The 131,322-nt window shown below is 45.9% G+C and overlaps 5 protein-coding genes across 12 annotated transcripts in view; 3 read left to right on the top strand and 2 right to left on the bottom strand.

Annotated features, from left to right (window-relative positions):
* The first annotated feature begins 10,180 nt into the window (after window positions 1-10,180).
* LOC139047997 (uncharacterized) lies at window positions 10,181-24,820 on the top strand. 5 transcript variants are annotated; one of them, XR_011507421.1, is made up of 4 exons: window positions 10,181-10,737; window positions 10,821-10,898; window positions 10,984-11,052; window positions 18,574-24,820. XR_011507421.1 is itself a non-coding variant. In XM_070522256.1 (4 exons), the coding sequence occupies exons 1-4, from the start codon at window positions 10,227-10,229 to the stop codon at window positions 19,624-19,626; spliced, it is 1,311 nt and encodes a 436-aa protein (XP_070378357.1). In that variant the 5' UTR covers window positions 10,181-10,226; the 3' UTR covers window positions 19,627-24,820. The 5 variants fall into 5 exon arrangements, 4 of the variants coding, with proteins under 4 accessions (XP_070378357.1, XP_070378358.1, XP_070378359.1 ...); XM_070522256.1 differs by lacking the exon at window positions 10,984-11,052 and having other exon boundaries at window positions 10,181-10,319; window positions 10,651-10,737; XM_070522257.1 differs by lacking the exon at window positions 10,984-11,052 and having other exon boundaries at window positions 10,181-10,319; window positions 10,638-10,737.
* A 4,617-nt stretch (window positions 24,821-29,437) lies between these two features.
* Window positions 29,438-83,638, top strand: LOC135912617 (uncharacterized). Its single transcript, XM_070521975.1, has 13 exons — window positions 29,438-29,597; window positions 31,872-32,013; window positions 33,564-33,709; window positions 36,781-36,910; window positions 39,211-39,449; window positions 46,388-46,632; window positions 61,214-61,299; window positions 70,249-70,387; window positions 73,375-73,564; window positions 76,987-77,119; window positions 80,336-80,481; window positions 82,965-83,094; window positions 83,398-83,638. The coding sequence occupies exons 1-13, from the start codon at window positions 29,558-29,560 to the stop codon at window positions 83,636-83,638; spliced, it is 2,007 nt and encodes a 668-aa protein (XP_070378076.1). The 5' UTR covers window positions 29,438-29,557.
* Window positions 83,639-85,431: 1,793 nt separating this feature from the next.
* LOC135912655 (uncharacterized) lies at window positions 85,432-101,404 on the bottom strand. The gene is made up of 8 exons (XM_065445144.2): window positions 101,180-101,404; window positions 99,336-99,385; window positions 96,009-96,090; window positions 94,576-94,604; window positions 92,513-92,567; window positions 91,991-92,034; window positions 91,450-91,543; window positions 85,432-85,687 (listed from the first exon to the last, which is right to left on the bottom strand). The coding sequence occupies exons 1-8, from the start codon at window positions 101,229-101,231 to the stop codon at window positions 85,566-85,568; spliced, it is 528 nt and encodes a 175-aa protein (XP_065301216.2). The 5' UTR covers window positions 101,232-101,404; the 3' UTR covers window positions 85,432-85,565.
* The window catches only part of LOC135912653 (neprilysin-1-like), a 52,844-nt gene continuing 10,817 nt past the window's right edge, over window positions 89,296-131,322 (top strand). For 2 of the 4 annotated variants that reach the window (XM_070522255.1, XM_070522253.1), the window contains exons 1-4: window positions 89,296-89,590; window positions 112,899-113,049; window positions 114,196-114,324; window positions 126,163-126,242. The gene's annotated coding sequence lies outside the window, so the exon portion shown is untranslated. The remainder of the gene's footprint in view (window positions 89,591-112,898; window positions 113,050-114,195; window positions 114,325-126,162; window positions 126,243-131,322) is intronic. The other 2 variants (XM_065445139.2, XM_070522254.1) reach the window with 1 other exon arrangement.
* On the bottom strand, window positions 116,954-130,084 carry LOC135912656 (uncharacterized). Its single transcript, XM_070522260.1, has 8 exons — window positions 129,832-130,084; window positions 128,299-128,348; window positions 127,967-128,048; window positions 125,153-125,181; window positions 122,257-122,311; window positions 120,303-120,346; window positions 117,845-117,938; window positions 116,954-117,217 (listed from the first exon to the last, which is right to left on the bottom strand). The coding sequence occupies exons 1-8, from the start codon at window positions 129,860-129,862 to the stop codon at window positions 117,078-117,080; spliced, it is 525 nt and encodes a 174-aa protein (XP_070378361.1). The 5' UTR covers window positions 129,863-130,084; the 3' UTR covers window positions 116,954-117,077.

Raw genomic sequence — 131,322 nt, 5'->3', positions numbered from 1 at the left:
TACCTGCTTGGTTCTCCTTGAACTCGCTTCCATTTCGTTCTGGTTCGGCTTAGACGAATAACGAATATAACGGTTCGGGAATTGGTAGAGTGTTGAAAACCCGTTCGAATCGAAAAAGAAAAAGAATCCTGGCTACGTGCCGTTCTTCCGTGCATGACTCAAATGAACTGTGGTGCTTTTCTTTGTCATCACCAAGTCCTTTTAGACATCACCAATTTTACACACAGACTCCGAAGCTTTAAAGATGCAGACAACACGACGTCAGCGTCAGCTCATGTTTACATTTTCCTGTTTACATTTGTAAACGTTACATGTTTACAAGGTTATGGCTGGCTTGATGTCCCGTTTGCTCTGGGGTGGACCAAATGCCATAAAAATTAGACATAACTATGTCGTTCGGTTATTGAAACGACCACGGACCCCCTAACTAGTTCGCTTACAGCAGACGCCAGAGGCTCAATTCACAAAGCCTTTTGTTTTGCAGTGCTTTTTTTCCCATTGGTTGTCTAACAACTCATCCAGCAACAGGATTGGGTGGCATTTGCTAAGGTTGAGACCGTGGGACGAGTTTGTGTTGCAACATGACGAAAGTGCACCAAAGACGAACACAAAGACAAGCGAGAACAAGACAGTGTGCTGACTCTCAAGTAAAACTAAAGAGAAAGCTTTTATATACGTGTTTTTTTTCTTTCCAATAAATTATAGTTGATAGCGCCGTGTTTGAGAGACAGCTCACTGTCCTGTTTCTTCTTTTTGTGTTAGTCTTTGGCGCACTTTAATCATCTGACATTTGCTCTTACGAACAATTCTCGAGTAAGTTTGTATATGGGCCCTGAATTGGTTCCACGCCAGAAACGATGCCAAACGTATCAGCTTTCCGCTGCTTCCAGGCAGTCTTTACTGACTTAGAGCACAAAGCTGCCTAGTGTTTGTGATGTGACGAGAATCTTGGCGAGAATGATTTGACAAGAGCTATTTTAAAAAAATAAATTGACACAAGAGCGATCTGTACGTGTACAGGAATTTCCACACTCGCGTAGTTATTCGAAGGTGCTCGCGTAATTATTCGTAGTCCTTCGCTAACAAACTCGAAACATCTGTTACGGTGTTCAGAATCGTTGACTGCTGGGCGAGTTGGTGCATCATGGTTCATCTTCAGCGAGCTCTCCAGGTTCAAAATGTCACCGTTTCGTCTCGAACCTAGTAGGTAGGATTAAAATGTAGGTTTATAATTAGGGTGTGGTTATATTCTGTCTAACTGGAGAAACAGCACGTCTCCTTCTACTCTATTTCTCTTCAGTGCAAAAGAAATATTCCGCTTCGACGTAAATAAATAAGAATGTCAGTAAATAGGACACTAAAGAACGCGCCGACACCATATACAAGAGCGGAAAAACGAGACATCAACAGAGTAAAAGCATTAAATTATCCTTAGTATTTCGAGGGCATGCATCTATCTATCTATCTATCTATCTATCTATCTATCTATCTATCTATCTATCTATCTATCTATCTATCTATCTATCTATCTATCTATCTATCTATCTATCTATCTATCTATCTATCTATCTATCTATCTATCTATCTATCTATCTATCTATCTATCTATCTATCTATCTATCTATCTATCTATCTATCTATCTATCTATCTATCTATCTATCTATCTATCTATCTATCTATCTATCTATCTATCTATCTATCTATCTATCTATCTATCTATCTATCTATCTATCTATCTATCTATCTATCTATCTATCTATCTATCTATCTATCTATCTATCTATCTATCTATCTATCTATCTATCTATCTATCTATCTATCTATCTATCTATCTATCTATCTATCTATCTATCTATCTATCTATCTATCTATCTATAGTCAAAGGTGCACTCTTACCAATATTGCATCTTTATTGTTTTTAACGTTTCGGCTGTGGCACGGCCTTCGTCAGAATAAACAATGGCACGGCCGAAACGTGAAAAACAATAAACATGCAATTTTCGTACGTGTGCACCTTCCTTTCTTCAAGTACCTATGCACTGCACCTACAGTACTTTTCATTGAATTATATATATATATATATATATATATATATATATATATATATATATATATATATATATATCAGCATTTCGCTGCACTGAGAGCTGTTATTTCAAGCTTTCAAAACCACAGATTGGCCGCAGTCTAAGCATGGTCCAAAGGGGCAATGGATGATCGTCCAGAGCCCTAAGCTTGAAGCACAGGTTGCTGCGTTTTCTGGTCGCGTATGCGCGGCAGTCAAGCAGCACCTGGGCTAAGTCCTCATTCAGCACTCCGCACGAACACGTCGCAGAGTTCGCACAATGTATTTTATTTTAAAACAATGCTTTGTGTAGTCCACAGCAAGGCGAAAGCGCTGAAACAAAGTTTCTGCACTTTGCGGTATCCTCCCATGTACGCTGAATTTCAACCCAGAGTCAACTGTACGCAAAATTGACCTACTGAACGCTTTATGGAACCATCATGCAGACGATCTTCTCACTGGGAGTTCCCGTGATGTTTTTTTTACCCAACTTGTTGAACATCAGAACAGTTTATTCTCCACGTTCGTGTGGCGGCTTTGCCAATTCATTATGTGGTTAACTTCCAATTACGCCCGTATGACTGGAAAGCCACTGAAATGCAATTTCCTGACGACGAGTTCTGGAAACATGTGTCAGGTCAGCAACTTCCACAAATAGCCTATTCAGAATGCCTGAACGTTGCCAAGCTGCTCCGGTGCAACCAGTGAATCGGCGCAAACTACACATTTGTCTGGAAGCTGACTCGCCGCAGTGTACCTTGTCACTTTCGAAATCGCGTACATTCCTACAATCATTGGTTTACCACATATCGGACCTCATAAACAACCGATCAATGACATCAGACAGTTAAATCACCACGGGATGATCTGAGGGCGCAAAACCCTATCCGTATAGATGCCGAGTCGTTGCAACATCACTGGTAACGACCGCGTGGACGAGGCTGCCCGATCTTTCGCAGATGATGTCCACTGTACACCAATAATCATTACAATCATCATCATCATCATCATCATCATCATGCAATCTATCTTTACTATATGACGAAAACTAATCTGCAGAAAACTGCAGAAAATCTGCAGAAAACTAAAGTAATCTTTAACAGTCTCGGACGAGAACAGCAGTTTACGACAGGCAGCGAGGCACTGGAAGTGGTAATAGAATACATCTAGTTAGTGCAGGTAGTGACCGCGGATCCGGATCATGAGACTGAAATAATCAGAAGACTAAGAATGGGCTGGGGTGCGTTTGGCAGGCATTCTCAGATCATGAACAGCAGGTTGCCACTACCCTTCAAGAGAAAAGTGTATAACCACCTGTGTCTTACCAGTACTCACGTACGGGGCAGAAACCTGGAGGCTTACGAAAAGAGTTCTGCTTAAATTGAGGTTTAGGCAACGAGCTACGGAAAGAAGAATGATGGGTGTAACGTTAAGGGATAAGAAAAGAGCAGATTGGGTGAGGGAACAAACGCGAGTTAATATGACATCTTAGTTAAAATCAAGAAAGAGAAATGGGCATGGGCAGGACATGTAATGAGGAGGGAAGATGACCGATGGTCATTAAGGGTTACGGACTGCATCCGAAGGAAAGGGAAGCGTAGCAGGGGGCCTCAGAAAGTTAGGTGGGCGGATGAGATTAAGAAGTTTGCAGGGACAACATGGCCGCAATTAGTAGATGACCGGGGTAGTTGGAGAAGTATGGGAGAGGCCTTTGCCCTGCAGTGGGCATAACTAGGCTGCTGCTGCTGCTGATGATGGTATGGCGGAAACATCGCCCATCGATTTCGAATTACCCTGGCGCAGCACCAGCTGACATCATCTCATCCATGCAAATTTCGCAGTTTCATCCAGACTGCCTACATCATGCCACACGCCTACCGGTACTCGACTGCGCTTCCTTAACCTTGGCATCCATTCTGCAACGTTAATACGCGCACGCTGCAAGGCCCCCTAAACTCCATTTGTTAGGCCTCGTTGCGTCAACTGGAATAACGACTGCCTTCGTTTGCTCGGTCATCCACACCGCTGTCTCCGTTTTCGCTAACGTTGCGCCTGTCATTCTTCTTTCCATCGCACGCTGTCCGGTCCTTACGTTCTCGTCAAGCTTCAGGTTGTTGCCCCACATTCTAAAAACAGTTGCACCCTTTAGGTTGTATATTTGCCACACAACGATAATCATCATCTGTCTTGCTAGCGTTCCCTTTCTTGAAAACGCTGCGCTCGTTACTTTCCTGTCGATAATGCTCTCTCATGCTGATAACGCGCATGCCGTTCGTGACTTGGAAGTACCGGGCTCGTAGCGTTAAAGAAAGGAAATGCGGACAAGACAGATGAAGATTATCATTGTGTGGCAAATATGCACCCCAACTGGTGCAATTGTATTTAAAGAGCATACATTGGTGTGCTGGCCGATGCGGCAGTCGGACTTCGCTCGACGGCGCTGGAGAAATTGCGGGCTCGTGTCGTTCACTTCAAACAGGACCACTTTGCAATAATGTTGAACGGGATCCTTGATTGCCTAGTAAAAGGTTATAACGGGGCTTTGCTTACTTCGCCTCTGGCTTGCAGCTACTTTCAGGAAAGAGTGTCCATGGGCAAATTTAAGCGTCTTCTTTGTAGACGCCTTGTCTCAAGCAATTTAAAGACGATTATTTTGACGTTGTCTAGCTAGTTCGATGTTCCGAATATTGGGGAACATTACTAAAATATCCCGAATATCCGCGGAAGCATCGCCAGTAAAAAAAAAAAAGTGTATACGTATATAACTTCGTACGATTCCGAACAGAAAGCTCAGTCTGAAAAAGAAAGCACAAAAGAAGAAAAGAAAGAACGCGAGAACAAAGAAAAGAGAAATGGATGCCGTCTTATCAATGCATATTCATACAAGTTCTGCAACGACGGCCCTTTCTCGGTATGCAGTTCCGAGCTGAAGTTGTCTCTTATTTGGCAGTGAAAGCCTTCTCATGACTGAAACAAGGAATGAAAGAGCAAGGAGTGCGGGGATGGAGTTTTACGTGAGATAGAAAATAGACGTGAGCGCAGCAAGTACCGAGTACAGTAATTCATGGTTTCGCCATTGTCGAGTAGATCTATCGACCATTAGACGCCACTACTGCTGCAAGGACGCCAAAACGCGACATATACCCACCCTCACCCCGTCGCCATACTTGCTCATGTGTTTAGTACCGCCCGGCGCAGTGGCTGTGGTGTCGCCCTGCTGAGGAAAAGGTCGCGGGTACGATCCCGGCCACGGCGACCTCTTTCCGAAGCGGGCAGCATAAAAAAGAATGCTTGTGTGTGAAAATTAATGCGGAGCAATCGAATACGGCGAGCAGCATAAACACATCGGCATTGTTGGCACGTAAGACCTCAAATAATAAGTGTCTTTAATTTCTTTGTAGTGGTGTGTACGCTCAGCCATGAGAAACCATCTAAAGCCTGTTGTAAAAGGAGTAAGCCAAACTCGTGCCAGGCAGTGTAAGAACCGCTCTTTTCCTTTGAACTTTTATTTATTTTCCCTATTCTGTACCACGCTCATATGTTGATGCGTCATAGGTATACAGTATCTTAGTACGTTGTACACCGGGTGTCCCAGTTAACTTGGACCAAGATTTAGAAAAACAACAACCTCAACAGCTCTACAGAAATCGTGCCGACTGCACAGTAGCCGTAGTCGTGTGTACTTACTCCCAGTATCTTTTTCACCTCGAAGTATTATTTAATTAATTGATTTAATTGCAAACATTGTGTATTGTTTTAATCCCAAACATATCCATCGCAAAATTGTGGGGCACCTCAAATAACCTCCAAATCAAGTATTTGTTTCGTGCTCAGCATTGCCTCGTTGGCTTTTCCGAGAAAAAAAAAAGAAAAGCGCGCGATACATCCAAAATACGAAATTGCCGCTCACGCGCCGCTATTCGAGCGGTCGAAAGCCAATAGCCACGCATACACGGCTTTACTAGCGGCGGCAGCTCGATGCAGGGCTTCGCGCTCTGTGGTGGTCGCGGCATCATGAGAACACGCCGCTGACGCATTGATAAGTGTAGGGTCGCCGTATGGGCGGAGCGAGGATTTCGAAACCGGGAAACCGTGATAGTGCACTTCGGACTGTAATATTGCTTACTCATCTTTTTCTGTAGATAAGCGCGCCCGGAACTTATGTTCCTTACGTTCCCTTTAGCAATAGAAATAAACCTTGCGCAGGCTATGTCCATCTAAGGTGTTTTGGCGGATCTGTACGGGCAGCATATGCTGTTGCCGATTACGTAAATCATTTTTGCTTGACGTGCCAGTACGTAGATAATAGCGGGAGACCTCAACGGTACCCCGCCAGTGACCTGCTCTTCAAGAAGACAGCCATGCCCTTCACGAATGATCAGAAGGCTAAAATGGTCCTGGCTCTGGGAGCGGCGAACGGCGACAAGGGAAGGTAGCCAAGCTACTCCGGATGTTTATTTTATCTCCGAAGATGTCTCCGCCTTGCACCAACGTCGACTAAGCTTCTCGCGTATACTACTTTCGTTAGACCGGTTTTGGAGTACGCTAACACAGTTTGGTTTCCCCACTCAGTAACTAACATAACGAAACTGGAAAAAGTACAGCGAAAAGCGCTGCGGTTTATTCACAACAAGTATAAGCATACAGATTCACCCACTAACCTTGCGGCTATATCGGGTTTAGGGACGCTCTCATCAAGGGCGAAGCAAGCACGGCTAAAATTTTTATTCAACTTGATTCACAATTATTATAAGATTGACCTAACAAAATACATATGTTTTTCGCAGTCACGATCATCGAGATATAAACATGCACAAGCTTTAACAGAATATTCATGCCATAATGACACATTCATGTACTCTTATTTCCCCCTCGTGATAAGGGAATGGAATCGCCTCGATCCATCAGTCATTTCTGCAGACTCATTATCTCAGTTCGCATCACGGTTAGAATCCACATCTAGTAATCAGTAACGCAGTCTCATTCACATAATATGCTTTGTAATTCTTGTAAGTCATGCTGATTATCGTGAGGGTGTTTACTGTTATTTTTGTTCCCGTTTGCTGTTTGTTTTCATGATGTATTATCTGTATTGCTGCGCATGTCTCCTAGAAATGTGTTATCTATATTTGTTTCTTTTATGTATTCTTACCTTGTTCCTTTACGTTCCTTGTTTGGCTTATTGACACGCAATTTGTATGTGCACGTGTATTACCATGTCTTTCATTTCTGTATGTCCACCTGCTATGGTCCCTGATGGGACTGGCAGTATTGAAAAAAAAAATACAAGGTGGATTTGGAGTGGTGGCGGAGGCTGGGCCCAAAAGCCGTTCAGCGCGACTGCCGAATAGCCACAGGCTGGGGGGCAAAACACTTATACAAAGAAATATAAAACTACAAATTGGAATACTATGCACGAACAGAAAAGCAATGAATATTTTAGAATCTTGTTTTATAAAAAATAAATAATTTGATCAAAACATTATGCCAAATTAGTTTTTTTCAACCCTCACGTTGCGCCCCTTCTTTATGATAGTGTGGTGCGTTGGCAGCGCCACCTAGAAGGCCTTGTTTCCGGCCACAGCGGCGGTAGCTTACGAAGCGATTTCTTGGGCGCTATTCTGGACATTCCGCCATTTTCTTCGATGCGTGACGTAGGCGCGACGCAAACAAAATGGCGCTGGTGGCCCGGTTTTGCTTACGTAACGTGACGCCAACTTGACGTTTTGCCTAAGAAACTGAAATGAAGGCACTGAATGTAGCGTTATCGGTAAAGTAGAACAGTTTTCCTCCACAGTAAAAATAAAGCAGCTATCTCAAAGTGTATGATTATTCCGTCGAAAGCGCTTCTCGCTTCCGTCGTCTGCTGCGTACAAGCCGTCGTCTGCTTTAATAGCTAGGATGCGTGTCCCTGGAAAATGGAATGAGTCATCGCATGTTGGTGCCAACGCGCTTGTTTTCTTTCTTGAGACAACATACGCGACCTACCAGTGGTGATGCGCGCACGTTCTAGGCCACGTTATCGCTATTTCGTGAAACGCAAGTGACTCAGCCCGACTCAGCTGGCTGAGGAACGGCCGAATATCACCGATAGCGTTGCGCGCGCCAGAGATATCCACTAGAGCGACGCAAGTGCCGGCGCTGCCATCTCTTGTTCATTTCGCTGGTTTCTCGCACCGCGGGAGCAAAATTCAAGGCGCCGCCTTGCGTACATTTCTTTTTATAAATTAGAAAGAGGCCGTTGTCGTAACGTCAGATTGTGCGAAAAGGCATTAATCTCGATTACAATACAGATGCAGCAGTGAAAAGTGGACAACATTGCTGAAAGTTTGCTATGTCCAACCAATATTATTTCGTTTAAATATGTTCTTTTAAAGAATGATGCCCCAGAAAACAAATGCCAACATCACCCGAGAGCGATGCAAATACTATGAGCACGCGTTATGAACAAAAGATTTTCGTGGCGCCAAACGACGGGGAAAATGTGGCGATACGCATTCCTCTCGGCTGCCATTGCATATGGCTGCCCATTAGCATAATTCCCGCGGCTTGTCGCAGTAAAAATTATGGCGGAAAATCTCAGCAATGGCGGCCCAGCGCAACGTCACGCATCGTCAAAATGACGATTACGAAACAGCCCTTCCTGTGACGCTCCTCACGAGATATTCCTTCAGCCAATCAGCAAGCTGGCATGGCGCATATCTTGGATCGCCGCCACATATTCGCGCAATTTCAGATGCATTGCACTGGCTTCTGCACGCTACCGCTCACATTCTTTTTGAAGCGCTAACATCACAATATATCTGCCAAGGACCACAAAAATGTATTAGTCCATAAAATTTGCAGCTCCACGTCACGTTTCGTCATCTTGATGAAAACGCAAAATTGCATTTTGCAATACTTCCCCTTCCCGGCACAAATTTCAAAACGCGTGACCTCTCGACAGCCAATCAGAGAGTAAACATGGCGGATAATGGCGGCCGTGCAGCCGCCATGCGTGTCCAGAATAGAGCCCCTTATCACCAGCCGTCTGCTACGGCGCGGCTGGAAACGTGTATAAACGGAGCTCGCCGGTATCGAAGTGCCTCTTTCGCGAAGTTTTTGTCGCCTTTGCTCGTCGCCTTTTTGTCATCATTCGGTAAGATTTGCACACCGCTGCAGCGATTTTCTTGTTCCTGAGGTTTCCTTCGGCGTGCGGGTGGTACGAAGTCTTCGTCCATCGTCGTATCACGCTTCACGCTGTTCGTTTGAAGCGCTGAGCGCTTCGTTTCAAGATGAGCTTGCGGCATGTGAAGAAACGAAGTTCCGTAGCACGTTGCGACCGCATGGACTATATGCTCGGTGTCTCACTGCACCGCTTCCCCCTGAACAGGGTGAGGTCTTGTCAGTGTCGTCTGCTCTATAGGTATGCGCAATAGCCTCCGATATGTTTTTGTCGGGCTGCTCGCACCAGTTTCATAGCTGTAGCCATTTCGTGCGTACTTGGCTTCATGTTTTCGGGGATACTTATGGAAACTGCAGGACACACACTTCCAGTCCTAAAGTGTGCGCAAGAGGCCTACCACTTGTCTTATTTATAGTGAGTTTCGGGCAGCCGACTGTCACCAACGTGAACTTGGTACCGGGCTCTCAAGAGCAACCACGGGCCTGCTACTGACCACAAGGCCAATTTAGAGCCAACGGCTCTGCCTGACAGCTCTAAGCACGACATTATTTGATTTTCGAACACCATGAAGCCAATTTGTGGATCCCCTCGCAACCGGAGTATTGAAACTCAGTCACGTGTATGTGCGCGGCCTTGAGGGTGCCTCGACTGAATACGCTCAGCAGAAGTATTGCGTACCTTCTACATATACACGACCATCAAGGTAATTTTAATGCCCTTCGCTGCTTCGCGCTAGTGACTCTTTTATCACAGAAAAGCAGCTAGCCGGGTGGCATGAGGACGAGCGTAACCGCACTGTGAGGAGCAGAGGCTTGGCGCTAGCATTTATTGCCATAGTTCAGATATAATGTACTGCAGTTAGAAGTGAAAGGAATCGTGGTGTCTGGAGTACTTGGTATTCATTTCGGCGCAGTTATATACCGTGAATGTTGCGTCATGTCCAGGTGCAAAACGTGGGTGCAGTTCTGCCGCAACGTCAACCTGGAGGAGGCGCTATGGCAGCTGTGAGACCTGAGGGTTTGTTCCAAACACTTCGAACCGTCTGCGGTCAGGATGGCTGCGCCACGATGCTTTGCCTACTCGAGGGAGTACTGACGTTATATATATTTTTAAATCATACCTTTAAATATACGCCGCTCTTGAAATGTCGACTTGTGTCAAGAAATGACATTTTAAAATTTTTTTCGTACCTGTAAACACTCGAGCGCCTTTTGTAAAAAGAATTATGTACAAAATATTTCAAAGTATGCACCTAACCAATCCCGGTGGTAAACAAAATTTTATTTCATTACGTAAGCATTTTTTCAATTCTAATGTCATATCTTGACCGCACGCTCTGGAAGGTGTGGTCGTTTTGAAATTATTAGCCATGAAGATACTGAGTTCTCCTTTCCCTTCACAATAAGGTTGCCATTTCAGACACCCCAGGCAAACGCAGAAGCCACATGGACTGTACACCATCTTCGAGCGAAACTTCGGCATCAGTGCGCCCTGCTGGAGAACCAGGTGAGCAAGGTTGCATGCACACTGGCATACGTCTTTCACAAACGGTGATAACTGAAGGTCAATTGGAATGCTTCCTATGGTAGCTACTGTCTCCGGTGAATCTGTTGCCAAGGGGTACATTCACAGCCAGTCGTCCCAGTCGCTGTAACTCTTTCAAGAAGGTGAGTGTTATTTCGAATATGTTGGAACAGCCCGATAGGTATGGCTCAGAAATATGCTACAATTCCTTGACTCTGCGCTGTGCAGATTGAGATGGTGCCAGTTCTATGGCGAACCAAGCTCGTTCCCATGCCAGTGGCTTGATGATGGTTCAGTGTAAGTGTTGATTCGGCTCGTAGGGCTTAGTTTTTTGTTGGGTTTCTGGCTTCACTTTCAGAACTGTAGTGCCGCTGTATTTTGTTCTCTCTATCCTGTGGTCGCAGCTGACCACATGTATGCACAACCAAGCTCTGAAGCAAGCACTTCATCGCTGGAACCTGGCACTTCAGGTGCTGTCAGCGAGTGCTGATCTGTCACCAGGAACTCCACTCAGTTCTTCGCCTCTTTCTAATGAAGCTTAGTGATTTTAAAACACTTTCACAATATTGCGCACTTTTTGGTGCTGCAAGATTACATGGAGCTATGGATAAACCAGACGAAGCAACTTATTGCTCTTCTGTCGATTCTCTACCCTTCAGGATCTTTGGGTTGTAGTTTAGTCGCATGATACGCGAAGGTTAAAGCTATCCCGTGTGCCTCATGATCGAGCACAACATTCTTGCGCCCGCATATGCCGACGCTTATCGCACCACGCTAGTTAAGTCGCGAAACCTCTCGAGCCATACTACATGACGAAGCCTTATACGATGGGGCGATAGACGAATGCAGCCGTATATCTTTCAAAGGTTGTTTGACGGCACTTGAGTAGCGGCGCCGTGCATCTATTTCGACTTTCGCGGGCTTTGTTTATTCCTTGGAAAAAACAACCAGGCATACTTCAGCAAGAAATAAATGCTTGATTCGGTGGTTATTTAAGGTGCACTACAACTTTGTAATTGACTAGTTTGTGATTCAAGCAATAATTAGGAACTTCACTAATTACTATAGAATGATTAATGAATACTTTGTGGCGAAAAAAATACTGGCTGTAAGTACACATTACTGCCGCTACTATGCGGTCGGTACGATTTCTCTAGAGCTCATGGGTTTAAAAAAATATTGGTCCAAGTTAACTTGGACACCCGGTATAACTGGCTCTATTAGATATTTCGCCCAAGGCGACTCGGAACCATTTAGCGCTTGCTTTTGTCCCTCTTCATTTCTTGCACGGGTAGGCGACCAGAGAGTTTACGGTTTCGTGTGGTCAGAAACACGCCTACGCTCTGCCGTATTCAATTGCTCGTACTTGTAAAGTCAGCGTTTCCCTGCACGCGGAAACGCTTGGTTGGGTTCGTTTGCTTTTTCTCGAGCTGTCCCACACTCAGTTGCGAGTGAAATCGGTCGTTGGACGCTATTTCGTGCGATCGCGGAGTAAATTATTATCAAAAGGCCGGACGCCCATCCACAAAATTGTGTTGCTAATAAGTATTGGCCGTTTCGGACTCCGCACGAGAGCCTTGATCAGACCCATCAGGAGTCTACAAACATTGTGAATCGCACACACTGTGAGTCTAGACTGGCACGGAAAGTATTGATAGTGTGGCACGTGTAAACGAGCAAATAGGCATCGACACCATGCTGCACGCAAAACGTGGTGAGAAGACAGCTATTGAGACACAAATCCGAGAACGCGTTTGCATACGAACACTTCTAGAACTCGATGCTCTAGACGGTGTGAAGGAATATTGCAGCTCGAGACGGTGGACTCGTAGTACAACCAAAAATCAAGTGGAAAACATGATCTCAAGAACCGGGAAATAGACAACTAATCGCATTGTCACCTTCCCTTCTTTTTTTTTCGCATATACGTCTTTCGCCTCACTACACTTAGATAAACTTCGAGGAGTTCGCCCGTAATGCCGTCAAGAATCTAGTTGGGTTTGCTTATCTTCATGCTCTTTGGACACGAAGTCCTTACAAGAGAGAGGAGTGGTGTTGCAAAATATCACTAACAGCATTTTTTAAAGGCGGCGGCGTCAATAACGACAGCAATGGAAGATGGAAAGTGACTACATTCAGGGCTTCTCCGAGGGGATGAAAGACTCTAGGCGTGCGTCTGTGTGACACGTAGTAACACCCACTTCGAAGTGATTATCACCGGGATAGTAAATGTAGTTCGATTCAAGGAGGAGTTTATTCTTCGAATTTGAATTAGTATGACAGGCTTGTCGAACAGATGTACACGCGAGAATATTTAGAGCGCGACACAGGACAGGCAACTCAAAGTTTGCTTAGACTGAAAAAAAAAAAAACACTTGTAATGTACGACAAAAATGAGAAAATATAAACGGGAGCTGCTCTGTTTTTACTGCTGTAAGGGTCACAATTAATGGGATTTTGATGGGGATCCAATCGCGGCACACGGACCACTTGTTGATAATTTTGTCGATGTATGCTTTGTGAAAGAAATACACCACATCCTAAAGAACGCGAAAAAAGGGGGTTAACCGAGGGGCCCGATTTTTATTAATGATGCCATAAGAAGCCAACAAACAAAGACACCAAGGACAACGCAGGGGAAAGCTTGTATTTGCTAATTGAAAATAAATTATGAATTAATGTAATGGAAAGTAGACGAAAAAGCAAGTTACCGCAGGTGGGGAACGATCCCACGTCTTCGCATTACGCGTGCGATGATCTGCAAATTCAGCTACCACCGGCGCCATCTTCCCATCCACTTTCTGGGGTATTTATGTGTTACTACTAGAACTAACCCTGGCGGTGTTAGCCAGCACCACCACTCACAAACCTTGGCGGTGGATGCGGAACATCCAATCCTAAAGTTTTTTTAGTGTACTCCCTTCGCATCCCGTAGTCGACGCACAGAGAGATACATGGTCGCGACATTCCAGAAAAGTGAAAAAAAGTTACTTGAAGGTCTACCCAGTAGGTTCTTTCGCAATGTATTCACAAGCTTTATCACACCAACGAAGTGTCTTCGTGCCTTAACCCGCTTCACGAAGTCAAACGGGATTGCCAGTCCCTTTCTTTGCAGTTTGTGCGATGAATAGTGTAGACCTCAAATAATAAAGGGGAAATCAGGCGTCCACCCATTCATAGCAATTGCTACAAAGGAAACTCATACGGGTTCCTCGAAAGAACAGCCTCGCTGTTGAAGAAAAATTCGTCCTGCTCCAGAACTCGAACCCGGGACCACCGCCTATCCGGGGCAGCCGCTCTGCCACCTGAGCTAACCAGGCGGCTTGCAGATTGCAGGGCGAAGTGGAATTTGTCGTCAACTCGAAGCAAAGGCAAGCGTTTGACGTAATAGTGAAGCTCTTGGTATGGTCATTGTAGAGCGGCTGCCCCGGAAAGGCGGGGTTCCCGGGTTCAAGTCCCGGACCAGGACAAATTTTTCTTCAACTGCGAGGCTTTTCTTTCGAGGAACCCTTATGGTTTTCCTTTGTAGCAATTGCTACGAACGGGTGAATATCTGATTTTCTCTTTATATATCCTTCTCTCCACCTTGTGGGTTTCCGGAGAACTATTACGCCAAAGTGCAGCCTGCTATAACACCCCCTATAGGCAGCTCCGTACCGGATTCCACGGATCTGCTGCCAACCATATACTGTATTGCTATTGGTGCTTGTTAACAATTCCACTTGATGAGTGACCTTGGCCGGTAGCATCCCTTTACGAAAGAAAACGAAGCTCCGAGGAGTAGCGTGAGGCAGACTACTTGTTTTTTATACGTCTTACATTTAAGTGCACCCTAGCACCGTATCGTGTGCCACCCGATTCTCGGCCAGCCCTGCAGCGACTGCATGCGATTCCTCTACGATGCGAGCTCCTACGTCTGCAACGTGATCAGCGCTAAATAGCCCCCCTCCCCCTTTGGAGCGCCTGGCACTAACCAGTGCTGTTTCCTTCAAACGCACAGTGCAAGGTAATTGGGCAACATGGAGGCGGCGGCGTTCCTCGCGAACGGTCGAACGTTGCAGAAGGCTTTAAATAAGTCTGGGTACCAGACGTACGTGACCGTTGCTTTCGGCATGCTTTAGGGGGACACGCGCGTCCTTCAATTTTTCTATAAATTTTGTTGATGGAAGCCCCGTTGGTTGCAGCGAATAAAGAATAACGCTACGGAAAGCAGACGGCACGCACGCACTTCGGTTACAGTTCGAATTTAAGGGACGGAGTAATAGGAATTGGTGGGGTGGGTTTCATCGTCGTTTTGCGTTTCATCCATCAAAGCCCGCATCACTGCCGTTCATTATACTTTTCCGTGGTAGCAGAAGCCCCTCGTCGCCGTATATTAGTGTCCGCACGTGCGAATCGTGTGCGGAGTTTTCAAGGCTGTCTCGCCTCAGCAACCCGGTGAGTCGGACCTTGAAGTTCCGCTGTGCTGGAAGACACGCTCTCGCGTAAGACGAGCTTGCGTTCACGTGACCACGACTATACTGCCAATTCTTCGAGTCATCCGGCTCAGGAATGCGGCTATCAGCACAGTGGGGTGCTTGACAAAACATCGCAGGGACGAAAGCTTTGTCGGACCAATATCGTACGGCATGCTGTGATACTTTTCCTTTTGTTGCGGAAGCTGTGATATGTCATTTATTTCTCTATTGTGACACTTTGTCTTCGTGACATCTGATCGGCGCATGTCCTGACTGATTTGAGTTCTTTTTTCTTGCCTAGCTGATGTTCAACGCCTTCACTGATGTTTACAACATTTGTTGGCGTACCGCCTCGTGCTAATCATTTGTGGTCGTGTGAGCCGTAATAAAAGTGCTCATAACTTAGTACACGGGTTAATGTCACCATTAACCGTCTCATTCACATTGGCCATATCTGATTGCTCTCTTTCACATCTTCAGTCTGCTTAACCCTTATACCCTGATTTACTACCGCAGTTTTGCTTTCATGTATCCTAGGATGATAATGCATTCTGTCACTGCGTGGCAACGGTATTTAATATTGTCGCCGGTAGATGACTCATGAGTGTGATATGGAACCGGTACGCCACACAGTCTTCAAATGTTCCTGTTGGCTTCCCATTTTCACTACACAAAACGGTACTTTATGCACCGACTACGATGCTCGTAGTGCCTTTCTTGCGAGAACAAAGCAGCCCACTTCGAGTTAAAGCAACACTGTGTTTTACTTCTTATCGAAGTTTTTTTTGGAATTCTTGCATCGTACTTTGCTTGTCTCCAAAAAAACTTGTTTATGAGCAAGTTGGAGTTTAACGCTTACTAAACATCTCGTTTCTGGCACAAAGTATAAGTACATGAAGCAGGGGAACAGCAGAAACAGAAAACAAGAGAGACAGAGAGAGAAAAGCACCTCTTTGTCTCTTTTCATCTGTATTCGCCCACCCTCAGTTTGGACGTTTAATTAACCATTTTCGCACCGCAGGAAACGATGAAAAGTCTACCAAATTTCCAGGAGATTTCCAGAAAGACTGCTGCATGCAGGGCTGCGCAAATAGTGATTTTGTGAGACCGAATCCAACCCGAATCGAATAGTGACATAAGCAAATGAAATTGAATCGAATATGGAATAGATTTCGGATAGTTTTCGAATAATAAACGGCCTTTATCACAATTAATATAACACGATATTCGCATCCTAGCATTCTTGAGCGATCACGTTTCTGTCATTACATGGTAGGTTACGAAGCAGTGTTTATTAAAAGCACACGCGGAGCATTAGGAGCAAACAAGCAGTTTCGTCGCATGCACAGGACTCTGCCGAGAGTGCGGATCATCGCTGTATGTGATTTTGGGAGCGTGCGATTATTCTAAACTTTCGATTAACGAATTCTGCACTATTCGTTTCGGCCTTCGAATCTAGTAGTCATGACTCGTAAGTGCGAACATTTTTCGAATACTTTCGAAATATTTAGGAACGTCAAATTCGCACACATAAACATCACATTGGATCAAAACTAATGTAAATTTTCTCTCTCGCGGGTGTAGCATATATGTTAAAGATCAGAACTTGCGTAGTGGTGCAAGCTAAGTCGCTTAGGTAGCCACACTTCACAGGCCATGCAGCGATCATTTGCGCTCTCTGAAGAGTGCTGTGGCCGCGAAGAAATGACTTGTTTGCTTCTAAACCTCTATTTGCGCTTTTAATGAACAACACTTCATAACGGGCTATGTAATGACAGTAGCTTTCTAGCTTTGTGAATACTAGGATGGGCACATCATTTTATATTAATTATGATAACGGCTGTTCATTCCTCGAAAACTATTTGATATTAGATTCGATTCGCCTTCGTCACTATTCGATTCGTGTTCGGTTAGGCTGCAAAATTCACTGCTCACATAATCCTAATAGCCTGTAGAGCAGCTTAAGCGACGTAAGATGTTCCGATAACAGGTTCTCATGTTTTTATGTCTACACTATGTACGCGCGTGTGAAAATTTACCGTACTTTTTGCGTCACTGTTCTTTAATTCGGCGCAGCTGATGTATTCTAATATTCGATTCGGTACGAAGACCCAATTGAACTACTGGATTCTCTATTCGAAAGTTTCGAATATTCGCACACCCTTGTTGCATGACGACTGTACTTGTTATCGGCTGTATTCATACGTACGCCAGTGACGAATTTGTTTTGTCGTGGTAGCGAACGGGTTAACAACTAACTACATGTCAGTGGGTAGGTGTGCTTGCTTACCAGAAGCTACGAACCGAGCCCCACACATTGGAGACATTGTTGTGAAAAGACAGCGCTGCTTCGAGGCAGCATTTCTATCGACCGAAAGAACGGGTCTACGTCATCATTTCAATTTTACGCCTGGTTGAGAATCATTGAGCTAAAGCGGTAGCTTCTTGGTAATACGTCCGGTAAACCTTAATCAGATTCTGCTTTGTTAAACCTTACTCAGATTCTGCTTTGTTAGGTCCACTCCTGCAGTCGATGGCTACAAAATGTAAAAAGTACGTCGTCAAAGGACAGTGCACTCGCCTTCTCAAATATGTTGCTGCTCCGGATAGCTAAAAAAAAAAACGTGTTTTTAAAGCAAAAAATTAAATTATGGGGTTTTATGTGCCAAAACCACTTTCTGATTATGAGGCACACCGTAGTGGAGGACTCCGGAAATTTCGACCGCCTGGGGTTCTTTAACGTGCACCTAAATCTAAGTACACGGGTTTTTTCGCATTTCGCCCCCATCGAAATGCGTCCGCCGTGGCCGGGATTCGATCCCGCGACCTCGTGCTCAGCAGCCTGTGTTTTTTTTTTAAAGCATGGGGACTGACTGAATATCTATGGTCAGATGCATTCACTGCTTTTACGCAGACAGATCTTCTTCACATAGTTTCAATATTTTTCCTCGATCTTTAACAGTGCGGTTTTTAGGAATGCAACCTTCTCTGCACTTTCGACATGTCCCAGTGCAGAGAAGCCAGTAGCACAGTTAATATGTCTAACCTCACTACCCTTCTCTTGTTTCTATCTTAGTCTTTTCTCATTGTTAAAAAAATTAAGTTGTGGAACTTTTCGTGTTAAAACCACAATTTAATTGCGAGGCACGCCATAAAGGGGTGGAAAGGGGGGGGAGTGGACACCGGAATAATGCTGACGACCTGGGTTTCTCTAATGTGCACCTATCTGCGTATACACTAACGTTCTTTTTTTCATTTCGGTTGGGACCGAACTCGTGACCTGAAGCTCAGCAACCCAAAGCTCTAGTCAGGGCACGACACCGCTGCTAGGATGGCCAGCTCACGACCACTGTTTTTGCAGATTACGCTTACATGGTTCATCTGCTCCGAGGTGTGGGATTGCTGCCTGCTGAACGCCGAGGTTCGGCCACCCGTTTGGCCGATATTCCCGAACCCGATGCCAACTCTGGACACGATCGGCACATGCGCCTGGCAACACGGACCGTCAGTCACTTCACCTACCACTGAGCCCGCCACCAGCGGGGCCGGATTTAAACACCGACCGTCGACGATCCTAGTCGAGCACGACACCGCTGCTAGGATGGCCAGCTCACGCCCACTGTTTTTGCAGGCTAGTTATTTGAAGGGAGCTGCGTCTTTCAAGACCAGCAACTACTGCTTATTTGAGGTGTCGTGCCCGACGGATCTCGTTGATGTACCTAAACGAATGCTAGCGTTTTCGGGTGATGTGTTTTCCGCTCTACCTGTACTTTTGCTTGCACTTTCTGGGGATGTGGAGCCAAACCCGAGCCCAATGTCCAAGGCGAAGGCGGATTCCTTTCCTATTATATTGGAAACAATACGCAGACTAGAGGCAGCTGATGTCGCTACTACGGAAAAAATACTTAAACTGGAGGAAGGGCAAGCTGCTTTAGTTGCTGAACTAAACTACGTGAAAAATGACCATGCAGCTGCTTCAGAAACGGTGAATCGACTTCAAGAAGCAAATGAGACTTTGCGGGCCGATCTAAAGGCAGCCCACGACAGGCAGTCTGCCGCAGATGGCAAGGTCAAGCTGCTGAGTGCGAAGCTTTCTGCAGTGGAGTCGAGGACTTCACTTGAATGCCCAGGTGGCCCAGACCCTGGCTCTCATTCATTGTGTAAATTTTCTGAGCAGATTGAAAAAATTTCTTCGAGGTGTGATGAAAACGAAAATAGAATGAGACGCTCAAACTTGCTGTTCTTTGGCATAGAAGATAATGCTCGAGAAGACTGGGCTGCATCGGAGCAGAAGATAATTTCTTTCTGCTCAGAGAAACTTGGTATCGCTGTAACGGGCGCCCAGTTTGACAGAGTGCACAGAATGGGTAAGTTCGCTGATGAAAAGCGCAGACCTATAAGCGCTAAGCGCTAAGGTCTGCGCTAAGCGCTAAGCTAACATATTTTAAAGATAATGGACGCATCTTGTCTTCTGCGCACAAACTAAAAGGTTCTGGTTTCTACGTTCGAGAGGACTTTTCATTTTCTACACGACAAGCCAGAAAACAATTGATCGATCACGCGAAAACACTAAATAAACCATTCAAATTTTCAGTTGACCGATTGCGCATTGACAACATATCTTATGCATATGATGCCACGAAGCGTTCAGTTGTGGAAATCAGCAGATAGCTAGACCAAGACACATGTGAAGCGCCGCTAACTCATCGCATTGCTACATCGTTAACAATATCATTCACTAATATTAGAAGCCTGATGTCGAAACGCGAACTCGTCTCATCTTATCTTGAAGTCTGCGACTGCACTATTCTTGCTCTCGCCGAAACCTGGCTCTCCCCCGAGTTAGCTGATCCTGAAATTCTTCCCGTTAAGCTAACCTATAATATTTATCGCTGCGATCGCTCAGATAGAAGAGGTGGTGGCGTCCTCCTCGCTATTAAAAAGACTATCGCATAATACATTATTGAGACATCTTCAGGTCTGGAGATTGTCTGGGCCGCATGCCGTTGCCGTTCTGCTAAAGTTTTGATAGGCGTTTGTTACCACCCTCCAAATTATAGTCATTGCTTCATTGATGAACTGCGCAGCAGCATTGCTAAAGCCACCCAGCTCTGTCCAACTGAGTTCACATACGTTATAGGCGACTGTAATCTTCCTCTCATTGATTGGCCAAGCTTGTCGTCATCCTGCAGTTTTTCGTCAGAATTCATTAGCCTAACATTAGATTATAATCTGTTCCAGATCATTAAAAACCTACCCGCGGCTCTAACCTCTTAGATCTTATACTAACTAACGCCCCCAAAACTATAGAACAAGTGACATGCTCGGATGGTTTCAGTGACCACAGATTGCTGAATGTATCCATCAGTATCCCTATTGAAGGACAAAATCACAGCATATACGCTGATGACATTACGTTGTGGATAGCTAGGGGCAGCGATGCCCAAATAGAGGAAGCCCTCCAAAGGGCTATCCAGGCAGTTGAAGGTTATGTCGGACCTAGGGGACTTAAATGTTCACCACAAAAATCGGAACTGCTTCTATACCAGCCGAAAGGCAGGGCCAGTAAGGAGGAACCGCAAATCTCTCTCACAGCTGGGGGGATCCCCATTCCAAAAGTGAACCAAATCAGAGTTCTGGGACTTTTTATTCAGGCCAACGGTTTTAATGGCGAAACAATAAGGAGACTAGACGGCTGCGCACTGCAGACCATGAGACTGATCCGCAGGATCGCCAACAGGCGGTCCGGGATGAGAGAAGCGAATCTAGTTAGGCTAGTCCAGGCCTTTGTGATAGGTAGAATAGCTTATGTTGCTCCCTTCCTCAGTTTTAGGTCATTCGAGAAGAAGAAGATTGATGGCATCATACGTAAAAGTATAAAACAGGCGCTGGGGCTTCCCATCCGCACTGCAAATGAAAAGCTTTCAGCTCTAGGGCTCCACAACACGCTTGAGGAGATTATTGAAGGAGTGAGGATCTCGCAGTATGAGAGACTTGCGGGATGCCCTACGGGCAGAAAAATCCTAGCTAGGCTAGGCATAAACTATGCGGGGCAGGAAGGCATCAAAGCAGACCTGCCGCGAAGCGTGCGGAACCGACTAATAATCCCACCACTACCTCAAAACATGCACCCAATCCATCACAAGGAACGCAGACAGAAACGGGTCGAGGCTCTTGAGAAGCGTTTCAAAAACTCGAAGGACGTGCTCTACGTTGATGCTGCAGACTATGGCAACGGCCGCATGGCCCTAGCTGTAGCGAGCGCTGAAACTAGGTTGATAGCCAGTGGCACAGTTCCAACGGATTGCTCTCAAATTGGAGAAGAATCTGCCATAGCACTTGCAATTGCAAGTACTTCAGCCAAAATTATAGTCAGCGACTCTAAGGTTGCGGTGATGAACTTTGCCAGAGGCAGAATTTCTCCCGAGGCGAACAGAATCCTGCAGACCTGCAGAGATAGCAGGAAAATTGAAATAATCTGGGCACCTGCGCACGCCTCCCTCGCTGGGAATGAGGCGGCCCACGAATTAGCTCGAGGACTCACATTCCGAGCTGGTGGGCTAGCCGAAGGCTTCACGGGGCGAGACCGCTTAGTGTGCTACAGAGAGATCACACAACACTACAGACTAGGGCGGGTTAAATATCCTCCGGCTGATGCATCCTTAAACAAGAGCCAGGCCTCCACTTGGCGTCGCCTGCAAACCAACTCGTTTCCAAGCCCGGTGTCGTGCAGCCTCTACTACCCGGGTCAGTACTCTAGCCAGTGTAAGCTATGTAAAGCCAGGGCTAATCTTAACCACATTCTTTGGGAATGCCCACAGGCTCCCTCTGAGGGAAGAATAACGTGTTTAGAACAATGGGAGACCTTATTACTCAGCTCCGATCCGGAGATTCAACTGAAGACCGTCCAACTGGCCGAAATCGCCGCTAGGGTCCAAGGACTCCTGGCCGTCGTCTAGGTGGGAAGACTTAAAGCCTTCCCTACATCTGTTGGACAAATAAAGTTTTACAATCCAAATCAGTATCCCATTACCATTTACAGGTATCTTAAGTAAGACAATTCGTGACTACAACAAGAGAAATTAGGAAGTAATCATCATTGAGCTAGAATCATTTCTTGAACATCATTTCCTACCTTCGTTCCACACCAGGTCTGTTGATGTTAACTGGGTCATGTTCAGAGATAAGTTATGCGCATTGGTTGAGCAGAACATTCCTTTAATCAGAATAACTGAAGACAAAAACAAACCGTGGTTCACTAGGTCCCTTCATCTACTCAGAAACAAAAAGAACCGTTCTTACAGAACTGCAAAACGAACCGGCACCCCGTCAGCTTGGGAAAGGTATCTTAAATCTTTATGTTCTTACTGCTCCGCTCTCAGTGTAGCCAAAAATAAATATTTTTTCCCAAGACCTTCCTTCACTACTCAAATCTAATCCCAGAAAGTTCTGACAAATTTTATCTCCTGAACGCAATACTAATGACATCTTGTTAAACAATAACGAAAACAACATTCCTATTCCTATCCCGGCCACGGCGGCCGCATTTCGATGGGGGTGAAATGCGAAAAACACGTGTGTACTTAGATTTAGGTGCACGTTAAAGAATCCCAGGTGGTCGACATTTCCGGAGTCCTCCACTACGGCGTGCCTCATAATCAGAAAGTGGTTTTGGCACGTAAAACCCCATAATTTTTTAACATTCCTATTCCTAACAGTGAGTGCGCTGAAGTTTTTAATAATTTTTTCTCATCCGTATTCACAAAAGAAAGTATTACTAATTTGCCCTTTGTTGCAGACCAAGATTACCGGTACATTGAACCTATTGACATTACTATTGATGGTATTGTTCAGCTTATTAATAACTGGAAGGTTTCGTCTTCAGCAGGTATTCACACTATTAATTATAAATTACTAAAAAATACAGTATCAGTATCTAGCAAGTTTTTATTTCACATTTTTCATCGATCATTAATGACAGGTCAGATACCCCAAGATTGGAAAACAGCCAAAGTCATACCCATATTCAAAGACGCTGACAAAAACTTAGCTGAGAACTACCGAACGATATCACTAACGTGCATATGCTGTAAAATGATGGAACATATTATTGCATCTCATGTTTACCAACATCTAGAATCTAACAACTTCTTTTTTCATAATCAACATGGTTTCAGGTGAGGTTTGTCGTGCGAAACGCAACTGCTTGAATTTACGACAGATTTACATTTTAAAATGCACTCAAACCTTCAAACTGACAGCATCTTTTTGGATTTTTCTAAAGCTTTTGACCACGTAGCTCATTGTCGCCTGTTTTTGAAGTTATCATCATTAAAACTTAATTCACTTAATCTATCTTGGCTTCGAAATTTTCTTTCTAACAGGCAGCAATTTACTTTCGCTAACAGCTTCTCCTCGCCACTTTCAGATGTTTCATCCGGTGTACCACAAGGAAGCGTTGTTGGTCCCATACTCTTTCTGATGTACATTAATGACATACCCAATAACTTATCATCATGCATGCGCATTTTCGTTGACGACTGCAATATCTATCGTTCTATTAACACCTCCGATGACCACCTGATCCTCCAAACTGATCTTAACCAAATTATTAATTGGTGTGACACCTGGCTAATGACTCTGAATTCATCAAAATGTAAAGTGATGTCCTTCACCCGCAAACGCACTAACTTGGACTATTCTTGCTGTATTAAAAATGTCCCATTATCTCAGACCTCATCATTTAAATATCTAGGCGTTAATCTTTCAACAAACCTCTCCTGGACTTCTCACATTACTACCATCTGTGCCAGTGCTTCTCGATCACTGGGTTACCTGCGACGTAACCTTCGGAACTCACCTCCACTTATCCGCAAACTGGCATTTCAAACATTTGTTTGCCCTCGACTTGAGGTCGCCGCTCCAGTGCGGTCTCCCCACCAAAATTACCTAATTACCATGCTGGAATCAATCCAAAATAGAGCCGCACGTTTCATTTCCCGAAATTATGACTACCATTCTAGCGTAACTCAAATAAAGATTCACCTTTCACTTCAGCTGCTAAGTAATCGTCGCGACATAGCCCTTTTGTCACTATTTCATAAATACGCCCACCACACTAACAAACGTTCCTTACACCTAGAAACGTCATCGCACACGTCACACAGATTATACAAACATCATAGCTTCACGCGCATCTATGGTAAAACAGAAGCATTTAACTAGTCTGCAATTCTACGTGCCATTCGGCTCTGGAACAACCTCCCCGACAACACTGCTTCGGAAACTGACCGTGATAAATTCAAGCACTCCCTGAACTCGCTTAACCCATGTTAACCATTAATATCACACTCACTGTTCTGTATTATTTTCTTTTCCACCTTTTTCTTGCAGTGTTATGCGTTTGTTCCAAACTTATATTGTTCCTTTTTATTGTACTCATATGCAGCTTTATGTAGCTAATATGTTTCTCTGACTTTTAGGCTGTGTACTGGGCTGCTGTTTTCATTTGTTATTGTTGTTTATAGATTGTATGTACTTGATTGTATGCCCCCCTTACTCAATCCCCATGTAGGGGCCTTGTAAGGTATTTTACAAATAAATAAATAGTGCCACCAGGGCAGATTCTCTTACTGTGTTTCTAGTAGCAGTGCCAGATAATATAAAGCGTCAGCAGTCTTTCTTTGTCCAGTCCTCCAAGGCAAGCTTAAGAAATCTCGACAGTTTGTCATGGAGTACCTCCGAGTAACATTCTGTAATTTGTTCACAGGCGCTTTTTTCTTAAAATCTGGAAGACTGCTCTCACTGGAAACAGTCTCTGCCACGCGGTGCATAGAAATGTACCTCATAAAATAGTTTTTCTTGCTTGGACTAACAGAACTTTCACGTATATGACCCCCTACTACCCTCTGGCTATGGATCTAGACAGATAATGTGTATTTTTCTGTGATGTAAAAAAGAAAGAATAAATTGAAATTGATAGTGAAGAAAAGTTGGTCAACCTGATGCTGCGAGAGCAACCGACGAAGTCCCTGTCAAACTAGTGAAGCATCATTTACACTGTGAGAATAAAACATTATGCGAAGAAGTGCAGTACAGTTCATTGTAGAAACGCTCCAAGCAAGGGGAACTGTGCCAAAAACAAGATTTCGCTCGCACACCTACTTGCAAATTCTTCTACACTGTTCGCTGTGTTGGTATTCTTGGTGAATCTCAGCGCTGTGTCGCTACTCACTCAAGACAATCGAACATAGCTAAACTCGGTGGAAGGAGGATACGCTGTTGCTTGTGCGGCGGTGCTAGCCAGACGGTAGAATAACAAGTACCAAGCTTAATATACCTAGCTGCTGAAGGTGCCCGTGAATTGTGTAAACAGAATCATAGGGACGCCTAATGCGAGGACACCTTGGGTGCGTCGAAAGCAAGACTGGCAGCGAAGGCCTCGCTTGCTTTTTTAGGAGCAACGCGTGCTGTTAACTATACGCGGGTATGTTATGGCTGCTGTCACGCATATATCGCTGCGTATATTTACGCCTCACGTGTGGCGTTTGTCAGGCCTCATACCCAGCGTCAAGAAGAAGGTTTCCAATCCAGACGCAGCAGTGAGAAACGCACCAGGAAGGCCCCCCGTCTTCTTGCACAGAGCGCGTGCAAGATAGTAGTCGAGGTCAACAGTGTTCTTCATTTCCTTAAGGAAATCGCACGCAAGGCACACCTACAGGCGCGCCCACAAACCCGTGCGAAATAGCTTATTGCCTATTTTTCATGGGGCACGGAGCAACTCTTGAGCTTGACTGCGACACGGCTCTAGCTGTCATGAAACGAACCCGTCCATTTTCGTAGCGAAAGGGACATTGAAAAGACATTAGAGCCACTGCTTGGTCCGCAGTAGCGGTCGCGTACTAACGGGACGTCTTCCTCGGTTGATTGCCACTTTTACTGGTCTACCAAGGAACTGCTGTTGTACAGGGTTTGTGATACAGAGTTTAAATGTGGCAAATCGTCATCCCTCCACGGTTGCGCGTGGCGTAACGCTTCCACCTAGTGCTTGCAAGGACACCCAGAAAAATTATTTTCTAGGTAAAGCATTTTGGATGGACTATCAATTGGAGGAAGGTTCTACGATTCTCTATTCTTGTGTTCACCTAAGTCGCGCTGCCTGGTTTGCGGCATTTCTACGTCGCCGTTCTTTGAACTAAAATCACAGTAGGATGTTTTACGATAAATGAAAAGTCTCATTCGTTACTCGTTACAGTTTCACCACTTGGCAGCCTTAATTTGTTGACGCGCTGGCACAACGACACGGACATTGAAGGCAAACGAGACAACAGACCGTGCACAAAACCTGCCAAGTCGACGTCACGTCATCCATGGTTTAGTTCTTTTTTCATTTAGATAAATATTTAAGAATTCTTTTGTCATGAAAGAGTGGGACATACCCAGTGACCCAAATTGATGTTAACGAGGTTCATTGAAATGCGGCACATACTCAGCCACATAGGTTGACGGGAAAACTGTTGGAGACATACTAGAAATAGAAGTGCAATATCCTAAGAATGCCAGTCGCATAGATACTTAATCACTCTGAAATTACTAGGACTTAATGGAAACTGGAGAAGCCGTCATTCCACCAACTTGACATGCCTTTAAGGAATGTGCCTTGGAATACCATTTTCCAAATTTGACTCATTTATCGACAGTCCATAGTAATTCATGAGTGAAGGAGATGTATATCATCCGTTCTCCACAGACGTCATGTGTTTCTTGATGGCATGTCTTTACGTGTTATTATGCGATGGGATTTCCCGTTTAGGGGATTTTAGCTGGATTTCCTAGCCGATATTATTAGTCCTGCGGTTTCTATTATTATTGCGATTATCATTATTAGGGTACTTCGCGCACTTTCGCCGGCCTGTCTGTCTCTAACCACTTTCCCACCAACTTGAGTGATTGCGTAGTCCATGTCCTAATGGTTAGAGCATTGGGCTACTGTGATGAGAGAACTGGGGTTCGAAAGAAGTCGTCGGGCCACCTTGGGTCACGGATATGGGAAGATTGGTTGTACGCTGTCCACAGTTAAACCGTTTCACACTAACTTGCGCTACTGGTTCGTGTCGCTCTTTTAATGAAGTTACTTCGCCTGACCTTGCATCACCGAGTACGTGTGAAACTAGCCATGTGCCGCACTTCAATTAACCTTTTTTTTTGTGTCAATTTGGGTCACTGCGTATATGCTGCAACTCGGGTCACGTGGTGTCAGCCACTGGGTACGTGGCGATTTTCTATGACAAAAAAAAATCATTTAAATCTCTTCGGTGCTGGTCGTCGAGGTGGGACCTCGGCGACAAATGCTGGGCTACCCAGCAAGCCGGCGAGGCGGCGAAGATAGCAGGATCTCGACGTGCCTACGTGGGAGGCCTACGCCCAGCCAACTAAACTGCTGGTTTCAATACACGTTTGTTCCTCCTGCTCCTCCTCATCTTCGGTGCTGGGCGAAGTCAAGCATACGTCATATAGTGACATGTGTTCGACAAAAGACAATCACGTCCGAATATATGTTCCCACACACCTCACACGGGGACGTGTGTCCGGAGGGAAGCTCCGGAGAGCAGACCGGCTGCACAAGCTCCTGACACGTCACGTGTTTCGGTGGTTGCATAACAGTGCTTCGGTACGTTGCTTCAGTGCTGATCGCAATGACGCCGCCATCGATTGGGAGATGGGTCCTTCGGGATCTTTTTCTTTTATTACTTCCATTATGTTACGCGAAAAGATTTAATGGTGCCTCTCACCCTTAAATAACGTGCGACGTCACGGCATGCACGGTTTAGCTCTTTTTTCATTTTCTCGTGTTAATCAGTATTATTTTAGCAATTTTCAACCTTCACAGTGACTGAGCGCGTACACAAGGGAAATGTATTAGCAGGGACACTAGCTTCTAACCTCTCCGACTAATCTCCTAGCTAAACAAGAAGCATGAGCATGAGTATATTACTGTGTTTACGCTCTCTAAAGCTTAGCCTAGACAAACATTTATTGAACTTCGCTTTACTTATCTTGTGAATGCATGTATAGATATTTATATTCTCTACTCCTGTACTGCTGTACTTATCTTGTGAAAGCCTGTATTGATGTTTATATTATTTACTCCTGTTGAAACACTTACTTTGTGTCCCCCCTTACCCAATGCCCTTAAATGGGCCTGTAAGGTATTTTAAATAAATAAATAAACTTAACTTCGTGTGTAAGATTCTAAGAATCACGCGTTAAAAAAAGCTTTTCATTCTGATGTTATGGGGCGGAATTTACAGACATTTTCGTTGATGAGCTGTTTTTTGCCACTTGCTCGCCTCCTTGGAAAATGTTGAGTTCAACACCAGGACTGACTGTTATTTCATCTTACGAACAATTATAGCGTCAGAATGGTCTGTCAATGCCGATCTGGAATTTCGTTCTGTAGTTCAGAGTCACAATAATATTGAGAAGCACAAAAATGAACAGCCATCGCACCGGGTTTGTCAGCAGGAGCTTACAAACCTCATATGGTATCGCAGGCTGTCTACTTTCTTATTGGCGTTGGAAAGCACACACTTCTCTGGTTTGTTTACGCCTTGCACGGCTTTTAAAGCAAGGCCGAAACGATGGTATTACCGAAACACTTGGAGGTCATCATCCCGGTCTCATGGAGCCTGAAACGCCCGGGCAACCTCGCCCGCAGATTTAGCGAGTGAGTTTAGTTTGTAGATAATGCGCGCGGCATTGTTAACGGTTGTTCCTGCCCAACAGCATAAGACATTGTTATTCTTCGCCCCAGAGAATATTTTTTTCTTCGGTGTTTTTCATGCGGATTAGATAACATTTTGAAGTTCTTGCATGGCAATTGTGACACAGCACCGGGATGTGTTTATCTGAAAGTGGAAGCGAGTGCTTTATTTTCCTGGTGAGGAAAAGGAGGATCCTCTGCGTTTCGCCTCCAAGTTGGCACGTTCGTGAAAGCTATACGTTCACGAACACACGCGTGTGAATAGAAAGAAAGAAAGAAAGAAAGAAAGAAAGAAAGAAAGAAAGAAAGAAAGAAAGAAAGAAAGAAAGAAAGAAAGAAAGAAAGAAAGAAAGAAAGAAAAGTTTCCCGTAGACAGTAGCAAGCGGCGAGCTCCGAGGCTCATTAAGTCCCTTAAATATACAAGAGCTTCCACGTTCAAGCTACGCACGGCCGACACCGTAATCGTCCGCTATGGTGCCCACGTATATAAATAGGCCGGTCTTCTCCCCCTGACGATTCGCGGACGGCGAAGTGTCGTTGAGAGAAGCTCGCGGATTACATCTGCAGGTCGCGCCTATCGAAGATGGCCCAGCGTCTCGCTTTGTTCGGCTTCCTTCTTGTCGGTAAGTGCGCTGCTTTACCGTTCTCGCAGTCGGTGTTCGTCAGACAGGCGACCTCCGAAGGCTGCACTGCACTTGTACTGCGTGGCACTGCACCATGTGGCTCCAGCCTAAAACTGTGAGACATGGTGCGTGGATGTGCAGAAGTCCTTCTGAACGAAGTTTTTCGCGTACACATACTATAGGCGATACCCGCCGTGGTTGCTCAGTGGCTATGGTGTTGGGCTGCTCAGCACGAGGTCGCGGGATCGAATCCCGGCCATGGCGGCCGCATTTCGATGGGGGCGAAATGCGAAAACACCCGTGTACTTAGATTTAGGTGCGCGTTAACGATACCCAGGTGGTCGAAATTTCCGGAGTCCTCCACTACGGCGTGCCTCATAATCAGAAAGTGGTTTTGGCACGTAAAACCCCATAATTTAATTTTTTACTATAGGCTGCACACATGGTAGCGTATTGAGTGTTGAGCGCAACGATGTCAACGTTCGCGAATAAAAGTCCATTGCTCCCACCTATATAGCAATCTTGTTTTCAAATATTTAATTGGTGCATTGAAAAATTAATAACGGGGCTTAAAGTCCTGAAGCTCTTCAGTGTTCCGAAAGACACCGTAGTCGAAGGCTCCGAGTTCCTCATGAGGATCTGGAGTTCTAACCCCTAGTGAGCACATGAGTTGCCACCGAAGCGCGTCCGCCGCAACAGGGATTCGAACTGGCCACCTAGTGTTCAGCGGCAGAACGCCATAGCCGCTGCCGTATTTCGTTCTTTTTTTTTGTTTATATGTATGAATGTGATTCGAAACAGAATTACCGGTACTGAAAGGCATAGGCAGCCGCAAAAAAAAAAGGAGAAAAAGAAAGAAAAGAAGTCAAAAATCTAACTTTGTCAAAGATGTAAATCGGATATCGTTTCCGAAAGGAGTTATAGCATGACAAAAATATTACCAAAGAGGTGCTGTAACGCGAGGAACTGAACAATCACGAAAAAGGAAGACATCGCTGGAATAACCTCTAGCGCCTCGGTAGAATATGCTTGAATTTCGCTTGCTCGGTTTGTTTCGTTTCAACAGGGATGTAAGACAACATGACAATGACAATACGACAACACCCTAACAAGGCCAAAGCCAGCTTGGGCATGATGTGCATTACAACGGAAGATAGTTGTACGACTAAGTGCGGACGTTAAATGTGCATTTTGTTCACCTTGCAGTAAAAATATTTAACCCCCCCCCCCCCCCCCCCCCACGTTTATGCGGACTCCATCTTATAATATTCTGTTTTGATGAACTGAAATAGCAACCCACGTCCATCGAACGCTAGTCCCACCGGTTCAGGACCACACTATAGATGACTTATGGGAGCCAAATTTAATTAAAAAATTTGTCAAGGTGACAACGTCCAGCCTTATTTGAACTCTATTTGAATTCTTCTACACTGGTTTCACTGGTCTGTTTGCGCTCGCAGTGGTAGACAAGAGTGACCTCTTGCGTGGCACTAGGTACAGCTTACAGTGGTCGTGACTTTTTATATATTTTTTTCGTTTATAGAGACATTTAACCACGATAACAAACAACTTGTGGAGGGCTACTAGCGTTCAGTATTTCCACAATGGTTTCCTAGTCTTGACTTTATAGTTCAAAGTACATGTCATGGGTTATGATAAAAATACAGTTTGTGTAGACTGTGCAGCGTTTGCCGCTTGGCCGAGTGGTTACAAAAAAAAATGTAAAAAGAAATGAGTGCACATTTAGATTACGATCGTCATTCTAATTCTGATCGTGATCATATTGCTCTGAGGAGACAGATTGGGTTGAACGCGACAACGTCGCTGAAAACATTGTGCCGGGGAAACTGGTTGCAGGCAAGTTGGGTGAAGGCAGCATTACTAGGCTGTCCTCGAATGTAAAACCATCACCATTCTACCGGGACTTATGATCCACCCAATCGACAACACATGCAAAGGGCAACTTCTTAGCTGCCTTTATCGAGCACAGGCGCAGATAAGTTGGCTTGACTAGCAGAACGATATGTATAGAAAGACGAGAGAAAAGCGGTGCAAGAACACATATTTTGGGTCGTCCCTGTCGAAACTCAGCTGGAGAAGTCTGTTCATAAGCGACAGTCGGCTTCGATTGACCCTGCTAAAGGCAGGCGCCCTTTACAAATCGTTCATAAAAGAAACAACACTTCATTAGCATCAAATGTTGTTTTGTCATTCTGTTGCCAAGAACCTTTCAGTAGGCAATGCTGAATGTAACTCTCATCTTCATGCACACAGCCCTCGTCGCACAGGGCTCGGCTGCTCCCACGGACGATGAGTGCGACATCCAGTCCTTGGACAAGTGCGCCGCTGACCTGTTCGTGTTCGCCACCAGGAATACAGTTCCGGAAACCGAAGCGGATCTGGCAGCATTCTGCAAGTACGTGGTTGGTTTCTTGTCGAACGAGCGTTCCGTTGATATGTCGCGTGATCCAACCATCAGTACGTCACACTGGGTGTTGGTGTGCAGGTTCCTTGGTACGGCGTTGCCCTTCCGGTCAAAAGCGTTCAAATATTGGCGAAAAGGTGGCATACGTCACGGTGCACGCTGTTTAATGTCACGTCTGCACTCGTACCTTCTCGTATGTTTCGTACGTGTTAAATCGAGGGACACGTTGTCTTCAACGATTTCCAATAGAAATGGCCTAGATTTTTTTCGGGAGCGGAACGATCGCGCGGTTCCGTAGTCGCAGCGGCAAAACAAGACACGTGTCGTGTTTTAATCGCGCAGACGCCACAACGTTCTGCTTTATGGGAGCCTGTAATCTATCGGATTCTTCTTAGCGCAATGAGCCAGAATTTACGTTTTCGATTGGCGCAGAAGTCAACCCTCAGTCACTGCCGCTGCTTTCCTAAAGCGATTTCCCAATTTCTGTTTTAGGCTTGTAGCGCAGCTCGGAAGAGCAAAAAAGGAAGGAGGTAGGGGTAAGCAACGGGAACGGAAAACAGAGTGAGCGCTCTGTTTAGCGCTCACTCTGTTTTCCGTTCCCTTTGATTACCCCTACCTCCTTTCTTTTTTGCTCTTCCGAGTTGCGCTACAAGCCTAAAACAGTCATGACATACCAACTCGCCCAAACTGCCACGCTTTTGACCTTCATTCCCAATTTCTGGAGCGGTCGACAAAGAAATTCTTTGGTTATGCTGATAAATAAAGGGCAGATAGGCAATTCGTCTGCACTTCGGGAGGGGCAGAGGGGCAGCGGGGGTAGTGGGAAAGGAGAAGGACCATGATGCGCGATGCTCAGAGCCAATATAGACGGCCGTCTGGTCGTATGAACAGCCAAGAGCAGCGGCCAGAATCTGTCGAATGAAAGCTTAATCCGGTTCTCAGGTTCACGCGCGCAAACCACGATCTCATTACCAGGCATACCTCCGAAATAATTTTGACCACCTGGCCTTCTTTTTTTTTAAACAGCCCGCTAGTGCCAGGCACCCGATCGTATTTAAATTTCGCTTGCCTCACAATGCCACCGCCGCGACCGGAATCGAACCAGTGACCTCGAGCTCCGCAGCGCGAAGCCATAGCCACAAAGCTACCGCAACGGGTGGGAAAGCTGTCGGTCGTCTCCGTATACCAAGATCCAACAAATTGTATAAGGCGGATGAAATGAAAACCGAGCACCTGGGGTTGTGGACGCCCAATTGTGGAATATCCTGTATCTCGGACGAAGTTGACTGTCATTATGAAGAGGTGCCGATAGCGTCCTTTCTTCTTTGTTTCGTTGCACTCGACATCTTACAATATACACGATATTATGCGCTTCGATGTCCACAACTCGGGGCGTTCCGTTTTGATTTCGTCAGCCTAGTATATAGGTCTAGGCTGAGGACGCGAGAAATTGCCGCTGGCTGCTCGTAAACAAAAGTGCCCACGACGATCGTCTTTTGACCCCCCTCTCGCTCCCTCTCGGGCGATCCGATGCCACGCAGGACTCAGCTGGATGCGGAGACCTGTAGCCGCGCCTACATGAAAAAGTGCGTGAGCAGCGTCGGACAGGGCGTGGGCAACATCTTCCTGGACGACATCAAAGAGGAGATCCAGGAGCGCTGCGACACTTCGTCCGAGTACCACAAGGGTGAGCTGAGAAAAATCAAATTGCAGGTTTGTCTAGATGCGCAGTGCCGCGATCAGTGGCGCAACGTTCCTGCGAAGTCTCGCACTATCTCGTCTAGTATCGGCAGTCGTAAACTCTCGCAGGTGCGCGCGAAGAATTCGCTTTCGAGAAGACGAAAGCTGTCTTCAGTTTGGACCTCAATACGGATGTCTTTTTTTTTTGGAAAAGAAGGAAAGGTGTCGTAAAAATAAATCAAAGGCAGCCTCTGTGATACTTTAGGTCAGCTGAGGTGCTTAGAACAAATGGATGGTTTCGTCCCTGAAGTGGTATAGCAGCAAGCATTCGCACATGACTTTTCGGTGGGCAGGAGTCCCTCTTGGAATGATGCACTCTTTTAACGTAATGACCCAGCTGTCCTGCTAGTAACAGCGCAAAATGTAGATAAGAGACGAGTCAAGAAGACACCACACTGTGTGTAGCTGTGTGGTGTAGCTTTGTGTGATGTGTATAGCTGTGTAGCCCATCAATGCACATTTTTCGCCGCAAACTGCATTTAAATTATTTTAATTCGGTGCTGTCTTATATACGTGGATTAGCTGCAGAGTGTGGGGTGAGCCATTCAAAGGCTCTTTAGGTGCATCATTTTTTTCTTATATATTGTAACATCAACAGAATGATAATACGACACTAAGTCATAGGCCGTTCACTGCGGAACCGATTAGCCTAAAGATTTATCGTCGTATACCAAGAGGGGCTTCCACCGCACCTTGAAACCCTGAGCCCGATGCAGGTCGAGTCAGAGCTCAACAAGCCGACCTAATCCATTTTTTTTTCGTCGCGTTTACGTGAACGCCCTCACAGAAGACGTACAGTCGCCCAAATCTTTAACTGGTGTGCGGGAGCGGCGACTTTTCCGTGCGTCAGCGCCGTTTGACGGGGCGAGGCTGGAAACAGTCTGAGGCTAAGCGCGTGCGGACAAAGCGCGCTCAGCTGGGCCCATCGTCTACTAGGCTGTTTCCAGCCTCGCCGCGTCATACGGCGCTGACGAACGGAAAAGTCGCCGCTCCCGCACGCCAGTTAAAGATTTGTGCGCCTGTACATGCACGCAACTAGTAAGAATAGGACTGGGAAATTACTTTCGCTGTGAAATTATTAGAACCTCTCCGCTTGCTTAAAATAAGGAACCCCATGGTGGATGCGACGGCGGGCGCGGAGAATGTGGTTGCTACTCATCGGCGCGGCGAGCTTTTGGATATGTGCCAACGATTGGAAAAGGAAAAAATAAAGAAAGAAGGTGAAATGGTGTCTGGCATTTCAAGTTTGCCCGTTTATGAGACGGACAGTGGTATAATGAAGGCCTGCTACGTGAGTCCTGCGTCGAACACCGCCAGTGAGGGAGGTATATAGTGTGGCCCGTTGTTAAACGGACCATGCGAGTCTAGAGCACGTGGGAAAAATTTCCCCTCTGGCTAGTTTACAATTACCAGGCCACGCGGAAGGTGACCTGTGGTTGGTGGCCCCGCAACACCTCTGTAGGAAGTTCATTGACGTAGTTGCAACCGCCACTTGCAGTTGGAACGCCGGAAAAATAAGAGTCGTTCGTTAGTGTGTTTCCGTTAACAGTAGATAGCATTGTGCGTTATTTTGCACTGGGAACTCGACAGTCGGAGAATTAATTTATGCAGGTCCAGATCAATTGTTGGAATCTACATGAAGCCAAAGTTTTGTGAATCGGTGAAGCATACAAGTTTAAGACTTTAAATCTTCTGCACCACGTTATGCAGCATAGCGCTTGTGCACATGCCTGACAAGACCCGGAGAGCACCACGTGACCAGGCAATCCACGTGACCTACGCGAGTGCGGGTTACGCTGTGTCTGGAATCGGCGCAGTTTTTTTTTTTTCGTGCACCTTCTTCGGTGTTTTCTCGGCGCATCAGACACGGACAACAGAACGGACACAGACGTCGCTGAGCTAACGACAGAACTTTATTCCCCCGCCATAACAGCTCGTTGCGCCAGGAAAACAGGAAAGAACAAGAGAAGCAAGACACAGTTGCCTATTACGCGTAAAATTGTTTCTGTAAATGTCGCGTTTGATGTGTTTGACGGCGAGCACTGTTCTTTTTTATAGCGTCACTGGAGTATCACTGCATTAATGTAACGTATTCGCGTTTCGGGCCAAGCTTATTGGTCTTCATTTGTTTACCGCATTTGCCTCAGCATTGCTGGCCGAGCGTAGATATATATTACATTTTGATGGAAAGACAGAAAAAAGTCGCAGAGAACATGTATATGCGAGGTACAGTCTCGGTCAAAAGTTTCCGGGCCAGAGCCTGTTTGACAGGTAAAGGACACGTTCACTTGGTGCCCTGTAGCGAGGTTTGTGTTCCGATTCTCAGAGCTGAAATGTTTCCAAGGGGAAAATGAACACTGTTTTCTACCGTCCACAACTTCCGAGGGTCACTCGTCCGAAAGCCTGCTCCTTCCAGCACGCCGTATCTTAGGAACAGTTACCTTCAGTGGAGGATGTACGTGTGTCTGTATGCTTGTCTAACATGTCAACAACAGGTTCAGATGCCGTTGGCAGCTATGTTGCAGCGTTTAGCTATTATTGCAGTACTCGTTTCTCCTCGCTGAATGAATGCCGATAGAGCGATTTGACTTGCAAAGAGTTTCAACACAGTCATCGCTGATCTTTACTCTGAATAACTGTAACAGGCGCAAGGGCTTGGCTGTATTGGTTATCTTTCGGCAGAAATAACGGTAACATCCACCTCTTCTAAATTCACGGGGGCACATATGTGTCGAAATGCATGGCAGGGTGAGATGTTGCACATGCCGTGACATGACACCTAGCTGCCAACTATTGCGCTCCGGTAAGTTTCCCTCCTATTTAAGCATTTGGTCTGGCAAAAACTGTTCGAAGTAATAAAGCTGGCATGTATATTGAACACTTGAGTTAAAGAAGCACTTCTTACCCTTAATATGTGAAAATGTGCATCCTCGCTGTGCGGACAGAAAGGCGTTGCACGTACTGCATTGTTTTTTAAACGTCACCACGATCGTAAATTTTCATTTTCTTTGTACGCAGAGTACATCAAACACGCGCCCTGCCTGAATAAGGTTGGCTCATCGTTCAGCACCTGCATCAAGAACACCATCGCTGACCTGGACGTTGCCTCGCGGCTGCCGCCTAAACAACGGATCGCAGGCGCCTGCTGGTCAGTGCGTTTTACCGGGACATTTGCATGCGCGCGCATGGACTCACGGTAATGAGAGCGGGCTGTGCGCCATACGTAACCCGTGCCCCAGCTGCCGAGACGGGAAAGCTGGCGCCTATGACGAGGTGTCTTGCGTATGCTTCGCTCGGAGCGATCCAATCAATCAATCAATCAATCAATCAATCAATCAATCAATCAATCAATCAATCAATCAATCAATCAATCAATCAATCAATCAATCAATCAATCAATCAATCAATCAATCAATCAATCAATGATTAATTAAATAATGAATTAATCAAACGTGTTGCGCAACAAAAATCATGTCACACGTCGCTGTAGAAAAGGAGAGGGTTCGACGAAGAACATTATGAAAACATTATAGTAACGTTTCCGCCGAGGGACCCGCCTTCATCAGAGTGAACATGTTCATTTTGACTGTTGGGAAGGTTCACCCTGACGAAGGCCGATCCCTCAGCCAAAACGTTACTAGAAGGTTTTCATAACGTTCGTCGCCTCTGTTTTTGAATCTGCCTCGGGGTCCGGCTCGAAAAGTACCTTTCTTCTTCAACTTCTCTCTCTCTCTCTATATATATATATATATATATATATATATATATATATATATATATATATATATATATATATATGTGTGTGTGTCTGTGTGTGTGTGTGTGTGTGTGTGCGTGCGTGCGTGCGTGCGTGCGGAAATCTAAGCGATGTGAAAGAGTACAAAAGGATGTGTTTCAAGAAATTAGGTTGGTGGAGACAAAGACTCAAATTGGGCAAACCGGATACGGACTAGTCTGAGTTGGAAAGCTAGCTGGGGATGGGAGCTTCAAAGACGCTGCTCCTGGATACCCACCGACGCTACACGTGTATAACGAGCCGATGCCACCACTTCGCGGCAGGGCACTGACCCTGGGGACCGTCCGCAGCCACCTTCTCTGCAGCGGCTCATCTAGGTTGGCCACCGCAGCTATACCTTGACGTGCATCACGGCATCGCACTGTGCCCACGGTCATGCGCCAGCCGCCAGTTTCCGTGTCACGGAACGAACTCTCGACTCGAGTCACGCAAGCTGCACCGGCATTGTGCTGTTTGAAGCATTATAGGCAACACACGCCCTCCACCTACGACGAGATTACTAAACACTACTATCTCAGCCGTAGAACCTACTTTGTGCCGCATCCGCGCCTCAATAGAGCTCAAGCATTAACGCTTCATCTACTACAAACGAATACCTATCCGAATCCGTCGCTCTTTCATAAAATCTATCCGGATACTTACACCAACGCTACCTGCCACGATTGTGAAGATATAGCCACGTTAGACCATATTCTCTGGCGGTGTGCCCGGTCACGCTCTATCATCGCTAACAGCTCGGCTAGATGGGAAGCGGTTCTCCGCAGCCCTCTTCTGGCTGACCAACTCTGGGCTGTCCAGCAGGCCCACGATGTGGCCGAGAGGCTCGGCCTTCCGGTTCTCACGTGGAAGCGGCCCGCTTCGTGAAGACTCACGATCTGCAGGACTTCCTTAATGTTTCACCATACCATACCAACGCGCCGGACAACAGCTGAGAGGGGAGACGGCCGCGGACTGCCGTGTGACGTGCGTGTGTGCGTGTGGCTGCCGCCTCTCCGAGACCAGGAATAGTTCATTTACACCTGCCGTCGCATGTTGGTTTCGTTAACACGTTCTGCCGTTCGTTTTAGGGTTATTAAATTATTGTTCACATTGCGCGCCACCTTTGCCAGCTCGTGGGGGGAGGGGGAAGGGGGCTTTTCCTGGACCCCTTTCGACAAAGCAAGCCGCTTCAACCTCTACCAGAGTCATTTGGTTACCATGAGCAGAAGGACCAGTTATCTGGTAGACGTTCGCTGTTCTTGCGCGATGTGCAGTCGGTAGCTAAAGTCTGAAGACCCCGGCATCATCAAAATTTTTATTTCTTTGAGTGCGGCGGTGTTCGACATGGGACCCTCTCCCCGAGTTACATTCGTTGAGCCGGCGCGTGAATTATGCACGCTCAATTTTAACGTGCGTACTCAGGACTGTGAAGACAACTTTCTGCGGTCTCCAGATTTTTGCTTCCCGCTGTACAATACGAGCAGGCGGGACTAAAGGAATGATAAAGGAATGAAGGGAAAAAGAGGGCGAGAGCGAACACTGTGGGCGCGAAATATTTTACTGGACTACAAACGGGGTCAGTCATTACAAAACAGGAAGGAATAATTTCTACACATAAGAGCTTCTTCTCAATTTATCGACGTTGTGACAGTCTGTGCATTTTGCTTTCGCAGCCAGTACAACAAGCTGGACGAATGCGTGCGCAAGGCGGTCGAGTTTGCCTGCCCGCCGGAGACGCTCCAGTTCTCGGAGAAGGTGCTGACGCGCTACGCCGGCGAGCTCCTTGGCGCCGTGTGCACCGGATACCGGTCGGGCGAGAAGTGCAAGGGCATCCAGTACGACGACAAGCCCGGCGACCCCAGCCTGCGCTCTGTGCTCACGCCCCTCATCCAAGTGGGCGCCGCCCTGCAAGGCTGATCTGCGAGCGTCGCACCTGTCCTTAGATCAATGCGCCAATAAATCGAACTCGTGACGTATCGACGCGAACGCAAATGTCGTGGGGGAGGATTTTTACTTCGACGGCAAACCGTACAGAAGCTCGCGAGACGTGTTCGCGTCGACCGCACCGCCGTTGCCGTCGGCGTCGGCGTCGCCGTGCTGTCATGCCATCGGGGTGAATGCGTGGCCTACGTGTGGATGATCGAAAGGTTTCCGGACGCGATCAGTGTGTTTGACTGCAAAAGCGGCGATGGCAAATGTACGTGTATGCCGTACACGCGGCGTTGGATCCGCGCTGTCGGAGCCGGGGCAGCGTTCTGGCTTCTCTTGCTGTCTGGCATGAGCGTTGTGCGCTGCCAGATTAGCGTTGCTGTCGATGGGTGGCGTGCGTGCCATGCCTAAATCTATGTACACCTTAAGTGGCTCGTTTCAATGGCTCGCACCCCGTCGAGGCAGAGGCTACAAGCGCTGAGCAAAGTGAAGAGAACAGCGCATGCATTCGTTGAAATCACCCATACAACACACAAAACAGCACAAGTTTCAATAAAGAGCAAGCTCAAAGTGACCGTCCGAACCATCAATAGAGCATTGTGTTTTAAGATTAGATGACTGCTTCTGCTGGAACCATCTGTATGAAGCAGACCGATAATGAAGCCAAGGAAAAGACAGAGGCATTCTCTCGTAGTTTTTTAAAACTTTAAAATGTAGAAATGATACATTAAAAGAAAACTTAAGTGTACGAAAAACAACTCGCCGCCGGTGGGACCACTACCTTCACATTGCACGTGTGATGCACTGTCAGTTGTGCTACGGCCGCGGCTGTTCTAACGTCAACATACTTGCGTATTTCTGTGTTTGTCACCCTGGGAGAATTGGCCAGCGCCACTCAGGTCATGACGGCGGATACAACTTTCGCGTAGTGTCAAGGTTGTTGGTTCGGCTCCTACCAGCGGCAAGTTGTTTCGCCAAATTTCATTTCTCTTTAATTTAACGTTCCTACGTATCCAATTTAAAAAGAAACTACTAATAACTTCCCCTGCGCTTTTCTTGGCTTCGTTATCTGTTGGTATCATAAGGTTCTGATTAACAAACATCCAGCCCCTTACTTTCTACTGAAATTGACTTAGTCCCATAATGCACATACATCTTCCATGCCCGACGTATCTGCGTATGCAGGTAGTAATAGCTAATGTAATTACTAATTAGTAGTTAGCGATACAAGCTTACTGCGAGGCTATTTGCGAAGGGAACGCCCAGCCCTGCGCGATGACAACGGCATCCGGGAAAATTCACTACACGCAAGTAGTACCGGCGCATGGCAATTCGTCACTATTTGACGCAAGGACAACAGTCAGAGCCTTTGCCATTGTTCTTGGCAACGCTTCGCGCCATACGCGTTGGCATGACTCAATAATGTTTGCTGCCTGGTTAGTTGGTGATGCATTCATGGTAGCAGCGTTACAGCATATCTACATGTAGGCAGGAAAAAAAGAAAACAAGGAAGTGCAGGACAGAGTGCTGACCACGGCTACAGCCTTTCTATATTCGTTGAGTCGTGCTCATGGTGAGCACTGTGTCCTCTCCCTCCTTCGTTTTCTTTTTCCCCAGCGTGTACATGTGCTGTCATACTGCTACAAAGAAGGCATGACAAAGATGCCACAATAGCAAAGGATAATCAACAGGCTGCAATGAGAAAATTATGCCACGACTGCAGAGCAGATCGTCGTAGAAACACTCAAGCGAGAGGATCCGCACAGAAAACAAGCTGAGGTTTGCCTCGCTCACCTGCTAGCAAAATCGTTGTCAAGAGTGTTTGCTGTGTCTGTCTTCATAGCGAAACTCAGAGCTATCATTACGATCTTAACACAACTCCAACTATCTCAACTCTATTCTCGGCGTGAAGACGATACTTCGTGGCCTGCGGCGACGCTTCTCAAAAGTTTAGACTAACAAGGGCCAAGTTTACTATACTCATCTGTAGAAGGTTTCCGTGGACTGTGTGAACGAGGTCATAGCGACGCGTAATCTAAGTGAACGTTTCCCTGCGCTGAAAACAGGTCTGGCAGCCTCGTTTGTTTTTCAAGCACGACACGTGCTGTTAACCGCACGGGCGCCTTGCGGGTGATGCCAAGCGTATAAAACTGCGTGTTTACGCCACTCGCATGACATATGTCAGGCCTGACGCCGAGCTTCAAATGATGCTTTCCGTGCCCGACACAGAAGTGGGAAGCGCACCAGGAAGGCTTGCACGCAACACGTGCAAGGGGGGCGCTAAGGTCAGCGGCGTGTTTTTTTTTTTTCATTTCCTCTAAGGCAGCACATGCACAACACACGGACGTACACGTGCGATTACTATTTTTAGTTTCATTCTTATTTCAAACTCTCCTTTTTTATGTGTCGAATTTGCGACCTTCGTGAAGCAGACTCCCTGATGGCCTTTCACTGCCAGTTCCTGGTGCAAGCATGGAGCAGGCCGTTCCGGAGGAAGTTTCAATTCGGGCCCGATTTCGATTTCCTCGTTCAGATACATTCGAAAGAAGGATGTGGTTTTATAAAAGAACTGGCGGACGGATTTGAATGAAATTTGATGCATTTCGGGAGAGAAAAGTAAGTCTTAACATTTATAGGCAGCAACATTTTGATTTAGGATCTCGAAGAATTTAAGAGAATTGTCAAAATTTGTTAAGCTTCAAAAACAGAAGCGAGATATTTACGAATCCGCGATGTTTACGCCCCTCCAAATACAAATTTCTCAGTTCTGTAAACTGTATCACTTAGCGCATCTCAAGCATACGATGGCGCGCTTACAGCTTGCGTAAATTAATTAAAAGTTGAGGATAATTTTACAAGAGTGCCCCTTACAAATTAGTGGTATAACTTAGAGCAGTCTATAATACATAAATTTTGTCCACCTTAGATCTATTATTAAGTGCAGTTTACAGAATTGTTATGTACCTTTTTATTTGCACCGTTACATAGGTGTAAACTTGACGCCTGAGCTCTTTTGAATTCCGCAATTCTCACTTCAAGCTTATTTTGTTATAGCGCAAGCTTGACAAGGACAAAAGAAGGCACATCTGACACACACAGCGCTACTTTTAACAACAGGTTTATTTCTCGTTCTCGTCGCTATATATACACCCTCGACCCGTCATACACCACTTGTAACATTTCTGGAAAAATAAACAAAAGATATAAGCTGGGAACCACACGTAGGCAGTTTCTTGATTCACATATTCAAAGACATGTACACGTTCAACGCGAACAAAGATAATTCAGCTCTTTTGATGATAATGAAATGGAAGTTTTACTGACGTATGCATCGCCGAATGTTGCTATGTGTCTGGCTTCTATTATCAAGCGCGTTATTTCATACCTGCTTCTACTCATGATCACTGTTTCTTTAAATCTTGGTTTGCACTTGCATCTCTGGCAATGGATGGCAAGAAAGCCGTCAGCGGCCACGTTGTCAACCTTGTTACTATGTTCTCGTAGCCTGTCATTTATGCATCTACCTGTTTGACCGATGTAGGATTGTCCACAGCTGAGAGGAATACGGTATACCGCGCCGGCGATGCAATCAACGAATTTGTTTTTATGTTCTTTTTCACATGCGCTACGTGGGATTCTTTCCGGCCTTGTGGTTTTACAGAGGCTGACCAATTTATTAGGTGCCGAAAACACAACGTTAATGCCGCTCCTTCCAGCAATCTTCTTTATTCTATGGGAGAATCCGTGCATGTAGGGGATGACGGCCACCTTTCCTTTGTTCATGTCAGTGCTCAACACGTGCACCTGCTCCGAACTGCTTTGCTGCGCCTTCTTAAGCAGTCCTTCTGCGACTGACACAAGCACGTGGCTCGGGTAACCAGCGCAGCTTAAACGCGAGGCTTGCCGTTCGAAGCTATCGTACATTAGGTGTTGGCATGATTTTTTCAGTGCTTCGCTGAAACACATCTTCGCGATTCCCCTCTTCACAGGCTTTGTATGCGCGGAATGAAATGGTAAAAGTGGGTTACTTGCCCTAGGTTCGTAACACCAGCAGGTTTCGTTATCAGTGAGCACAAACTTAATGTCAAGGAATCTAATCCTCCCGTCACATGGCATTTCAAAGGTCACTTCTAGTGGATTTAGACAGTCACGAATAGTGGTAAAAACAGAAGCACATTCATTAGTAAAACAAGCCGATGAACAGTCAATTAAAACCAAAAAGTCGTCAACATATCTAAAAAATTTTACAACCTTAGATTCGTGAAGGCGCTGCGACAGGTCTCTGTCAAGTTTGGCTAAAAAGAGATTACTTAGCACTGGTGCTAGGCAAGAACCTATACACACTCCTTGTTTCTGCAGATACAGGGTACCTTTGTTCTCGATAAACGTAGATGACAAATAAAACCTAAGTAATTCTAAAAAATTGTCAATGCATGTACCTGCTTCCGTGCTAAACCTAACGGCACCATATGTATCTATGTAACTGTCAATACAGGTTAATAATTCTGATTGTGGCAGAGAATAATAAAGGTCTTTAACATCGGCAGAGAAGGCCTTTAACCGTTGATTTTCGTGAGCTCTTACGTACGTACTTTTTTTCTAGCACGTACTTTTTTTCTCTGCGCAGAGTCAATCAAACACGCGCCCTGTCTGGATAAGGTGGGCTCGTCGTTAAACGCCTGTATGAAGAGCACCGTCGCTGACCTGGACGTTGCCTCACGGTTGCCCCAGGAACATCGGGTCGCCGGCGCTTGCTGCTCAGTGCGTTTTATTGGGACATTTGCATGCACGTAAATGGGCTCACCGTAAGATGCTTGAGGCCGTGCGCGATGTGTATCCCATATAGTCACACGGTCAGTGGTCCCCCTGCTGGCCCCAGCCAAAGGTACAGAAACTATGTCGAGTATATATTTATTTTTATTTTATATAGAAATACTGATTTCTTTATGCAATTCATAGCAGGAGTAAGTACTAAGCCCAGATAAAGGATACAATTGTGATTGAGGATGGTACGAAGCGGATGTACAATATTTGAACTCGTAACATGGTTAGGTAATATAGTAAGAAATGTATCAAATGGTAGGTTAGACAAATGCCCATCTATTGCATTCAATATTTCTAGAATTAAAGAAAAGAAATTTGTTACAGTCCAGGTAGGACCTAAAGAGCACAATACTTAGCGACTGCGTAAGCCTGGTTGGCCGGACAGAAGGGATGCAAAAGTAGATGGATGCTGAAATGGTCGACGCTCAGTGCACTATCTTGTCTGTTGTCAGTACACAATCAAGTTTTTACCTAATTACCTTACGGCACACACGCAATTTACGCGTTGTATCCGGTGAAATTACAAAGCACACCCACTTGGAAATAAATCAGTAGATGACACCATTTCCGAGATACGCGCCATTGAACTTGCGATAAAAATGCAGTGTAGTCCCATTTGTGTGCTTTCTGAAACAAAATGCCTTTTTATGAATTGAAGTGCAGAAGTAAATGAACGTCCAATGTATTTCATCGCAATATTCAAGAACGCCTCGAAACTGGTGTCATCGTGAGAATTCGTTCCAAACCGATTCGCCTTGCGATCACGCTGGCTACAATTGATAAATTGCAATATGCGGTGTAAGATAATTACTTTGAAGCATAATTATGAAATTTTCATGATTAGACAATTATGCACTTTGATTTGATGTAATAAGATTTGTCCACCTCTTTGAGTAAGCCAAGCTGACGGACTAGAATTGTGCCATCTGCCACAAGTTATATTTAAAATTTTTAGCAGTCTTCCCGGAAACACCCAGTATTTCTTCCACCACAGCCATTAGACGTGTAATTGTCTCAATGAACAACGTTGCTCAAACAGGCGGACGTAGTCTGTACTGCGTGTATTTAACGCGCATACCTACAGCCGAAAGACTACAGGCCGCGAAGAAAAAAGAAATTCGCAGCATATGTGGTCTCCACACTTTTCCTCCTGACTGGGCAATACAAATCGACGGGGCTAGAAGAAGCCTATTGTCCTACAGTAATGTTGCAGAAGTAATTGATACATGTTTGAATGCTCGTAATTCCACAAGTCCGAGGGGAGAGGAGCCAAAGTTCTGCTTATGTATACCAATATGGAGATCACAACGGTCATGGCAGTATGTAAATTGCTGTATGTAAATATGGAGACCACAACGCGTGCGAGTCAGCCTGTCTCGTAAGCTCGCAGCGAACACTACGTGTCACGAGCATTAACAGGCAACAAAAACGCAAAAAAATAAAATTAAATTTGAATAATGATGGCACGGTCCCTATAAAGATCTCTGAAGGCACTCACTCAGTGAACATCGCCAATTTGCTAGACATGACCATGGCGCATGTATTTTAGCAAGTTCTGTTCCATCTTTTTCTAAACCGACTGTTGTAAAAAGATCGAGGTAGGAAATTTCTCATCCTTTGAATTTCACTCTGTTCCGCAGTAAAAAAAAAAAGAAACTAATTGATAAAACAAGTAAAAAGTGCTAAAAGACGTAATAAGGAAGATAATGAATTAGAGATACGCACAAGTAACTTCCAGTAACAATGCGAACATCTTAAAATGCTTTTCGGTAGACACAAGGTTAGATCAGCGTTTGTAAGAATTCGCATTTTTGTACTCCGGGGAGCTGGGAACTAGTCAAGCTGACTTGTCAGCTTTATTTCCCGCACTCCCTCACTTCAAGAGTGAAATAATGATTATTATGATAAGATGAAAGCGACGCGTTTGTGCTCCGTTCTACCGACCAACTTTGGTTTGGGCTGTGTGGTTGAAATTGCCGGCCACGATAACAGTGCGTACGCGGACGCGCTCGACAGAAATGCTTCAGCTCGACGCGATGCAATTTTTTTTCTCGCATCGCAATTGCCGGGCCGGGTGCCTCGATTTCGCTTTCGCAGCGAGTACGGCAAGCTGGCCAAAGTGCGTGCGCAAGGCGGTGGAGCCCACCTGCCCGGCGGAGGCGCTCGCGTTCGCCGAGGACGTGCTGAAGCGGTACGACGGATTCCTGCTGGGCGACGTGTGCGCCGGATTCCTCCGGTCGGCCGACAAGTGCCGGGACGTCCCGTACGACGACAGACCCGGCGACGCCCGCCTGTGCTCCGTCCTCGCGCCGCTCGTCAGAGTTTTCGCCGCTGCGTACATAGTGGGCTGACAGCGCGCTACGCGCATGTGTGTCACGAATGAATGAATGAATAAAGCCTTTATTTTAAGGAAGGGGACGGCTCTAGGCCGCTGATGGGGATTAGGAGGGAAGGGAGTGTGAGTAGCCAGACTGTTGGCTGAAACACTTCTTCATCTCAGTCTGGGATCTTCCGCTTTATGCAGGCTCAGGTGCATGTCCAGTTCCGCCGCTCTCACATGGGCTGATCGACCCCTTCTATACACTACTCGAAACAGGCCACTTTGTCTGCCATATGTCGCAATGGCTTTCTGTGTTTCAGGGTTAGTTTGTATTGCAATTCCTAGTGTTCTAATGTCTCCGTGTAGTAGATGCTGAATGTTGGATCTCCCTTGTGAAAAAGCTGCACAGCTCCAAATGAGGTGTTGCAAGTCTGCTCTGCATGACTCCTGGCAGTGTGTACATCGGGTGTAAGTCTTCGCAATGGTAGCTTGTCTGGGTTGGTGCCATTTCTCAAGTATGTGTGGTGTGTATGCAGCGCTGGCCATAACCTTATTCAAGAAAACCTCTTCCGTGCGGGTAAGCCCACCTTTGTCGTCAAACACATGCATTGGTGTAGCTTCTAATAATCTCCGAATAAACGTGGAGAACTCGAACTCGTAAAATCGGCATTAGTACAGATGCCATGATTGGAAAATTTCGCTCCGTGCAAAGACTAGTTTCCATATATAGGGTGATCATTTTTCAGTTTTTATAGAATGTAAAAAAAAATGTAACCTGTTGCAGAATAAGAGCACAATTATAGTTTAGTAACGTCTGCTGTCGGATTAGTTGGTACACGGCTTTTACAAATGCTGTAAGCGCAAAAAAAAACACAAGACATGGACGGGCCGTTGTCCGTGTATATATGCGTTCGCGCATATGCATGCTTGAGTCCACATTTTTCTTGTGCTGTCCGTGTCTTAATTTTCTGCACTTAAGATAATTTCTGAAAGTCGCAATTCTAGTCTTTGAGCCGGATTTTTCAGAGAGGTGGACATCACTAGCAGGATAAATTGAAATCCACATTTAAACTGATTAACAAAAGAAACCACTAATTCTATTTGAATTAATTACCACACGGCACGCATTGCGAATTACGAATTGTAGCCGGTGAGTTTGCACGGTGTATCCACTCTGACGACGAGCAGGCGACGAATAAGCTGGCGTCATTCGGGAAATTCATTCCAAGTGGATATACCTTGCAAGTTCACCGGCTACAATTCGTAATTTGCAATGCGCGCCATGAAGCAATTAATTAAGAAGATAATTAGTGCATGTGGCGCACAATCGCCGTCATACGGCCATGCTCATGAGGGGCCTTGGCGAGCGAACGCCGTAGCAAAGTGTTGATGTTGTGGCTACCATCGTCGAGCCTATACGCCTGATGGCGCTTGTACATTCTGTTCTTCCCCCGAGGGGCTGTACGAGTTGCGTCCACAACAAAAGTATATAGGAAGGCACCACAGTATGTTGCACATGGCCGAAGCAACGGAAGTGTCAAAATGACGACTACGTGTGTTAAATGAGCGTGACTTCAGAACTGCGGTGCGTCGTTACCTTGCTTTTCTGCAAAACGCAGTACCCATCGACAGTCAGCGTAAGATAAGGTTTGCCGTTATTATTTTCTCGTTGCAGATTTCTTCACTTGTTGCATCTTGTTATGCTTGTATATGGTCGTGCTTGTCTGTTCGCATGCCTAGAGCTGCCGCTAACGTGTGAATGTGGTATAATTGGCTAGTTACAAAGTTTAGCATACCATAGAACCAAAAAAAAGAAAGAGGAAAGCACGTTGGAATTGGGAATCGAAATTACACCTGCAACGTGGTAGTCGGAGACGGTACCACTGCAGCAGTTTTCTTGTTTTATTCTCTTTCTTGCATGCCTGCCAACTCTCCCCAATTTTTCCTAAACGTTATGAATTTCAGGTCGTTTTATGAGTTTGCTAATGTTGCGTCAAGTTATGCGAGAAATAAATTATGTCCGCGAACAAGTTGCATTCATCGGTCACCGACTCTTCACACCAACATGAAGGCAGCCTCGTATAAAGTTGAAAATCCTAGAAGGTAACGCACTGCAAGAGGGTACTGGCTTCAGTCAAGTTTACACAGACACCTTTCTGAAGGACGTGAAATCGGCAGTACAAATGTGACTGAAAATGTCCGTGCACTCTAAAAACAATGCGTCACATGCCCAAATCATCTTCAATAAAGTGTGCATGTGCCCCTCAAAAGATGCGCGCTTATATCAAGGTAATAATAATAAAAAAAGTGGTGATTGACATTCTCCCCCTTCCCATTCGCCCCCACTGCCGTAAAAATTAGGATGAGAACTGCTCTGAGGCGGACACGACTTATTTAGAACTTTATCATACCAGTCATCCTACAGAGTACATTGATACACTCCGGAGGTTCATACTGTGCCCGGTATATCTCTATTACGTATGCGACACTCTTTATAAAGTTTTTGGGCGCAGGACATACGTCGACATCAGCATGCCTCACTTGCATCCGTGTCTTCCGTATACTGGGTATGCCAATGTAGGAGCATGATAAGGCCATATTGTACGGCTCTCGTGCTTTTTACTGATATAAATCTGATTCGATATGGGTATAAAGGCAACTCCTTGTGGGTGGTACACTGGAGGATGTCCCGGAGAAATAGGGGATATCAACAGTCTATCAAAACGTGTTCCATTGTTTCTGGTTCCATACAAAGTATAAGGATTCACTGTACCAAGCTGCCAATAAACCTTATTCTTCGAGCCAGGTTTTCTCAAGAAGAGTATTACTATACAATTCGAAAAAGAACGCTTTTGTTGTTGATTTAACTAACTTGAAGAGATTACCTAGCATGTGAGCATTTGACTAGCATTTAAATAGTATTTAAGATAGGTAAAACACTCTTCAGTACGTTCTGTCTCTGACCTACACTGTATATTGCGCGGTACATAGATATAGGAAGCATTCTGTCAATGAGGTCTTTGTAACTCATACATGCTATTTGTTAGAGCGGGTTAACATTCTATGGAAGCTACACATGGCAAAAGCTGATATATGTTATAGTAAAAATATGGTTTGTATGAGTAATAGCCGATAAAGAAAATGGTCACAGCTGCCTTTAAAGGGACCGGCAGATACCTAATATATCGACGGTACTAGTCAGGTTGGTCAGACATATCCTTCAAGTGAACAATTATTCCACTAAAATGCACTGATAAAAATACGGCCTCAGCATTACGGTTCATCACTCTTGTTTTCCATGAAATGTGTAGTTCAATTAGTAAAAACGTATAATTGGGCGCACCATCATCGGCAGGCACAATCAAATCTAGAACAGCATGCTGAATGAAATCAAAGTTTTTCTTCACGGACCTTTGCAGCCCATCCCAAGCCAGTATGTCATCTTTAAAGCTCATAAAACAATGCTCTATCGTCCCCAGTACGCCGCAAAGACGGCAATTTACAGAGGACAGAAAGATACCTTTTATTGCGATATCAATTACTTTGACACGCCAGGCGCATTGCCGCCGTCGCCATGAGGTTCCATGTAAAGTACACGGACGATAAAAAATGGCTGTGGCTTAGCTAAGGTTAAGCCCAGGATGCGAAGCATACTAGCCTTTATTTTAGTTGTTATGCGTTGGATATTGCAATCACTCAGTTCAGCCCTTGGGCGCGGTCGGGCAGCCACCATTTAACCACGTGACGTGACGTCAGGACAGCCGGAGGAAAAGCTGGGCTCCAACTCGCGCGGTCGCGCGCGGCCGCAGCCACCACCTGACTCCCACTCCTCCCGATAGAGGCGCTGCGCCGGCGCGTGACGTCACGGTCACGCGCCGGTGAGCGCGTGACCGTGACAGATGGTCACCTTCCGGCGAGCGCACGAGCTGAGACCCGGCTATGTAGCTACGCGGCCGCAAGCGAGCGCACGAGTTGAGCCTCCGCTTTTGCAGCTGTTATGACGTCATATGGTAGCTACGCGGCCGCGCGCGGCGCAGCAAGGAAGAGCGTGGTTGTGCGGCTAGTATGCTTCGCATAACAGTCGCCGCTCGTTATATGCTCTTTATGCGACTGAAAGCGTTCGAGGGTGAGCCGGCGATCGCAACTCAATCTCGCGCACCCAAGGTAGGGAAGCGGGGAGGAAGCGCGCCGTCTTCCGTCGCGCTCAAGGGGATGGTCGGGAGGTTGGTGCGTTCTACTGCGGGCTGCCGTGCGCGCCCGCCCGAAAGTCATCCGCCGAATCCGCCGCGCGCTGTGTTTTCGCGGCTTAGTTTGCGTGGATGCGAGGTGCAGCGCGAAGGTCAATTCGCTCACTGCCGCACTTCCTCAGGTGGTGGTGGTGGTGGTGATGTTGAAGCAGGCGGGGTTAGCCTGGCATACATAGCCGGCAATTGTTCCGCCTGATCCTCCTTCGAGTTGCGATCAGGGGTGTGTCACCAGCTGTCGATGAGCCCCGTGTCTCGCAGGAAGGCCATCAGCAGTCGTTGCGCTCTCTTCCTGAATGCCGCGGGCCCTCCGGGGAAAACAACGTCCTCAAAGGTCCTGTGCGTGAGACCGCTTTTTTGTAGCTTGTTCACCATCGCTTTTCTGTCTGTGTCAAACTGCGGGCATAGCCAAATGAAATGTTCGATGTCGACAATGTCACCACAGAAAGCACAGAGTGGGGAAGCGCGAAGCCCAGTCTTGAATAAACAAGCTGGGGTGTACGCGGAGTCGGTCTTGATGCGGTATAAAAGCGTCGCTTGTTCGCGTGTAAGTCGATGAGTCACACAGGGCTCGTGTGGATTCTTGTGCATCTCTCGAAAGTGAAGGCGGATTGCACCCTTATAGTTTTGAAAAGGTTTTGGAGCTTTCACTTTTGGGACACATGTCAGCGCTAGGCGTGCAAGGGCGTCAGCTTCCTCGTTTCCATCAATTCCTACGTGTGATGGAATCCACTGAAACCTTATGCTAAATCCTTTGCTCGTTTGCACTTCCTCACTCCAGTGTTTTGACAGCGAGTTTCCGCGGTCATCGAGTGAGATGAGTTCATGCTTGCTTGTGCGCGCTTGACACCATGCTTGTCAATTTAGTTGATGTGCCTATGCTTGAAAGTTTATACGGCCGATAAAGATACTCTCTTTCGTCCTATAGCTGTCCACTAATTTGCTATCGCAATCGATGCCTCGGGTTTCGGGTGAAACTGTGACTTTTTTTGATGTAGCCAAGTTTCAACAGATAATGTCTTTGTGTGCAATTTATTGAAAAACGCTTTCATGCATGGGCAAAGAGGCAAATCGCACACTCGCTAAAGTATGTCATCGCCTGGTAGACCGGAGGATACAGAGCGCTAAAGGGGCGGCGTAAAGAGAATGGATATTAAATTAATGTACAGGCGTGTCATCGATACTCATGTACGGATATTCATGGGGAAAGCGAACCAAATGAAAATGCACTGGAAAATAAACATCGTAAAATAACACCCTGCAAAGAGAAGAGGTTCAAAATATCGAGATGACATGTCTGAACTGTGTGAAGCATTGTCTAGATTTACTCACAGGAATAATTGGAATATTGGTTGTTAACTCTCACGGAAAAAAGAACTGGCGTGCTACCTGTTGCAAAAAAAAAGAAAAAAGAAAGCTGCACTAAGCCAAGCCCGCCAGCACATATAGGCCTAAAGAAATTGTCTCGCCTCAAAGGTTGAAGTTTAAAAGACCACACAGAAGGGACAAATGTTCTATGAAAACTTTGAATATAAGTCCAGGCACAAGGCAGAATCTGCAGTACATAGTGTATCATTGTAGTGAGGAACAGATTACACGTCATTGCTGTTTCAAATGGAGAAATGCAATGGGGTACAAAATTATCAGCAAAACGCCGAGGTGCTGGTAATTCTTCTCGCCAGTATTCTGCACTGAGCTTATATGTGTCTTAGTTAACGCCTTTGTATCTCAGTGGCACGTATATCCTTTCAATACCAGCAAAATTACTTTGCCTATAACGCCACAAAATAAACCAATGACCTAGGCTATTAGGTCGATTCATATGGGCCGCATAAGGTCATTCAGAATAGTTCAGTTAATGAGAGCACTTTCTGAATGCTAGGTCTGTCAGCGCAGAAAAAGGCAAGATCATCTGCGTAAGCCAATGCCACAACTTAGTCGCACAAGGCGCTAAAACACCAACTGTTTCTACACAGATACATACTAATACACAACGGCTCCAGATAAAGGGAAAATAGAAGTGGAACATCTGTAAAACAACGATGTCTCTTCTGCACAAAAGTATAATTCAATATGGCGGATTCTTTAAAAAAAGTTTTGAAACTTTGTACGGCACGTTCAACTGCAGCATGCCTTCGCGACGGCTTTTTTTTTTCTCGATCTCAGCTTGTTAGCACATTTTTTCTGCTACAATTTCGGCAAATTGTGCGCAAACCCCGGCTCTCTGACAAATGCTGAACCTGCGGTTCCCGCTAAAAGCACCTTTGTTGTCAAAACTGCGTGTGATTGGTGTGTTGACCAAAAAGGCTGGTGTTCACACTGACGTTCAGCGCTCGCGTCTTGTATACAGCGTGCTGTCGCAGCAGTTTACTACCCTACACAAATCCGCAGTGCAGGACGAGCGTAATGCAGTGTCTGCACCATTAATGGTTCTGCCGTCAAACAGGACATCGCTGCTCCTATTTTCATGGGAGAACCCCTCCGCGTCCCATGTCGTCTGCCAACTCCAGAGCTACAGCAGACGATCCGCATTCACAGGCGGAAGTGGGCCACTAGTTTGAAGGAACGTCTACATTTATTGCATTTGTACACAAGGGTACACAAGTAATTATGCGTGCGTATACTATCAGAAATAATCTTACTGTAGCCACATGTTTCAAGCATTGCCGCTGACATTGCCGCGCGCCCGAGTGACACCACTCGCCCAAACTACGTCTGGGATGGCTAAAAACGAAGCGATGCACAGGTAGCGATGCACATTTTAAAAACCTTATAGCAAATTACACGCTTTACGCGCAGAGCTCAAATGTGTTTCTGAATGATCAGAAGGACCTACCCTACCGACTCACTACGTTTGTGCGCAATCGTCAAAATCGTTTCGGGGTCCCTTTAACTTTGCTCGAGATCTCTACAGTATGCGCTGCAGTAGAGAGGTCGTTTCCGATTTACGATGGGCACGTGACTACTGCAGCGGCCTTCCATTGTCGCAGTGTTAAAAGAGAAAGTTTCGGAAACGATTGCAAAATTATTGAACCACGTAACTTGCGACGCTCGTATAGATGAACTCCCAGAGAAGTGGATAAGCTGCCGCTTGTCGAGGGCTACATAATCCGCTAGAAAATGACTGTTACTTCTTCCATCAGTCGTTAGTACAGGTTTATGCGTCTCGCTATTCATTATCGCTCTATCGATTGGCGCGCCGAATACGTTCGCGAAGCTGCAAAGCACGCACGTGATTGTCACAGATTAACTTAACCCTGCACACATGCAGGAAATGGCTTCGAAACGTGCTCAGTCTCGCTGCCGCAGACAATCGCAATAACGAAAGCGCTAACTTGTGAACGAACTAGTAGTTACAGCTTAAAGCCGATGCACAAGGTGAACTGCGGGCAGGAAACTAAGCAGACGAGACGAATTTCTGAGTGGTATCGCGACGTCCTTAAGCGATCCACCGCCGTGGTTTCGGAAAGAATACATTACGGGAACGCCTGTTTTCAAGTTCATCGTTCATCAGCGGCTAACGTTCGTGTCGATGATTAACTATCTGTATCAGGTACACGTGGACGAAGACAAGAAGGAAACAAGTGCGAAGACCTTGCAGGTGGGCCGTGATATGACCTTTATGGCGAAAGTAAGTCAAAGGCCTCGGCAGATGCGATAAACAGATAGGGCTACGGCTCGTCGGAGGTCACCGGAAGCTGCAAAAGAACATGGTGTAACGGAGTCTAGGCCGTGTCGGCAAGCGTAACCCTCAACGACAACTCTCGATATTTAGAAAGCACTGCAGTATGGAATTAAGCCAGAGAAAGGTTGCGTTGCCTCAGTTTCGTAACATCCATTACACTTTTTCCTGTAGGCACTATAATAGAGAACAGCGTGTTTAGGCAAACTTATCTGTCGTAGTAAAGCCGATGAGTTCACCAGTCTATCATAGTCACGTTACAGTCATTTAAGGAGCCAAGATGAGAGAACCTGACAATAAAGGCCAATGTTAGTGGACAATTTCTTGTACGTGAGCCGTGACGTGAGTTTCAGAAAGACAAAGAGAGAGAGAGAGAAAGAGAGAGAGAGAGAGACAAAGGAGAGACAGGGAAGTTAACAAGATAGATAGATAGAATAAACTTTAATGTCCAACGGAAAAAGGTGATCTGCCCACCCCCGACGCACAGGTCAGGGGGCGAGTGCCGCCGCCTCAGATGCAGGCTGGGAGGTCTTGGGTCCCAGCAGCCTCTTCGGCCAGTTGGACGAGCCGGAGCTGGAGCTCAGGGTCCGAGCTGCGCAGCAGGGTCTCCCAGGTGTCTCTACTATCTATTTTGTGCGTTCCCCCGGGAGAGTACGGACATTCCCATATTATGTGGTCGAGGGTCCCTCTCGCCCCACAAAGATTACACTTATCGCTCCTGGCCTCGGGGAACATGTGGTTCGCCATAACCGGGTGCGGATATGTATAAGTTTGTAGTCGTCTCCACGCGACTGCTTGTCTGTTGTTTAATTTTGGGTCTGGCGGGGATACCAGTCTACGAGCCAATCTATAATGCTGCGTGATCTCCCCATATTTTAGCATGCGCTCTCCGCTCCCTCGGTCATCGAGGGGCCCCGTAGCGGCTCGGCGGTAGAGATCTCGAGCCAGCTCGTGGGCCGCCTCGTTGCCGGGGACGGCTTCATGCGCCGGAGTCCAAATTATTTGAATTTTTCTATCTAGCTTTCTCTGGCCTAGGATTCTGGCCGCTAAGGGTGAGATCCTTCCCTTGCTAAAATTTTGTATGGCAGTTTTGCTGTCACTGATCACAAATTTCGCGTCCGTTCCAGCGCAAGCTAATGCGATCGCAATTTCCTCGGCAACTTCTATGTTGCGCCCGCGCAGAGTGACAGCAGTCACGGGAATACCCCGGCCGCTGACGGCCGTTGCCACCGTAAAACTGCCGCTACCTCCCGCCGCGTCTACATAGGCCACCTCATGCTCCGAGATATTACCGAATCTAATTTTTAATGCTTCGGCTCGTTTATGCCTCCTGTCTTTGTTATGTTCCGGGTGCATGTTTTTTGGCAGAGGGGGGATAATCAGATTTTTTCTAATTTCCCTATCTACTTCCACCTTTTGGGTGGGGCCTCTGTCCGGGTTTATTCCAACTTTGGCCAATATGGCTCTTCCTCTCTTCGTGGTGCTAAGTCTCTCAATTTGAGAGTTTCGCACCGCTTCCGCCAGTTCTGCCCATGTGTTGTGCACTCCTAGAGCCATCAGTCTCTCTGTTGATGTACACATGGGCAGTCCCAGCGTTCGTTTTACGCATTTTCTCATTAGAGAATCAATCTTTTCTCTTTCCACCACTTTCAAATCGAGATATGGCGTTGCATAGCTCACCCGGCTGAATATGTACGCCTGTATTAGCTTAAATAAATTTTTTTCCTTTAGCCCTCGACCTTTGCTGGCCACCCGCCTAATTAGGCTCAGGGTCTGTAATGCGTGATTCTGCAGCCTCTTGAGGGTCTCGCCATTGTAGCCGTGTGACTGGAGAATCAGGCCCAAGATTCTAATTTGCTCTACTATTGGTACCTCTTTACCCGCCACCTTAATTTTGATCTCCGACGGTGCCTTGCACCTTAAGTGTTTCGGATTGTATATAAACAATTCTGATTTCTGCGGCGAGCATGCTAGGCCTCTCTCGGCCGCGTAATCGACTATGATGTCGGTGGCGGCCTGGAGCAGGCTTTCGACGGCTGAATCACTTCCCCGGTTGACCCAGAGGGTGATATTATCCGCATATATACTAAATTTTAATCCCTCGAGCTTTGCCAATTGCTCGGGGAGTTCTCGCATAGCCACGTTGAAGAGTAGGGGAGACAGCACTGATCCTTGGGGCGTACCCTTACTCCCTAGCTCAATTGTGGGGGATTCCAGCGTTTGGAACCTCATGCAAGCAGTTCTTCCCGTCAGGAAGTCCCTCATGTATCGATATGTCCTGGTACCTACATTAATCTTGTTCAGCCCTTCCAGGACCGCCTCATGCTTTACGTTGTCAAAAGCCTTCGTGAGGTCCAGTCCCAGAATTGCTTTTGCATCTTTAGACCTTGAGTCTATTATATCATGTTTGATTTGGAGCATGACGTCCTGCGTACACAATTGAGGTCGGAACCCGACCATCTCATGTGGCCACAGATCGCCCTGCTCCATGAAGCCCATCAGTCTGGTCTGGACGACGTGCTCCATCAATTTCCCCACGCATGAAGTTAAGGAAATTGGCCGTAAGTTTTCCAATTGCGGAGGCTTCCCGGGTTTTGGTATTAAAGTAATGCTTGCCGTCTTCCACTATTGTGGGAGCTCGCCTTTTTCCCAACATTCCTGCATGTACTTCGTTAGATAGCTAATGGAATCATCGTCTAAGTTTCTGAGAATTTTGTTCGTTACCCCGTCAGGGCCTGGAGCCGACTTCGTTCTGAGTCTTACAATCTCTGCTCGCACTTCCGCTTCTGTGATGGGGGCGTCCAACGCCTCGTTAGGCGCTCCACCATAGTCGGGTAGTGGAGTTCGCGATGTTTCCCCCACGAACGTCTCAATTAATTTCTTCATGAAATAATCATCGTTCCCTACGAACGCGTGCCTAGCTTTTGCCAATCTTATACCGGATTGAGTTTTCGAGCTTGCAGGGTCCAACAAATGCCGGAGGATGTTCCACGTCTTGGAGAGGTGCATGCTCCCCTCCATTTCGTCACACTTGTTGGCCCAATTTTGTTCGCATAATGTAAAAGTATAATCTTCGATTTCCTTATTGTGCCTAGCAATCCTTCTTCTGAGGTTGCGGTTCCATTTCTGATTTTTGAGACGACGTTCCATGCTTTGCTTAGCTTCCCACATATGCAGAAGACGGCTGTCCGCTATCTCCGGGGCGTTATCCCCTTCGAGCGTTTTTGTCGTCCTTCTAACGTCCGATTTGAGCGCCGTCGTCCATTCCTCGATGTTTCTGATGGGCCCCAGTTCCTGCGCTCTCCTGATATCTCTAAAGTTATCCCATTCAACGACGGCCGGCGCGCGAGCCCTGCGCGTTTGAAGGCCCACTTTCAGTATGCAAACAATTATGTAGTGGTCGCTGCCAAAATTTTGATCCGAATTATGCCATTCTAGATCTTTAATGTTTTTCGAGAATGTTAGATCTGGAGATGTATCCTTACTAACGCTATTGCCCACCCTCGTTGGACTCTCAGGGTCCGTGTGCAGAGTGAGCCCTATGTCATGCGTATCTTCCCACAGCTGTCTGCCTTTCGGGCTTTGGTGCGGGTACCCCCATTCCTGGTGATGTGCATTAAAGTCCCCCACTATCAACAGTGGCTGGTTGCTTGAAAGTTTGAGGGCCTTGCGAAGCAGAGCCCTGAACCTCACCTTCCTTTGCCTGGGTGAGCTGTATAAATTTAGAAGGAATAAACTAGGGTCCTTCTGTTTTCCGGTTAGAATTTCGACAAACACGTTCTCGATTTCTCTCGACTCTAAATCGTGTTCAATGGCCGCGATATTTCTTTTCACGAGTGTTGTGACCGAGGATTTCTCCCCCCTGCCACTATGAAATGCCTGATAACCTGACAGTTTTGCGGGTCCTCCAGTTTCCTGGAGGGCAATTGCCAAAGGAGTCTCATCTAATAGCGAAGGTACTGTTGCAGAATCGACCGCTTGCGCCGGAAGCCGCGACAGTTCCACTGCCAGATTTAATTTTCATTTGCGCGCCTGGCCATTTTGCAGTTGCGTGACGATCTGTTCCATATTCTGTTGCCACCCGTTCATGGCGACCATCTCATTCCTTAGCCTTTGGCATTCCTCGGCCTGTTTCTGAACTGCCCCGAGGACAGTTTGAATTTGGATGTTGATATGGTTCATAAATTCATTCATCTTGGCCTCTAATCTTACCAAATTTTCGACCCTTTTTTCTATAGCCTGAATAGGGTCGGCGTCTTGAATTTTGCGTTTCGTTGGTGGCGGGAGGGACGCCTCTGTGACCATCTTATCCTCTCCTTGCGGCTGTTGACGTGCCGCTGGGGGGGGTCATCTGTCTAATGGGTTGTTGCGGAGGAGGGGTTGCCTGCCTCTGTGGTTTCTTTAAGTTTTGGATTTCGGACCGTTGCGAATCGACTATCCCCGTTAATTTTTCGACCATTTTCTTTAATTTCTCAATTTCCTCGTCCCGTTTATCCCTCTGATTATTTTCCTGGGAGACCTTGCCCGCGAAATTCACACCCTTACGCTCCTTGCTCCTACCTCGTCTCCATGGGTTGGCAGGGTCCCTTGAGCTCGAGCGCCCCCTGGACTGGCTCCTGGCATGGGAACCGGAGCGTCCTTTGGGCGGCGGCGATGGTCTGCTCTGATTTGCTTCCAGTTTTGGGAAAGAGTCCTCGCGGAACTTGAAGTCTTTTCCCTCTTTGGGTTCGCGTTGTCGACTCTGATGTCCCCCACCAGTCGTCGTTGCTTGTCCCATCTTCTCCCACTGTCGCTTCTTAACTTCGTAGGGAGTGCGGAAGAGTTCTCGGCACTTGGGATCTCCTAGGGCGTGGCCTTTGCCGCACAGCTGGCATTTCAGCTCACACCTGTGGTCACTTGACGGGTTCTCGAGGCCGCAGCCCCGGCACTTGACGTTCGTCGGGTCTGGGCACACATCAGCGCGATGTCCGAGTCGGCCACAGGCGACACACACTTCGTATTTTTTGCGGTACAGCTGGCATCTGTGCGGTGCCCCGTTGAGGTAAATCCACCTTGGCACTTCTTTCTCCTTGAAGAGGATAAAGATCGACTGTGAATCTTTTCCCAGCCTGCGGACGCCTCGAATCTCGGGGTTATCCTTGCGGTCTAGGCGGTACAGAATTTCTTCGATGGAGTATCCGAGTGGAACCCCGTGGATGACTCCCTTTCCGCAGTGCTCGGGGGTGGCCACGTAGGCGAACGTCTCCACTTGTTCTCCGTCGAACATGAGGTGTTTCACGCTCGCGTACTTCAGCTTCCTCTCCGCACTCGTAGTGATGACGAGAACGGAGTGCTGCTTCATATTTGGAGTTATTATATCTTCCTTCCCTTCGCGTGGGTTAATCCCCGCCGACATTTTGATGACGTCAGTCAGATATGCTGTTCCATATTTTGTAAGCTTAACTAAGCCGCCACGTGGTCGGAGAACAATTTTCTCGGCGCCGTCTGGAATGCGCGTATGCTGACGCTCGATCGACTTGGCCGCCATTTTCCTGCCTGTTTGCCTCTGCCGGGCTCGCTGTTTCGCACTTTTCTGCCCGCTCTTCTCTAGCGGCACGTACCTTCCTCCTTCGCTAGCGTACCATTGTCCTGGAACCGAAGATTCCTCGGGTGTAGTCGCTCCTTCCATAGTAGCCATGATTCACAACTTCCGCGCGACCACGAGCGGCAAACGATCCTCCGGTGGGGACGCCGCGGGCCCGATCGGCCGCGGTAGCCTCAGCGCCTCAGCTACGTGCTGCGTTGAACACACAAAGTCCAAAAATGGAGGAAATAAGGTCCCACTTGCGGAGAAAGCGGTATCCTCGTGGTCCTCTCGAGTTCCGTCGTCGATTGAGCACAAAGCCTAGGAAAACAAGATCGAAAGACTGCCGAAAAAGGCCAAAATTCGCACAGCCCATCGGAAGCGCGTTCTACCAAGAAGGCCGGGAAGTTAACAAGAGATTATCTCTGGTTGGCTACCCTGTACTGGAGGAGGGGCAAAGGGATGGGATAGGTGAGAGAGAAAAAATGATTAAGAAAATGAAAAAAAGAACACGCAAACGCACACGCACACGCGCGCACGCACACAGACCCGATACACATGAACTGCTTCTGTGGGCACTGTCACGCAGTCTGTGAAGCGTTCCTAGTGTTATGCAGTGTCACTGTACAATCCTACGTAACACAGTGTACAGTCATAATCCGTCAAAAAGTCCCGTGTCTTTCTAATACCGCAGCATCGCCTTCATAACGGATCCCGCTGACGTTCGCGTATGCCACTTTACAAGGATGTTGTTCTCTGTCATTGGGCGCTTGTCCAGTTTTTCTAGGGCGGCTGAGAGGACTGCTCCTTGCGGGTTGAAACGAGAGCATTGACAAAGAAGGTGCGCGATTGTTTCATTGCACCCGCAGAAGTCACAAAGTGGGCTGTTGGCCATTCCGATAAGAAAGGAGTACGCATTTGAAAATGCTACTCTAAGCCATAGACGGGCTAGAAAGGTCCAGTTACGTCGTGGAAGGTCGGGCGGAATACGGAGCTGTAAACTAGGGTCCAGGGTACGAAGGCGTGCACTTGTGAGCTCGGATGAATTCCATTGAGCTAATGTCAAGTTACGCGCAAGTGCTGAAAGTATTTTCGCTGCGTCCTCTCTCGATAGTGGGATGGCAATGCAGCTGTCACCATCATCGGCAAATCGGGCATCTACATCTGCTCGATCATTGCCATATTTGCCACAATGACTAGGTAACTACTGATATATTATATCGTGTCCTTCGTCAACTATGCGATGGTGGACTTCTCTGATTTCTGTGACGAGCTGTTCATGTGATCCATGGCGCAGTGGTGAGAGTACACTTTGTAAGGTTGCCTTGGTGTCACAGAAGATTCATCATGCAATGGGGTGGTCCCTCCGGAATGAAATGAAGAGCCGCACGCAGGGCTAGCAGTTCAGCAGCTTTCGTTGGTGATACATATGACGTTTTTAACTGTATTTTGACGGATATTATTGGTATCACCACAGCGGCAGCTGAACTTCCAGGTGTGACTGATCCATCGGTGTGAACGTGTACGCAGCCACTGTGCACCTCATGTAAAAGTCCTAATGTGGTCAGCTTCTGGGCAAACGATGGCATGTTAGCTTTCTTCGTGATTCCTGGGGTGGTGATGCGTATTTCAGGTCTGTGCAAGCACCATAAAGGGTGAGGATGGTCTTTCTGCAGGCATGCAGTTCGATGGCAACGAGGTAGGATTGGCAAAAATTATGCGACTGAATGTTGTGTGTGGCCTTTCTGCGGGTAAAGCGGCACGATGGTGAGAAGGTAGTCAGGCAACGTGCCGAATATGCACCCTGAGGGCATCGGTTGCCAAGTACGTTGATATTGGGTGATCTCGAGCTGTGACAGTCGTTGCTGCTATAGACGCACACTTCGGAAGACCGAGACACGTCCTTAGGGCTTGAGCTTGTAGTCCTTGGAGTACATGCAGGTTTGTTGTGCAGGTGTTATCAAGCAAAGGGAGGCTGTATCTTGCGAAACCGATGAACACGGCGCTATAAAGCTGCATCATTGACCGCACCGATTTGCCCCATGACTTTCCACCGAGAAATTTGAGGAGATGTATTAGTGTCACTAACCGCTTTTTTAGGTATGAAACGTGCGGGGTCCATGATAGGCCGCTGTCAATAATTACCCCTAAAAAGCAGTGTTTCCGTGCGTTTACAATTGCTCGCCCATTCACAGTTACACAGTAACGCTTCATTGCCTTCCGAGTAAATGCAACAAGGCAGCATTTCTCTGAAGACAGCTCTATGTTCTGTTTTCGCAAGCACAGTGATGTTAACGTAGCTGCCTTTTGTAGCCTTGCTCGTACCTGTAGTCGTGTTACAGCAGGCGCCCAAATGCAGATGTCGTCGGCATAGATTGATACTTGAACTGTGTTGTGCTCGTTGGCCAACGAGCACTAGGTTGAATAGCGTCGGGCTCAGCACTCCACCTTGCGGTACTCCACAGAATGTTTGTTGTTGAGTTGTGGCGCCATCCTAGGTCATCACGAAGAAATGCCTGTCAGTCAAATAACTGCACGGCCACTGAAATGTGCGGCCATCGATTCCGGCTTCAATAAGAGCTTCAATGTTTGAATGCTTCGTGGTGCGTCTGTGCTATAGCTTCCAGCGTTTGGATGGATTCGATGTTCAGAAACGCTCTAGCACTTATGGTTATAGGCACACTGTGAGAAACTCCGGGTGGTGAAATTGCTGCCGAGTCATTCGACATGGAGCGTTGTTTTGAAAAGCGAAACACAATGAGGGAACAAACTGGTAGCACAAAATCTAACGTACAGTTCCTTTGTTTCGGGAGTGCCAGTGAGAATTGTTACAAGAAAATCTTACAAATCTGCTCTGGAGCTCGCGCAGCCAGTCCCCGCATTTATTTTATTAGGACATCGTCAGCATGCCACAGAATCGCACAAGAAAAGAGATGTCGCGAACTTTGACGAAGCGTTATCTTGACTAACTCGAAACCACATCTGAGCTGGCTCGGGGAACAATTAATGAACACCAACGACTACGCCGCTGAAGAAGCATTACCGTTTTCTTGAGCACTCGTGCGCAGCGAGGAAGATGTGTTTCTACATCTGAATAGAAAAAAAAAGGAGCAGCAGACTCCGTCCCCAAAATTGGCGAAATTTCGCAATCAATTTGCAGTAACAAGCAATTTGAGTGAATCTTAGAAGCTAAAGATTTACACTGAGAGAGACAGAGACACGAAAAGGGAAAGGTAGGGAGGTTAACAAAGGACGCGCCCAGTTGGCTTCCCTACACTTGGAAGCGAGGAAAGGGAAAGGATAGATAAGAAGGAGCGAGAAGAGAAAAAATGAAGTTCACGAAGCGCAAAGGAATGTTGGACGCTACACGACACAATCGGGAAGTTACACGCGCTATCTGAGGTATAGCGTACGCGTGCCGACAAAGAGGAGGGCAATGCATTCTGGCAAGGCACGCATTTTTTATACCGCGAAGCATTTGCAACTCTTCGGACGAAATTTCTATGCCTATCGCCGTCGTATGACGGCGTATCCAGAATTTCTTAAGCGATGAAGGCGGGCGCGTCGCGAAGGACATGAACGCGCTTTTACCGAAATTTGTCGCGTGTGCGGAATGCTTAGCGCCCTCCCGATTGCGCCGAAGACCTCCGCCCAAGGATGGCGTTGACTGTTTAGACGGCGTCCCCATGTCGCACGCCCCCTCAAGTGCTGCTCAAGGTCCACGCCTGTAGCGCCGGGCAACGTTTTTTCGCGCGCAACGCGCCTTTCTCGCGGGTCGCGGAGGCCAAGTTAACGATATTCGCCATGTTTATTTATAAACGCCATCCACTGGGCCGCGTATCAAAGGCGCCCGCAGCGCACGTGGATCTGAAATTGCGCGGTTGTCGACGGCCGACGAGGAAGTGTACTCGAAGCGGTAATTCGCACGACTGTAATTAAATATCCTGGAAGCCCCGAGAGAGTAGTAGGCTGAGTCGGTTGTCATCAGCGTCGTGGTGGCTGTCCTCAAGGAATTTCTGCCAGCGTCGACGACAGAGGAGAAGACATTCGGAAGACATAAAAAAAGGAATTCACGCGAAATTCATGATACGGTCCTATGTCCACGTGCCGTAGCGCTCGTAGACGTGTGACGTCATGACCTTTTCATGGCCAGCGAAAGAGAAGGAACATGTGAGGCCCTGGGCAAACATAAAGTCGTGACTCACGACGCTTGCCGTAAACAGTTTGGCAGCTCCTGAATGAAAGGTGACTATGACTATACATGTCCCGCATTTATTTTCTCGTTTTTGGAGGGGAGGGGGCCGATGGCGTCATAGTACTACTCAGCCGCTGGGCCATATCGCAAGCGCGAGCAAAAGCTAAAGCGTTGCTACTAAAACAAGGACGCACAGAAATACCCATACCACAGAACAAGCGCTGTTGCTTGCGAAGATGTGCTGTTCGAGCTTAGTTCAAAGGACGAACCGACTAGCCCTCACCAAGATGTTACCAATGCCAGAAATCAAAGCCCCGACATTCCTTGATCATTGACTAGCGTGGTTATAGCCTATTAGAAGCCTTTACATCTGGTTCAGCGTAGCGTAGTGCCAGGTATGTAGGCAGAAAGCACCAACTGTGAGTTCCACAAAGCAGAATTTATGTTTGAGCACATGAGCAAAATACAGCGCGCCTGTACAACTCGTAATCGGACAAATTGACCACTAATCAGGTCTTATAGCACAAGGGCTGCGGAGGGCCAAAGAGGGTGGACAAATTAATAAATTTGTTCGGCAGAAATGCTTCTCAAGGAAAGCAAGATTTATTTTGTCTTGTTACGCAGAAGAAAAGTAGTCGCAGACAGCGGTCATTTGCAAGAGCTATACGACACAAAAAACATAAGAAAAAAAAATAGTAAAGTAATCTCGTTTTTGAACTGAAAGGGCAGTCGACGAGACCTTGCGCCAGTTATCAAAATGAGAAAGATTGCGCAAACCATTCGCATTTCCCAAGGGGAAAATAAACAGTTAAAGAGAGACCGGCGTTTTAACAACTAAGCAACTTTCTTTGTGGATACGTACATTACATAACGCGCGCACGAAAAGAGAAAATGAGTACGCGTATACTGCAGTACACAACCACCAGGACAAAAAAAAATTAGCCAAAAAAAGGGGGGGGGGGCAAACAAAAGCGATCTTGGCAAAAAATAAAAATGTCACTGCGAAACAAAAGGAGCAAGAAAGACCAGCATAGCTTACATATATATATATATATATATATATATATATATATATATATATATATATATATATTACTGTGCACTAGATTAAATGAACTACTGCCAAACGGTGCTCATAACAAACATGGTCTAGAGAAGGACGTGCTATGTTCAAAGATATGTTGCCGTTTCCTTTTCTTTTTCCTCTTTTTTTTTCTGGGTGAGTTGTCCAACACGATAATAAATATTCTTTGTTTTTTTATTAGAGAGAGAGAGAGAGTTCTTTATTTAAAAGCAGACAGTTAGCCAGCGCATACTTCTGTACAAGTATATCCGCGTGCATAACACTCGCCAAGCGAGGCACAAAGAGGAGACAAATGCACCGAAAGAAAGAGGGCAGAAAAAGAAAGCGAAGAGGAAGGAGTACAAAAACAAACAAATAAAAAACAATAGCAGCATGGCATCTAATCTAATCGTTCTGTTCAACTTAGAAAGTGCGCGTACGAAAAGTTATTTCGTATTATTATTTTCTTGTGCATACAATGCGCTCGAAAAATGTATGCACGTTCGTTTCGCGTTCTTTGCTTCATAATTCCTGTGTGGACTGCGCTTTCTATATGGTTGCGTGTCGCTCGCGCTGATTTCTTGGGTACAGTGCCAAACTACTCCTCTTTCCTCTGTCTATTCCAGTGCATGGGCGAAAGCGAATGCTTTGTTAGAGAGCACAGACCACCGACCAGCCACACTATTATTCATATTTATTTTGAGGGTTCGCAGAATAATTAGCAATTGGTTTTCAGAATGGCAGTGGCAGCTCAGAAGTGCCCCATCGTCTACAAAAAAAAAAATTCTGACGTTTTTATCAGGAACTAAGTGATGTTCCCAACGCATCCTAAGAGACGCTCGCGGGGTATTACTTGCCAAAATCACGATCTGATTATGAGGCACGCCGTAGAGGGAGTCTCCGGAAATTTGGACCGCCTGGCGTTGTTTAACGTGCACTTAAGTCTAAGTACACACTTGTCGCATTTCGCCCCCCATCGAAATGAGGTCGCCGTGGCCGCTAATGCAGTTTAAAGGGTCACTAAAGGCAAATATGAAGTCAAGCTAAAGTGATAGTTTGGTGCTCGAGAACGTCTCAGGCGTAAATATTATTGCGTAACAGAGCCTGAGTAGTCGAGAAATTGATGTAAATGTAGGACACGGTTAGAGACCCTCGCCCCGGAACATTCAAGTACTAGTCCGATGACGAAGGCGCTCTTCATTAAAATTATGTCACAAGTAGTCAAACACTCGTAATGAAAAGGTAATTGAACCGCCTTATAATACAAAGGAGGAAGCTACTTGTCCTGTTTTCTATGCTTAAAAAAGAAAAAGAAAGAACTCACTAACGGTACGCTTGACAACGACAGGGGCCGTAGAAGGGCTTCGTTTTCTCCACTCTGCGCCGGCCGCGCTTTCGCGTTTCGGTAGTTTCGTTATCGCGTTCTGCTGCGCAAACTCACGCAAACTGCAAGTGGCAGAGAAATCCCGAAACGGCCCACGCCACCTGGCCAAGAGCAGCTGCAGCGGCGAATCCACCGCCCTGTCCCGGCTCGGTTTCTCTACGGCCACCCATTCGCATTTTGCACCCCCCCCCCCCAAAAAAAAGACGCCCATAGCGCCGTCTGTCGGGAGCCGGGAGTAAAGGGCGGTGATGGCGTATGTAACGTCACTACTTCCCTCTCCGGGGCGGGCGATTTGCATGGTGCTAAAGGCGTGCGGGCTCTTCAGAGGCGATTTTCTTTAAGTAGCTGTCTTTTCTTGGCGCGAAATAAGCGCTGCGAGGTGTCTGGAACGATATTTCCACAGAACACGTCAACTTAGCATTTGCCGTTGATGCCCTTTGAAAGCACATTACAGATTCCGCTGATGAAGATAAGGACGACAGCGTGACAGCATTAGGACCAGTGGTTGTTTTATGGCCATCGGAACGGTGCCAAAGAAAGCAGGTTGAAGCACAGCAGCGCAGTTGAAAAGAAAAAAAATAATTAAAGCGCTAAAGCTGGGACAAGACTAAATAAGGGCACAGATCTGTGAGGTGGATTCTCAAGTACCATCACAATAAATTGCGGCCGGTAGACACAGCCGACGGATGCCCCCTTTGATTTTTATGTTCCGCGATAATGACGCAAAGCGCTCTTATCATAGACAGGCATCATCATGTATTACTCTATATAATTAGACGATTAATTTGAAATAGTGATCACTTATGCCGATAAAGAAACAAATCAACTCAGTTGCTTAATATAGGTGTATTACTTAAAGAAAAGAGAGATATAGGTAGTGCATTGTTTTGTGTTTGGGTGAACAGAGCAGAAAAAGAAACTACTTCGATTATAGTGAAATAACATTTCTGTTTGTTACTTTTTTGTACTTTAACTAAGGTAATGTCTTAAGGCCATTTTCTATCCTTATGTAAAGAAAGAAAGATATTGTAAACGTTACCCTTTATGAGACTACCATTTTCAGGTAAGGCTCCCTAGAGAGTAAGAAAGGGTCAAACGCCACGCAGCGGTTGTAACAGATCACACAGATGAAAAATAACCACCCTACAGGGAATGCATAATAAAAAGAAACAGGTGACCATTGCGATACTCCATAACGTGAAATTTGAGCGGAATTATACACGTGTTTTCATTTCGCGATATATTGGCGGACGCGGACAATCTGTCTCGTGCGGCCCATTGCAAAAGGAGTGAAGTGTGCCGCGACTGCCTCGTTAATCTGGAGGTCAAGTGCGCAAGCGCGGTGACGCTGCTGCTATCTGGCAGACCACGTCGAGAGCTGGTTCAGAGCGTGTGTATATATGACAGGAACGCGGCAGAGAAGAAAGGCGATGCGAGAAACTCGTTTGGACATTTTCGCCGTGTCGAAAGTGCACAATACCCTCTGGAGCTCCCTGGGCGTCGCCAAATTAGCCTCTTGACAGCTGTTTTATCCCCGACCGGCGGCAAATGCATTGCAGAGATTTCACCAACGTGCAAGGCCAGAGAGAAGGTAGATAGAATGGTAGAGAGGACGAGGGAGAGGAGACAAAGAGTGGTTAGAACCGACGCAGTCACGAAACGAGTGAATAAACAGCCTTGCCACTCTTCGCTCGCAGTTCTCATAGTTCTCATAAAAGGGGGGCACGGGAAAAGGGGGAGGGTGACAGGCCAAAGGTGACGTGAGAAGACAAGAAAACGCTACTATTATAGACATGACAGCGGTTGCGGGCAAACGGGATAAATTGAAGTTTAAGGTATGGTACGGTTCGTTTCCGCTACTTCCCGAAAATATGTGATGTGATGTGATAACTTTATTTGGAATCCGACGATTGGGAGGCCGGGGCCTGGGGCCGCCTAGATGGCCGCTGGGAGCTGCTGCTCCAGTGCGACTTCCTTGGTTGGTGTTGGTGTTGGAGTTGTGAGCTGAGCAGCACGGCCGACCACAGCGCCCGTAGATTTTCTGGGGAGACTGCCATTTTATTTTGGTATATTTCACTTCCCCACAACATGTGTTGAAGGGTGGCTCTAACAGACTTGCATAGCTTGCACATATCGCTCTCGTATAAACACATGCACATTTGTCAAGCGGACAATTTGCGGCGTTTGCAGAAGCATGGCCACATTAAAGTGCACCGTAGGGTTTAGGCGACACCACGGGGGTGGTCACACGCCAAATGACCCCTTCTGTTGTCCCCGTGGTAGCACAAAAGTACGTTTGTAGCTCATTTGTCGCTGTCGTGGGTCTGATCCCGACCGCAGCAGCTGCATTTCGACGGGGCGAAATAAAGAAAATGCTCGTGCACTTATAATTAGGGACACGTTAAAGAACACCAGGACGTCACAATTAATCCGGAGCCCGCCACTACGGCATGCCTCATAATCCGATTGTACTTTTTGCTCGTACAGCCTCATAACACAATTGAAGTTTCATACTTTTTCCGCGATGCGATTTGTACCATGTGACGCAGTAAATATCCTCAATCCTCTCACAGGTTATGAACTATGGTGCACAACAATACCTTAAGCAAACATCTTGGCCTGTGTGTTCTGTGTACTGGGCAGATAAACAGTAGTGGTGCACGGAAGGCAACGTTTAAGATAAACTCGCCACTCTCGTGCTGAACTAAACATGGAAGAAATAAACATTCGCTATCAACAGCACAGAAAGCTTCGCTTACATTCCCCACAGTGCGTGGGATCCGCATCATTTTTCTTCTCACGCTTTCGTCATACCCTCCTCTTCCGCTTTCCTCCTCACGGTTCCGCTACACCCTCTTCCACCGCTTTTACCCTCTCGCTTTCTTCGCTATCACCGTCTTTCATGCCCCTACTGCGCTCAACGTTCGCTCTTTCATCATTCGCTCGGCTCATTCGCTAGGTTACGCCAAGGGATGCGGTCGCTAAACGCAGGAACGGGCGCCTATTAGCTGCATTCTAAAAAAAAAAAACAGCCGGCACTATGCAACACATTCAACCATGAACTCACTTTATATCGATGGTCTGAGTGACATGCCGGGTCCATGGGCAGCTGCACCATTTAAGCGTTAGCTTCTTTGTCATGCTATAACACGTAAAAAAACAGACCGTTTGTCCGAACGGCATATGTGCTGAGGGCGGTGAAAAGGAATTGAGAGGCTCGTATTGAGGAGAATATGAAGGCGCTATAGAAGTGATGTGGTTTGGCGAAGGAAGGGGGCGGAAAGAGAGCCGTGGGAGTGATAGAGGAATATTGTTCGTCCCTATCTGCACTCTACGGCAAACAGATCGCTAGCACACAATCGGCTAATATGATCGCCTGTGCGACCACTAAGTACCATCGGCCAGCAATGTTCCGAAAGAAAGTTGGAAGAAGCTGCTCTAGAGGAGTTGTTTAGTGCGATGAAGCGCTCCAAGGAAATATGCCTTTCCGCGTTTTTTTACCGTCAGAGCTCACAAGATGGGCGACCCCTTCCGAGAAATTGTCTCTGAAGTGGGCACCCGGCAGAAGTGCCTCGGGATGTACCCCCTGCAAGGTCTGAGGCAGCTGTCGATCGAAGACCCGTTCTTAATACGCAACTCCACAGAGGTATAGTAAGGAATCCAGCAACAAAAGAACACAGGCTTTCTCGGTGGACATCAAGGATTTCTTTTATTCCCTACCTCAAGTTGACCTCTTCGCCGTCGTGCAAGAAGGAATTGAGGTGATAGGCGAGGTCTGGTTCCAGAAGGCAGTGTGCACCAACGTCATCGATTTCCTGGATCTGCTGCAGGTCTACCTAAGATCTACGGTTGTCTTTCATAATGAAGAGTTCTGTGTGCAGAAAAGTGGGGTATTTATTGGCTCTCGAATTGCACCCATAATGAATGATTTAGTCTTGGCGCACTATGACAGTCTCCTCCGGGATCGCCTCAGCAGAGCAGCTCCTGTGAAAGTGTTTCGTTACATTGACGATTTTTTGGTGATCCTTTCTGCCCACCCAAATGAAGCGACATCTCTGTTCGACTGTTTTTAAACGCTCAAGAGCATTTTACGAGGGTTGACGTTCATAAGGGCCTGAAAAAGGCCAAATCCGGTTCTTTGACGTTGCACTGCACCTCCAGGAGAAGCACACGTGTCAGATGTATGCTCCACGTTCCAAGAAACACCTTCTCCCCGGCACTTCCAATCATTCAAAAGTGGCGAAGTGCCCCATAGCCCTAGGGGCTCTCAGAAATGCTGTGGTTCGCTCTTGCCCCCACTTGATGTGCAGCAGCTTCGCCAACCAAGTCTTTCGGCTTAACGCAAGTGACTATCCAGCCCAAGTGCTGTCATCCTTCACGGAAGTCTTATTGCAAGAGGTTCGTTCCCCCATGAAACCGCGAGAAGTGGTAGAGGACATAAGTAAGACTGTCGCGATCCCGTATGTACATTTAGTGTCCCACCGCATCAAGAACGCCGCGGGCCGGGCCGGTGTTGAGCTGCTGATTGCGGCACTGAAAGAGCTGGGAATGTTGTGCAAGAAGGTAACGACAGCCAGCAAACGGCTGGTCTGTGTAGTAAGCGACATACCGCCAAACCCGTAGATTGCGAAACTAATGTAGTTTATGCCGTTTCCAACTCCTGAGGCTGCACTTACATTGGGCAAACAGGATGCTGCCTTAATGAACGCTCCCGTGAGCATGCGCACTGTGTCGCTGGTAGTAATCTAGCGGTTCATTGTGCAAAGTGGGGCTGCTCACACGTGTGCTGTGAAGGTACAGCGATCAGATAGCGAGGGAAATCCTTGAGGCCTTTTCAATTTGTGAGTTAGGAGCTACTTGCGTGAGCGCCCTTCTATAGCTCTTTGCGATAAGTAACTTAAGAGGAAGCTTTAGCTCTGGTGCTCCTATATAAATACATGTAAAAGGAAAATTCGTTTTTCTCGGCAACCACAGCACCAAATTTGACGAGATTTTGTTGCACCTAAATGAAAAACTTATAATCTAGTGACTGTTGGTATAGAATTTTCAATTTACGTCGTCAATTTCTCATTGAAAATTGACAAAAATTGCAAATTTTCAAAAACGAAACTATCAAGTTTACAACTCTGTGACTCAGCAATAAAAATGATAGCACAGTGATGTTAATTGCACCTAATAGTACATCTAAAGGGGCTAAAATTTATATGTCACACATGAATCTACAAAAAATTTGTGATATGGAAATACAGGTTTTGCAGAACCCTTGTACACAACGTAACAAATTCACGGAAGATATAACTTAGCGCATAGGATTTTTCCGCTTTGAATGATCTAATGGATGCCGTTCACAGAACCGCGATATCTATTCTTGATGCAGAGCTATTAATTTGTAAACTTCGTGCTTCTACTATTTTGGCACTTTCGAATTTTTGAAAATTCATTTAGCGAAATTGAGTCCCTAAACAGAAATTCCGCTTCCAACAGTAACTAGAATTTGATTTTCTCTCTCAAATGCAACAAATTTAATCAGAATCTGTCCAGGGGTTATCTAAGAAAAACGTTTTTGCGTTTTACATGTATTTGAATAGGCCGCGTCGGAGTTGGCCCCGAGTTAAAGCTTCCTTAGAAGTTCCTTAGAAGTTAGACGCGATTGTGTCCATGTAGTGTATTTTACACTTGTATAGTTTTACGTTTGTGACTCATGTGCAGTAAGAGTTGATAGACGATGACTCGTCTTCCCTTTCTTCCTTTCACTCTTTCAGCCCGTTGCGAATAGTATATATTTGGGCGGGTTTCAATAAAGACGTTGTTGGCATTTAGCGCTAGTCCCGTGCTCTTCCTTTTTCGTCCGTTATTTTGGCTCTGTTTAAGATGAATGACTCTGCGAATACAATTCTTATTCATAAGTTAACCTTCCAAAGCCCCCCGGAAGCGAGGGAGTGAGAGGACGTCTTCATTAGAAGGCAGATATTTTTGCGGCATGCATACAACCATAGACATGCTACTGTGCAAATTAAGGCTGAAGGGGATTAAAAGATTCCGAGCGAAAAGTGTGAGCAGAATGTGCTAGTAAATCTGATAATTATAATATATTTATAGACAAGATGATGGCGAAAACTTCAGCCCTTCTTATGTCATGAAGTGAACCTTCGTTATAGCTTACCGAGAAGACCGATTCATGAGAAGCATCGAAATAATAGATCCAAAGTCCCGCCGGTGTTTCGGTGGGCAGGGCATAGAACACAAGCCGCCACATAACGTCAGCAGAGCGCCACCAGTCGTGTCCACAAACCCGCCGTTAGACCCGCAGGGCTCCGGCACGGCTTCTGAACGCCACAAAATGGCGCCGCAATCCGATGACGTGCAGCGGACGCGCTCTACGAGCTCGCAATTGGCGGACCCCGCAGCGAACCCGGGAGGACCTTGCAGACCGAATACGGGTGCCAACGCCGCGTAAGATGTTGCGACTCTTCCAGGCAAGGGCATTCATTTACCGTGCGCGGAAGGGGGGAGGGGGGGGGCAGGTTTCAGTGGCAATGGCTTTCACCTTCGGCGCGCTCTCTCTCGAACCGCGCGCACCTTTCCTCCTCTCCCACAGAGTCCTGCTTCGTCGCTTCTCTCCGCTCCCGGTGACATCCGTCACGAGTCACCCTCGCCGCAAGACTCGGAAGGCCTATAAAAAGAACTGGAGCCGATGAGGATCTTCGAGTCCTCCAGAGCTTCAGGGTTGCTTTCACTCCGCCGTTTGCACACCGCACGGACGCGGCTCCACACCTGCTCACTGCAGCCATGTCTCGGATTGGCTTTTGTCTCCTGCTCGCAGGTGCGTAAACGGTCTCGCTTTCACCAACCACTCATATTTGTTCAAAAGCCGCAGCTTCGGATGGACCGTATGATGCTGTAACTACATGAATTGGGACGATGTTCTAGAACGCCATTAATGTGATGCAAACGAATTTTTCGTGCATTTAGTATTAGTACTTCAATTGCGCCGTTTTCAGGAACAGCATGCAGAAGCCGTTTTGAAGCGTAATCAAGTACCTTTACGGGACTCAACAGCGCACTTACACTCAATAGCGAAATAGTATCCGGGGTTTTATTCTGCTGGTGGCGCTTCCTTGAACTAAGTGTCGCGTGACCGCAGAATAGACGTGTCACTACCATGTTACGAAAACACAGGAGGGCCAACTACAACGAAACTTCACCGGGCCGAGCAAGGTTTCGCATTTCGATAGGGATCGTCACGTAAAACAGCGCGAGCAAATGGTGGGAGGGTGAGCCGCCACGAAGCATCTAATCATTTTAGCTCAGCTTGATTTTCATTAGCACGTGATAACGCATTGATATTTTGGGGGGAAGGTGCCGAAAATTGGTGAAATTGCATCGTAACATTACAACAGTCTTTTTTGCTGTTGTACGTATTACAGTTTCACCCCGTATAGAGGCAACATCTTAAGCTATTTTGCGCATTGAGTACCCGACGTCGAGAGCACAACTGATCGTGCAGTAGATAATCGGAAATCGGCTGGCCTAGCGCCAGTGCAGAACCTCCCGTGAGTGAAACCTGTACTTTCGCAGATGCCGTCAGATAAATATCGGAGGCACAGTAAGGTAATAGCCTAATCTGCGGAGTACGTGGTTTCGTGCCCTGGCATAACGGGCTTTGGCTATGGCAAGCTCCCAGCAATAAAAAATAATGAACAAATGTGCTTTATTTACAAAAGCGCATGAGAAAAGACAAAGACGCGACAGGAAACGCCCGGAGATTCCCTTCAGCTGCTTCGCCTTCAGGCCGAGTGAGCCTCCTTTCTCAGAAAATAGAATTAGAATAGAAAATAGAAAATAGAATAGAAGTCTTGCGCACCATGACTCGATCGTGTGTGTTTCTGGAGGCTTTGATAACGTTTGCTTCCTTTCGCCTTATTTCCGCACAATGTTCCAGCTGGAAAAAACTAAAACATCTTTCTCTCTGCCTCGGGCGCCTTCGCCTACCCACATCTCGTTGTACCTCTGTTGAGGAATGATGTATGTATCTATTATGGCGTGTTCGTTTGTCACTGTCCTCTTTGTTTCACAATACCATGCAGACTCACAGTGGCACTGAGTAAGGGGAGACATACGTAAATGAAGCGACTATCAGGAACTATATATATATACATATAACCAGTAATTGCAACAAGAGCGGCGAGGAAGAATAAAAGAAGGAATAAAAGAAGTGCGATGTTTACTTTTAATGGATGATGCAACGAGCTTGGAGCGACGTAATGATGTGATCTTGCCGAGAAGGTCACGTGCGTTAACTTCCACATGTGTTTATCGCTGCTCACTGCCACCGTGCAAAGGCTCCTGATCTTGCTTCCTCACGCTTGTTGACTGTCGTTTGTATTCCTTTCCTTTTTCTTTTTTGCTTTTTTCGGTTTCTGTCTGTCAGTCTGTCTACATTTCTTTTTTTTTCACTTGCCCTACTCTCTGGTGGTTCACCAACGTTGTATTGGTGTGATCTCCAGAAAATCTTGGCCTTTTCACCGGATACCGATACCGATACCGTTATTTCCTCCATTCCACGTAGAGAGAGAGTGAGTGAGAGAGAGAAAATAAAGAAATGAACAACATCCCTCAAGGTCCTCGCAGCCTCCCTCATGCATTGGGCAAAGCTAATCGGAAGCGTGAAATCGTCCTTGTTTTCACTGCAGCTAATTCACTGAGCGACGCAATTATAAAGCATCGCGCTGAGGGTGTGAGGCGCACGTAGGCACAGTTGACGTCACATGTACTGTCTCTCGCTCTGGAAGGCTTCCTTGCGCGTTTCTCGGTCACATGTCCTGCTTGGTCTTTGACCGCCAAGTATGTATAGAAAAACAACAACAAAGCGACTGTCGCGAAAACGTCCACTACGGCCATTCTTAATACAAGAGGACTGGATAAATATACTCACAATGTGCTTTTTATTTGAACTGCAGGATGTGTTTGTAAACGTTTGTAGACGCCCTTACACGAGACTGCCATTTTGGTGTAGGCTGTGACAGACGCACTGGAAGAAACGTTACAGCACAACGGTGGCGTCGTCTTGCGCGCCGAAATATTGAAGTACATCTTGCGAAGTTAATTTACTTTGATATCTCCAGTGGACTTTCTCTTCTTTTCATCTTTCCGTCCCCCTTTCCCTTTCCCCAGTGTAGGGTAGCCAACCGGGCTCAGTCCTGGTCAACCTCCCTACCTTTCATTTATCATTTTCTCTCTCTCTTTTTTACTTGACACATATATAATGCGCTTGTCGCCGTAAATGCCGTTCACGAGACTGTTTGACGAGGGCTCTTCGAAATCTCCTAACAGGCCGTAGGGATCGCGGCATGACAGGCAATCTAGGGTGGACATTGTTACGGGAGTATCACGCTGCCCTAAACGCTACTTTTACAGCTACACGATTTGTCCCCTTACAGCCTCTCTCGCTTCGTGCTCCTCTTCGCCTATGCTTTCTACTCGCACACAATTTCTTTTTTCCCTAGCTGTCGCATTTCCAAGTTGCGCCGCAAATATGTATGCTATCGTTTTATAATTTATGAATTATTAAATAAATGCATAATTAAACAAATAATTTTAAACAAACAACCCAATAAATAAATATACAGATGCACAGACGTACACTAAGTATTTAAACAGTACCGCCGGCTGCCTTTGAGAAACCCAGGCAGGTGTAGTTACATAATATGAAAAAATAGTATAAAGTTTCCCTTGAAAGGAGTAAGAGGAAAAGCATAATGAAAGCAAAGCAAACATATAGGATTAACCGCGTCTTGGCCTGTAGTGACAAAATGAGGTCGACGCGATTACATTTCCTGTCAAAAAGAAATGCACGAAACAGGGTTCAGAGCGTGAAAACATAAACGAAAAATAAAATTAAACGCATCAACATTGCAAGAACATCCGCACTGCAGACGGAGATGACTGAGGAGTCGTTTCGATGCCGACGTTACTTGTAAGGGCCTTTCATTCGCCTAATGTTTGAGGTAAGAACGATCAACGATTTTCGGTTGCTCTTGTCAGCGGCATTGGGATTGTTTTGTTGCATTTATCTTTTGTCTGTCGCAATTTATCAATTTGCACGTCATATCTCATTTCAGCTCATAGTGATAAGTGTTGTCAAAACGTCATCTTGGCGTAATTTGCGTTTGTCAATTCGTTCGCTTATTTTTTTGTGCACGCTCGGCAAAAAAAGGCGCTTGAGACCAATGTGTCACCTTGCAGGGCTCGCTGGCTTTGCGTCGGCCGGTCCCGATTGCGACGTCAAGAAGGTGGACGCCTGCGCCGCCGACTTGTTCATCTTCGCAACCTCGGAGAAGGTTCCGACCACACCGAGCGAGCTTGAGAGTTACTGCAGGTGAGTTATTCGGTGGCCTAAATGTACACGCATGTCTATTTTTCTCTCTCTCTATCTTCTCGTTTTGTACCACGGTAACTATTACTCACGTCTTGTGTAAGACGTGACTCACGTGCTTGTGTAAGACAAGCGGCAGGGATGCAACCAAACGTGCAACCAAAGTAGCGGCATCGGGAACAAGCGTTATAAGTTGTGTAACTGTATCTTCAACAGTCCAAAAAGACAAAGAATATCAATATCAAATCGCGGTGGAAGTGTATTTCTTATGGCCTATAATGTATCAGAATACCGCAAGGCTGGTTTGTGTTTCTGATTTCGGAAGGTGTATTGTCTTACTAAATGTGATCGTGAAAGACACAGCTGGATGACCCGCTCCTGCAACCTAAAAAAACAAAATGCTGCAGTAAAGGGTGGGAAATATCTTGACAGCTCAATTTCGAACCATTTAATATTAAGGCACACAGCACGAACCTACAGGGAAGCCATTAGAATCGCGTTATTATCACGAGCAATTTCATTTTCTTTCTTTTTTTTTCATGTGGTGTTCGTGACTGTCTCTTCTCCTTGTTCACGGCAATAAAAAATCGCTATGTGAGAATGACGTCGACGACTTCTCAAAAATGATAAAAACATGACCGTTAAAGTGACGGCTGGTTTTTACAGTATAGGTAATGTGGCCCACGAGAGATTTAGAGATACCAAACACGCGCGACTATCTCGTAAGCTGGGCTACTACACTAAAGTGAAGTAAAATGCGCAAAAGCTATAACAATACCATATCGCAAACATTTTTTAAATCTAGAATGGAAAAAGAACTGTTCTAAAAAGCCACTGGTGCTCTATGCGCATTCCTTCGCACTATGCGTAAGGTTATCGTGTCAACAAGGTAACCATAGTGACAAGTCATCTCAACGAGCTATATAAAGACGTTGTTGCAAAAACCACCTGACAGAAGCGCTAAAATGTGCTAACAGACACACCAAGGTTATGCTCCAGCGGCCTTGAATATTTTTAAATCGCATTCATTTCTCGGGATTGATCGCTTAAAGACAATTGCTTTTGACACGTTCCAATGTGCTTCGCGCATTGTTGACGATGGTTGCAAGGTGGCCACCGTGTAATTTCAATGCAACATACCGCCCGTTAGGATATCCGCATGTACAGGCTTAGCTGAGAATTCGCCCTTGAATTGGCCGGTAGCCATCCCACCTTCCCCCATTGGCCAGGCTCTTGCAGCACGTAGGCCTGCGCTGTACGCACAAGCGAAAAGTAAAAGCGTAATCGAGTATTGAGTTCCCAAATTGAAGCACGACAGTTTCCGTTATAAACGTCGCTCATTTACACAACCGCGAAACGAAAGAAATGGCGAAGAAACAATTAAGAGACGTACGACACACACGAGGAAAATAAAGCAATAAAACCTTCGAAGCAGCTTAGACAGCTTCGATAGGAACTCAAAGTGGATCGGTGTGTTGCCTGCCAGAACGATTACGTCACAGCGGTAAGCTTCTCGCCTAGCTGTTCTCGAGATAGGATATGCAGGCGTGCACCATCGAGGGCCGAGGGGCGATCACTATCTCTTGTGCCTGCGAGGCTCAGTTTGCTTTAATTAGCACGCGCTGCAGGTGAGCTGGTTTTCAAGGAGCCGGCATAATTCCCATGCGTGAGCCGAAAGGCGAGCTCTTCAATGCCAGACAAGTATTTATACAGCTGAGAGCGTGCTTGGGGGGAGAGAGTCAATTCGTGGCGGTTATGGCACACATTTGGCTATTTACAAAGCGCTTAACCGAAGCGCATGCACCTTCCAATGCCGAGCGTTCTTTAACTCGTGCCAGCCGATCTGCGATATAGGCATGTTGCCGTCTTGCGTTGTTTCGGGGCTCTTCACAAAAGAAATTATTACGCGTTCGATGTTGCGATCGAACCAGCTCTCAGAGTGAGTGAGTGAGTGAGTGAGTGAGTGAGTGAGTGAGTGAGTGAGTGAGTGAGTGAGTGAGTGAATGAGTGAGTGAGTGAGTGAGTGAGTGAGCGAGCGAGCGAGTGAGTGAGTGAGTGAGTGAAACAACTTTATCTGGTCCACAATAGATGCGAGTGAACTCAACGTCACCTGGCCAGGCCCGCTCGAGGGAACCATCAGGTGAAACCTGACGGCCCTCTCGCGGGCCCTCTGGACTGGCAGGATTTGAGAGGTCTGCTCCTGGGCCCTAATGAGCTTCACCGTTTCCTCTTGGGTGAAAGGGGGACCGGCAGAGGCGCAGCCCCACAGGAGAATAAAAACCCGATGCATTAGGCTCATTAAAAAATCAAAAACCGTTAGGCCATAGACACGTTTTTTTTCCTCCTAGACCCACCACGATTGAGGGTGCGACCCGTGCTCTGGCAGCCGGATTCGGATGGGGATATATATAAAGAAAGGAAGAAAGAACGTTTGTGTACCGTGCCATGAGTGCACGTTAAAGGTGGTAGAACATGACCAAGAGGGCACGCCCCCCCCCCCCCCCCCTCGTACAACGTGTCTCATAATCAGTCGTTCTGGCGCGTAATATTCTAGAGTTTTCTTTTTGCTTAGTCCTATTGCGTATTGAGCAACATCAACATGAACTAACTAACCTCCACCATGAGTACACTTTAATGATGTTTCAAATTGACAAGGTCGGTGAAGAAACCTTATCAGATTTTAGCTCACCATGACGCATGCATACTTAATTCTCTCGGAGAAGCGCCAACTATGGCGCAGAGGTAAATTCAGATCGCGAACTACTGGGACGCAAGCTAAGGCACAGAAAGGACAGGTCCTTTCTTTTCTTGTGCCTTAGCTTGTGTCCCAACAGTTAGCGCTCCGAATTCAGCCCTGCTTCAATACCAACTCGCCCATTTTTCACTTTTCGACCTATAGCGCCTGGAGACAGTTGGCGCGATTTACCACCTTCTCGATCGGGCCTGGTCGTGTGCCATAAGTGGTTGCAAGGTTTCTTCACCGGATTTAAATAAAGTAGCGGTCATGCCACTGCCGTCGCCGTCGCCGTCATGTCCGTATAGCGCTGCAGACGCACCCGCTCGCGTAACACACAATCGATCGTCGTACATTGATGGACGTGCGCGATTACCGTACATCAGTGGTCGTGCATGCGCCATAACGTAGGGAACTTCTGACGCAGGCTCACAATTCTGTTCCTTTTCTCTCTCTCTGTCTCTCTCGCCATGAATCACGAGCAGCAAGCAACACAAATCAGAGGCCTGCGCCAGCGACTACTTGAAGCGCTGCACGGACAGCATCGCGCAGGGCATCGGCAGCATCTTCCTGGACGACATCAAGGCCGAGATCGAGGGGCGTTGCGACCAAGCCTCCACCTACCACGAGGGTGAGCGCGACCGTCGACCGGGTTCCCACCGTCGTTAAAGCGACAATTACGCGGCCGCACATTAGACACGGACAGTCTCAATCTCAAAAGTCTCAAAATGTAGAGGACCGGGCGAGCCACGCATATATGTGCGTTCATACTGAATCTCCGTCTACTAAGGATTCACGAATCGATTTAGGTGCACGTTAACGAACGCCAGTTGGTTCAAAATTTTCGGAGTCTGCCGCTACGGCGTGCCCAATCAGATCGTGGTTTTGGCATGATCCCAATAAGTTCATAGTTTTTTTTAGGGATTCACGAATTAGGCGTTCGAAAATCATGCTAAGGTTGGCTAAATGACAACTAAGACGCGGAAAAGTGACGCTGCGACCTTGGCTTGGATGCACTGACGAACAGATGAAGCTGTGTTTTAAAGCAAGTGCTAACTTATTTTATTGAATTCATTGTTTGCGCTGTTAACACAGTGTTTACCACTTCTTATTGCTTGTTATTAGCTGTTGCTTACTCGTGAAACAAGTGAAAATTCGGCCAACCGAATGATTGGCCAAATTTGGCATGGCAGGCCAACCTGCCATGCCAAAGCCATAGCTGAAGAAAAAAAAGCAACACGGTTTTTTGTTGTTGTTGTTGCTGTTGTGGCCTCAACACGTTGCTCTCGCCTCGCGAATGTCATCCTTCCTGCTTGTCACGAATTGATCTCCATGATTACGTCATCTTCCGCGCTAACGGCGTATGTAGCGGGCCTCAGCATGATATTTTCGCGAATGACGGCTCGACGTTGCGTGTGACGTCAGTAACCGGTAACGGTTACTCACCAGCATGTGGCTGCTGCTGGAGATATTCACAGGCCTCGAGCTCAACGCCACGTCATGCAAAAGCAGGGATATTCGCACAGCGAAAGTTTCGAATCGAGAAGAAAGCGAATATTCGATATATATAAAAAAAACGATCTTTGAATAAAGAATCGAATGTAGTATGTTTACAGTTCCTAAAAAAGAAAAGAAAAAAGTCAATGGAAATGTTCCGCAGGGTTTGCTTAGCAAAAGAAAGAAGGGATCATTTACTTTATTTGATACATGTAATTCCGTTAACAACTGGATGTCAGGACAACAGAGATTCCTGAAAATAAGAAATTAAGGAAATGCGGTCGTATCTGATTCGGCAGGACAAAGACTGTAATGAAACAAAGGACGAGCAAGTAAGGTGAAGTACATTGTAGTGCCCTTTGAACAAGCCAAGCATAACACTAGAGCAGAGCACGTTGCTTTGAAAGAATATAAATATGGTGATATCGGCGAAACAAGTTTGTTGGGCTGACTCAGCAGTGACGTACATAGTTAACAAGTGAAAACTGCGTGAAGGACTGATCTTCGATTTTTGGGAGGTCCCAGAAAGTGTCCAAAGCGTATATGTACTGGTTAAGGAAGTCTACAATGAGTTTCAAACTTCACGCATTCACCCAGGTACCGATTCGTGTTGGCAACAACTGCGGTGCTCCTGCGGCATAATTCTTCCTCTGTGTGCCCATTTGCATTAGTCTTTCCACTTTTAGAGGGCAAGAAATGTTGTTGTTCCTTGTAGTAACTGAACGAAACGAGTGATCGACAACTCCGAACAGTGAATGCTCGCATAGAATGTGAAGCTAGTATAAAAGACTATTCAATTCGTATTCAAAATTTCGAATATTCGCACTGTCGCATAGCCCTGTGTCCCCAACTGGTCCCTGAAAGTGATCGGTCGAGAAAACAGCTCTAGCTATGTGTTACATAATCGCAGCATGGAACTCGCTTCTCGACGGGTTGCTAAAGGGGCCTTGAAGCATGCTCGTGGGTACCTGCATGGTACATATTGGAGGCATCGCTGGTGACAGGGAAGATAGAGAGATCGCTCTCATACTAACCTTTATGGTTTAGGTATACTCCACTCGGTTGGGGTAGTGCGAAAGGAATTAAAATGCGCTCGGATTTGCATTAAAGATTAGGACATTTCCAGGCACCTTTTGGAACATGTGGAGACAAGACAGAGTTAATTGAGGATTGCTGGTAGAGGCCTTTTATTCATTTCTATTACTTCAATTTTCAGCTGCCCCTTTAACCGGGGCTTTTAGATGACTGGGCAAGACAATACCAAGTCGAGATAAATTATGCCGGTGATGATTATGAATGCTTTGGCATGGGGCCCTACCGGTACCTTTATTTATTTTTACACTTACTTGTCGATGACGCAGCTGTCTATGCAAAGCCTACGCAACCGGCTAGCTGAAGTGTCCTCGTAACAAGGAAGCGTTCTGCAAAGCATGACAAAACTCAGTCCGCGCGTTCGTACGTGAGTAGCCGAATACGTAAGCTGCTCAGGTACAAGATCTCGCGGAATGTGAAAAAACATTTTGGCCAACGTCGTGTAACGGGAGGTATATATCGCCGCACTGATCTCGGTTAAGACAAACTTTTCTCCTCCTCTCCCCCTGCACGTTTCCCTCGCAGACTTTCTCAAGCACGCTCCGTGCCTGAACAAGGCTGGCCCCGCATTCCACAAGTGTGTCCGCTCCCTCACCGCTGACCTCGACGTGGCGTCAAAGCTTCCCAACAAGCACAGGATTGGCGGAGCTTGCTGGTACGTATACATAACGGTCGCCCGGGGCATCAGTGAAGGAGGGAGTCGAAGTACACTGAGCTGTGCTAAAGCTTTACGATTACAGATTCTCAAGCTAGAGTAGTCGTCGTCACAGAGCTCAGTAAGAACTAAGTCGCCAGCGACGAAGTCATTCAGTTTCGGTTGAGACCAGAGTGTTCGCCAGCACTGTTCTCTGTCACCGTGGAGCTCTGTTTTTTTCTTCTTTTTTAAAAATCTTTGCTCTCCCGTATACCTCATAGTGGAGCGCAGTGACCTAATCTCCTCTCTCGCATTGCTGTGCAGCAAGTTCAACGTCTTCGAAGAGTGCGCGCACAAGGCCGTCCAGGCCCAGTGCGACGAAGAGACGATCGAGTTCGCCAAGGAAATCCTCGAGAAGTACGCCGGCGAGCTGCTCGGAACAGTGTGCACCGCCTACCGATCCGGCAACAAGTGCAAGAGCATCGACTTCGGCTCGGCGCCCGGCGACAAGAACATCCGCGCCGTCCTGACGCCCCTCATCAAGGTGTCCGCTGCTCTGGGCTAAAAAAACTCTTCGCGGCGTCGCACGGGAAGAAGAGACATTTGTACAAATCGCGATGTGTAATGAGTGCTTCGGCGCGTTTTCTCGGAACGCGTGGTGCGGAAACTGGCGGTTCGGTGTTTTTGGCGTGCTGCACTCATCGAACCAAACACGATACGAGCATTACGAAGAGGATTGGGGAAAGACTGAAATAACGCCGGGGTACAGTGGCAATACCTGCAGATGAGATTGGCACGCGATGTTGGTGAAGAGGTGAAAATGGATTGACGTCGAGAAGATGAGTAAGACTTCATTGGCCCGACAGGTGTTGTTCCGAGACTTGATGCGACATTTGGCCGACGCGATGATGGCCTAGCTTGAAACACTTACAGTTGAAGAGCGCGCTGCTTTGCTAAACTATACTGCAACAATCAATAAGTGTTGAGAAGCAATTAGGTTCCTTAAATGTGCGCTGAACTTTTGCGTTTTTCTTTTAAGCTGAGGTCGCAGACCTCACTGCAGGACGTTTTTCGAACGCTACCTCAACGGCTTGTGGTCAGCACCATTTCACTAGAGGCCACGCAAACCTGAGCTTAATAGCAGCTCCATCTCTCCTGTGCCTGCAGTCCCTGGCGATCTTTATCGCTGCAAGCTCAAAACAAACGGACGTACCCGGATGTCAGATCACAGATGTTCCCGGCGGAAACGAAAGCTTATTGCCCCCGCTTCTTTCCCCCTAAGTAAATGGTGCTTGGTTGTGGTAGTCACGTTGTCTCCAGTGTTAAGCCACCACTGTCTTTTTGTCGTTTAACTAGCGCCCGTTCCGTCCCATACGTTCCGAGCTTCGTATTTGACTGTGCAATATACGTCTATGTGGTGTCGCAAATGTGTGACACGTGGTTGTGATCGCCAGGGGGAAGTTACCTGTGCACTCGTACGCCCAGGTGTGCCCCTGTGTGATTTGTGATACTTGTACAGAAAAAAATATATATCTATATTCCTTCATGTTGTTTCGTTGTCTTCAAGTGTGTTCTCTTCTTTCACCTCTCCGCGACACCTACTTGTTGCTGAGCTGTGAACTGTTACGCCATTTCTCGATGCTTTCTGGTTCCCTAACTGAGAGTTTGATTGATTGATCGTACCGCTGATCAAGTAGTTTTTCGCGCCCTAGAGCTACATCTCTATGGACACTTCGAATGGCTACTACGGATTACAGCACTCATGGGGACAAAGACAAGCAAAGAGGAAGACAAACGTATTTTCCTATTTGTCCCAGTGCGTTCTATATTTCGCAGTAACATGGAACCGCTCCTAGCCAGGTCTCAAACCCTATGATTGTAAATTGAGTTTGGTAATCAGCGTTCTCTAAAGCGCATGGAAGTCTTCGGAAACGGGCATTTGAATCCCTTGCCCGAGGAAATGCGTTCCTATATTTTTGTCTCGAGAAGTAGCACTGCCGGCGTGAATGGCATATGTGCCTCATGACTTAGGGGAGATGTCTCAAAAATGAGCCCCCCCCCTCCCCCCCCCCCCCAAAAAAAAAGTCATAGGAGCCAGATGTTTGCCCACACCTATACACGGTCAAACTGCGCACCTGATGCAAGTGTTTTAGCTCTTGTCACAACAAAAGCAATAAAGACCAAAACATTTATTACGAGAAAATGCCGTTAGTGTTGGATACATCGAACTGCAGAATTATAAGGTTAGTAGCGGATGACCGACTAACCATGGGCCGTCAAAGAGATTGATCCACTCATCCCGCCTGTGTTGTGACCTGTTCATTACGAACAAAAATAAAATAAAAACAAACAAATAAGTGAACTTCGAGTACCTCGCGGCTTTATTGTGATCGCACGAAGTGACCCCAATCCGTTCACATGGTTAAGCATCGGGCCTAGCCTTGTCGTTGGTGTTCGGCACAAAGGCTGGACGTCTGATGTGACACTTGTGCTCAGTTCAGAGCGACAAGCGCGAAGCTCGCCGACCTACAGCCGTCGCAGCAGTATTCAACGCCATATAACGTGGCGATGCTGTTAGGTCCGCAGGCAGGATACCGGTCGCTGTGCTTCAGACCTGCGCACGGTATTGAAGACATAGGATTGCATTTGAGAAAGTATTTTACCTTACTAGGAGGTTAGACATGATATAGAACCTTGAGAAAGAGTCACTGTTCGTATTCTGCTTTTGTATAATTCCTTGAAGTGCAGTAAATCGCAAAATGTTACGGACTGTAGTATCCGAGAAAAAGAAAGCTGAATATCTCCGCAGCTTCGAAGAACAGTCTCGCATTCGGTTTTCAGGCCAGTATACTTGTACGTGCGAACAACTTACAGGTGTATAGTTGTATGCTTTTGCTATTGATGGTGACATGCACTGCTTGGAAATTCGACGTCTACTCAGATCGCGCTGCCCGTAAACTTTTGCGGAGTACTGTACGTATCCGCGGAGTCACATAACAGGACAGTATTAAGATTTTTATATAACAGTTATTACGACGAAAGGTAATTTGCCAGACATTTATTTTCGCATCGAGAGAGACACTCAATGGCAATAGCTGCAGCGCAGCAGTGATTCACTGCGGCGCGGGTACGCTTTGCACATACGAAACTTTAATTTCACCTATCATCACTTTTATTGCCACTTAAATTTCTTTGCGCTGGATGACCACGCTCACTAGTCACTGCTAGTGTAGCCCAAGAGTTCCGACGTAGCTCTCTGATGTGGGCGAAATATAAGTAAATATATGGAGGATGCAAGTGACAACTGACAGTTCCGACAAACATGAAAGGTTCAGAAACGCATCACCAAGTAAAGCACATAAGCTTGAACGAGGCGTGTTCTGACCAGGCACATTCTGTGCAGCAGTTTAAGCCCGTGTTAAAAAAGATTCTGCACCTCCGCTATTCTTCAAGCGAAGCTTATATTGGCTCACAAGGTTCGTTGTCGTGGTCACGCAAAAACTCAATTGCTCCCAGAGCAGAGCAGCAGCGGGAAAGGGTGCTTTGATGATTTGAAAACTGCGGCGGCGCCGAATTAGCAAGGATTCCAGCTGCAGAGGCGCGCGCTCACGCCACGCGCGCAACCAATCAGAGCCGTTTCGCTTTCGCCGGGGAGGGAACGAGCAGGAAAGGATGTCGCGCGTACTGCGCCGGCTTCGTTTTCGTTCAGTTCAGTCTCGCAAAACGGATGCGACGGCCCAGCGATGTACGTTGCCCCGAGGAAAGGGCAGCGTTCGACGAGCAGCGGCGAGAACTAGCCTACGAAAGGGCTCGCCATTGGCATGCCGATTCTGTCGTTAGAGCCGCCCGAGCCCACGCAATCTGACAGCCACGAGAAAAAGTCCCCAGCTCAGGGAGCGGGATGCCGAAGCAATCCGGCACCATTAGCTGTGTCTTACTTAACCGTGACGAAGGTCAGTTGCACGTGAGACAAGCTTCGCTTACCCCAACTTCCTGGTAAGGGAGGGCTTGGTCATTCTCTATTTTTCTTCCAGCCGGCCTTTACCTTTCCTGATTTGTCTTTTACGTTGTTTTCAACAATTTCGAGTGGCTGGAGATTGGCTAGTTCTCCCGGGATGTCATCCTTAAGTAAACGACGAAAATAACAAGGCGCGCCGAACGAAGTTCAAGTGGAAACGGGCTGAGAGTTCGTAAAGAAGGCAGCTCACAACGCAACCACTAGGACAAAGAAAACCGAGCGTGCAGAAACCCTATACGCACTTGCTTAATACTTCACGATTCGGAAGCCCCCAATGAATCATTGTTGTTCGTATAATTGGACATGCAATACGTTTGTCTTCGAGTACGCACACTCGAGACAAGGGACAAATGTCTGTACAAGCGCAAAACGCTGCAGTCGCTTGCTTCCACGGCTGCTGCCAATGATATGCTAGTGTGGTACTCCGGAAATGTGAACATGTGGGCTGCTTTCTTTATGACGAGGTACGGAGTAAAGAGGCCCCACCAAAGGGCCGTCTATCCAAAATATTAAAAGTAAACTTCGGCGAAGAACAGTTGTCAGAAATAGGCAAGCAAAGAAACAAGGCTAAAAGGTGAAGCGGCGAGTAAATTAAACATCACATAATTCAGGCATAGTATACAACATATCTTTTCAATATTATTGCTTTCTTTTCGGCAACCGAGAGGGAAGAATAGTTGCAGCCAACACGATTGGCGTGAGATACGCATCGCCAACGGCCGTGCCTAGCCGAAGGCATAAAATTTGCCGGAACAAAACTGCTGCGCCCTCTGTCGCTGCTACAACGAAGATAGGCGTGTGGGAACTGTGTTTCACTTGTAGGTTATAGTTTCATCCTAACAATTACAGAGGGCACCAGGGTTCCGTTACAGCAGTTCGACATTATTTACTAGGCATCGCACAGGTTGTAAGCGACGCGTACATGCTGTGCAAAATTCGAATGCGCCAGAATTTAATGAAGTTTGACCATAACATACGCCTACAGAAATAATGCACGATATTCAATACCATCTGAACTTTCATTCTACTGAAATCAACAGAAAGTCAACAGAAAGTAAAAGAAAGTAAACAGAAACGAGATTATCTCTATAATCATTTTAGTAAGGACTGCAGCGATCGAAAGAGCCACGTGTACTTGGCGTTCCTATTGATGAAACAGCCTGCACTTTTTCGTGCGATATCGCACCACTGTTCTACGAAGTGTTCGCAGCACTACGGACAGCGTGTACTGCGCAGTTACACCTAGGAGGCAGCTGTGTGAATGGATGATGTACAAAATTGGAGACAGCTACGTAACACTTAATAACACAGTAAGACACTCGGATTATTTTCGATATTAAATGTTCGCGCAAGGCGCCCTTTGTATTGATTGCTATAAACAGACGGGGGTCGAAAGCATATTGGTTTCTCCATTCCTGCTACACATACAAAAAAATAGATTATTCGATGAAGTATGTAGGTACAAATACATACGGGGCGTTTCAGCTAATTGTAGCCAGAGTTTAAAAATATGCCGATGCACTCTAAGACGACGCGACAAAATGAATGTCAATTGATCACTTTTGGATGTAGTGTGTCACGCTATTTTCTGTATTTCGCTTAATTAGACAATTAGTCAAGATTGATGAACCAGCCTCTGAAGCAACCAAGTTAGGAAAAAATTCCGATTAGAAAGTTGCAGAACGGTTTGCAAAACGCCCGAATAAACACTTTGTGTCTTTCTATCCATGAAGTATTAGTGTTCTTAAGCTTACTGCAGATGCCCGCGAAATGAAAAAAAAAAAAACACCGCGTGACATGCCCGCTTGCACGTCGTGATTGTACCGCTCCCAAGCGTTCCGCGCACAAACGTAGCACAAGATCCATCTAGATAGGTCGCGATGTTTGGAACGAAAAGCGCGCCAAAACCTATCGCCAAGGATATCAGTTAGTGGTGCACGATTGAAGCGTGACTAGGTGAAGGGGGGCCAAACACTGAAACTAGAAAACCTACGTGAAAGAAAAAGTTTTCGAACATTTTAATCAGAATACTGTCATACGATTAAATATTCCATTCCAAGTATTTTTGCTGTGCTAAAACAACAAATGTAGAATTTTTTCTATTTCTCAGTTTAATATTAGTTCGTTCTTGGTGACCCCTACCAACCAGTGATTCTGGCGCAAGACCTGACAAGGCTGTGCGAACCAGCTACTGTGTAGTGCGAAATGGCCTCGCTCACTTGAACGCGGTGGTTTCATCCGAGTTTCCTTATTTCCTTGCGTGTTTGTTCAAAGTGTGGCGTGCGCTCCAGTTCAAATTTCGCGTGACCTAGCGCACGGCATTCACTGGCGAAACCTGCGAGTGCAGGTATCTTTGTTATCGTGCAAGTTCACGCGGCGTATCAGACGCGCTTGTCTCGTCGAGACCATAAATGCGGAACGCTCTGCGAAGAAAGGTCGCGCTACGTTCGTTTACTCCCCGTAACACAGGCTCTGAGTGTCCGACGGGCAGCAGAATGAGTAAGTCGAATGTTTTCTGAATGATAATGTGCGGCAATGTTGTCTTGTGTGATAACTGTTGCATGTGAATAGATGGTGCCGCAAGGAATTACGAATGATTCTGTGAAAAGAATCCGCATATGTTGCTATACATTACGACTGTCTGCTGGCCACAGTACTCTTCATGCATTGGAACATGTTTTGTTTGGTCAGTTATATTGGTCGCATTATTCTAGACGAATGAAAGTGAAGTTGCTTTTGAAACCTCTGGGGCAGTGTCATTTATTTCTATACTATTAGCTCACTTTCCAAAGGAAGTTACTGGATCAATTGCCGTCAATAACAGCCTAATTATGTTCACATTAAGGCACATGCCACTCCTATACTTAAAGGACATGCTGAAGTTTAAGCTGAGGCGAGCTTGCGACTCGCCTCAGCCTCAAAAGGAAAATGACTGCTGGCGTAGCGGTCGAAATGCCGGACGCTAAAGAAATTGAAACGCGCCAAGCAGCATAAGAACTTGACGTCACTGCCATTTCCGGTTGTGACGTCGCTTTTTTATTTATTTTTTTATTTTTGCTTGCTGTTACTTGCTCCCACGATACGTAGATGGCGACGGTTGCAACGGTCCGCCATTTTCTTGACACGTGGGCTCCTACGGAAGCTTCGCCACCAGTTTACATATACTTTGCATAACATTTAGTCGGGTGTTTTGCCGCTGCGTCTGCTCATCGCTATCATGAACCGCCGCGAGGGAAGCACATCGCTGGACTAAGTCGCACAACCAACGCCCTTTTATGTGGCCTTTTATGTCGCCTTTTATGTGGCAGCACACCCTGATAGATGCTATGTTGGTTAGTACGCGGACAGTTTGGGAGCGCTGCAATCACGCTACGCAGCGGGTATGTTACGTGGTTTGTTCTTGTATTTCGCGGGCATCCGCAGTACGCTGAAAAACACTAATACTTAATAGAAAGCGCGCTACAACTTCATAACTGAAAATTTTCGCGTAACTTCGTTGCTTCAGACGTTGGTTCAATAATCTTGACTAATTATCTAATTAAGCAAGATACAAAAATAGTCTGACACACTACATACAAAAGGGAGCAACATGAATTTGGTCGCATCGACTTAGAGTGCATAGGGATATTTTTTGAACTATGGCTAACGTTAGCTGAAACAACCTGCATAATTAGGCGGCGTTAGGGGCATGTACACGTGAAGTCTTTTGCGCACCACTGAAACAGGGCCACTGTCTTCTACGCGTTCCAAAAGCCGGCGTTCGATTTCGCCTCGCGCGATTGTCTAGGCTGCGCCGACATCGCGGCCTAGGCCAATCTCGTCCAATCGCGTGAGGCGAAATCGAACGCCGGCTTTTGGAACGTGTACAAGATAACGGCCCAGCGGCGGCGTCACTTCGGCCCGTGCCGGACAGAAACTCGCCGTTGATTTGTTTACGCGCTTCGTACGCTGAGCGAACGTCTTCTAGTTGCGTAACTCCCTAATTGAAAACTGTTGACTGCATAGCAATGCGAGTCATGTGCAATGTGCAGTCATGCAATGCGAGTCAGGGGGTCATGTGCTTGCGCCGTATCTCGGCACTGCCTCCAGCAATAGAGAGATTTAGATTAGGGGGACGCAAGCGTTGGGTCCCCCGCTAACGCTTGGGGCCACAGTACTGAGCGTGCGCGGAACCGGTCTGCGCATGCGCAGTAGCGTGGTCACCCCCCCCCGCTCAAGCCCTAGCGGACCGCAACGCTTGCGTCCCCATACTCTAACACTCTCTAATATCGCAGACATCGTGTGAATGACGCAATGTGCGCGACGCCTGCTGCCCTGGTCACGGCTGTTCATGACGCGCCGGAAACGCATAGACTCACAGGTGACGTTGAAGTGTCCATAGCAGGGGCACTTGTAGCAGTAGACTGTGTTGAAGGCGTACGCACAGGTCTCGTCGTCTTGGCACACGGGAGCCTGCAATTGACGGTTTAAATTGAGAAGCAAATGTAAGGCCCCGACGCCTGGTTCTCCAAAACCAGAAAGTCGTTTACAGCAACAACAGCAGCAACAAAAGAAGAAAGACAGCGACATCTGATTACCTAGGGTCTGAAGCCATAGAAATAAACGATGGCACATACAGGAATAAATAAATAAATAAATAAATAAATAAATAAATAAATAAATAAATAAATAAATAAATAAATAAATAAGGCTAGCAGGCGAGAGTGCTTTAACCTAGGCAACAATGCAGATTCGCTGGGAGGGCACCGAGAATGGCGCATTTGCCCCACTTTCCGTTTGTTTTATTTTTAGAGACCGCTGGTTAATGCACATGGTTGGAACAATGAAACTGATCTCTCGTTTACAGGAGGCCACGGAAATGCCTTTTCTATAAAGACAATATAAACATGAGTCACTCACATTTTCCGCACCACATCTGCTCTTGGTGTCTTCCAGAAATAGACCTGCAGAATAAGAAACGCACACGGCACGATTAGGCACTCGCGTTGGCTTTACTTTAGCCGAGCGTTAAAGCGTTTCACCATCATCATCAGCCTGGTTACGCCCACTGCAGGGCAAAGGCCTCTCCCATACTTCTCCAACAACCCCGGTCATGTACTAATTGTGGCCATGCCGTCCCTGCAAACTTCTTAATCTCATCCGCCCACCTAACTTTCTGCCGCCCCCTGCTACGCTTCCCTTCCCTTGGAATCCAGTCCGTAACCCTTAATGACCATCGGTTATCTTCCCTCCTCATTACATGTCCTGCCCATGCCCATTTTCCAGCACTCTTCACAGCGAGCGATTGACGATGGTGACTCACACTTGACACAGCATCCATTGATAGAGAAGAAACAGCTTTTCCGACAATGAGCTCGTTGTGACAACCAGCATAGCGAAAAGACATAGATGCATATACTGTAGAATGTCTCGGCGACTCACATTCGTAGGGAGAACTCGGGCAATCCTTCAGGCGGCAGGTGTAGCCATCAGAACACTGAGTGTAGTGAGGGAAGGAATAATAACAAATGAAACGTTACCGTTAGGTTCTCGAAAGAGGCCTACTTAGCTAGACACATGCGAAGTGAGAATTCAAATGTGTTTCTTCATCGTGCGTAAGGTCACAAACAATGGACGAACACGTGCGCATGACCTTTCTTAATCAACTGAGAGGGATTGTGCAGAGAAATATGAAAAAGAACGTAGATTAACCTCTTAAAGTTCGCCGAGGTAACGTCAGAAAAATATTCGCTCGCCTGATTTCGAAATGCCGAGAGAGAGAGAGAGAGAGAGAGAGAGAGAGAGAGGAACGGCAGGGAGGATAACCAGAGGCGAGCGTCCGGTTTTCTGCCCCACACTAAGGTCGGGGATTTAGGGGTTGCAACGACGACAATGAACGAGAGGAGAAAAAAAAACGAACAAGAAAAAAAAGAACAGAAAAAAACGTAAACAGGTAGCAGAAAAGGCGCTCCCATCACAGGCGTTCACAAACTTTGTACAGTCGATTCGTCGCTCTGTGGTGGCGAGGAAGCTCCAGTAGCTTCGCCTTTCCTGAACCCTACGCTAAATGGTCTGTCATTTCCGAAAGATCGTTGTTTAGAGCGCCTAGACACGTGGTCCACAAAGCACACCTCAAATTCTTCTCACCTATGGGGTTCGCCTATCGTGTGTAGCACACATATACTCAGTGTGTTGTGGTGTGCTTCTTCTGTTTCCGCTTTTCTTTCTATCCTGTTCACGCGGATGGCCGTTCGTGCCACTTTCAGGGGACGACTGCTAGTCTGCTGCGGTTTCTTTTTAAGTGTTGTGCTTGTGTGTTTCCACAATTCATATAAATATTAAATATTGGAGACGAGGCAATGAAAGGGTTGAAATATGGATCCAAGATAAAAGCATGAGGCAACGCCATGCACATGTGCACAGGCGATTTAGGCACTTTGCTTGTCGTCCCTTGAGTCAACAAGAGAGAGAGAGAAGTTTAATTATACGAAATGCTGAGAGGTCGGCCTGAGGTATATTCTTCTAGCCAGCTACTCGGCATTGGGGGAAGAGGGAAAGAAAAAGGGAAGAAAGAGGTGCATGATGGGTGAAGATGACGATAGAAGGAAGATGTAGAACATACGGCAAGCAATTTAGCATGCTGAAAGTCTGCAATCCAGGCCTGTAATGTTTAAAAAGTTCGGTTGAGTCAATAATATCGCAAAATACTGGGTCAGCCAAGTTGTGCAATAACAGGCAACATAAGCTGAATTGTGCAAACAGCAGTCGAAAATTAGCGAACTGCACACGCACCGGTTAATTTGCATCTGTATCGGGATAACGATATGCAGGGAAAGCAAAGGCAGGAGACCTTCCAATGTCATGGGGCTTGCATGCGAAAAATTCCCTTTGGGAAAATAGGATAGCCTTCCCCACGCGTAATATGTGGTGGACAATATAGTGTGTAGTTTTGTGACCCGACTCCTAGTTCTTTTTTTGTGTGTGTGCATTGTACTTAGCGTACTAATATGGCCCGAGTTTGAGTTGCAGTATTTAGTGTTTTACTTATCACATGTTTTTAGGGCACTTCTGCGACTTTTGTTATCATTGTGAGTCAGTGCCGCTTTCATTGTGCTTTAAATATAACATCTCTCAATTCGATGTGCTGTACAATAGCCAGAGTGACTTTTGCAAAACACAATATTATGTATTCAGAAGGAAGGTACTAAGGTGGTAGAGGAGGGCGTAGGGGAGGAGGTGTTATGTTGCCGTTACTCTTTAATCAGAGTAGATTATAGTTGTATGCATAATTTGTTCGCATTTGTTTGCGCCCGTGCATGTGTTGTCATCTCTCGAGATTTGTTAATCGCGGACACTGCTCACACAGACCAGCTAGCCGGAATGACCCGTTGCTAACTTGCACGTGTTTGTTTACTCTGTCGGTTCGGCGAGTTCGACAAAGTTGAAACAGGTGTTTGTTGTCGCTGTGTCCACAATTACAAAGCAACAACAACCAAGGTACTCACGGAGCAGGATGTGTCGGATACGTCGATACCTAAGAGCAACGTAAAGAAGAAAACACGTGTTGAAACCACCATAAATTCAACTCGTCACTGTTTTCTGCAACAGGTTGTCTTGACCGAAACATAAGATGGCCAGCTTGCGAGCCCACGATACCGCGCATGCACCGCTGACTAACTGCGGCTCGCTCACTCTGCATATGTAATGCAAATGCCACGCGAGTGATAAACGGACGAATGACGACGACAAACCTCGCTAAATCGAGCAAACAGGAATTAACGACGAAAGCCTGGCACGTAGGTATCGTGCATGGTGTTTTGAAATTCAAACTAGGCGGGTCACAGAAGCAGGAAATCTCCCACGGTCTACGTGTCACCATCTGTTGCCACAAAGAAGAAGCGTCAGCCAATGTTCCGGTTCTATGGTGCTAGACGTCCCTACGTTGCAAAAGACCTTCACGCAGACAGTTCAGCGAGCGCGCAAAGCCGGTCCACCTTGAGTTGGTTGCTTCGCGGACATTTCCTGGTCGGCGTATGTGCGTGCATATATATATATATATATATATATATATATATATATATATATATATATATATATATATATATATATATATATATAATCATTAATTTTTAGATTTTAAATATATTAAAATTTCACGAATATATACTGCATTAAACCCCTATGCTTTCCTGGGCTTCATTGCCTGTTGGCATTAAAGTTAGGCACACACGCTCGCACGCACACACAGTTTGGAAAAGAGAAGCACACCTACGAAAAAGGCATGTTTAACGGCTTACGTTTCGGCCGTGGCAGGGCGTTCGGGAGAGAAACCTTTTTCGCAAGCGTGCTCCTTTCTAAACTAAGTGCATACTGAACCTACGGAATATTGTGCTTGAAATTATATTTATTAAAGACGGGGCCACTAACGTCATGGAGCGCATTGAGTCGGTTTACACGCGGCAAGATGGTGGCACAGATCCATATGCACTGGCAAATCCATAGAGAGAGGAAGAGAGCGAGAGAGAGAGAGAGAGATACACTCTAGATCAGGAACGCGAAAGAACTAATCTTATGGCTGTCCTTTGCCAGACACACAAGTGTTAGATATTTTATTTCCGCGCCTGTCAACAGTCGAATGGCCTGCTCCGTAGTACATGTTGTCATAATGACACTTTGCTGACAAAATGAAGACCTTCCCGCTATTTGATCTTTAGGCACTCATCTTTAGGTCACAAAATATTACATACGACAGAAACTTGGAAGAAACTCGTTCCTAAAATATGAAATCAGCAAGGCAACATGAAAGAATAATTGATTATGAGCATTTTGCAATTGCGTGAATGAGCAGTAGTGAAATAAAGGAGCAAAAATATGATCTCCGAACAAGTTTCCAAACAAACGTTTTCTCTCTCTCTCGAGTGAGCGAGAGAGCTCTTACAGTAATTGTAGCTGTCGCAGTAGCTGTTCACCGACATGTTGTAGTGTGTGACGCAGCGCTGGCCGCCAGAGCAGTCAGAATCCTGCGTACGAGAAATGCGTTATCGACGCACGACACAAGCTTTGCCGTGGTTTACACTCGGCTAGCACGATTGGCGCGAATATGTAGTCATTTACGTAATGAAGAATGGTCCCAGTGTTTGTTTAGACCTTTGTTCTTGCGACTTTGGCAAGAACAAGCCTCTAAACCAATCGTCATCTCGTTTTGACGCGTCAGAGAGCAGCAGTTACAGTGTCATGCAGGCACTATCGTTCCTTTAGAGCGGTGTTTCTCAAACAGCGGGTCAGGACCCTTTTTCTGAGGGGTAATGGCGGGTACAAACTCTATGTACATTCTGCTTTCCGGAGCCGATATGAATTTTGAGTCTCGGAATATACATGTTCATCTCGAATAAAACTACGTAGAAAGAGTATCGGCACCGAGGCCGACGGCTACTGTGGGTAAGAACACCACCAGGAAAGTTAGCCAAGAAATTCGGGATGGTTTTGCGTGGGAAGCAATGAACATTATTTATTCACTTCAATTCTCCATCTGTCCGTTGCAGTACATCGGTCTAACCTAAACTGCATTTTGATATAATTTTACCGACGATGAGATGCATGTACACTATTGAATGTGTGCATGCGCTACTAGATTTGAAGAACTGCATTATCAGAAAATAATGGAGAATATAATTACCTTGATTGGTTGCTAATATTCAATAGATGACCCTCCTTCTTGTATACAGGCAATTACACGGCTGTATAGTTTCTGGATACCTTCCTGGAAGTCCTTACCGACAGTATAGAGTTCTTTCATCATAGCCCTTTGCATATCCAAAATTGAGTCGAAGTGTTTTACTCGCAACATTATTTTGACCTTCGGAAAGAACTAGTCAGCTTGGGCCAGGGCAGGTGCATCGGGCAGATGATTGAAATATGTCACCTGTTTTTTTTTTGCCAAAAATGTCTGTAGTTAAATAGTTCAGTGGAGCGGTGCATTGTCGTGCAACAAGAGCCAGTCACCCGAATGAACCATTTCCTCACGGACCCATTGCATTCTCTGCAGAAAGCAAGCTAAAATGTATCTTTACATCGTAGCATTCAGAGTTTGTCCTTCTGGAATGAATTCTTTATGCACAACACCTTGCCAGTCGAAAAACACCATTGGCACTGCCTTCACTCGTGATTTCTGGATGCGGAGTTTTCTTGGTCGTGGGGAATTCTTCTCTACCCACGCTGATAATTGTCTCCTTGTGGCAGGCTTGTACGCGTGGAAGAGCGATTCATCACCAGTTATGATTTTCTTAAACCATTCTGGGTCATTTTCGGCCAGCTGGGTGGACCCCTGACACGCAGACACCCGGTATTCTTTTTGCTCGGCTGTTGGACTGTGGGGCACAAATCTGGAACAAACTTTTTTCTTCTGTATATCTTGTTCCACGATCTTTGGAGCAGCATCCTTACCAATGTTCAAGTCTTCCGAAATCATCGCGAGGGACTGACAACGATATTAAACCAGCTTTTCCCCGCACGCTTTCAACATTTTTGTGACTTTGAAGGTTCACCAAATGGCCAGGTCTAAGTTCGTCCTTCACCGGATTTCGACCCTCGCCAAAACAACGATTCCATAGGAAAATGTTCGCTCGAGAAAGAGCATCATTGTTGCAAGCTGTTTAATCAAGCCCATGGTCTCCGTGGCTGGTTTGCCAAGTTTTACGCAAAACTTTATGGATGTTCTCTACTCCTCTTTACTATGCATGACGAAAAAACAAAATACAGTTCCCTGAAATCACAAACTCAGAAAATTCATAACACAAGTTCGGGTATTCTTCACACAACTCACAACGCACTCGGCACTCAACGCTACACACAATACCCGCTTGGTGGCTCCACCGGTTATCTTACAGTGTTGCCAGTCATCAGAAAGTAAATCGTCAAAAAGCTAATAAACAGAGAGGAGGGGTGGTGTTGTCGTGGATTTGGTACTGCTAAAAATGGTTACGTACTGGGAAATGTTTGAGAAACACCGTTTTAACAGGACACTAAAGGGAAATGCTAAACAAGCTTGGACCGCTAAAGCATTCTTTCAAAACTACTTTCGTTAACTTGGCAGTGACCGGTAGATTATGAGCACAGATAACATCGATGAAGGTTTAATTTTTATTATTTTTTTTCGTTGTACTCTGGTCATTCTGACTCATCAGACGTTCTTGCAAATTTTTATGTTTGTTATTTGGCTCTTCTCTTCTGCCTTAGCAACTGTCCTCTCGCGGCAAGACATGCCTTCCCTTGTGAGAGGTAATTAACGCAGCTCGAATAATTGCAAAGCGAAGTTTTCTTTGCGAACGCTCCCAGCCATTCCTGACCATGGCTCCTGCTAGTGCAGTGTATTCTCGCAGTAAAAAAAAAATAGAAAAATGTACCTACCCGATGGTGGGGTCGAACCTCGGGTCTCCTTACGCAGCAGCCCGGTACTCTAGCGCTAGGGCGCAACGTCACTTGTACTTCTAGCAATCAAGTAGCCCTTTCGGATGATTCCAGTGTGCGCAACATTGGGCACAGCCTGTGTGCACCCCTGTTCCCTTAACGCCAAAGACTCGGTGATGAAATGGGAAGAATTTATATAATTGAAGATCGCAGGGAGGAGGCCTTCGTCCTGCAGTGGACATAAAACGTGCTGCTGCTGATGATGATATAGCACTAAATTAACCTCTCCACGAAAGCTTCGCTTCACAGATGTCAATGTATGCGTTAGATCGGCCTAATTTTAGAACGATAGCTCTACTGCTCCAGGTACGAACCCGGAAAACACCTGGTTCCGTAAATCTGACCTTCAAGCTCAGCCAAGGTCAAACTGGGGCTGGAAGCGCCGCGTGGCCGCCCATATCCTGAAAGCGATCTGCGATGCGGACAAAGTGTGTAGAGTGGTGGTAGCTTCGTATGCGCTGGGCTTTCGACGCTATAGTTCGCGTTGAAGCCAGACGCAGCAGGAAGGTCAATTCGCTCGCTGTTGCTGCCACGCCAAGCAGCGTCTGTGCACTTTCCCTAAAGCAAGCAAAACCGGGCTATCACTCGACAAACTTGGTTTAACCACGTTCAACCACGACATTTTTTTGTATTTTTTTGCTCTTGAGTATCGCTAGATCAATCCCTAAAAAAAAGCCCGACCAATGAGATGAGGTATATTCAGTATTTGGTGGCAATAGGAAGAGAAAGAAAGCTCAATTAGCGTACCCTAGTTAAGAAGCGCCTCAATAACTTGAACCATAAAAACGTCACAACTCACCGATGTGCATGTGGGAGGCGCGCTGGCGGCACATAAATGCAGCACAGCCGCTAGAAGCATGGGAGAAAACGATGCGATTGATGTTAGAAAGCACGAACAAGTTCCTTTCCTTAGTAAATAAAATACTGCTCACAGGCACCAAATTGTGTTGCGTAGCCAACGGAGCACCGGACAATAGAAGGCGTACTAGTTTACTAGTTTAGGCGTACTAGTTTACGCGGATGAAGTGTTTCTTTCGAAACAGTATTTTAGTTAATTTTGGGGTAACACGTTGATTGTTAGAAGTTGCATTTCTGTATTATTTTATGACGGCACACCAGCAATGGTAAGACAACATGACGTCACAGGTTTCAGAGCTTTGTTTTTTTCATTTCTTTTAGCCATTGTCCCTCAGTAGATTTTCTTGAAACTTTCGAAGTTCACTGTATATCCAATGTGGTCGCTGTTTAGCGACTGAAAAATTACGCCGCCAAGTCCATGACGTCGCGGCTGGGGTGGTCCGAAGTATGTGGAGAGGGGGAAGCAATGGTAGCGACCATCGGAACTCATCGGACCAGCATAAAGGCAGGCCAGGAGCAAACGTCAGAAAGACAGAGCGCTTTCAAGTCTCTCGGGGTTTGCTAGTCTTTAGTCCACTGCGAATTACGGTGGCGAACGACATGATGACGTCCGATGCCGTAATTTCGACAAATAAGTTTTCTGACACCGTAAGTAACCTTGCATGGCAGTACCGACCTTATCGATTCTCGAGCCTGATCAGTTAATGACTGACGTCGCGTTGTGTGTACCTCCGAGAGTATTCACCTAGCACAAAGCTATGATCTCGAGGTCTGTTGAAACTTCTCTTGAGCGAAGAATGGTGCCAAGTCGATCGGCGGCTCACGGGAAGGGGAACTTGTATCGTATTATGCTATCGAAATTATGGTGCAAGACTTCGCTACAGTAGTTTGACTCGGCAAGAAACAGAATATGCACAACGAAAGAAGCACTATAGAACGATTCAGGAATACGAACTATCGTAGCCACATTGTTGGCTGTGGATTCGTAAACGTGGTCGCTTAATGAATGCCTGAAGCTGTAAAACGAACAAAATTTAATACTTGGGTTCTACGTGCCGAAACCACGGTCTGATTATGAGGCAGGCAATAGAGGGGGACTTCGGATTAATTTTGACCACCTGTGGTTCTTTAACGTGCACCTAAATGTTAGTAGAAGGGTGATCTTGCACTGCGCCCCCATCGAAATGCGAAGACAGTGGTCGGGATTTGATCCCGTGATCTAGTGCTTAACAGCGCAACATCAAAGCCACTAAGCAACCACGGCGCCTACATCAAGCTGTAAACGAAATTTCTAAGAAATTTGCCTAAGAAAGAATATTGGCCATGTTGATCACCCCACCAAAAATAATTTTTAAGAATCAGTAAAAGAAGACAGCCGCTGCGCCTTTCTCTATTGTCGAGGAACAGTGTTTTCCTTCTCCCCCTCATCCGCCCCCTGTGAAAAAAAAAAGAAATTAAAGAACTAATTATTGGTATCGCCACTGCCATTTTCGTGTTATTGGTATCATTATTGTTTTCTTTTTGTCCAAGACAGTTTTTTCACGTGGAATGCGCTGAGCGGCATTGTGCAAATGGTTGGTTAGGATAACGCGGACCGTAAACGCTCTGCTAAAATATATCTTTTGACATTGGACACCACGTGACCGCACGCGCCATCGGCTGTCACCACGGCCGCCCAACGAAAGTTATTCTGGAGCTCCTCTTAACAAGTTCGCTGAAAAAAAAAGAAGAAAAAAGAAAAGAAGAGAAAGGAAACCAGTAAGCCGCCATGCAGTGAAGACGTACCCAAAGATGTAGCGAAGCAGACGACGGTGATTGGGAACTGCCTGAAAACCATGGCGCGGCGGCAGAATAACAGACGAAAGACTCGGAATACGCCGACTAGAAAACACTGATCGCACGGGGTGTTGCGAGCTAAATAAGCAGGCCGTCGATCGCAAGCCACATGGACCTTCGTTGCTCCACCAGGTGGCCAGCCACGTGCCGAACATTTCTATCCCTGATTCATGCGAGCTTTTCTAAGTACTGGATGGCGTAGCGCTTTCCGGTGTCGGCGTCGCACATGCGCGCACGGAAGCTTTAAACGCGCATGCTTTCAAATGTTAAAGAAAAAAGGAACGGTAAACGAGAAACGGTGTGCTAGACAAGCTTGCACACAGTCTGCAATGGCATCCGTAAGTCACGAATGGTTTAACAAAGGTTTAAAAAAAAAAACCTGCAAAGGTAGAGAGTGAAAGAGCGCCTTGTTTTTCTCGACGCCAGTGTATGTGGCAGTGAAAATCATTTATGTGAGAGTATTCTTTCGCTCTGCATTGGTTCATGTTACTTTAATGAACCATTCGCGTGGTACGCATGTCACTGCGATGAACTACAAGATTGCGCAAGCCTTCACGCTTCTGAAGTAGCGTCACCGCTATTTCCATGTTTCCCAATGCCGTTTTTTTTCTCGGAAATATCGTCGCTGCCGTATCGGAAACGTGGCGTCCTTAAGAGGAAGCGTTATCTCGGGCCCAACTATGACGCGGCCTATTCAAATACATGTAAACGCAAAAACGTTTTTCTGAGATAACGACTCGGCCGATTTGAATGAAATTAGTTGCATTTGAGAGGGAAAGTTAAATTATAGTGACTGCTGGAAGCGGAATTTCGATTTAGGGCTTGAATTTTGTTAAAAAGATTTTGAAATATTCTACCGTTTGAAGAAAATAGAAGCACGAAGTTTGCAAATTCATAGCTCTGCATCAAGAACAGATATAGCGGTTCTGTAAACGGCATCCATTAGATCATTCAAAGCGTACAAATTCGATGTCATTTTACATCTTACGTGAATTTGTTGCGTTGGTTACAAGGGTTCCGCAAAAGCCGTATTTACATATTACTATTTTTTTATATTCTTGTGTAACATAATAATTTTGTCCGCATTATATGTAATATTAGATGCAATTCACAGAATTCGATTACCGTTTCTCGTTGTTGAGTTACAAAGTTGTAAACTTGATAGTGTTGTTTTTTGAGAATGTTCGATTTTTGCCAATTTTTCACTAAAATTGAGCACCTAAATAAAAATCTAAGAACCAACAGTCAGTAGATCTTATGTTTTTCTTTTAAATGCAACAAACCTTGCCAAATTTGGTCCAGTGGTTGCCGAGAAAAACGAATTATCATTTTACGTGTATTTATATAGGAGTACCCGAGCTAAAGCCAAGCGTATAAATTTTCGTTGACTTATTGAAGGCAGTGTGTTGGGCTAGTTGGAATTTAGACGAATACATATAATAACCTGTAAGAAAAAAAAAACGTGAAAGAGTGCAGAGAGGAAAGCCGACTAAACAGGTAGAACGCTGAAGCGTACTCTCTATTTTTGTTTTCATAAGAGCTGGAACATGTCGTTGTCTGTCTACTTAAGCACATGTCCTTCGTCATATATATTCTTTTTTATTGTGCAGATGATTCCCGCAGGCGACATGTTCTCCCTGAAAAACGAAAACGCGTACCGATAAAGCGCACTAATTGCGGCAAGCAATGACATAGTTACGAAGTTATCCCAAAACTAAATCGATTTCATTTTGTAACTGACTATTAGCGCTCATCAAAATATTTTAAACATGCCAATCAACAACACCCAATTGAACAAACCATGACATGGTTTCTTTTCATTTTCCTACATATCTTTTTTTATTGTTTTTTCCGCTATGCGATAAGCAGTACCCGTCCCCATTATACGCTGACTACGTCTTTCTTTTATTTTCATTTCGGTAATAAAAATAAGAAACAGAATGTAGTATTAATTAGCAGATATGCCCTACGTGTCTCTTGCTGCCTTTAAAATGGTTTTATCATGCTTGTACCTATTTGCGACTTTATACTTAATATACAAACACTTGATATACACAGTTATGTATATTATAAAATTGTTATCTGATAAAATGTTGGCGTTCTTCAAAGTTGTCAGGAACCCTTGAAGTCGTGAGACATTTCGTAAAAAGGGCCCCAAGCTTTTCAAGCATGATATCTCCTCCATCTTTGATCAAATGCCTTTTCATAATCTATGAAAGCCATATAGAAAGGTTGATTGTACCCTACAGATTCCTCGATTACCTGATTGATGGCATGGATGTGATCCATTGTAGAGTATCCCTTTCCGAAGCTAGCCAGTTCTTTTAGTTGACTTGAGTAAAGTGTTTTCCTTATTCTAGTAGAAATTATCTTGGTGAATATTTTATACAATACTTAAAGTAAGCTAATAGGTCTAGAAATTTTCAATTCTCTAATGTCTCCGTCTTTTTTTTTATTAGTATATTGTGAGCATTCTTCAAGTTCTCTCAGACTCTTCAAGTCGATAGACAGTTCGTATAAGGGGCCACTGGTTATTAAAGCATTATGTCTCCTCAACGGGGATAGCCGATATTCTAATTGACATTAAGAGAAAAAAAAGGAGCTGGGCAGGCCCGGTTGTGCATACAATAGATAACTGGTGAACCATTCGACTTACAGAATAGTTGCGAAGAAAAGGGAAGCGCTTTCGAAGACGGTAGAAAAATAGGTGAGGTGATCAAATTAGGAAATTCGCAGGCACAAGTTGGAATCAGTTGGTGCAGGACGGGGGTAGCTGGAGATCGCAGGGAGAGGCCTGAATCCTGCAATGGACATAAAGTAGGCTCATGATTGCCATCATCATCACTATCATCACCATCATCACTACCATGATGATGATGGTGATAAATTTGTATATTTCGTGCACTAGGTTGCTCATAGATTCCAGTTGTTTACATTTCATGTAGAAATTTGGTGCATGTCGCCTTCATCATTCTGCTCGCGTACTTATATGTGAAGTCCATTGTAAAATTGTTTTCAACTACACGTTGTTTAAGTGTCGTACACAATGTCGTACACAATGTTACACAATGTCGTACACAATGTTAAGTACACAATATCGACTGTTTTACGCGTGTCAATGATACTGTCAGGCTCATAGCCTTTTGTTTTGGCACCTTCTTTGTGTTGAAAAGCAATTAAGTTTCACTTTCACCTTTCGGATTTGAACGCAGCTTTTTTTATTGGGTTTGCCGTCAGCATTTTTTGTACATCTACAGCATGGGAGACGCAGGAACCAGGAATATACATCAACAGCAGGTGTATCACCTGAAATTATTCTAATTTTCATGGCGTCGCACAGTGAATGCATAGTCATTGAAAACTGCATCATAATTAGGGATGGTTGTAAAAAATTTAATGGCCAAAGCTAACATGCCAGTTGCACCCTTGTGAAGCCCGTGTCGCTTTTCAAAGCACCCCCTTCTATTCATACGATTGAACTGCACGTTTTTTTTCAAAATTTACGCCTTTATTGTACAGATTTCACATCTTCGTTTTTTTTCCCCTTCTTTTGGTTATATTATTTTACTTAGAATACACGTTTAAATATGCTTTGTAGCGGCTGGCTCCCATTCCCATGTCGGTGGACAGCACCGTGTGCGACGACCGGCCCAAATTCAGTACGCGTCGTACACGTGTGCTACGTTGTTCAGAAAGAGCACGTAAAGGGATTTCGTTAAACCGGAAAACCTGTAAAAAAAATTGAAAAAACTTAGCTCGGTGCTTTATGCCGCATTGAGGAAAGAAATAACAAAATCCACTGACTGCGATAACAGGATGTAGGACCGTGTCACCGGTGTCATTTACTCTGCCTATTGCTCACGTTCAGGGGATGCATCCGTACCGAGCTTAAACAGTACTCGAATCGGGGGCAATTGCTCAGTAGCGTGGCGTGTTTGAAAATAAATTGTGCAGTACGTTTTACGCCCAAGAGGCCGCGATCCGATAACGAGCAACGCTATAGTGAAAGGCTTCGGGCTAAATTTCACAGCCAGTGTTGGCTTTATTGCTTTGCTACCATTCCAATTCGTTTCCTTCTTGAACTTCATCAGTGGTGCCAGCGGCTCTCCCTGTTGGACCTTTCCGCGGCGATCCCTTGGGGGCTGCCATGTTTGATCACGTGGTAACGCGTCCATTGCTTACCCAACCTGCCTCCATTGCTTCCGTGTTTACAATGGACATGCATGACGTTGGACACAGCTTCAGAGAACACGGAAAAGCGCTTTCGGAGCTTATAAGGCTATGCCCAAACTGTGCGAGCAGCGTATATGGTACTTGTTATATGTATGTATATCCAATTCCCAATCCAATGTATATCCAGATACGTATTCCAAGCTGTCCAAACTTTCCGCCCATGAATTGAATCAGGATTACTGTGCTTTGCTTTTCGTTATTTATTTGGCAAATATTTTGAAGCAGTGGATCGTCAGATTTAGGACTCCGTAAATTTCCTTGGTGAGGATATTCCATCATGTTCTGCCTAATCACTCTCGCGTGGACTCAGTTCCGATATATTTACCCTTGCTGCGCAGAATGGCTTGAAATGTAGCCGTTTCGTACACTGTATTACCTTGTAGCAAAGATGTGTTATCGCTAGTAACTTGCTTACTTTTGTGGGCCGTCACGAAACATTCAGCTTCGACCATACGCGCGCTATCAGTGTAGTTCGTCATTATTGTGCGTATAGTGCGAACATATTCAAGTATGCGCCCATGCACTCGTTGACACGTTGGCGATAGAGTGAGTGTAAGATTCCGTGCGAGTTGGGGTAGATGTGCGCAGGTACTGTGCTTGAAACTTAATTACTATGAGAGGAAGCGGCGCTATTCCCTTTGTCATTGCGGCATGATTATTAAATCACTCACTCTTGCTCACTCTTCGTTACTCACTCTTGCCGACGTTCCGGGGCTGAAGCCTTTTCTTTGAAGGTTAGCGATACAACGCTGGAGCATAAGCAAATTTCTGTATCCTCGAGAACAGCCGTGCATCTCGAAGTGCCGGTAACACGTACTGACAGTTGCAGCAGCGGTCGGCGAACTTGGCCACACAGATTCATTCCATTATATTTAATATACAGTCACTATTTTTGCGGCCAACTACTGCACACCATCTTCAAGTCACATTATTCAATCCACCATGATTGGAGTATAGTGCGTTTGCAAAAACTCAGTTGTACTTCCGACAGCTGATCGCACAGAAGCAAGGTGGAACGCTAATGATTTCGCATTCATGCGCTGTCGCAGAAGACACGTGTGGCGTGCCGCCGGAAGCGCCATCTCGTTTCTCTTGAACAAACTGCTCCGCGAAAAGGGTCAATAAGATATCAATACAAACATCCAGATATAGGAGGGGCGTATCAGAAGAAAGAAATGGAGCAAATCCAAACGAATCTTTACATTATGCCTGCGCCGGGCTTTTCAACGCCTGCCCGAGGCTCGTCGCAAAAGCGTTCTTTGATTTTTCCTTCGTCGGTATGGCACCATTGCAGCAGGTCATTGACACCACGTGCGGCCTCGTACTGAAAATCAACTGTATAACTACGCAGCCACTGCGCCAGCTGGAGTCTTTGCAAACTGACAACGGAACAACCCCAGCTGTAGAGTAGCATTTAGTTCACTGTGACAGCTGGGACGAGCTAGAAACTATAGATTCTCCCTTTCCAATACGCAGGGGTGGAAGAGCCATTCCACCTTACGGCGCAGGTCCTGACGCAGGTAAAAAGCCAATTTGGCGCTGCAGCAGGCACTTTTGGCGCACGGTCCAACGCACGTGATGTTTACAATATATACAATGCAAGTATTACTTGATGTAGTCGATATGTTGTGGCGACGGATTTGCGCGAGGCTCACCCTGCAAGCGCGGTCAGGAAAGGACGCGACGGTCCTCCACACTGCAACACACACTGGGCACTACGGCCGGGTTAGTCGACACTGCGAAGGGAAGGCACCCGGACAGATCTTCACCAAATGCGCGTTTCTTAACCCAGGATGCAACACAGGGTGACAGTGACGTGTGAGCAGAGGTTCATCGCAAGACCGATCGAGTATACGCGCGCCTGCAATATACTCATGCCATGCATATGTACAGGCTCGTCCACTCTTAGGGTGAACACGGCTCACCGTGGCCGCGCTCCGCGGGGCGCCAGTGCGTCCGGCGCGGCGTCGCATCGAAGCGAAGCGGCGAAGGCGCACACGGACCCAGGGGAGGCGCTTCGCGTCGTCTGCTACAGCGCTGAAGCGCGCCGCTCTGGCTTTGCTGTAAAGTACGCTTCGCTAGACCCAGGTGACTGAGCGACCGAGGCGGCGTGGCGGGAAGGCGCACTTCACTTACTGGAGCATTTTCCAGCTGGTTCGGTCTACAGCTTGCGAACAGCCTGCTTAATCAATATACATTAACAGAAACAAGCTTATCACCACATAAATCACTTAACATGTTTTTATAAGGGATGAGGGTAAAAATACAGTCATTTTTTCGCGCTCTTTATTGGGCTGGGGCGTAGAGGCGACGCTTGATAGTCGTGTCAGAGACGTCACCCAGCCAGAGGCTGTTCTTAATTTCTCGAGCGATAAAGGTCGGGTTTGCAGCAGCCGCCGCAACAATGATCATGTATTCAGCTTCAGTGGACATTGTTTGCCTGGCTTTACGGCGAGCATCCGCAATTCTTCTATCCTTCTTGTAAGCCTGGACTATTCGATTCACAATTTTCAGTGGCCTTTTTGTCATCTACGATATAACGCGTTGAGAATAGTTTTGTAGGCACAGATATACAATGCGTCGTCTTTCTTTTTCCGGTACCCGCGACATGGCCAGTTTCCGAAAGTGCACCGGGGAAATAAAATCCTGCCCTGTTACAGCGTTTTTGTCGCCGAAGTGCCCCGGCAACCGACAACCGAACAAAATGAAATTCATCATGCAAGTCGATAGAAATGCGTTTAATGGAAACACCTCTGGTGTCTTTCGCGAAGTAGCGGATGTCACTTCTTAGTTGCTGTCGAAGTAATATTATTGCCCTCCTTAATGGTAAAATCGATGGCAAACATGGTGATGCATGATTGAACAATCGTTTTCTAACTTTCTGTGGAATTTATTGCGGGTTTCGGTCGCTTTTTTAGGTCAATTAAGCACATTCGTTCTAGCATCAAGACATGCGCGAAATGGCGCGCTAGGCTCATCACATGATGACTCCAACGAAGAAGAGCGCGCCTAATAGGTTTCTCGGTATGCACTACACCAAGTGCTGTGAGAGTCAAATAAAATGGCACCAGCCTAATAAAGAGCGCGAAGAAATGACTGTATTTTTACCCTCATCACTTATTAAAAACATGCTAAGTGATTTATGTGATGATAAGCTTTTTTCTGTTAATGTATATTGATTAAGCAGGCTGTTCACAAGCTGTAGACCGAACCAGCTGGAAAATGCTCCAGTAAGTGAAGTGCGCCTTCCCGCCACGCCGCCTTGGTCGCTCAGTCAACTGGGTCTAGCGAAGTGTACAGCAAAGCCAGAGCGGCGCGCTCCAGCGCTGTAGCAGACGACGCGAAGCGCCTCCCCGAGGTCCGTGTGCGCCTGCGCCGCTTAGCTTCGATGCGCCGCCGCGCCGGACGCACTGGCGCCCCGCGGAGCGCGGCCACGGTGAGCCGTGTTCACCCTAAGAGTGGACGAGCCTGTACATTAGGAAATTTTCGAGTAGGGAACGCAAAAGAAGAAAAGCGTCACGCCACTGCGCATGCGCGAGACGCAAATACGGTGTTGCGTTTGCGTTGGCGATGCTATTCCGACACTAATACACCGAAATAGCGCAGTGACACAAACTCGTTGCAAAAGTTTTGCGCCAGCGAACATGGCGGCACCCAGGGAAGTGACGGCTCGCCATGCAGCACATTGGCTAATACGTACCATTATAAACTGTGCGTCACGTGAGATTCTGATGGAAGTGACTACATTGCAGGGCGCCGCTTTCACCCATAAACATCGAATACTTTAGCTAGCATTAATCATAGAATGCGACATCCTTCTACAGCAAACTCGATGGTACGACGCGGGTTCGATGGACACATAAATAAAGCGCCAGCGAGACTGTACAACGGCACTACATTGTACGTCCGTCAGAGAAAAAATGTGCAAATGACGAACCGGATGACACCGACGAACAGGCATCTGCTTCCTTCTATGATGATGATGATGATGATGATGATGATGATGATGATGATGACATCGTGCTGTTGGTTTTGACTTCAGTTTTGCATAACTGCGAAGAATCGAGGGAAGAAAGAGGGTTTCGTTTTATACGTGCTTTGGTGCAGGCTCGGCGCAATATACCGCTAAAATGCCGTTTTGGCGCAGGATGGCACAAATGGCGCCACTTCTCCAGCACTAAATTCGTGGACGGCGACGGCAGTCGGCATTCTCGTCAGGGCACGTTTCATTGTCAGTTTCACCGTTGAAGATATGTGGCGAAAAACTAATGTGGAGATTGTGCAGATTCCATGCACTGTGGGAACTGAAGGTATGCGAAACGATTTGGAGGTGCCGAGCCATCCGGAATTGCTTGGGATTCCGCAACGTCGTATTTGGTGGACCAGCGTCGTTGTGTAAATTGAGTAGTTGTGTGTGTGACGCGAGCATGCGCACTCGCGTGTCGACAGCGGCAAGACGGTGGCAAGGCGGCGAGCACGTAGACGGCGATTGTACGGCGGCAATGACATTGTTCCTACTGCGACCGTTCGTTCGACGGGAATTTATACGTGCCAATTATGGGTTTCTACATAGGCACTCAAAGGGCGTTAACGAGAGAAACACGGTATTTGACATGAGCTGAAACTAACTGTTATGATATACAATCACACCTATACCCGTGTGTGTTATGTGGCACGGGTTAATATGATGATTGCATTTGAACTCCGGAGAAGAAATGTTTAAAGCATGATTAACTTGGACGACGGTGAAGTCGGCACAACGTCGCCAAATTTCCACGTATACTATTATGCTGCGAGGAAGCTACTGGTGAAAGCAGACCGGTCCCGCATACAGTGCTAACACAACGCCTCAGGGCTTCTCTATCTGTACCGCCTGCGTACCTACCTGTCTACATGTACCGCAATATACCAGGAATGAGGCAAAAACTGCTTCGGAATAAATATCTGTCTCTGTAATTTAGATTGGAGATGACGTCATAGCAGGAGTGCATACAGTTGGCTCTTGGATGGGTTAAGCCTTGCGAGATAACGCTACGTCTGCAACGCGGTAATTTGCGCGGGGTTTCATGGGACACGCTTACTTCGAGAGCAGTGACATGTGTGCATGTATTCCGCAGGCTGAATCGGTGGCTGTTCTTTCAAACATTCTATACCAGCCACGCCGCCGCACTACACCGTCGGCTTTCACCGCTGCTGCGTGAAACCATTCTGGAACTACCCTTAACACTCACCTGAACCACACCTCGGGCTTCGTGAAGAAACACAGTCTGCGCATAGCATACGCTCACATCTCAGCCAAATTTTGCGGAGCACGACGTCACCATTTATTCTCAAGCACAATCTTTCCGAGCGAGGCCTTCTCCTCACCCGTTTTGAAGCTGCTGGCGGCCTCCTATTCACGATTTGCATAGGCGAGTGCTATTGGCCGATAGCTGACATCGATCAAGAATGGTGGTTGGGTCAGTACGCTTCTTCCCACTGTTACGGTGTATATCTATTGATACGGTTTATTAAGCAGGCTGAAGCAAGCGAAAATCTGCGATTCGAACTGCGATAACAATTACGACTTTTGGAAGAAGTGGACTATTTTCTCCTCGTGCTCAGTGGCCGCGGCTGTCCGCGTAGGAAATGAAATTTGGCCACACTGCTTTTCGTGGTCATAGCCATCGGGTCTCCCTAATCTCGATTATTTCTGGGCGCTCAGCTAGCCTCGAACCACGCGAAACTTATAAGGTCATACCACGCGTATGATTGGCAGCGCGCGCACACTTCGGTCTGCTCACGCCTAGACGCCTTGGCGTGGTTGCTCAGTGGCTATGGTGTTGGGCTGCTGAGCACGAGGTCGCGGGATCGAATCCCGGCCACGGCAGCCGCATTTCGATGGGGGCGAAATGCGAAAACACCCGTGTGCTTAGATTTAGGTGCACGTTAAAGAACCCCGGGTGGTCAAAATTTTCGGAGTCCTCCACTACGGCGTGCCTCATAATCAGAAAGTGGTTTTGGCACGTAAAACCCCAATTATTATTATTATTAGACGCCTTGGCAGATGTCGGTTCGTACTGATCTATTGACAGCCCTTCAAAAAGTGCAATCCTAATGGGGCTACCATCCACTGGTCAAACTGGTTCAATAGAAAGCTGGTTCGTAGCACAGCCAAACTGGAGCACATGAGAACGCACTCAATACATTCCAAAAAGAAAAAGAAATGCCAGGCTTAATGTCACGATAAACTGTAAGCCTAAGCTTGACGCGCATGCAAATGAGGTGAGGATAACGTTTCAAGCACCACATCAGCGAAAACAAGCATGACGTTCCCTCATGTAAGCGTGAGGACAATACTTAGTAACATGGTTCAATCTTGTGCGAGCTTCAGCAAGCTGCGTAGGAGTGAGAAACGCAAATCACACGCATAACAACCCGCGGTGTGCGCGCACGGAAATTTTCCATCACGCATATACAAATCCTAATAGCGGAGCCGTGATTTATCACGTGATCTGCGCGGAGCGCAGGAGAGGGAGAACAACGCTCTGCGCCTTCTCACTTTCTCACTGCCGCGCATGGGGAGAATATGAAACTTTTTCATAGGGAGGCTTTTTCATTCTCCGGCGGACTACCAGTAAGTTTGTTCATTGCAGAACAGAGCTTTTGGTCGAATTGTCGGAGTTGGCGTGTATCACCATGTTCAATTCTGCAGACATTCTTGGCGTGTATAGCTTGGGCAGTGCAAGCATACCATTGAGCGTGCCGAAATCACAAGAGAATATCAACCACGGCCTGACAGCTCAGGATAAGCATTTTCATATGGATGATGCATATACTGCGGCAACTCACCTGCCATTCATGGACGATGAGAATACATAGGCGAGAAAATTAGTCATAGTTTCCTCATATTAAATGGTGCTAGCTGCTGATTTATCGCGATTTACGGTGTTTGCTTGTAACGTGTGCGGGGCAAAATATGCCTTAATGGTGCATTGCTTAAGTACAGAGCGAGAATCTTTCACGCGAGCAGTAATTGTTGATAGAAATAAAGAACAGTCAGTCTCGTGGTTTTTGGGCACGTTTTACCGCTGGACTTATGCCCCTCTGAATTTTTTTGTATATTGCACTCAAGCACCATATTCACACGAATATAATGCGCTTATTTTGGAAACTTATAACATCGGAACGCGCCTCGCGTTATATCTTCTGGCTTATCACACGAATATACCGGGTTCTTTTTTTCGTTTTTTTAAATTTTATATTCACCAGCTCACCGTGCTCCCCGTGCCCGCTGCGACTTCGCCTCGGTCAAGGGGGGCGAGATGGGAGATATGCCACTGTGAATTTCGCACCGTGTTTCTTCTCATCATTTAGAACGCTGTCAGTGGCGCATCAGGAGGGTTACTGTGTATTAATAGCAACCTTGAGCAAGATGATCGGCGCTGTTTTGCAGGTGCCTCAAGGGAGCGGCGCACCAGCACGCATTTCGTTAAAGGCTTTGCCGCGTCTGATTCTATCGCGGGCCCGTCTGAATGTCAAGGAGGACGGCGCCGTTCTCGACGACCGTGACGGAGGCGTCAGCCCTCGACCTTTCAACGCATTTTGTAAGTGCGCTTAGCACTTACAATGAATGAAGCCATGCGGGCATCCGCTTTTCTTTTTAAGCGTGATTTCTTGCTACTCTGTGGCGTAACTTGGCGCTGTATTTGTTTTTCTGAGAGAGTCCGGAAGTTCCCGCTCACGTTGCATTTGTGGTGGCGTTATTTACGGGCAAATACGGCATAAACGCCTAACGAGAAAAATAACTCTCCCGCGGTTTTCCAACCGATGATAGTGATTATTTTTAGATTATTTCACACCGCAGTAAGAAACGCTCCTTCAGCCTACGTTCTCATCGCACATTGATAATTATTTTCTGTGCTGGTCAAGGGGAAAGTCTAAGTCTTGTGCATTGTAGTTAGCGCTTAATGTAGAGGCCGCGTATTGCATGTCCTCTGCATTTTGTACTTATGTGGTCGGCAGGCATATCGCTGGCTAAAAAAAACTTATTTTTCGAAGTAACTAACTTCATCCTACCAGCCTAGAGTTCACCTTGTATGTGCTCTGGCGAACGTGGGCTTCGGGCAGGGATGCTACGAGAAGTGATATCGGATACAACTAATCTCGTGTGTTTTTGACTACGAAGGGTCGACAGGAAATAAAATGGCCGTTATTAAACGCTACAGAGAGGGACCATAAATCTTTTAGAGTGATTTTCAGGAGCATATTGATGTCTTCATAGTAACGGGTTAACGGAAATTGAGGCACAAGCCCACTGCGAGTTTCCCGGCGAGCCTCACGCTGAGCGGTGGTGGATTATCTGTAAATTACACGAGTGAGGTGGTTCTCCGCTGCACGTCGCTGATGTCTGTCTGCTGACGGCGCTGCTGCTGATCGGTCTGCTGTCTGCTGATCGGTCTAGTTGTAGTGTATGCGGCTCACGGTATACCACTGCCGATAAAGTAAAAATTCATAATTTTGTCAGCTATTTGCCGACTGAGAGTAACATGCATCTGAGAAGGGCTGCATGCGAGGTTGCAAGCGGATGTGCTGCCTGCAACCTGATTGCGCTCTGAATTGCGATGTCTCTTTGTGTGCAGCTCTGCACATTATGCACGTTGGACTTTAGAGAGAAAAAGTGTGACTGTGTTCAGTGAAAATGAATATACTCTATTCGTTGCAAATGTACTAATGCAGCTCTTGATTTCCAGCTACAAAACCATCTGTGCCAGACCAGCAACGGAATAAGCAACTATTCGCGATCAATGACCCATGGATTTGACACGATGCCGAAGCAACGACACAGGAACATGTTTGTCTGCCGACGATGGCTTTTCATGGTAAGCAGTTTAACTCGAGCCATCCATATAACCATCCGTATCCGTATGGATGGATGCTTCGAGCGTCCCCTTTGGAACGGGGCGGTGGTTTGCGCCACCAAGCTCTGGGTATTATATTGCCTAATATCCTACCTATGTTAAAGACAAGGAAAGTAAAAAAAAAACCCCGAAGAATTCCCATCACCAAACTTTCTGACCCCCTATAGGGAACTTCGGTTTTGTACGCTTTTGTTTCCCTACTTTTCTTCCACCAATCTCCCAGTCGCCTTTTACTAATCTTTAATGCGGATATGTTTACCTTCCCTGTGCTCTGGCTGAACCCAAGGGCTTCAAGGAGGCCATAGGTGCCTAAATCGACCGCTGGGCAGATATCTTCACATTCTAATAAAACATGCTCCATCGTTTCCCCATCTTTACCGAAGCAAGCACATGCTTCTTCCTTCTTGTTGTACCTCGGTTATAATTGCGTGTCCTGAGGCATCCTGATCTCTCTTCGAAAAGCATTGAGCTTCCCTTTGAGTTATCATAGATTGTTTATTTCCTGATTTCGTTCTTTTTATCTTAAGCAGCTACTCATAGCAGCTTTCTTCTCCATAACCGCCACTCATGAGATTATCTCAGCCTCTCTGACTTTCCGTTTGACGTTCTTTAATTGTTGCCATGTTGTTCACCATACCAGTCGCATACTTGCTGGCAAGCTTCCTAGGTAATTTCCTCCACTGTGCCTCAACGTTTTTCCTGTACAAATATCTGAACACTCTCCCAGCCCATTTACTTTCTGTCATATTCCTCAGTGGTTCTAGCATAGGACGAGAAAATGAATGGCAGCGCCACCTGTCGACTCGAAGGGTCGCTAAGATTCATTCACACCACGGCGATTTCCGAGCGAAATGTAATCTGACGCTGGCTGTGTCTGTTAGGATTCATGAATACGGATGATCATGGGAAAGCGGTCGGTTAGTCAGTTTGTGCCCTCGAACGCTGGCTATTACCCCCTCAAATGAGTGTGATTTTGCTAGTGCTCAGATAGTAATAAAAATTTGTTCCTACTAACCGTGGCGGTGGAAAAAAATGTCAAGGTAACTGCACGTGCGGTCGAATCAGCTCCACGTGTACATAGGAGTTCATACATCATTCGTGCAAATCTTGATTTGGAATATTGTTTTCTTACAGAATTTCCCATCTAAATTTCATTATATCGTATGTTTCTACGCGCAACGTCATTGCATGAGTTCTTCCCTGTTGTTTTGAGAGGATCAGCACCGATTTCGGAGATTCCTGTAAATATTCAAAAGAACTTGTGTCTCAAAGCACGTCTTATTAATGTGGTAAATGAACCTACGTAATAAAGGTCTACATTAGCAGTGTGGGGTGGAATGGCTCATATGTAACAATAGTCATTGCAACGTTAAAAAAGAAGTAAACGAAGATAACTTCCGCTCTTAGGGAATCTGGTTCTCTGGCATCGTCATTCCTGCTAGGACCTATTTATGTTGTGCCGCCCTTCTCCATACTCACGAACGACCCCTCGTGCACTGGATCGTCCACGATTTTATTGATGGTCGACTTCCAGCATTTGCGTTACCCGCTGACTTCGTCTCTAGATGAAGTTGGCGCTTGTCCTGTGTCGTTCTCCCTCTCGTGGTCGTCTTAGTTGGCACTGTTCCTACCTCATTCTAGTATGCGCCATCTAGCCCAAATGAATGTTGTTCTCAACGTTACCCACGGTCCCCAGATCAATGCCTCTCACGTCAATGCGAGGTTACGTTTACCAACCTCCGACGGAAAGTTCCATCGCAAAATTTTTTTTTCCGTTGTCGGTCTGGACTTTCTACTTCTAACTTTTGCTTTTCGTAATAAAGAAGAAATCGTTGATTGTTTCCTTTTTTCATGCCGCCGTTTCACTTATTTGCGCAAAAATTTTCCTTGAACCTTCGTCTTGCGTTCTTCGTGACTATTCCAGAAACTATTATCACTAGGAGTTGCGCAGTTTGGCCGCATCCATAGGACAATTTGCAATTTACTCCATATATTTATAGAAGCATCATCAAGCCGGTTACAGTGCTAGGGGTTCTATTTCTCTGGTTTAACGTTCGCTATGCTTTCTAATAAAGTAGATTTTTCTTTTCTTTTAACGTTCGCTATATTTTTTAATAAAATTGTTTTCTTTTTGCGTCTTTCAAGATATTGTTACTGATGAACACTAATTAAATTTATCATTTGCGTGGCCTATTTCCTTCGTGGCTACGTCCTCTGTTGAAAAGGGCTCAACATAAACATGTAACTATGTTTCGAGGACCCACCAACGTTCTTGGACTGATCGATTCAGAACGCTCCGGCAGCCTTTCAATGGTCGCTTATAGCAGCAATACTAGGCTTTATTAAGATACTAAATCAGCCAATATGTTTTCCAAATACAGCTTCGATCCTTTCTTACGTGACTCTATACCGTTGTTAGGTGTTAGGTTGAGTCGGGCAGCTGCTCCGCCTGAACGTCTCTGTGCCTGTGACGTGTCCATAGTCCAACCGTCCATAGCAAAGCGACGTCTCTCAGGGAATCTTTGGAACGATCAGTCGAATATCAGTCGATCAGTCTACCCGGCTATAGGCTGAATGACTCAGCGCACGGTTTCGGTCAATTTCAGAGAGGCCCATTTATTTTGGGTCTGTACGGTAGGAAATGTGGGGGCTACAAACAGTCCAGAGTTGTATGCACGCTTCTTTCGCTTCTCGTAACGCGCGGAGGAGAGTGTTCAGGGTCCGGGACTGATTGTAGGCGGGGTGAGCACAGCGGTGGCCGACTTGCAGCCGTCGCAGCTGTACTTCCGGCGGCCGCTGACTTCGGCGATGGCGTTCGGGCCGCAGGCGCCATGTTGCTTGGTGATCTTGAGACCTGCGTGCAACGGAAGTGCCAGTGACACGAGCGCGTTAAAAGCCGATGAGCAACCAGTGACTATTTTTTTTAACGCCAACAACAGTGACATAACACATGGCGCAGGGAACGGAGGAGTCAGTTTTTTCAGTAGCAGATGCTCCGGCTTTGAGCTACGGCAAATTCGTCGCTGAACTTGAGACACACGTGTTCAGCTTGTGACCTCACTGGGCGCACCGGTGTGGTTGAACTCTGGGGTATTATGCAGGCGCGCACCTCAAAGCGCAGGGCCAAGTACAGCGCTTTGGCTGGACCCATCGGGGGCAACTCGTTGCACAAGACACCTCATTGTCTGACGCTGGCGCTCAATTCTGACGCTGGCTCGCAAGTACGTAGACTGTCGAATTTGTCTGCATTATGTACTAGAGTCATCAAAGCTGCCAAAACACGTACTCTTATGTTGTGCTTTCGAATCCGCAAGTGCGGATTTTTTTGTGACGCAATACTCACATCGAATAATATCATAGTTACTTAAAGAGAACGATGTACTTCTTTTTTACTCGAGCACTCTGCTCCAGATCTCCGCAGTGTTTGACAGCGACAAAGAAAGAGGGAAAAAGAACAAAGGAAAAAAAAAGCTAGACTAACACGTGACGTCGTGCGTGTAGTAGCAAGGACACTCGTAGCAGTAGACGTCCTGGAAGACGTAGGCGCAGACTTCGCCGTCCTTGCAGGTGGGGGCCTGCGGCGAAAAAAAAAAATGGCGAGAACAGAGTTCAGAAGCGTGAACAATGAGACCATTTCTACGTAAGTTTCGACGTTTTACGTTTGATTTCGATGTTCGACGTAAGTTTCAAGAACTACCGGCGTCCCGTGGGTGGTCCTGAATGATGGATACCTGTAAACTGGACGTTCGCGAAGCTTTAGCTGCACGTACCAAGAAACTTGAGCACATTTTTAGGGATAAAAAAAGCGCTGATACCTAAGGGAAGTAAATAAGGTTGACTGACATACACGCATAGGGCATAGTGTTTTAAATGATCGTGTAACATGTCATTTAAATATTTAGTGGGCAGGAGTTTGGCCCATTCGATGGAAATGTATAATAAACTTCAATCATTATATTAGGCAGTGGCTTGTCCGGTCAAATGATCTAGCGTAGATTAACGTTTGATGGATCTAGCTCAGTTCGTAAAAACAAAACCTGAGGTCTATGTAAGCGGGACCAATGCTAATCGAAAAATACCCCTACTTCACTAATAAATATAAGATGTGATCGTCTTCAAGGAGACGAATAAATGTTTAAATACATTTTTATTTTTAGGATGCGGAATCTGTCGGGAAAAGCAGGCAGTCGTGCTTCTTGATATAAAACATTCTTTGTAAAAACGTTTAGTAGACCAATACAATTTTGTAGAACCTCCCGCTCTAGAAGACCCAGGGGGTTAACCTTGTATGCTGGCCCACTAGAGAATAGCATGCACCCAAATTGCAGCATTGATTGAATGCAAATGCAATAAATCATTATTATAGTTTCCCCGCGTAGCCCAGAGTGATGTCGGCCCAGTTTGCTTATCATGCTAACAGCGCATGCTGCCTTAGATTTAACTTAATCAATGTGATTTCGCCAGCTCACTTTTGCGTCGCACATTACACCTACATATTTGAAAAAGTAACTTGCAGAATTATTTCCTTACGGTATTGGAGAGTGATTGTGATTGTGTTTACGATTGTGTTTGCATTCAATGTAAACACAATCGCGGAACCATTGTTCACCGCAAACCAAGCTTCAAGCTCGGACCGGACGAACTCTGTCCTGTTCCGCTGACCGCGCTGGTCCTGTCTTCTTCATTTCCTTTTTGTCAACTATTTGTCATTTTCGATCGTTCGAAACTAACAAATTATTTCCCAACATCCGCCTGTTAAAGTCGGATTACTGTTCTTCTGCTAAACAATGAATCGCACGCAAATTGTCTTAAGTGAAACAACGACAAATGTTTTGGAAGTAACGCAGAAGCAATATGGGCAATGCAAGCTTTGTTTTCGGTTTTGACGCGGAAGCCTTCATGAGAACCCGCGATTTTCGCTTGTAGTCTGTCATTCAATGTTTTTGCAAATGTAGTCCGTAGCAGTTGTATCGCTTGCGCTGCAACCAGGGAGGTTTTCCCAACAGTGCTCCCTTTTTTAACGTGTCTACGGCACACAAGCCTTTCAGCAGCTTTTATTGCTCTGCAACTTGTGATCATTTTTTCGGCAGACGATTTATTTTCCGTTTATGCAACCTTGTCAACTACAGCTATTTATTCTCAGGCAGCTTGTTTTCAACCGAGCTATGAAGACGTTGAGCGCCTATTCGTGCAGTTCTTTTATTGAAAGTTAGTCACCTTTTCTTCAAAAAGTGATCCTGTGTCCCAATAGCTGTCCTTTTTTGAACTAGTCAGTATAGGAACGGTAACTAATTAGGCTGAAATAAATACTCTTGCTGTAAATATACACGTATGCCTCTGACTATTCGATATTAGCTTCGATATTCCTGTCTGCAACTCGTATTCGATTCACATTCAAAGAAGTTGATATTAGCCCACGCACCTATGTTATTACGGAATCGTAGCACCTATCTTCGTCGCCATTTTTCACCGGTTCAGATGGCGTCGCTTAGATGTCACAACATTTCGGTTCTCCCGCGAGTCTCACAGAAAGCCTAAAAGGAGGCGCCGAAATTAAACATTATCCGCAGTGGACTGTGAGGACCGCAGCCTCTGGAACAATGTTGATCATCTAGCGTTGTTGACCTGTATCCAAGCGACGGTACTCGAGGGTCGTTTCGTTTTGCGTTAGTTATAACGTGGGCGCCCCTCTCCGGAATCTACTGCGCGAGCTCGTGCACTCAACACCAGAACACAATGTAGCCACCACCGAGGGCGAAGTGGTGAAATGCGACGGAACCACCGACGCCGACGTAGCAGCTACGGCCGGCAAGCGTCGGCGCAATAAAAATCATAATAATAATAAATAAAGAATGATACTGCATCTGAGTTACAAAGAAATCACTTCACACGACCCAACGCAATCAGAATAGCAAATAAATGTGAGGGGCAATACGCACATTTTTACCGCCGCATCTTGTTTCGTGGTTTTCGATGATGACACCTGGAAATGGAGAGGAACGGAAATAATATTGTGATATTTGCGCGACCGGTGTCGGGGAAAATGGTCACGAAAAACCTTGTTTCGGCTAGTTTCATTCGTTGTCTATAGCGTAATTGTGAACCATCGTTAAAGTGGTGTGTTAGATTTGCATAGCCTCCATATGCCTACTAACTAATTGAACAAAAGAATGCACGAACTCTAAAGTGACCCCTTCAGTGAACGAATGCAATGTGCCCATGAAAATTGCAATGCCAAAATTTATTTACGCAGGATCAAATATCTAGTTTTTAATCGTATCCCACTTCCCAGAGTTCCTGTCTTATGAGAAAGAATTGCCACAATATAGAAGGTTTTGTTCATTTTATTAAGCGAAGTATATCGGTGGAAGACGTGGTGAGTCTTCAGCGACGCCTGTTATGTGTACTTTTTTGCGGAAAACGGGACACAGTGATTCAATTTTTTTGCAGGTATGGCACTTGGAGTTCCGGAACCTCCAAATCGCCATATGGGAGGCAGTTCTCTCCTTAATAAAATCAGTAGTGTACTTAAATATATCATCATTACTTTCTAAGAGACTACAATCAGTTCATTGTCCCGCTTTTCCAACAATTTCTCCGTATAGCTTTATTGAATTGAGGCGACTCCCAAGCCATGACGCGCCAATACATTGTACACGACTGGCATATTTGATTCAGACAGGTCGCACGTTTACAGATTATTTTCAGTGTTCCTCGAGGGAATTTCATTAAGCTCACTTTCCTTCTCAGAACAAGCAGTGTGGCATGCGGTGACTTTTTTTTTCATGTCCTCATTGACTTCCTAGTGGAAATTCTGGAAATTTGGCTTAGGGACAAGCTCGTCGTTACAAGACTCTGACGCTTACACACATTTATTCACGTTTCTCTCTGTTTAGCGCATTGATTATGACCTATGGCCCACATATAGAGCCCTTTTCCAAAGAGCTTATTGGCCCATATTTTTTTTATCAAATGTGCGCGTGCTTTTCTGTGCAAAATACGTTGATTTAGGCTCCGTGTGCATAGAACAATCATAAGGGGAAAATTGGCGTTACAAGAAAAGTTGCAGCTTCACCCAGAGTGCGAAGCATCGATGCGAGAGCTCACGGAACATAATACGCAATGCATGGCTCAATCGTAATAAAATTGAGGTTCACGGGAAGATGGATACCTGAAGTGATCAGATGACAATGGCCTACAAGAGATGTCTAACGTTTGGAGATAAGGTTCAAATTCTTGAGGACAACGGGCTTGTGTGAACATCTGTGACTATTAGTGCAATGGCTATTAGACCACACGCGTCAACGAACTCACCGCTACTTTCCTTCTTTCCTTCCCTCCTCTCTCTCCCTGTCGTCTTTGTTTTCCCCTTCCCCATTCCCCCGGTGTAGGGTAGCTAATCGTGCGTTATTCTGGTTAACCTCCCTGCCTTCTGCTTTTCTCTTTCCTTCCTTCCTTCCTTTCCCACAAATATGGTTTTTTTCCCGATCCATTGAATTTTGGACCCAGCTTCCTACTAACACGAAAATTGGCACCTGATAAGGATAAGAGTCGGTGCCCGTGACTTCTAGGACCATGTATTATATACTATGTTTATATGAATATATGTATGTATTGAGACCATTTTTTTCTTTTTCTTTTTCATATACCGTTGACTAGTGCTTTGCTGTGTGCCTTGTACCTTTGATTTGTTTACCGCCTTTTGCTGTGGGCGTGGGACCCTTAATTTTGTACCCCATTCCTGCGATAACCATCTTAGGGTTGCAGTATGTATAAAAATAACGCGACCTTGGTTCGGTGAAGAAAAGCGCACTTACTGACACGTTTTCTCAAACCTGAGACATCACTTGTTAGAACGTTTGTGATGACAAATGCATATTATTGAATTCTTACATTCGTAAGGTGATTTAGGGCAGTCCTTTTGTCGGCAGGTGTATCCTTCGAGACACTGAAACAAAGGGCAGGTTTTTGAGTTATCTGAGAACGCGTTTCTCGCAGAAAAATGATGTCGCGTGATAAAATGTGAGAAATATATGCACTGTACGCTTGCAAGCTTCCTAGTACTGTATACTATGTTTCCGAGATATGGACCCAGCCAATCATTCTCAGGCGTCTTGTCCGTGCCCCAAACATCAATCAAATGTTGAATAAACATTGATTGATTGATTGATTGATTGATTGATTGATTGACTGATTCATTTATGAAAATAGCTTCAGTTTATTAGTGGCTGCTCCATAAAAGACAAACTCTGTGGTCGATGGTCGCAAATAATTCATTAGGCCACCTCTCTATTTACCTTCGCAAATATATTCTGCGCTTTGAAAAAGTGATGGTGTTTGATCGGTACAATTTGCTTTAAAATGCACAAATTACACGAACTAAGGCGCTCTTTCTTTCCTCCCCTCCTTCCTATCTTACATTTCTGTGTTGCTGTTACCTCCCTTCTGAAGAGTAGGCAGGCGTTGTGCCCCTTCCGGTGGCAGTTGCCAGCCTGCTCCTCGCTATCCCTTTCCTGCTAATTGTGTGTATGGTTTCAAAAAGGCGTGAGACTGTCAGCAAGCCATATATCCGTCCTGCTTGGAACATCTTCGGAGCGCTTTTACCACTGCGTAAATATTAACCTAAAATCCTTACAAAATGAATCTTGAGCGTTAACAGACTCCCTATAGACTCAGTGTAGGCCACGTCGCTGCTTGAATTGTCTCCTTCCATTATAATTTGTTTATACACCCTCTGTATACAAAATTCTTTTAAACAATTTTTGATGCGCCATGCAGCCTAGACTTAAGCACGGACCCTTTACATGATGTCACCGACATTATTTGACACAAAGTGTGGAACTAGAAGTCCACAGGTCACCTATGCATGTAGTCTATCAGCACGTTTCGCAGAAAGAAGTCGGTATAGACTTTTAAAAAACGCTTTAAATAAATCATTGACAGTGGAGGCCAGATGAAAGTGTTCGCTGGGTGAGAATTGTTAGAAGTGCTGCTTTCGTGCTAATTTCCATTAGGCGTACATCTACCGATTCACAACTAAAGATCTAATAAGTAATCTGACTCAAAAGCAAAGGATATTTAGCACTTGTCTCGACAGAAATAAAAAAAAAGACATCGTCAAAACGTATGCTGGGGTTGCTGCGAATCAACTACGGCGCTACGTAGCGGCCAAGCATAGAGCAAAGGAAAAGTCAAGTGTCAAATATTTACATGTTCTCGCTTTGTCTAAATTATACTAGGAGTATATTTGGTCTACCCATTTATTTAAATCGTTCGAGGCCGATAGCGTCATTTCGTCTTAATTCAGACAATAAATCCGATAAATAAATTCAATAAAGGCACTAAATTTAGACTGATATAGCATTGATTGAAATTTATTTGATTGGATTGAAGATTGATTTAATTGAAATTGACACAATAAATTCGACAATAAATTTCGCCTAAATAGAGACAATAAATAACGAGGAGAAATTACAGAACAACGTAATTTTAGCAATTATTTTCTATTTAACTACTATACGACTAGTGTTGCATTTAGAAAACTGAATCCAGCCAGTACAAGGATCATGTACATTTGCCAGAAGTCCTGAGTCACACACCCGGTTCGAGATATCAGCTCAGAACACATGCGGCAAAATATGTTGGTATTTTAGATATTAGCTTCCCTTAAAATTCTCTTGTTTCCCATATTAGACACACACTGTGAGACCGATCTACTTAGAGCGCTGATTTATTTCGTTGAACATTTCACAGGCTGTACAAATGTGATTTGGCAGAGCTGAATTCCGGTCATTGTGACCAACAACGTAAACGATAACCGACGAAAAGCAAATAAATAAATAAATGATAAGCGATCGTACTGTGTAAATACGTTTCTCACCGTCCATCCATTACCGCACTGTTTACCACAATGTTCAGGGACGGTTATCTCAAAACTGGGGCTGTTTGCATTTTTTAAATGACGCGGTGAAAAACTATCCAAAGCACGTTCAGCATATCACATCTCTAAAGATATTGCAGCCGCCGTAAGGTGGCCATGGAGCCAAGCACTGACCAGAATTGAAATGGGATCGCTTTGGTTTCATAATTATGTGACGTTCCGTAAAACCTGAAATTGTTGCAATAATCATGTTAGTTAGCCAGTTAACATTTTCGTGTGTTTTGTTTACACTGCACGCCTATTCAAGCTCTCGAGCTGTCGAAATGGATTACGGCATCTGGCGCAGGCATTCATCGAAATTAGTAGAGCGAGAATGCAATGTCTCGTAGACTTCTGCATACGAGCATGGTAATTCCTGTGGCTCCCAGCTTCCTGCGTGGTCATCTTTCGTAACAGTTGCGGCAGGCCATCCAATTGAACTGAACGTACCACCTGTCAGCAACTTGTATGGTAGGCGCAGGTTAGCCTATATTGCAACGAAATCATGGAATAATCTTCCCAAGAGGATAAAAGAGAGTCCAAGATTTTCTCATGTTCTTAAGCAATGTATAATTCCTAATGGATTTGTTTCCGTAGTGTAATAGTAACAGATTTCACAACTGTTAGTTTTTCTCTTGTGCTATAGCACATTTATTAATATCATGCTAACAAATATGTTAGCGGAATCCGTACTTACAGATCACATTACCTGTTAACTTGAGTTGCAGTTGTGTTTTGTATTCACTTGCATGGGCCCAGAACTAGCAGCATTGCTAAGGGCCCAGGTGATTTTCAGCAACTTTTGTAGTCATAAATAGAGATAGACTGAAACTGAACTTAAAGTAGTCCATAGGAGCCTTGAATACCTACCGAACAGGTCTTGTCGGTGACAACGATGCCTGCAGAGAAAGATTACGTCAAGAAGCAAACTTTAAAATGTTATCTTGTCGCATTTGAAAGGGCACACGCAATACAAATGCAGGATTTGATAAGCGCTAGTACCAAAGTTATTTTTTTTTGCAAGTGCTATTATACCGCATAATACAGTTTTTGTTTCTTTGCCCTTAGAACGATGGGTTATTTGAATAGCGCTTCATTTTAGAAGTACTCGCATCATTCTACTAGTGAAAATATCGTCTTCTCTTCACGAACTTGGAAGTAACGTCTAAAAATGAAAAAAGCGCCTCCGTATTATTATTTACGCACCGTATACAGTTCATAAATGGAGGGACTCAGAGAATGAAGTATTTTCAAAAAGCACTATCAATTAAATGGAAGTAAAGCAACAAGTTGGTGATATCGAGAACACAAAATTTGCACTAGAAGCGATACCTTTAGGCTATAAAAGTGTACGTTTTAAGCGCCTAGAACAGGCACCTAAAGCCTAGTTTTACACAGAATATATAGGGGTCGAAATAGGCAATATAAACTATTCGTAAACCACGACATGTATATGTACTGAATGCACGTAGCCCATTTTTATGGTAAGAAAATTTACGTAGCGTTCGCTTTTGAGGTCCTAAGGGCAGCCACCACAATGTGAAGGCCATCGCTTCTAAGAGCTTTGAAGGGCAAATGACAGGCCGCTGTCAATCCACATATTACTGGCAAAACACTTGATGCATTTATTATAGCCCAATGAACACATATTGCAGATTTATTAGTAAAGCCTTCCTCTTTACAATGACATATCGAGTAGAGCAATCCAGAAAAAACACAAAATACGGGAGGAAAGCTGCTAAACAGTTAACGAAACTAAAACTAAACTAAGCTAAATTAAAATCACCAAATGTTCCATCAAGAACATAAATGTTGAGTAGTGTGCGCTTACAAGTATTTGTAAATGTTATAGAATAATAACTCGTAATTATTATCTCTAGGTCTTGGAATTCTGGATCTCACTCAAAACAAGCTCAAGCATCAGGCTCAAGACAAGAGGTCGAAATCGACAGAGGCGAATGTAGGAATTTTTGTATTTCAGTGCGTCTGACGGCTTCACGCTCACGCATTCTCTAGCGTTCACCCGCAAGAACCAGTTCCCAAAGCTGGCACCACACTTATGTTACGGTGTTGTAGTAAACTTAGGGTGTGGTAACTGTGTCACAATTTACGATTCATGGACTGTTCGCGAAATTATTTCATAAGGCGCTTTTAGTACATCGCTATGGCATTATTTGTTGCAAAGCGTTCCTCTGTTGGCGCACAGGAGTATGTATTGTACTACAAGCAAATATTTACGTAAAACTAGCTGAACTGCAGCTAAAAGAAGAAACTAAGGAGATAAAAATACATATAAAAAGCAGTAATACTAGCCCGAAACAATGACTAAGAACAGAACAATAATTGCAAAGCTACTGAGACTTAGGCCGAACAAAAAAAGTGCCTTTTTTATTCCTTGAAGTTTCTTCAAACGTCTCTAGCGTCTTCGTTGCTAGGGGAGATGGAGGTAGGATGGAGTGGGGAAAAGTTTAATGCTTATATATTGTACAGTGTGGATGTGCCGCGGAGGCGCTGAGGAAAGGGACCGCGTAATTACTTTGAGGAGTGTTTCCAGCGGACGTTGCATGCACGCGCTTAGCACACACCCAGCGCCCGCTATACAGTCCAGTATTTCGTTTCTCAAATGGTGGCGCGTTTCTGTCTACAATCACCGCCTACATGTGTAACATGGAATTTCGTGTACAGTGCCCAAGAAGGAGGCTTTCGGCGATCTTTTTTTCTGGAATTATTAACCAGTGTTGGGCAGATGGCTACTGGCACTAAAAAGCTCAATTAACGTTGACAACACAAGCACTTATTTGAAGGCACTTTGACAGGTGCATTGCCAGTACCGCAGCGTCTGCAAAAGCTGCTAGTTATTGTGGAAAGAATGAACCGAATGGGATTTCGCAACAATAACAGTGCCCCCCCCCCCCCCTGTCAGGAACAGGCATATATAGTAACAATGAAATTAAATAGGCATTTTTAATGATTCCTAAGTCAGTCCTACACCACATTTTGAAAGATAGATCGTTGCTCATATAACAAAGGGGTACATGCGGGCCCTGATCCACGAGAACAATAGTCATTTGCCGGTAATAAGGTATCTGCTCATGACTGGGTTACATTCAAGCTGCAATTAAACATATTTACTCTGAATATGACAACTTCAGCCAGTACCATTTTCAGTTTATCCCACTTAGGCAATATGTTTGACAACATTTTATGCTAGGTGTTGGTATCGCGGTAAAAACATTGGTTTCATTGCAGAAATATGTACTTAGAGAATTCAAAAATGAGGCGTTTGTGTACATAAACCTAAATACCACTTGGTTCGCTAAGCAAGACAGCGCGCATATTTTCTAAAAATTCACTTTTACGATGTTCTTATTGTTACTTGCTAAAATCACGTGCACACCGTCCACAGTTCGAGTAACTTTCGTGACATTGCAAAAAAAAATGGAAAACTTCTGGACTACGTATCGCACGTTTCAGTACACGTGTCATTTGCATTTCTTTCATATATTAAAGCATTAGGTTTCGACAACCGCAAACACGGATGTCTCTCGCAGCTGCTGCTCAAGCTGTGGGCATTCAACGAGAGTGCTCACTGTAGAATATGCAGAGACGCTCCAATGATCTCACAACATTTCAAATAGTTCAAACATTTCGAAGACAGACAGTATCGTGGATATCGACACTCACAGTGGCCCTGCGTCTTGCAATTTGATCCGGAGGTATAGTTGTAATGCGTGACGCACATTTCTCCATCGGTGCAGTCGCCGTTCTAAAACGTTTGACACAAAAGCAGTTCAGGTCCACACCACTTGCAAACAGCAAAACAACGCGAAACAACGTGCAGCATCAAGGCTTTTATTGTGTTTTATTGTGTTTATATTGCGCTTCATTGTATTATAGTGTTCATAAAACCTTCAAAAGTAAGGGCTCCAAGACGTTCAGAAGGTGGGTAACCTTGTCCATGCTTTCTAGGATATCGAATAAAATTAAATTGAATATGCGCGAATAATTGGACTCACAGTGGTGCAGGTCACATTGGTGCATGTTGCGCGTCCACTGTAAACCAAGGCTGCAAAAGACAAACATGAATTAAACTCAGAACTTGTGTCCGAACATGACCGGATAGAAACTGCAGTCTTTAAGTATGCACAAATGCGTCAAACGAACGCGCTCAACTTTGACCGATCCAAATGATTTGTCGTATCAGAATTAGCCTGAGTGGACGCTCTCAAGCTTCCTCATAAGCTATGCACCAGCTACTTCTACAGCGGATGAATCAGTAAGTAAATGCTATGCTACTATAGTGCTGCTGCTCCTGTTGCTTCTGCGGCTGTTCGTTACCTGGGACAATATAGGAAGTATAACTACCGTCATAACATTGCAGCTGAAAGAAGAGACTAAGTAAATAAAAGTATATATCACAAGCAGTGATACTAAGCGGAAACAATGACTCAGAACAGAAAAAGGGAGAAATGTTCTCAGAACAATAATTGCAACGCTACTGAAACTAAGGCTGAATAAAAAAAAAGTAAATTTTTTGATTTCTTGTAGTTTCTTCAAGCGTCTCTAACGACACGTCTTCGTTACTATAAAGGGTGTTTCACGTAACTTCAGCCAAACGTTTAAAATATGCAAATACTACCTAGCTGGACAGGATGAAGGTACTGTTGTTCGCCGTCGCTTGGAGATACTTGAACAGTTTTTCTTTCTGCCTAATTAGATAGTTAGAATTACTTAATTCTTCTACTTCTAAATTATACATATATGAAAAGTGCCAATGAGAAAATTGTAGAGCAACATAAACTCCCGATACAGCTTTCTGTTTCTCAATACGTGCTCCACAAAAGTGTTCTTCGGTGCGTGAAAGAAGCCCGCGAATACACGCCAAGTTTTTTGAGTGGCGATTCGCGCGGCAATTTTGCGGGTATTGTCGGGCTTCTTTCCCGCTCGGAAAAACATTTCTACAGTGCGTATTGAGGAACAGAAAGATGTATGGGGAGTTTCCCATGTTGCTGTACAGTTTTCTCATTGACACTACTAATCTAACTACCATAATTGCGAAGTTGATTAACTAATTAAGACTAATTATCTAATTTGCGCAATGTAAAAAGGTAATGTGAGCATTTTCAAGCGACGGCAAACAACATTACTTTGGTTCTATCCGGCTACGTGGCATCTGCACATTTTTAATGTTTGGCTGAAGTTACGTGAAACAACCTGTATAGCAATGAAGATGTGCCGTTGGAGACGCTTGAAGAAACTTCAACAAATAAAAAGAAAACATGAATGTGTCCCCATTTTGTTTACAAATTCAGAACGCTACGGGACTTGCGTCGGGATATTCATTGATTCAAGGTTCGATGCCCAATAAAATGAAATCGCCGTTGTTAACTTATCAGCATTCGGAACTCGTTTCCACAGGGAGCGCTGAGAAGAGGTTTCACAAACGATAAAGGGAGAAGCAAAACGTTCGCCCAAAACATAACTTCGAGAAATACCGTAAAATTCGACAAATACCGTAACACGTAAAGAAAGGCCAACACCTGACTCACCTATGAGAGCTGCTACGATAACAGGATGCATGGCGACCGTCTTGGAATGCCGACTCCCGAGCTATACTCAAAGTTAAAGCACCGAGAAATGTATTCCACCGCTGGGATTTCAGTGGCACGGCGCCGAGGTTTCGTTTTCCCGAAACAGACGGCTTTCGTTGTTCACAGCATTGCGGTGGAGCCTTACCACAAGGCCATAGCACGCATAACTTGTCCCGATATTTGCGTACAGCGTAGGTAACGCATGGCGGAGGGTACGGACAGCTCGCGCTCTACGCGAGAGAATGTAGTCCCACGTCGCCGCACCGAGGTCGGCTGCGCAGCGCATCACTGTTGAGGGCATACGTCCGTTCTTTCACGGGAGGTCGGAACGACGTTTTGCTGTTACCGTTCCTGAGGCGGAAGGGAAGTCTCGCAAACTCACGAAGCGGGGCGGAGTAACACCACATCGTCCGGAAACCTTCTTCCAGGCACTCTCGACTGGTTTTCCAACAGCTCCGTCAACAACCGTGTGCCTCTGTCACACTGCAAGGAAATTACGCTAACAAGGAGCTTTAGAACGCTTACTCACCTGACTGGGAGACGCGCGTTGAATATATTTTTTTTTTGCGCGGGATTTTCCTCCGCATGACCTAACCGGTTTGCACGTGACAAGCGTTGCGACTGAAGCGCGGTTAAATGCGTGTCCTTGATGTTTGCATTCTCTTGGGGTTTCCTTATTTTTCTTTATTTTTTTAAAACAAAATGACGTGACAGGACTCAGCAGCAATGAATTACGAGATATGATCTGGTGACATGCGTAGTTACGATACGAAAAAGTGCGGAGCCGGTTTAAGTTGTAGCTTGAATATAAGGGTGGCCATGTTATTGGTAGGCGAGATATAAGCAGGAAGCACTTATTTTCTCGCCATCAAGCTCAGTCTCTATCTCTACGGCACTTTGGTAACCACGACGCCCGAAGAAGCGACAACGGATATTGTGTGTAAAGGATGACGTGACTAGAATGAAATGTGGCCGGTACGCCTTCTCGGCAGTGAAAACACAGCAGTTTTTATTTTTGCCGTTTATATAAACAGAGTCGATGAAACCGACCAAGCCGGTGCGTTACAACGGCCTACGATTTCGCCACCAAGTATAATTTTGCACAGAATGGAGCTACACTGTTGGCTTGAAAGTTACTAACAGGGGTGCTGTTCTGCGGGCAGTAAAATTCCACCATGTTGGTGCTTCGATCGAATCAGCGAAGGCGTAGCACCAGTGTGACCCAATGAGAAAGGAGCAGATGGCGAATTCGAGAAATTGGCTGAATCTGAGAAGGTCTAGTATACCAGCCGGGGATTGAAAACTCGAACAAACTGACCGTACCGTGGGCGGGTACTTCGTGGATTATGGTGATTTGTTTACTTAACAGCGTATTTTAGCGTGATAGCTTTAAGACCCGTGTCACAGAAAATCTGATGTCGGCGTCCTCCATCCACCGCGTTGTCCGTG

Source organism: Dermacentor albipictus, chromosome 7 (genome assembly GCF_038994185.2).
Source record: "Dermacentor albipictus isolate Rhodes 1998 colony chromosome 7, USDA_Dalb.pri_finalv2, whole genome shotgun sequence".
Classification (NCBI taxonomy): Eukaryota; Metazoa; Arthropoda; class Arachnida; order Ixodida; family Ixodidae; genus Dermacentor; species Dermacentor albipictus.
Note: the sequence above shows the minus strand (reverse complement) of the source record. Positions and strands in the feature narration are given on the sequence as shown.

Bases quoted from the DNA above. Each gene is read 5' to 3' on its own strand.
- LOC135912655 (XM_065445144.2), bottom strand. From the start codon at position 101,231: ATGGTTTTCAGGCAGTTCCCAATCACCGTCGTCTGCTTCGCTACATCT. The intron at 96,091-99,335 runs GTGAGTTGTGAC...TCTCGTACGCAG, and splicing joins CGCCTCCCACATGCACATCG to GATTCTGACTGCTCTGGCGG. The intron at 91,544-91,990 runs GTGAGTGACTCA...CGTCAATTGCAG, and splicing joins GCAGATGTGGTGCGGAAAAT to GCTCCCGTGTGCCAAGACGA.
- LOC135912656 (XM_070522260.1), bottom strand. From the start codon at position 129,862: ATGCATCCTGTTATCGTAGCAGCTCTCATAG. The intron at 120,347-122,256 runs GTAAGAATTCAA...CTCCATTTCCAG, and splicing joins CCCTAAATCACCTTACGAAT to GTGTCATCATCGAAAACCAC. The intron at 117,218-117,844 runs GTTAGTCTAGCT...CGTTGCACGCAG, and splicing joins CTACACGCACGACGTCACGT to GTCTCAAGATCACCAAGCAA.
- LOC135912617 (XM_070521975.1), top strand. From the start codon at position 29,558: ATGGCCCAGCGTCTCGCTTTGTTCGGCTTCCTTCTTGTCG. The intron at 46,633-61,213 runs GTGGGCTGACAG...CTCTCTCGATAG, and splicing joins TTTTCGCCGCTGCGTACATA to TGGGATGGCAATGCAGCTGT. The intron at 80,482-82,964 runs GTGAGCGCGACC...TTTCCCTCGCAG, and splicing joins AGCCTCCACCTACCACGAGG to ACTTTCTCAAGCACGCTCCG.
- LOC139047997 (XM_070522256.1), top strand. From the start codon at position 10,227: ATGGCAGCTGTGAGACCTGAGGGTTTGTTCCAAACACTTCGAACCGTC. The intron at 10,320-10,650 runs GTACTGACGTTA...TTGCCATTTCAG, and splicing joins TGCTTTGCCTACTCGAGGGA to ACACCCCAGGCAAACGCAGA. The intron at 10,738-10,820 runs GTGAGCAAGGTT...TTCCTATGGTAG, and splicing joins GCGCCCTGCTGGAGAACCAG to CTACTGTCTCCGGTGAATCT.